The sequence below is a fragment of the Balaenoptera physalus genome (genome assembly GCF_965194825.1).
Source record: "Balaenoptera physalus genome assembly, chromosome: 1".
NCBI lineage: Eukaryota > Metazoa > Chordata > Mammalia > Artiodactyla > Balaenopteridae > Balaenoptera > Balaenoptera physalus.
This window is the reverse complement of record NC_138882.1, coordinates 160135342-160257237: the sequence shown is the minus strand read 5'-3', so window position 1 is coordinate 160257237 and position 121896 is coordinate 160135342. Positions and strand designations below refer to the sequence as shown.

Below are 121896 nucleotides of genomic sequence, written 5' to 3'. Positions count from 1 at the left end.
GGGCTGGCGGGGCTCAGCGGGTCCCGAGCCCACGTGCTCCCCGCCTCCGCCGCAAGGCGCCGCCCTCCTGCTGGGCGCAATCCGGACTACATTTCCCAGGGTGCGCAGCGGCGGGGGCCTTGGCTCGGCGGGGGCCTCGAGCGGCGCGCCGCTCCGCCGCCTGCTCGGGAGCACGCGGGCTGGAGCGAGGACAGGAACGAGGACCCGGAAAGAGTTTCCGCGCTTTTCCGCTGGGCCGTGCTCGGCTGTGCCGTGCCGGGTCGTGCCAGGGCAGGCGCGGGATCGGGGGGAACGGCCTCTGAGTCGGCGGTGCCGGGGACAGGCGCTCGGGGCAGCCCGCGCCTCTCTGAGGTCCCCGCCCCGTCCCGGCCGGGCCAGCTCGCTTGTCAGTCAGTGGGGCGGAGGCAGCGGCGGTAGAGGGGCCGGAGCCGGGCGGTGAGAAGAGCGCGGGCCAGGCCGAGCGGTGGGGACCTGCCACAGCCCCTTAACTCCACGGACTCTTCGCCCCAGACTTGCGAAGCTGTACCCCCTGCGCTTCGTTGGACGCCTCCGTAACCCGCGAAGGGCTCTCTTCCCCCGTAGCCTCCCACACCCGTGACCTCTTCCTAGGACCCGAGAGCTCACTCATAAGAGGGTGTTGTGGGTACAGGCCATCGACCCTGTGACCCCTCACGGGCCAGGACCTTGGTTTCCCTCAGGCCTCCCTCCCCTATGACTCCGTCCTCATAGCTTCTGGGGACAGAGCCCTGACCTACCACCAGGACCCCTGCCTGCGAACTCCTCACTGACGGCTTCCTCCTAGGAGTCCCCCTCAGTGGGTCTCCTCCTAAGAGCCTCCCTTTTGGCCTCTGGCAAGCCCCCCCGCCAACCGAGGTGGGGAGGCCTCGGCAGCCATGCTCGCCCTGGGCCCCCTGTCACCCCACCACTCCCTGGGCACCGAAGCCGGAGTCTAGCAGGGGGCCAGCAGCCAAGAGGCTGGGGCAGGAGACAGGTCACGGTCCACCTCCCTGCTGGGGAGGGAGCAAAGATGGAGCGGCGGGAGGAGCAGCCCGGGGCTGCAGGGGCTGGAGCAGCACCAGCCTTGGACTTCACTGTGGAGAACGTGGAGAAGGTATGAGGGCCCTGGGGTGGGCACTCCAGTGACAGAGCAGAAGTTCTGGGGACTGACACTAATGCCAGAGCCCAGGCTTGGGCTGGGTGCCCGTTGGGATGGTGCCTCCAGAGCACCTGGCATTTGCTGTCTCTCTGGGCAGGCAGGACAGCAATGTAATGGTGTCTTAATAGGCTATTTTTGGCTTTCCTTAGACATGGGTTCTCTGTGGATATTCTAGGGTCTTGGGGTGGTCCTTCCAGGGTGCTGACGGTTTAGACCTCCAGCCAGACTGGCTATTCTCCAGCTCCATGGGAACTGCATGAGCAGTGCAGTAAGAAACCGAGGACCCGGGAGACCTGCAGCTCTGTCTCCAGAAACCATAGTGATATTGAGCCATACTGGACCTGTTTTGTTGAGCCAAGGGCTCAGAAAATAATCTGGAACTAAAACAATCTGGGTTATGTTTTCACTCTTCCTTGGAGATGGGTCCTTCCTTTATTGGATCGAGGCCAGACCACTCCTGGGCAGGCAGGAGTAGGGTTGGCCCCCTTTGTTTTGTGCTGGGTCCAAGGAGCCTGGTCCTGCTGGCAGCTTCAGAGTTCCTCCCTACTCACCTGCCCACATGGCTTCCTGCCATGGCACTCCCAGGTTCCCCCACTGCCCAGTCCGTCTTTTCTGAACTGCTTCTCTGTTTCTTTTCTGGGTTCTGCCCCCAGAGGCCTGGAATGCAGAAATGCATTTTCCCTATGATGAATGGGGAGATGGGGCTACCTTGCTGGAAAGCAGAGAATGGTTGCAGATATTCGTTTGTTATTCTTGAGCCCCATTTACCATACTCAATAGTGAGGATGTGTCTCTCTGCTTCTGTTCTCTGCCTGCCGCAGCATCCCTGAGGGTCCAAACAAGGGACAGTGGCCATAACTGGCTGTCAGGGATACAGACAGGGCTAAGTCTACTTGGATGGAGCCTGCTTAGGGGGTGAGAGTCCTAGCCTCACTCTTCCACCCCCGGGGGCCGAGCAGCGTTGGCATGGTGGCGTACTGTTCCATGTGCTACCAGGGAGATAAACCACTGTTTTCTTACTGTGTGAAGTCCTAATGGAATTGGGACCCTGGGGATTTGGCTAGTTGAAAGCTCCAGGCTAGGCGTTTGCCAGGGCTGCAGGCCAAGACTTCTCTGGACCAGCTTTTTGGACCCTCTCATGTGCTCTCTGAGGAGTGTTGTCACCCTCCTCTCCAGTTTGTCTCTGCCCTAGGGCTGCCTGGCAAAGTCTTAGTCCTGCTCAGATTTCACAATGGCTTTGGTGCCAGCATCTGGAGTGACCTAGGGATGATCCTGGGGGAGCTAAATGGAGCTGTTGGAGTAGATGAGAGCAGCTGTGCCCGGGAGGGTTGGGGGGGCCCCTCAGGCTGTTTCGTACTCTTCTCAGGTTTAGCTTCTTCCCTATGGAGCCATTCCTTCCACCTGGGCCTTGCCCTTTACTTCAGGTGCTTCCCTTTGGGGAACTCGGCCTCCTCTTTGGCTGCTTTCCTATGGAAGTTCATTTTCTGAACCCATAATGTTTTGCTATAAGGAGAAGAGATTATGGTAGAGCATGGGCAAAGTTCAGGCACTCAAGTTACCGGCAGGACTCCAGGCCCAGGAAACACTGCAGAGCCCTGAGCTCTCCCTTTCCACTCAGCCCCCCAGTCAGAAAGAGAGAGCAGTCTTGCAGGACCAAGTCCTGCCCTCTGTTCTGGGCTCTGGCAGGATCCAGAGTAGCCAGCACCTGCTCAGTCCTGTGCTGTCCTGCAGGCGCTGCACCAGCTCTACTACGACCCCAACATTGAGAACAAGAACCTGGCTCAGAAGTGGCTGATGCAGGCCCAGGTCTCCCCACAGGCCTGGCACTTCAGCTGGCAGCTCCTGCAGCCCAACAAGGTGCCTGAGATCCAGTACTTTGGGGCCAGTGCCCTGCACATCAAGATCTCTCGCTACTGGAGTGACATCCCCACTGACCAGTATGAGAGTCTAAAGGCACAGCTTTTCACCCAGATCACCCGCTTTGCCAGTGGCTCCAAGATTGTGCTGACTCGGCTGTGCGTGGCACTGGCCTCGCTGGCTCTCAGCATGATGCCTGACGCTTGGCCGTGTGCTGTGGCAGATATGGTGCGGCTCTTCCAGGCTGAGGACTCACCGGTGGATGGCCAGGGCCGCTGCCTGGCCCTGCTAGAGCTGCTGACAGTGCTGCCCGAGGAGTTCCAGACCAGCCGCCTGCCCCAGTATCGCAAAAGCCTGGTGCGGGCCAGCCTGGCAGTGGAGTGCGGGGCTGTCTTCCCGCTGCTGGAGCAGCTGCTGCAGCAGCCCAGCTCACCCAGCTGTGTGCGTCAGAAGGTGCTCAAGTGCTTTTCCAGCTGGGTGCAGCTGGAGGTGCCCCTGCAGGACTGTGAGGCACTCATTCAGGCTGCCTTCGCTGCTCTGCAGGACTCGGAGCTCTTCGACAGCAGCGTGGAGGCCATCGTCAATGCCATCTCGCAGCCTGATGCCCAGAGGTGAGCCAGTCCCCACCTTCCGGAGGTGGACAGCCTGCTTGGCCAGCCACGCATCCATCCATCCATTTGTTCAGTAAACACTAATTGAGTGCCTACTGCATGCCTGGTCCTATGCTAGAAATAGGTCCTATGCTGGAATCAAACAAGACATGGTTCCTGTCCTTATGGTTCAGAGAGGGAGACAGACATTAGACAACTAACCATGTAATGAATTATTCAATGAAAATGTTTGACTCTCCCTTCTCTTTCTCTCAATCATGCAGTCACAAAGTCCTGGTGTTCTGCTTCTGACTATATTGTGTATCTGTTTTTTCCATCTCCACTACCACCACCCTGGTGTAAGCTGTCCTCATCTCTCTCCCCAGAATACTGAGGGGCTTCCTCACCAGTCCCCTGGTTTTCACACTTATACCCTTCATTGCCCACCCAGTACCCAGAGCAATCCTTTAAAAATGAGGATCTAATCTTTCCTTTCTGCTCAGAAATCTCCAGTAGGTCCTCACTGCTCTTAGGATAAAGTTCAGAATCCTCAATGTGATTCGCAGGGGCACTGCACAACATGGCGTCCCCAGCCTTGTCTCGTGCCGTGCTCCCTGCTTTCTTCACTCTCACACAATCTCTTCAGTTCTGTGAGTGTCCCAGGCTCCCTTTAGCCTCTGAACCATCACATGTACTTGTCACATCACTGCTGCTTCAGCTGAAACTTCACTTCCTTAAGGAAGTCCTCATGATTTTTAAGACTCAGTTTGGTCTCTATTATTTTATCTTAGAGCTCCCAGTGTGTTTCCTTCTTAGCCCGTAACACAGTTTCATTATAAATTAATGTATGTCTCCCCATTAGTCTCTCAGCATTGTGAGGACAGTTACTCTGTCATTTTATTTTGTCACACTGTACCTGGCAGCACTTGGTAGCATTCATTATTTTTTGAACGGTTGAAAAGTAAGAGTTGCCTGAGTGGTGAGGGACGGGGGTGGGGGAGGGGGAGGTTGGAAGTGGAGGGAGTGTTCCAGGCTTCGGGAGCTACAGCAGGTGCAAAGGCCTGTGGTGGGCAGCACCGCCGTACATTCAAGGACCCGAAACAGGTGAGTGTAATGAGATGCTTCTTCAGCAAGTGTTGCTTGAGCGTCTGTTTACGTGTGGGGCCCTGGGCTGAGCACAGGGAGCCTAAAGATGGGTTGATTTCTGCAGGATAGGAGCTCACAATCTAGTAGACACTTGGGTGGGCAAGTAGAGCCTATGTGATGAGCGCTCTAATGGAGGGAGCTGGTGGCTCTCAGAACCCAGAGGAGGCATTTAACCCAGTCTGAGGGTTATTAAGGGCTTCCCAGAGAAAGTGACAATAGAGCTGTGCTTTGAAGGCTGTGTAAGAGTTAGCCAGATGGAGGTGATGGATATGGGGAGGACCTTCCAGACAGATAGAAGAGCCCAAGCAAGGGAAGGGTGTGAGAGAGCCTGGTGAGTGGGTGTGATTAGACAGCAGAGTATAAGGGCCAGTGGTAGGAGATCCAGGCCCAGATCATGCAAGACCTTGTTGGCCAGGCTTAAGATTTTGGTCTTCATCCTGAGGATGATGTAAAGCTATTAAAGGATTGTAAGCAGAGAAAATGGCATGATGGGATTTTTGGTATAAGTTGGATTGGCCAGGGCAAGACTGGAGGCCTGACACTTCACATTTCAGAGAAAAGGCTTTGGGAATGCTTGGCAGAACCAGAGGGGACGATACCACTGAAAGAGATGGCCTGGGGAAGTGGTTGATAGCTCTAGCCTTGTCATCAGTCTGAGTTTGAATCCCAGAGGGTTTGCTTCCTAGATCTGAGACCTTGGGCAAACCACGTTTAAGCCTCAATTTCTATCATCAGTAAAATGGGTGTGATCATATTACAGAGTTTAAGTAGGATAATGTGCCCAGGGCCTGCCCCTGGTATTCTGTGGAGAATATTTTGGTATGAGGATTAAATAAGAGAATGTCTGTGAAAGGTTTAGCATGGTTCCTGGATACTCCATAAATGGCAGTCACTAGTATTTGGTATCATTACTGCATTGGCAGTTAGTACGAGCCCTTTCCCATGGCTTCTCAGGTTTTCCAACTTCAGGTGGGTACCAAGTCCCAGGTCAAGGCCTTTCTTGGCTGGCTGGACTCAGACAGTTGGTGGCTGAGGGGAATTGGCAGGGCCAGTGCGTGGGTGATGTGGGGTGTCCTTGGATACACCCAGGTTTACCCGGCTAGCCAGTCTGCCAGTCCCGAGGGCTTTGGCAGGTAATTGATGCCTCTTCTCCTCTGAACGAATGAGCGAGCAAGGAGCCAGTGAGGGAACCTATAGCCTCCTGAGCGCCCATTGGCTGCAGCCCCCTTGGTTGCTTAGCAACTCTCCCCATTTTCTCAACTCTGCTCCCAGAGCTCTAATTGCAGGTCTGGGCTGAGCTCAGTGTGAGTGGCAGTCAAGGAGTCCCAGCAGCCCTGCCCCGGCAGCTTGAGCTGACCAACAGGAGCCAGGCCTTTTGAACCCAGGCTCAGCCATGGTGCTTAAAGACATCCTCTCTATCTCCCTCCCCCAAACCTAGAAGCCTCAAGGCCTCAGGCCCGTGTCTGCTCACAGGTCTTAGGCACAGGTGCCCAGGTGGTAGGAAATCTATGCAAGAGTTTCACCCCATGGGTGGGCCGCATCCAGCCTGGAGTCAGTGTCGGGCCTTGCTCTGTCTAGTCTGTTTCCTAGCTTTGGCTTGAGAAAGTCACCTTTAGTGGCTTTGACTTCTGGGTCATCCAGCCACTACCTCCCCAGGTGTCCTGACGTCAGCTCTCTCCTTGGCTGAGTTTGCACTCAAGTCACCATTTTCCCACCCCTCCACAGCTGCTGCTGCTTGCCTGGCGCTCTCTCCTTTGAAAAAAAATTTTTTTTTCCTGAGATTTGTTGTTAATCCTGGAAAAGCTTTTCACTGGGGGCTGGGGAAGGGAAAGAAGGTGAATTAGACAGGCTCTTGGGAGCTCCCATCAGTTAGAACTTGAGATATGGGCTGAGATCTGCATAGATCCTTTGGGGAAATTCAGGTTGGGCCTTGAAACAGAAGCAGATCTATAGCTGTGTAAGGAGCTGTCTTAGCCTGGAATCTGTCTCTAATTTGTTCTGTGACCTTGAGTAATATTCTGAGCTCTACTGGGCTATACTCTTTGATTTACCCTATTATGAGGTATAGATGAGACAAATTAAGAACTTTTGTTGAGTACCTACCGTGTACATGAATTTTGAAGGTGTGAGAGAACCTTGGAATACAGTGGGGATGCTGTGAGGGTAGGGCACTACCTCCTGCCCCTGTCTCAGCTACTGGGGAGTTTGCGGGCCATGGCCTTGGCCCTGCCCCTACTCATTGTGCCAGAGTCTGGTCTGAAGGTGCCCATTGTCTTGTGGTGCAGCCCGTGTCAGGGCCATGAGACCGAAGCTATCCCCACTGTCTCCAGGCAGCACCCTCTGGAGCTGTCTCTGGGCTGCGGGTATCCTGGTATGGACGTCTTGTCCCACCAGAACCAGGATGTGGAGAAGGCCAGCATCCTGGACTGGTTGCCTCTTGTCCTTCTCATCCTCCACCTAAGGTTATGGGGCTACCTCCTAGCACCCTGCTTGGGGCAAGTCCAGAGAGAACTCCTTCTGGACCCTCAGTAACCGCTGCCCTCCATAGATTGCTATGGTGACTCTATGATTGACAGCAGAGGGATTCCCCCCCCGAGAGTATCACTTCTCTGCTTAGTCTCATCTCCACAAAGCAGGTTTCTGGGAATGGAGCTAGCCTTCTCTCAGCCTCCTTTGTATACTCTGCTTCCTCTGCTCCTTCTTTAGGCATCGTTGTGCTCTTTTCTCTCATTCAACACTTTCTTCTTGGGCAATTCTCATCTACTCCCATTGCCGTTTGCTGATGTTTCCAAAATCTATGTCTCTTTCTCTGACCTCTCCATCGGGCTTCAGGTTTTTATCTCCAACTCTCTGGACACTTCTACCTGCCTATCTCACCAGGTACCTCTGATTCAACATGCCTAACATTGAACTTACCACCTTCTGGCCTCCCATTAAATTTATTACTGTCCCCCTCTACCCATTCCTCCAGGTCTCAGTAAATACCTCCACCAAGGAGAGTTGTTCTTGACTCTTCCCCATCCTCATATCCCTATTTTGCCTCTAAGCTCCCTCTGAGTTCATCATCTACTTCTCTCCCTTCCTTACTGCCACCAGAGTCCTTAGGAGTTAGGATTTGGTGGTAGGGGGTGGAGTGGAAGGTGGAGGTTGATGCTCTCAGGAGCTGTTGCTGCCCTCTAAAGTCTTCAACAGGACTCCTCAGCCTGTGTTACCTCTTCTGTCTGCCATCCTTGTTCAGTCTCCCCTGACACTGACTGTATTAGTTTCCTAGAGCTGCCATAATAAAGTGCCACACACTGGCACACACAACAGAAATTTATTGTCTCACAGTTGTGGAGGCTAGAGGTCTGAAATCAAGGTGTCAGCTCCGTCTGAAACCTGTGGGAGAATCCTTCCTTGCCACCTCCTAGCTTCTGGTGCTTTGCTGGCAATCTTTGGTGTTTCGCTCGGCTTACAGCTGCATAATTCCAGCCTCTGCCTTTATCATCACATGTCATTCTCCCTATAGGTCTCTGTCTTCACATGAATGTCTTCTTTTAAGAACACCAGTCATATTGTATTAGGGCCACCCCCTACTCTGTGTTCTAATCTACAATGACCCTATTTCCAAATCAGGTCACATTCTGAGGTACTGGAGGTTAGGGCTTTAACACATCTTTTCTGGGGGGACACAATTCAATCCATAACAGTCTGTTCTCTGGTCCCCCAGAATTTGTCCTTCCCACATGCAAAACGCATTCACCTCATTCCAACCTCCCCAAAAGTCTTAACCCATTTCAGCATCAACTCTGAGTCTAACTGGAGGACACAAGTCCACCCATAACACTTAACCTTCTCGTACTTCCTTCCCAGAATTCTTCTGGAAGTCTCTGACCTAAGGTTCTTCTCAAATTGGGCAGCATCAAACCTGCTGTGTAGGCCCTGACCTCTTTTTCGCTTTGGGTTTGATGTGGGAAGGAAGGGGGGCTTTGATGGACGACAGGGAAATTGTGCCTTTCTCTCAAAGCTGGTGGGGGATGGGCAGACAGCTATGATGGGTCTCCTCACCTCATGCCTCCAGGTATGTGAACACACTCCTGAAACTCATCCCGCTGGTACTGGGACTGCAGGATCAACTGCGACAGGCAGTGCAGAATGGGGACATGGAGACCTCCCATGGCATCTGTCGCATTGCTGTGGCCCTGGGCGAGAACCACTCCCGGTGAGGAGAGGAGCAGCTGGGGGTGGGATAGTAGGGCCCTCTAAGAAGTGGGGGAGGTGGAATGACCTCCCCGTGTCTCCTCCCTGCCAGGGCCTTGCTGGACCAAGTGGAGCACTGGCAGAGCTTTCTGGCCCTTGTCAACATGATCATGTTCTGCACGGGCATCCCTGGCCACTTCCCTGTCAATGAGACCACCAGCTCCCTGACCCTCACCTTCTGGTACACGCTGCAGGTGTGTCATGTGACCTTCAGTAGGACTGGGCCATGATGGAAGAAGGTGGATCAGGGGCTTCTGTGGCTAACTCTCCTCCCTGGCTCTCTCAGGATGACATTCTGTCCTTTGAGGCAGAGAAGCAGGCTGTGTACCAGCAGGTATACCGGCCAGTCTACTTCCAGCTGGTAGATGTGCTTCTGCACAAGGCGCAGTTCCCTTCTGATGAAGAATATGGATTCTGGTCCTCAGATGAGAAGGAGCAGTTCCGAATTTACAGGTGATGGTAGCAGGCCAATCCTAGCTCTAAAGGGAGTCCTGAAATAATGAAGGCAATGAGGGGAGGGGTCCAAGGCCAGGCCCTGAATCCTGGGCCTCCTTTCTCTATAGGCACTTTGGCAGGGCTCTGAGGGAACTGGGGTGGGCTCCTGGGCTTGGGGGAAGCATCCAGGCGGTGCATAAGACCTTTATCTGCTTCTCAGGGTGGACATCTCAGACACGCTCATGTATGTCTATGAGATGCTGGGGGCCGAGCTGCTCAGCAACCTCTATGACAAGCTGGGCCGTTTGCTTACCAGCTCAGAGGAGCCCTACTCCTGGCAGGTACCTCCCCAGCCTGATTCCCTCAGCCCTCCCAGACCTGTCGCACCCTCCTCCTCAGCCAAGCCAGTGGCATCCTCTTTTCCCAGCACACAGAGGCCCTGCTCTATGGCTTCCAATCCATCGCGGAGACCATCGATGTCAACTATTCTGATGTGGTGCCCGGGCTCATTGGCCTCATCCCACGGATCAGCATCAGCAACGTGCAGCTGGCGGACACTGTCATGTTCACCATTGGTGAGACCTGGCACACACCCATGAGCACATTCCCAGAGCCAAGGCACACATCCCCAGCCACAGCCAGCCTGCTGGGCCCTATCCAAAGTGGGAGACATACATGCCCACACACACAATCAGAACTGCAGCCAACTGACTGTCCTGGCAGGTCTAGGGGTCCTTCCTGCAGTGCACTGAGCTGCAATTCAGTGAGGCTAGTTCACTGTCACTGAAATAGCAGCGCTGGGCCTCTACTGCATAACTCCTTCCTGCTTCTCAGGTGTAAGGCTTATGTTTAAGCATGTGCGTGCATGTTTGCCCATTCAGTCCTCTGAATGAGCAGCGCTCCATACAGGGGCTGCAACTCCACACTGCCAGGAGCTCTGCCTGCCTCACAGGGACATGGTACACAGCCAGCCTGGCCTGCCTCAGATGTCTTGCCTTCTCCCTTCTTCCCCTAGGAGCTCTGTCTGAATGGCTGGCTGACCACCCCGTCATGATCAACAGCGTTCTACCCCTAGTACTGCATGCCCTAGGCAATCCCGAGCTCTCTATCTCTTCTGTGTCCACCCTCAAGAAGATCTGCCGAGAATGCAAGTATGACCTGCCGCCCTATGCTGCCAACATCGTGGCTGTCTCCCAGGTACGCGGGGGCCCTGTGTGTAGCTGGGCCTCAGGGCACACTCTGCTCTGTGCTGACACCGTATTCCTTCTTTTTTTCCCCAGGATGTGCTGATGAAACAGATCCATAAGGTGAGTTCAAAAGTTTCTGAGGGACTCCTTGGGGTATTGTGGGGAGCTGTAGAAATCCCATCTTCTGCCTTTGCGCCTTATTCTCTGTTCTCGGAACCTTCCCCAAGAGGTTCATTCTTCCCACCCACAACCAGGTGTGTCTGGGACTGACCCTCGATGTTCTGCCCCACAGACGAGCCAGTGCATGTGGCTGATGCAGGCACTGGGCTTCCTGCTGTCAGCCCTGCAAGTGGAGGAGATCCTTAAAAACCTGCACTCGCTCATCTCGCCGTATATCCAGCAGCTGGAGAAGCTGGCAGAGGAGATAGTGAGTGAGCTGGTGTGCGCGCGCGTGTGTGCGTGTGTGCGCGCGCGTGTGTGCGTGTGTGCGGCTGGGGAGCAGCAGTGGGACTATGGGGCTTCCCTTCGTGTTGGCTGTGACTGCTGAGGGGTGGGGCTTGAGCTGGCAGTCAGGGCTGGGAGACCCAGAGCTTGGTTCTCTTCTCCCTGTAGCCTAATCCCTCCAACAAGCTGGCCATTGTCCACATCTTGGGGCTTCTCTCCAACCTCTTCACCACACTGGACATCAGTCATCATGAAGATGATCATGAGGGCTCTGAGCTCCGGAAGCTGCCAGTGCCGCAGGGACCCAACCCTGTGGGTGATGTTGTCATTGCTATTGCCTGCCCCCCACCCCTGTGGGAATGTCATAGTCACCCCTGAAGTCTACGGGTAATATTGTCATTGTGTCCCTGGCCCCATGGGGCATGATGCATTTGGTCCTCTGACCCTGTGAATGACCCTACCATTGCCCCTTGCTCTGTAGGGAGTGATGTCATTGTCTCAGTCCTGTGGGTGATGTTGTCTTTGTCCCCCCCCAACTGGGGTGGTGTTATAGTGTTTCCTTCTCCCCATGGGGGACACCGACATTATGCTACAATCCCAAAGTGATGTAATTATGGACCCCTGTTTAACCCCCAACTCTGTGAGGCCTTCTACTTCAGCATTCGCTGTCCCCTACGGGCACTCCACATGTAATAGTTCTTGCCTTTGAGTAGCTCCTAGTCTAGAAGAAATACATGTAAACAGATTGTCACAGAGCAGTGTGATAAGTACTGCGGTAAGCTTGGGCACAAAAGGGATTGGGATGCCCACTTACAGGCTGTTTGGTCTGGGACAAGCCTCAGCTTCCCATTCAGAACTATGAACATCAGGATATCTGGTGCTCATCTCTTAGAACTGTGCTGGACAGCAGGGGTGGTCTTGATTGAAAGTACTTTGCATACCGTAAAGCTCTGTACAGATGTGAGGGACTGCTTTGGTCATTGTTCCAAGTATCCACTCCAGGGTTTCTCCTGGAGAAAAGGAAACCACAGTATCCTGGTCCCTATACTCAACTCCCCACCCCAGTTTCAGTTACCCTTTTGGCTCCAGACCAAACCGAGGCCACTGCCCTCCCACAGAGCCCCTTCTCCTATGGTAGTCATCATCCTGCCTTCCCTCACCTCTTAGGACCTCAGGCTGCTCTCTGCTCCACCATAAGCTGCCCGTATCTACGCATCCCCTGGGGCTCTCTACCCTAAGCCTATCTGGGTGAGATAGCATCTCTGCTTCTTCAGGGGCTAGCCCATAGGCCTTTGGCACTAAAATACTTTTACTGAGCAGAAGTAGATAGGGAGTGACTTTTTAAAAAGGTTATCTTCTGAAGCACTTGTAATATGCCTGCTTTGCAGTTTGAGGCTTCCTCTAAGGTGATCCCCAGAATTCAGGGTATCCTCTTTCATTCATGGGAATTCAGCAAAGCACTCCTGCCCCCAGGGTCCCGTGCACTTGAGTCCTTAATGTGCAGTCTGGGGTAATAGGTTCAAACTCCTGGCCTACTTCCAGCTACTGAGTAGTCCTTCTTGGGTGGGTGAGAGTGGTGGTGGGGGCACCTCACTTCTTCCTTTGTCTTCAGGTGGTGGTGGTACTGCAGCAGGTCTTCCAGCTTATCCAGAAGGTGCTGAGCAAATGGCTGAATGATGCCCAGGTGGTGGAGGTGAGTCCTGACCCTTGCCATCAGCCCCTGTGGTGACTTTGCTCAGAGGTGGAGCAGGAAGAAGGTGTTGCCGCCCCACCTCGGCTTGAGATGACCTGGAGGAAGTAAAGGAGATGAATCCTGCCCCATAGACACAGGGAATCTCTGGGGAAGACATTCAGAGCTCCCCAGCGTCACAAGAAGTGCTCGACCCAAGGACTGTGATGCTGGGGCTGAGTGACAGGGATCCATTTCAGCATCAGACACCTGCCTTGGTTCTGTTCAGTTCAGAAGTTTCTCACTCCTGTTGCTCCCTGAGAGGCAATGGTGAGGATGTAAGTAGCAAGAGTTAAGTTACAAATTTCCATCCTCAGCCCCTCTGAGAAGGGCCTTTTAGCCTCCTGCCTTCCAGGGTGAGGGTCAGACTTGCCTACCTTCCTTGGTTCGCAGAGCCAGGCAGGGCTTGTAGGTAAGGGCCCATTTTTAGGCCTCCTCTGTGCAGGGCCTCAGTTCTGCTCCAGCCAATGGTGACTTGCTGACCAGGGCCCCTTTGCTTTCTTCCCAGGCGGTGTGCGCTATCTTCGAGAAGTCAGTTAAGACGCTGCTGGACGACTTTGCCCCCATGGTGCCACAGCTGTGTGAGATGCTGGGTCGGATGTACAGCACCATCCCTCAGGCCTCCGCTCTTGACCTCACTCGACAGGTGGGCCTTCTGGGGGATGCAGCGGTGTTTGAGATGTCATCCCAGGCAGAGATCTGACACAGGGATTGGGCAGGTGGGTGGAGTGGGGTGGATGGCTTCTCTGGCAGGGGTTCTCACCTGCATCCCAGGGACGTTGGCCTGTCCTGGTGGGCCAGGGCCTCAGCTGACCAGCATTCCCTGCTTTGTTGTAGCTGGTCCACATCTTTGCTCATGAACCTGCCCACTTTCCCCCAATTGAGGCCCTCTTCCTGCTCGTCACCTCCATCACACTCACCCTCTTCCAGCAAGGTAGGTCCTGACCAGGGTCTCTGCTGCTGCCGCCACTGCCACTGCCTCTGCTTCCCCAACTGGGGAGCCAAAGCTGCCCACTCTGTTCCCTTCTCTCCCCTGAGTTGCACCTGGGACTTGATGGGAAACTAATGGGATCAAGCACAGCACAGTTGTCACATTACAGATAGTTGACACCTTAGGTTGAAGTGAACAAGAGAGTGAATGATGTCTTCTACTGGCCTGCTGGACTCAGGGCCAGTCTGGATGTGGGGGAAGATGGGGCTGGAAGCTCTGAGGGACTTGGGGCACCAGGCTGACTCCATTTCCTTTGGGATAGAATGAAAAGTGGAGAGAGCGTGGCTTCGAAGTCAGATAGACTTAGATTCTAAGCTCATCACCACCAACTAGTTGTGTGACCTTGGGCAAGTCACTTACCTTTTCAGAGCCTTCATTCCCCTATCTGTGAAATGGAGATTTTCAGATACTCGATAGGATTGTTACAGGTATTAAAGTAGCATCTTCTGGGCCCCTGGCTTGGGGTTTTTGCACACGATGTACTCAGTGATTGCTGGTCCTTTCCCTACATTGAGACTTATTCCTTTCTAGGCCAAAATCCTTTGGCTGTGGTCCCAGCGCCCCATTCATTCACTGCGACCCTCTGCCTGAGAGAAGTTGGGAGCAGGGGGCTCCAGGCTTCCCCTGCTGCCTAACCCAGGCTTCTCACTCGGAAAGGAAACAGTGTTGTTCCTCCAGCCTCCTGAGTTTTGCCTAGATTTGTGGTCACAGGTTTGAGGCTCACCAGGAGTCTCAGCTGGAGCTAGAGTGCTCTCTGCTTCTGTCCTTGGTGTCTGGTCCCATGATGCTGGCCTCTGCTCTGGTGGGCCATGGGTAGTTTCCAAAGTGGGGAGAAACCTGAGCCAGAAACCCGGATGTGGTCATCCTCAGTGCCACCTCTCCCCCTCCTCGTATCCAGCTGGGGACAAGTCGTGGTGGACCTTCAGCCTGCCCACTTCTCCCCACCCTCCACGGCCACTGCTTCAGTGTAGGGTGCCATCTGGATCAGCTCAGCAATCTTCTAACTGGTTTCCTTGACATCTGCCCTTCTCCAATTCATTCTGCACCATGCAGCTGTAATATTTTTTATAAGACACAAATCTGAGCATTTTCCCTCCCTGGCTTAAAGCCCTTCTTTTGCTCCCCATCACTGTGGGGTTATCGTCCCACTGCCCTCCACGTGACATAGCTCCTGCCTACTTCTCAACGTCCATTCCTGAATGGCTCCAGCAGTTCAGCCACCCTGATTTTTCCTCACCGTGTCCCGTTTAATCCCTATGCCTTGCTCCTCTGCCTGGATTGCCCTGTGCCCTTTACTGGGTGAGCTCTTGCTCCTCGCCTTACCCATGCATCAGTCCTCAGAAGCTCCTCTGAGGCAGAGCTGGGTGCTTCTGACCTTGTGCCAAAACTGCATTGGGCATGCACTGCTGATACAGCACTGATCACACTCAGTAAGCAGCTCCCATGTCTGTCTCTCTCCCTGGACTAAGCCCCTCAAGGGCAGGCTTGGCTCTCTTCCCTCTGCGTCCGTCAGAACAAGGCTAGCATAGAGTAGGCACCAGACGCTGTTGAAGAAAGGAGGACGAGGGCTCCTTGCCCTTGGAGCCTTTCTTCCTCACTCTCCGGCCCACCTCTAGCAGGGTGGCTGCTGAACGCCAGACCTGCCGTCTGCAGGGCAACCCAGGCATGGGGCACACTGGGCTTCATTTTCCAAGACTTGAGTAACTTGGGGCGCAGATGTGGAAGGGATGGGCTTTATCAATGGCTCCTCACAGCCCGAAGGAAGCCGGGGAGAGATTATTATCAACTTGACAGTCGGGGAAACCGAGCGTCTGTGGCTTGCGCAAGATCACACAGCTGCTTAGTGGTGTCTCAGGCAGGGGTTCCCGCAGCACCTCCTCCTGAGAGTGGAGCGGCGGGCAGGACCTCCAGGCGCACGCCTCGTCCTTGCCGCAGGTGTCCTCAGAACTGGAAGCAGAGTAGTGTCCAACATCCTATCTGTTGGGCTTGTCGGTTGTCTTACAGGACAGGATGGTCCCCTCACCTGCTATGCTGTCCCAGCCTTGCCGTACTTTCCTCGGGCTCTGCCCTCCCACCACACCGTGGGGTGACTGGTTTCCCTCTTTCCTCGTGCGTCCAGATGGTGGGAGCTGGTGGTCAGCCCTGAGCCTGGCTCTCTGCTGGGTCTGTGTCCATGTGGAGGGGCTTTGTGGGTGGGGCTCTCATTTTTGGCCTCATGATGCAGTTCCCTCCCCTAGGCCTTGCCAGTGGCTTGCCCGGCCATCCCCACAGCATATGGGGCACTGCAGTACCCAAGAAGGAGTCTTTTGGTTTAAGAGAACCCAACAGATTCCTTTCTTTGGCTAAACCAAGAGCCCTAAGGCCGTGGAAGGGAGGGGGCGCCTGCTCAGACCATGATAACACGGGCCTTTCCAGGGCCTTCAGCCAGGCCTCCAAAGGCAGTACCAAGGACCGACCTCCCACCAGCCCTGCCCTCCTCTTTGAGGGCTAGTGATGGGGAGGTATGTGCTAGGAAGCAGTGTAGGGCCACTGCAGCGTGCCAGAGGCCACAGCAAGAGTCTGGGGGCTGTTTGTCCAGCTACGTGGTGGCCAGCGTTGCTCGAGCATCGTATGGTCACTTGGGGACTGACCTGAGGAGGAGCGGGGAGTAGGTGGAAGGCCCCTCGGGAGGGAGCTGGGGCAGACCGTCCTTCACTTTGCCGTCTCTTTCTGTTGGGCTTCTCCCAGTTCATGGTTTTTGTATGTTTTGTTTCTTTATCTTGCTTCCTGCTGCTCATGTGCCCCCACGCTGTCTCCCTGCAGGCTCTCAGTCCCACATAACTATATGAGGTTGAGTTGCTGTTTGTATAATTTTTTCTTAAGTTCCATCTTTATTATATTTTAGGGCCCAGGGATCATCCTGATATTGTTGATTCATTTATGCAACTCCTGGCACAGGTGTGTTTTAGTTTTATTCATTCACGTTCTGTTCTCTCTCTTTCTCTTTCTCTTATGTTGAAATTCAATTTAAGCCTATTTTTAGCTTTCTGTTGACAAATTTTTTTTTTCTGTTCAGTTGAATAGAGTTTCTTCATCTGTTTCCGTGGAAGTTGACAACCCAACATCTTCCTTTAGTGCCCCTTTGCCTCAACTAGCTCAGTCCTCCACAGAGACCAGGGAGAGGCTGATCCCGAAGGGAGGGAGCTGGGCTGGCCTGGGGGGTGGGGAAGGGAGGGGGTGGTAACTGTGCCCAGCAGCTCCTGTGGGGCTGGGGTGGTCGAGGAGTTCAGGGGCAGGACCGGAGTTGAAGGGCCTGGGGTTCACTGTCCCCGTGCTCCTGCCGGGAACTGCCTGCCTCAGTGCCCCCAGCCTGCTCTTGAGAGGTAGGCTGGGAGGAGCTCCGAGGGAGGGGCCGAGCTGAATGTGCTGCGGTGGAGCCCAGAGCTTGGCTGTCGCTGGGCTGGCAGACAGATCCTGCTGCTGCTGGGAGGTGGGGTGCTGGCTTCATTGTGAGATGCGTCTGGTGTGTAAGTGTGTCGGACCTTCCTTGTATGTTTTGAGTTTGGTTTGGGAAGGGAGCAGAAATCACGTGGCTGCCGTAAGTAGTACGTGTATTGTGTTGAGTGTCGGGATAAACGTGTAGTTGAAGTGTGGGCCTGTGCATTGTTGCGTGTTGTGTGTTGTGCATTAGGCATTGATGGAGTTTGAATATTGATGCGTGTTGGAGGCGTGTGTGTTGGGCTGTGGGAGTGTGTGTTATGGAGGGTAGGCATATGTACGGCAGTGGTGTGTTTGTATTAGGGGTTGTATGTTTGAGAAGATATATGTGTCGGGCTGTGGGAATGTGGGGTTAGTATGATGGGGGGTTCTATGTGTCAGGAAGTTCCTGTGAGTTGGGGGTTCCCATGGGTGGGGTAAATGGTGTGTTTCTTTGCTTAATCACTGCACAAATATTTTTTGAGTGTTTAATACGTGCTTGGTAGTCTGCTAGGTGCTGAGAATATAATCGTGAGCAAAAGCAGGCACTGTTCTTACTGTCTTAGAACTTAACAGTCTAGTGGAGGGGGCGCAGGAGGAGTGGGAACGGGCGGTGTGTCCTGGGCCTGGGTGGACATGTGTGGAGGTATCCATGAGGGTGCATCTTTGGGGTGAGGGCGTTTGATTATGTATTTGTGCCTGTGCGTGGGGAGAGTGCACGTGCTGGGAAACGAGGTGGGACAAGGGTGTGGGCGTGTGGACATGGTTTGGGGACGTGGTGGGGTGGGATGTGAATATGTAGTGAGGGTGTGTAGCAAATGTGGTAGAGTGGTGTGTACAAGGGATGTGATAGAGGTGTGTGATAGAGGGTAAGTAGGGCGTTTCAAGTGAGGGTGCATGTGGGGCTGTGTGCACAAGAGTAAACATGGGGGAGTGGAAGGTATGTGAGGACTGGAGGGTTAGGGGTCGATGTGGCACGCATTGGGGGGCTGCTGGGGAACAGCAGTGCTTGATGACTGGGGGAGCTGTGCAGAGCATCTCCTGTGACCTGAGGATGTGCCAGTCATGCCCTGGTACCACTTGGGGTGGGCTCTCTGCCCCTATACTCCGTCCACTCCCCCTGACATGGCAGCCCTGGCTCCTGGGCTGGGTATAGAGGAGAAGGGCCTGGACACAGGGTATCCTGGGTGAAAGGTGGGGCCGTGACTCCCAGGCTTCTGCCCTGCTTTTCCTCTTCCTAAGCTGGAGAGTGTCTAGGAATGCAGGCGGGACGTAGGAGGGGGGCTATTAGACTGGGCTCCATGTCCAGCTGCCATCTCTTCTTCCTGCTGCCCTGTTAACAAATCCAGGGGGCCTCAACTGCCTCTGTGAATCAGAGTGAAGTCACTGCTGGCAACCTGGAGCCTGCAGGAGGTCTGGCCCTGATGGTGGGAGGTGGGGAGTGAGGTGTTTGATCAGGGGTGACTTGGGACCCAAACTTTTGCATTATGACTCCCAACCTGTCTCATATACCTGTGCGTTCATGTACACATACATGTACGTAGCATCCCTTGGCTGCTCCCCTCCTGACCTACTGAGCTCTGGAGTGGTCTGGGTCCCCCAGAGACGGCTGGGTGGCTGGTGTTGACAGCCTCTACTTGCGGTGTGTGAACTTGGGGTCTGGGTGGCAGGTGAGTGGGGGGATGGTTCTTGGAGTTGGCTGGGCTGGGCTTACCAGCTCCACCTCCTGCAGGCTCTGAAGCGGAAGCCAGATTTGTTCCTGTGTGAACGATTGGATGTCAAAGCTGTGTTCCAGTGTGGTAAGTGGGGCCAGGTGCACAGGTGGGCCTGGGGCCCCTTCGGGAGGATCCTTGAGACCCATCTAATCTGCCTCTGCCTCTCCCACAGCTGTGCTGGCCCTCAAGTTCCCCGAAGCACCTACTGTCAAGGCCTCCTGTGGCTTCTTTGTGAGTCCCGTGCTGACCCCTAACCCGCCACCACCCCTATACCTAGTGCACCCTGCCCAGGACTCTAGAGGGTAGAGGTGTGGTATGCAGGTCTTGTCTCCAGGGGGACGGGGGAAAGAGCTGGGGCTGACGGGCCTCTCCATCCTCTGTAGACAGAGCTGCTGCCTCGGTGTGGGGAAGTAGAACCTGTGGGAAAGGTGGTACAGGAGGATGGTCGTATGCTGCTCATAGCAGTGCTGGAGGTGAGATGGAGCAGGTGTGGGGGGTTTAATGGGGGTTGGGTGGCCCTCACTGTTGGGGCAGCTGCCTTCCTGGGGAGCTTGAGCCTTGGTTCCCTAAGCTCTTGTTTCTCCGTCAAGTAAATGGCTGGAAGTTGTTGGGTTTCTGTGAGGATCAGCTGGCTCTTGAAAAGCAGCGCTCACCTGTCATATGCACTTTGGCTGAGGAACTGTCTGGGAGTGGGTGGGTGTGGCTAGGCACCCTTGCTGCAGAAGGGGCAAGGCCCTGGTGTGCTGAGATCCCGTCTCCCTCAGGCCATTGGGGGCCAGGCCTCCCGCAGCCTCATGGACTGCTTTGCCGACATCCTATTTGCTCTGAACAAACACTGCTTCAGCCTCCTGAGTGTGTGGATCAAGGAGGCACTTCAGTCACCTGGTTTTCCCTCTGCCCGCCTCAGCCCTGAACAGAAGGACACCTTCAGCCAACAGATCCTTCGGTGAGCAGAGCTGGCAGGGCCTGGGCTTGGGTCAGGGGGAAGAGGAGGCATGGTGGATGGTGCTAACTTGCTCTCCCTTCTCTCCTTCAGCGAGCGAGTAAACAAGAGGCGGGTGAAGGAGATGGTGAAAGAGTTCACACTGCTGTGCCGGGGGCTACATGGCACAGATTACACAGCTGACTACTGAGGGGCGCCCCCGTCCCACCCACACCTCCTCCTCACCCCTTCCTATCCCCAAAGAGTAAACTTGAACCTTCACTGCACTGCTGTCTCTGCTTCCTTTCCACTGCCACCATCACCTAACTGGGCGACCTCAGAAGATCTGGGGGAAGGATGGGAGGATGCTTGGACCCAGGCCTTGGTAGGGTGTGGTGGGGCCAACCTCTCGCTCCTGGGGTGGAAGGGGCACTGCTATAGCCAAGCCGCCTAGGCTGGAGCCATTCCAGATACTGCAGATGCCCTTGGGGTAAGTGGGGACTGCAGTAGTGTCAGCAACCCCCCCCCCATTAAATTAGTCCCAACGTTTATGCATGCATACGTTTACTTAATCAGCAGTGCTGAGTACTAGGCCCCTAATTCTGCCATGCCTTGTTCTGTCTGAACAAAAGCTGATCTAGTCCATAGCTACCATGCTAACTAAGCTGCGAGAATGGGACCAGTGAGGAAGGCTGCATGAAGGAAGTTTCATTTCTGCAGGGAATGGGAGGTTTCCGAGGTAGAGGACTTGGGGACTTGAGCCGGCCGTGAGGTGAGGCTGGGCTCAGTTGGGAGGGAAGAAATGGAGAATGGCTTTGAATTCCAGGGTGTATTTCTTGTGTGGGGTTATTGAGGCACCCGGACTTGCACTTGGTTGAGGAGAGGTATAGAAAGCGGGGCTGAGCATGTGGGGGAGGAGATACAGTGGACCCCAGAGGGAGAGGAAGGCAGGCCCTAGGGTTGTCTGCAAACCCATAGCTCCCCAACTCTATGGTACCTGACCAGCATGTGATGGTCAGGGTTTGGTCAGGACCAAGGACAGCTCCCGGCCTGCTGTTGCTCTCCTCCCTTAGCAGGGTTCCCTCCCTTTCTGTCTCAGCCATAGTTCCACCCTGGCTGCCTCTCAGGCACCCCAGCCATCTCTTCAGTAAGATCGCAAGAGCAGGACTGGGTTCTCCTGACTCCCAGCCCTGAGCCATGAGTCTCCTTGGAAGTGTTAGGAGAACTGGTTACTCCCATGATCGTCTCACTCTTTCTCCTGTTCTTTTCCCAACCTCTGCGCAAATTCTGTGTCCTCCATTCTTCATCCTCATTCACTCTCTTCCCACACCAGCCAGCATCAGCCCCCCTTTCATGTCATCCCCTGAGGTCACTCTGTCCCCTTTCCCTTACCCCTCCTCCATCCCATTCTCACCTTACTCTTGATTTTTCACTTCTGGGGTATGTGGAGATGTTTCACATACTTTTTGTCCTTTTCTCCTACGACATAGCACCCAGGTGTCTTCCTCCCCGCTGCCATGATCGAATGTAGTATATATGACCCGGGAGAATGAGGGGTCTAAAGAACAGCTTCTGAAATCAGATCTGGGTTTGATACTGATGGTGCCACTGATTTGCTGTATCTTATTAGCCTCTTTGAGCCTCCGTTTCCTCATCTGAAAAATGCGACAGCTCTTACTCCAAAGACTAAACTCTGTAGTACCTGGTGAACAATAAGTGCTCAGTGTTTGCTTGATTGAGACTGCTGTGAGGATAGTAGTGGATTCTTCCAGTACATGTGCTATGCAAAGGACTACCTTATGAAGTTTTATATCTAAATTAATTTGCCCCAGCAATCCTATTAGAAGTACTATTGTTAGAAGCCCCATTCTGCAGATGAGGAAACAGCCATAAAGACGTTGAGTAACTAAGAGCCTCAGTAATTAGTAAGGGGCAGAGCGCAATATTGAAACCCAGGCAGTTTGGTACCTAATTTAAAAATTATGCAATGCCTAATTCTCTATCACCTCCCAGCTGACAGAGTGCATGGGGAAGTGCTTAACAGTGTAGGTGGATAGGAACTGCTCAAACTGGAGTAGTTATTTTCAGGGAGTCGGTGTCTCTGAGGGCGCTTGGCGGGTGAACCGGAAGACCAGCGACTGGAGAGGCGGGCCAGGAGAACTACAACACCCACAAGGCTCTGCGCCTTCCTCTGAGGCACTTCCGATTGGCTTCGGGCTGGGAGGCCGACTATTGGTTCTCTGTGGGCGGCTTGGCGAGGACTGGAGGGCGAGAGCCGTGCTGAGTTTTAGATGGGTAAAGTTGCCATCAGCCCCGCCTCAAACACCCGGAAGTAATCTCCCTGGGCGGCCCACGTGTAGCGGAGAAACGGAGTTAGGAATGGTCGGGACCTGGCCCAACGGCTGCGGGCTGACTGACTCCCCCGCCCCTCCTCCCCCCACCAAACGACTCCGACACTTTGAGGGCCGTTTTTGAGACCGCGGGGCCTGAAGCTGATTGAGGGAGGTCCCCGCTGCCTCCCGCTACCCAAATTGTGCCTCATGGAGTCTACATTCAGCAGCCCCGCGGAGGCGGCGCTGCAGCGAGAGGCGGGCGCTGGCGGGCTGCGCACTCCTCTTGGGGACCTGGACCGAGTGTATGAGCTGGAGCGAGTCGTTGGATTTGTCCGCGACCTGGGGTGTCAACGGGTGAGGAGCGGATGGGTCGCCCAGAGGATCGGGATCTTGGGTGATTTTGTGAGGATGGGAATGAGGGGAGATGCTTCTCTGGGAGAAGGGGCTTTGAAGGTTAGGTAGGGACTCCCGGGAAAGTTTCCCTCGAAGAGGAGAGGCTGTTCCTGACTCCATGGTTTATGCTTACAGGTGGCCTTGCAGTTCCCTGATCAGCTATTGGGAGATGCTGGGGCCGTGGCTGCACGACTGGAGGAGGCCACAGGGTCGAAGGTGTTCATTCTGGGAGACACAGCCTATGGCAGGTCTGAACTGGAGCTTGACGATAGAGGGTGGGGTAGGTCTAGGGATCCAGGGCTCATGGCATTTCCCCTCTATGACAGTGTCTGACCCCGATGGTTGTGTTTCTCCCTGATGGTGACGATTCGTCTCCTGATACTAGCTCTTCTCAGTGACGATGTCTTCTTTTCATAACGTCATATTCTTCATTGACCACATTTTCCATTGATGACGGCAACGCTTTTGTCGATGAGAACCCCTCTCACTAATGGTATCTCCTCTGCAGCTGCTGTGTGGATGTACTGGGTGCTGAGCAAGCTGGAGCTCAGGCCCTTGTACATTTTGGCCCTGCCTGCTTAAGCCCTCCTGCCCGCCCACTGCCCATTGCCTTCGTCCTTGGTCAGCGATCTGTGGCCTTGGAGCTCTGCGCTAAGGCCTTCGAGGCCCAGAACCCAGACCCCACAGCGCCTGTGGTGCTGCTGAGTGAGCCGGCCTGTGCCCACGCCCTGGGTGAGGGTTTTGCCTGTGCATGCAGGAAGGGTGGGCTGACCAGTAATTTCCCCATGTCAGTACACTCCCATGGAGTTCTCAATATGGGCTTGACCCCAGCCTCTGCTTTTGGGTCCCATTCAGTCTCCTGGGGATGAGGGGGATCCTGCTTTACCAGACCCCAACCCTGACACCACCTCCTTCTTCCAGAGGCCTTGGCCACCCTTCTGCGCCCACGGTACCTGGACCTGCTTGTCTCCAGCCCAGCTCTTCCCCTGCCAGTGGGCTCCCTCAATCCAGATCCTGAGCCCCTGGAGCGTTTTGGGCGCCGCTTCCCCCTGGCTCCAGGGAGGTGTTTGGAAGAGTATGGTGCCTTCTATGTGGGGGGCTCTGAGGCCGTCTCTGACCCTGACCTTGACCCAGACCTGAGCCGGCTGCTCTTGGGCTGGGCACCAGGGCGGCCCTTCTCCTCCTGCTGCCCAGACACAGGGCGGACTCAGGATGAAGGTGCCCGGGCTTGGCGGCTAAGAGCACGTAGACACTATCTGGTAGAGAGGGCCAGAGATGCCCGTGTGGTGGGGCTGCTGGCGGGCACGTTGGGTGTGGCCCGACACCGTGAGGCACTGGCACACTTGCGGAACCTGACACAGGCTGCTGGCAAGCGTAGCTATGTGTTGGCCCTGGGGCGACCCACGCCTGCCAAGCTTGCCAACTTCCCTGAGGTGGATGTCTTTGTGCTGTTGGCCTGTCCTCTGGGTGCCCTAGCCACCCAGCCTTCTGGCAGCTTCTTCCGGCCTGTTTTGGCACCGTGTGAGCTGGAGGCTGCCTGCAACCCTGCATGGCCACCTCCAGGCCTGGCTCCCCACCTCACACATTACGCGGACTTACTGCCTGGTGAGTGGTGGGGGCACTGCCTAGGCTAAAAATGCTTGGGGCATGGAGTTGGGGGCCAGTATGGATCCGCTTTCTCCCTCCCTCCCTTCCAGGCTCTCCCTTCCACGTGCCCCTCCCTCCACCTGACTCGGAGCTGTGGGACACCCCAGATGTGTCACTCATTACTGGGGACCTCCGACCCCCACCTGCCTGGAAGCCATCAACTGATCCTGGATGTTCAGCCCTAACCCCGAGGCCCCAGCTGGAGCTGGCTGAGAGCAGCCCTGCAGGTGAGTGTGGCAAATCTCCACTCCCATCTGAATTCTTCCCCCATGTTCAGGCCACTCAGCCTCAATCCCCTTCCTCTGCAGCCTCATTCCTTAGTTCCCGGAGCTGGCAGGGACTGCAACCCTGCCTGGGTCAGACGCCGGTGACGGCAGCTGTGAGCGGAAGACGAGGGATTGCCATCGCCTACGAGGATGAGGGAAGCAGCTGATACCATGTGGGGCCAGAGCCACAGGTGGACTTAAGACCTTTAGTGCTCCCTGCACCAATCCCACTCTTCTGCCAGGATCCTTGAAGGAGCCTCTCACTGAGGCAGCCCCTCACTGGGGATTGGATTCAGCTCTTCCTGTCCTGTCCTGGCACTGGCACAAGGCTTAGCACATATTGGCTTAGTAAATATCTGTTGTTTGACAGATGGGGAAACAGCTTTGGGTCTTCCCTGAAGCTTTCTGGGCCATCTGTTCTCCTGGGAACAGCACAAGACAGTTGAGGGTCTGCCTTTGTCAAAGGCAGGTGCTAAATGGTTTAGACCACGGTTTCTCAATCTTGGCACTATTGACACTTTGGGCCAGATAATTATTTGTTGTGAGGGGCTGTCCTGGGCATTGTAGGATGTTTAGCATCATCTCTGGTTTCTGCCCAGTAGGTTCCGGTAGCATGCCCCTCCCCAGTTGTGATGACCAGAAATGTCTCCAGATGTTGGCATATGTCCCCTATGGGGGCAAAAGCGTCCCCAGTTGAGAACCACTGGTCTGCACCTATGCTGTCCAATACAGTAGCCACATGTGGCTGTTCAAACATAAATTTGAATTAAGTAAGATTAAAAACTCAGTTTCTCAACCACACTAATCACATTTCAGTGCTCAGATAGCCACATGAGAGACAGTGCAGCTGTAAGACATTTCCATCATTGCAAAAAGTTCTGTCGGGCAGTGCTGGTCTACACTGACTCCAATTTGTTTCTCAGGGAGATCACAGAAATGTGAATAAACCAGATAATTTTTCTCGTTTCTTTTTATTCATCAAATACCGCAGGTCCTGCACAGGTGCTGTGGGTTGAGATCTGAATTGTATTTGACTGGATTCCTGTCCTCACAGTGTGGCTGGGAAGAGAGGCAGTTAAACAGGCAATTGCTACATGATGAAGCAATATTCTTTATGAGTAGGGAAGCCCCCAGGGGCAGCTGGAGCCCAGAAGAGGCTTCTCAGAGGGGGTGTTACCTAAGCCGGATCACTTGGAGGGGAAAAAAAAAATAATCAGAAGTGAGGTGAAAAAGACATTTGGGCAAAGGATACACCATGCTAAAACAGGCATAAACCAGCATTGTGGGTGCTTCAGGCAAAGTGGAGTTGCTGGACCCTAAAGGTTCAGAGGGGTGAAATGAAATGACTCACCTCTTAATTCCCCACATTTGCTGAGAATCTCGGCATATTGGCGTTGTCCAGCGTGTTGAAGAAGCAGGTGAACAGGGAGATGTGATTTCTGCCCTCAGGGATTGCCCAGTCTGCTAGTAGAGGCAGTTCTGTAAACTGACTGTGGTAACTAGGACAAGGTGGGCACCAATCATGTATTCTACAGATATGTATTGAGCACCCACTGTGTGCCAGGCACTGGAAATCCAGCAGTGAGCTCAGGAATCCTTTCATGGTGCTTACATTCTCGTGGTGGGGGAGATAGACACGGAACACTTAGTATGCAGAATGGTGATAAGGGCTATGGTAAAGCTGGGAAGGAGTGCAAGGGAAGGGGCTGCAATATTAAACAGGATGGTCAGAGAAGGCCTTTTGAAGGTGAGCAAAGACTGAAAGAAGTTAGGAATGAACCACGTGGATAATTTGGAGAAGCAGAGGGAACAAGTGCAAGTGCAACGCGTTGAGGGTGTGACTGGTGTGTTCAAGGAACAGCCAGGAGGCCAGTACAGTCAGAGGAGGGAGTTAGTGGGGAAGTATTAGGAGATGAAGTCGGGTAAGAGGCATGGGGAGCCGCAACAGTAGAGGCCTAGTAGGCCATTTTAAGGACTATGGCTTTTATTCGGAGGGAAATGGGGGCCTCCGAGGTATTTCAAAGAGAGTGACATGATCTTGCTGAAGTTTCATTAAGGATCGCCAGGGCGGCGGGGGAGCCCAGAGCGGGCGCACTCCCCTGCCTCTGGTTAGGGAAGCCTTCCTGGGGGAATGGTATCCCAAGACCAATAGGTGTTGGCTGGGCCATGGGGTGAGCACGAAGAAGCGTGCTTCAGGCAGAGGAAACAGCATGAGCTCAGTCAGGGACGGAGCGGATACTCTCGTGAAACTGTGTGGGACGGTCATGGGGAGGCCTGCGAGATCAGCACTGGCTTGGAGACTAAGCTAGGGCGGCGGCGAGCAGGAAAGCAGGGCTGGTGCGCCGCAGCAGGGCGGAGTGTCGGGGCGCAGAAGGAGCGAGCTTGGACGAACGCGAGACTGACCGGCCAGGCAAGGGGTCGAGGTACTCAGTAAGAAGGGCATCCGAGGCCCTTAGGGGCGCGAGACTACAACCACCACAATCCTCTGCGTCCGCACTTCCGGCATCACCAAGTTCTAGACCGGCGGCGCCGGGCCCGGCGTGTGGTCACGTGGCGCCGGCGCGTCACGTGGGCGAGTCAGGTGACACTGCGGGGCGGACGGTGGACGCAGGGACGAGGTTTGAGCTTCGGCCCCCCCCTGCCCCCGACCCGAGCCCCTCCGTCGTTGCCGCCATGACTGGGCTAGTGCTGCTCTACTCCGGGGTCTTCGTGGCCTTCTGGGCCTGCCTGCTCGTCGTGGGTGAGGCCGGGCCCTGGCGGGCGGGGCCGGCATCGGGCCGAGCTAGCCCGGCTGGAGCCCAGCGGGGAAGCGGAGTCTTGGGAATACTGGGCCCCGGCGCGGGCTTTGCACCCCGGGCTCCTGGACTTGCCTCGCGTCTGTCCGGGCCTCTGACCCCGACAGAGGAGACCCGTACCTCCAGCTGCTGGGGGAGGGGCGCGGGCGGGGCTCGGTGGGGACCGCGAGCGCAGGCCTTGTCCGTTTCTGACACTGCCGCCCCCTTCCCCGGCTCCTTGCTGTCGTGCCTCTCTTGCTCTTGACCGGCCTGCTTGGGTCACGAGCTGGCTGCTCCAGTTCCTCTTTTCCCGGTAGTCTTGCTCTCCCCCAACACCCACAGCGTGTTGGGTAAACAGCGGCTCGGACTGGGCTGGCTGCATCTGGTGGGGCCTGGCCAGAGCTCTTGCTCCCTCCCCTCCTCCAGGGTATTCAGGCCTGCCGGTGGCTCCCCTTGACGGGTCTGGGTCTGGGAGGTGGTGTCACAGAGGGTATATGTTCCTGAGGGAGTGGCAGAAAATGGAGGTCTGAGTAGAGGAATTTGTATAGGCAGCTGTGCTTTTACGTGGGGCCAGCCAGAGGACTCTCCCTTGACTTAGGTGTAGGCAGACCTTTTGGGAAGGTGGCCCATCAGCTGAGCAGTAACTTCTTGCCTAAGTTGTGGTGCTTCTCTCTAGAGAGCAATCCCTAACCCCCGTTTTTCTCACTGCTGCAGGAATCTGCTACACCATTTTTGACTTGGGCTTCCGCTTTGATGTGGCATGGTAAGGGAGAGGTTTCCCCTAGGAGCTTCTTTGCCGCCTGCCCTCTCTGATCTGATCCCTACCCCACCCCACCCCCGAGCTGTCTGGGATGGGGACCTTTGGGAAATATGAAGTGTTTTGTCTCAGCATTGAGGACTGGGGGTGTTGGAGGGGGGGTGGGGGTGGATTTTGTGCCCACTTCTCCACCAGGGCTGAATTGTCTTCCCCCGTCTGCACACCAGGTTCCTGACGGAGACTTCCCCCTTCATGTGGTCAAACCTGGGCATTGGTCTAGCTATCTCTCTGTCTGTGGTTGGAGCAGCATGGTGAGTGTTGGGGTCATGGGTCAGGGGAGGGGCTGAATCATAGCAAGTGGTGTCACTGGGTTCTTAGTCATCTCGGGGGCAACCACAGGATTGGGCTTTGCTCATTGGTTTCTTATCCGTCCACCAGGGGCATCTATATCACTGGCTCTTCCATCATTGGGGGAGGGGTTAAGGCCCCCAGGATTAAGACGAAGAACCTGGTCAGGTAAGTGTAGGACCCTTGTAAGGTTGTCAGAACCAGCTGCATTGGTAGCTGCCTGTGCGTTTGACCTGCCTGATGTGCTGCTCCTGACCAGCCTCCTGTTGGGGTCGGATGTCAGTGGGGGAGAGGTGGCTGGAGACTCTTCAGGGAGGAAGGTTGGTTTCTTTCTCAACTCTTTCTCCTCTCCACCCCCTAATCCCCCGCTACCACTACCAGCATCATCTTCTGTGAGGCTGTGGCCATCTATGGCATCATCATGGCGATTGTCATTAGCAACATGGCTGAGGTATGGAGGACTAGGTGGGGTGGGCATCTATTCCAGTGTGTTCTATATATTGCTTAGTGATGGTGGAGGAGGGGGAGTGGAGTAGGGGGTGATTTCTGATTATTTCTCTGCTTCCCTCAGCCTTTCAGTGCTACTGACCCCAAGGCCATTGGCCATCGAAACTACCATGCAGGTAGGTGGGTGTGTGAAGGCAAAAAGTTGGGGCTTCACAGCTGCTTCCCCCTCCAGTGCGCGCCCCAGCTTAGATTCTTCATTTTGATATTCTCTCACCTACTTTGGCCTGCTTTGTAGAGTTGGGGTGGTGGCTGGCCCCACTAGTCCATGTTGAATCCCTTGCCCTCATCTCTCCTTGTGTCTGGCTTGGCCTCAGTGCTCCCCTTCCATCCCTCCAGGTTACTCCATGTTTGGGGCTGGCCTCACAGTGGGCCTGTCTAACCTCTTCTGTGGAGTGTGCGTGGGCATCGTGGGCAGTGGTGCCGCCTTGGCTGATGCACAGAACCCCAGCCTCTTTGTAAAGATTCTCATTGTGGAGATCTTCGGCAGTGCCATCGGCCTCTTTGGGGTCATCGTTGCGATCCTTCAGGTGCTGAATCCCCCTGGGGAACCTCTCTCCTTGTCCCCAGCCCAGCCTCACCCTTCTTGTGGAGGAGCCACAGTGCTCCCATCTATACCTGTAACCATAAGAACCTCTTAAACAGTTTCCACCACCTAGTTACCATCTTTTGGTTTTCCCCTTTTGAAGTTTTCCATTTATTTCTGTCTTCAATGTGGTATTACTGACAACTGTCTTTTTTTGTCTGTTGTGTCTATATACAAAAGATTTAGCTTCTCTTTCCTGTTCTGTTATTTTGTCTGTTCCTCTGTGTCTTTGTAGTCTAGACCAGGTTGGGATGCGTCTGTCTCAGTCCGTCTTGGTGTGTTTGACTGTGCTGTCAGTAGGACAGCACATCTGAGGTGTGTGTGATTAAGGACCAGCCTGAGTGTCTGAATGTGACTGTGGGCGCCTGACTGGGTTGACTCTTGGTGACTGGCACTGTCCATATGCCACTTCTCTCTGTCTTGTCAGTCCCACAGTTGAACTCTGTAGTTGTCTCTGTGTCCCTGTTCACTGTGTTTGTCACAGCATGTCCATCCTGGTCCAGTCATCCATCTGTTGTGGTCTGTCCGTCCTGCCATGGGTCTGATCATCTGTCATTTGTCATTGTCTAATCTATTTCTCTGTCCCTGACTGATTTCTCCTGTTCTTCTTTTGCAGACCTCCAGAGTGAAGATGGGTGATTAGATGATCTGTGTGGGCGGGGCCGTGCCCCACTCTTATTTATTTGTGGTTTTCCCGGGACAGCTGGAGCTGTGCCCCTTAGGCATTCAGGGGGCTTGGTGTTCAGGGCCCTCCCTGCACTCACTTCTGCTGCCTGTCGACTTGGAGGCACTGCCTGGCTGGATCCGCAGTGTGGGGAGTGGGCTGCTGTTGACGGTGTGCAGCTTTGCACCCGTGTCCCACCTCCACCTCCAACCCATCTTCCCAGTGTTTGTGAAATAAACATGGTATTTGTCTGGATCAGTGCTGCTTCTCTTGCCTTTCTTCGCCACCTCCTTTCACAGAGGAAGGGTAAACAGGCCTGTAGGTCTCAACTTCGTGCCAGCTTCTTGCCAACTTTCTGACTCATATACACTGTCTCTGCTGTGGACAACGCTGGCACCTGGGTTGGAAGGAAAGTGTGCTGGGCTGAGGACTCTGTAGTTCTGAACATCTTTATTGAAGGGAAGGGAGGAGTCTAGGTATATGGGCCCATGTGTTTGTGTGGGGAAGGGAGGAGTCCTAGTCCCATGCCCTCAGGGCTCTGGTCAGCCCAGCCCCAGTTAGCCACATTTGCTTACCTGGCTTTACCCTCAGGCATCCATCATCTCTACCCCTGGGGCCTTGGAACCCATTCATTTGCCTCTGCCTGTAGTCCCCGCACCATACCCTGCCAGTAACTAGTTTGATCCCTTGGGGCCATGTCCAGCTCCTCCCACTCCTGTCCAACCTCCTGTTCCCTAGAAGCCCCTGCCACACACTTCTGTCTACGCCTTTCAGTGTCCTGCCCAGTTTTAACTAGCAGCCCCCTCTGGCGGACCCTTAGTCATGCTCCCATCGATGAGCTGACAAATCCCTGACCTCCCTGCACGAGTTGGCCTAACTTCCAGGTGCCCTTCTTTGGCTGAGTTCGCGCTCCAACCCAGACCAGACCCCATTCCTCCGTAATGGGTTTTACCCATCCACACCCTCTCCGGTTCGGACCTCGAATCCAACCCCTTGGATGAGTCTGATTAATTTCTCCCGCCTCTCCCTGGTCCTCCGTCCCCTCGCTCCGTCGCGCTTGGCCGCCGGCAGGGGCGGACGTCGGAGGCGCGCGGCGGGGACGGGCGCGCTGGAGGCGGGGGGCTGCGGGGGCGCGCGCGCGGGCGCGCGGGCCGGGCCTGCCCCTCCGAGGCGCCGTAGCGCGGGAGGGAGGTGGCGGCGCTGTGGTCTATCGGTCGGCGGGTTCGTGGGTCTGCCCGGCCGCCCGGCCCCGCCCTGCCCCCCGGGGCGGCTCGGCTCCATGGCCCGCGGCGGCGGCGGGAGGCGGCCCGGGGGCCGCGGGGGCCGCTGACCGGGAGGCGGAAGGCGGCGGGGCCGGGCCATGGGGGACGGAGCCGTTCGCAGCCGCCGGAGCCCGGAATCCAGCCGGAGCCGGAGCGGCGCCCCCTGCTGAGCCCCGAGCGCCGGGTGAGAGGGGGGCGCGCGCGGCCCCCAGCCCGGGGCCCCGAGATTCTAGACCCGGCCCCGCGAGGGGTGCCCCGAGCGCGGCCCCGAGATCCCCGCCCAGGACCCGGTGAGAGTCGCTAGCGGCCGGACACCGGCCTGGCGTCACCCCACCCTACCCCCATCCCTCGAGTCTCCTCGCCCCCCTCGGGCTCCTCTGCCCGCTCCCAGCCAGCCTCCCTTATTGTCCTCGCTCACCCTGGCCTCGTGGCATGGGGAGGCGCTCCTCGCTCCCCTTTCCTCGGCCCCTATCCCACATCCTCTCCTCCAAGCCCCCTCCCCGTCAGGCTCCACACCCACCCTGTCTTCGCTGCCTCCAGGTCTCGGGGTGCCACGTGTTCAGGCCACTCAGCCTTACAGCCCCGCCCAAACGCACCTCGCAGCCTGGCAGCCTGACCCAGAACCCCTGCCCCGGAGGGAGGGGGTGGGAGTATTTGCACGTGGGTCCGGGTGTTGTGAGCTGCCCGGGAGCCCGTCTGTGTGACTCTGTAAGTCCAGGAGCGGCGGCTTTGTTTGTGAATGCGTGACTCGTGTTGCTGTTCCTGTCACCCAGGCGTGTCTGTGACTCTATACGTAGTTGTGTGTGTATCTGAGTGCAGGTGACTGTAGCTGGGACTGCGGGTGTCTTTGTGGTTGTGTGACGCTATGTATCTGAGTGGGACTCACCCTGCTCTCTGAAGCACTGCCAGAAGTGCCCCCCAGAAGTGTTGCTGCTGTGTTGGACCCACAGTTAGAGCCATGGCCCAGGCAAGACCCTCTCCTAACATGCTGTCTCCAGGGCCCAAGCGTTCCCCTTTCTGGGAATCAGAACCAGCAGTGCTGGGCAGGCCCCAGAGAGTTCATCCCAATCCTTGAGGTCTTATGGGAGGGGTGTCTGATGCCCCACCCTGTATTTTGACCTCTTGCTCCAGAGGGAAGGGATCCCATAAACATCTTGTTCAAATTTGGGCCACCTGGATGCTGAGGGCCACTTCCCAGCCTGGTCCCAGATGGCCTGGCTTGCTTGCCACTGGAACCTGTCCAACCAAACCACTGCCCACCATGTTCCCCAGAGGACTAAATGAAGTCTTGAGTACAAAGCGCTCTTGCATGGTAAGTACTCAGTAAATGGTCTCCCTCCCCCAGACCAGGAGTCCTGGGTTGAGGATGCTGGCCTGTGGGGCGTTTGTTCTCTGGGGCACAGAGAACACATGTGGGTCTATACGTAAACGTGTTTCCTTGTTCAGGTATGAGCCAGCGTGACCTAGAGGTCACATGTCCATGTTCTTGGGAATCCATGGGGTGTGTGTGAAGTCGGGCAATAAGGGCACATACCTGAGTGTGAGGGTGGGTGAAGCTGTGCTTGTGAGTGTCAGTGAGGATGAGGAAGGAAGGCATTGTGTGAAGATGCGGGAGTAGTGAGTTGCCAGGGACTGTTTGTGTGTATTTGCAGGTAGAGTGTAAGTCGAAGGGTGTGAGCAGGTAAGTGTGAGGATGCGGGTCTAAGACTGTGAGCGGTGCGCAGGAGGTGGGTGGGTGGCCTAGCCCCTCCGGCCTTGACCTCCTGGGTCTGTTTCTCTCCTACCCCTGCTCAGGCCAGCAGCCGGATGCCCGGGCCCATTGGGCGGGCCGGTGGCCGCCTGCGGGATGAGCAGACTCCTCGGGGGGACGCTGGAGCGCGTCTGCAAGGCCGTGCTCCTACTCTGCCTGCTGCACTTTCTCGTGGCCGTCATCCTCTACTTTGACGTCTACGCCCAGCACTTGGCCTTCTTCAGCCGCTTCAGTGCGCGAGGCCCCGCCCGTGCCCTCCACCCAGCCGCCAGCAGCAGTACCAACTGCTCTCGGCCCAACGCCACTGCCCCCAGCTCCGGGCTCCCCGAGGCTCCCAGCGCCCGGCCGGGCCCCACGGCTCCTGTCCTGCCACCCTGTCCTGACTCGCCGCCTGGTCTTGGTGAGACTGCAGGGTGGGGCTTGCCTCTAGGGGTGGGCAGGGGACTGGGGGAGTGGAGTCTTGACCCACGGGGTTGCCAAGGGTCTGGGTGTGTTGTCAGAGGGCTGTTCCTGGGGTTCCCTTGCCCACCCCAGGCGGAGGGAGAGGGCTGGTGTCCCTGGGTTCTGATGAAGGCCTGATTCCTGCCACCGTCCTGCCTGCAGTGGGCCGACTGCTGATTGAGTTCACCTCACCCATGCCCCTGGAGCGGGTGCAGAGGGAAAACCCAGGCGTGCTCCTGGGCGGCCGCTATACACCGCCCGACTGCACGCCAGCCCAGACGGTGGCGGTCATCATCCCCTTCCGACACCGGGAGCATCACCTACGCTACTGGCTCCACTATCTGCACCCCATCCTCAGGCGACAGCGGCTGCGCTATGGCATCTATGTCATCAACCAGGTGTGCTGCCTGCGGCCCCCAGGCTGGCCACCAGCCACCAGGGAACCCATGAGCACCCGTGGGTGAGGGGCCCACATACCTGCTGGTGCAGCCACGGGGTTGGGGCATTCGTGGCTGCTCGTCTGCCAGTGGTTGTGCGGACACGTGTACATATGTGTGGGGGCACGTGTATGTCATTGCGTGTGTAGGCAGGTTTGTATGTGCATTCAGGGGCGTGCATGGGTGTTAATGGTGGTGTGCACACTGCCAGGTGTGTGCATGGCCTCGATAGGGGGTGAGAGCCATTGTCTACCCGTGGTAGGCCCCACCCACAGGGGTGGCGGCTTAGGGTACGCTGGCTCTGAGATATGGAGGGCCCCGAGCAGAGGGAGAGTTAGACCTGAAAGAGGGATCAAGTCTGCCTTAGGGCCAAGTGCTGAGCACAGCTGAGATCCAGGAATTCAGCTCAGGCTCTGAGCCCTGCCATGGGCCTGGCTGGGGCTGGCTGCCGGAACCTGGAGAGGATCTGATATAGGCCCTCCTCCCCACAGAGAATTCCCAGACTTGAAATTGGATCCCTTTAGACTCCAGGACAATGTTGTGTGACTGGAGTTGGAGCAGGGGGCAGTGGGACCACCAAAGGGCCTGGTCCAGCCCTGGGGTGGGAAAGCGACGATTGAGATGGGTCTTGAGGGATGAACAGGCATCAGCTGGCGGAGGGACTGTAGGAGGCAAGCATTTTATGTAGAGGGACCTGGAGGCCCCAGGCCCCAACGAGAGAACTGGTCTCATGTGTTCGGGAACTGTCCGCTGAGGGGTGGGGTCCAACGTGTAGGGTGGGTAACAGAGATGAGGTTGGAAGAGCTAGTGGAGGCCAAATCCAGAAGGGTCTTAGGAGGCATCTTAAAGAGTTGGATTCTAGCCTGAAAGTGATGGGGCACAGTTGTGAGGTTTTAATGAGGGAGCAATGTGTATGTGTGCTTATTAAAAAGATTGCTCTGATTGCTTGTGGACAGTGGGATGCAAGGGGAGCCTGGAGGCAGGGGGCCCGGTTGGGAAGAGGCTACGATGTTCAGGAAGGAAGTGGTGAATGTGCATACGAGTCCGGCAGGAGTCGTGTGGGTGAGGGGAGAGATGTGACACTATAGCAGAGAGTAAGGAAAGAGAGATGCCGGGACATCTCGAGGGTTTCTGTCTTGACTGTTGGCAGTGTGGATGCCTGCGCCTCTGAATGAGATGGGAACATAGGATCTGGGCCAGGTCTGGGGGTGAGTGCGACTCTGAATTCTTTTTTGCATGTGATGAATTTAAGTGCCTGGGGGAAGTATAAGAGGAATGTTCAGCAGGCAGTTGGACAAATGAATCGACCTAGGAGTGAGGTCTGAGGTGGAGAGGGATCTGGGAGCCACCAGTACACAGATGATGGTCCCTAAAACCAGCAATGTCAGCCTGCCCAGGGGGGCCTGGGAGCTGAGAGGAGAAAGCCAGAACATAAGGGAACGGGTGGAGAAAGAGAGAACACAGAGGCCACGTGGGTTGACCAGAAAGGTTTGAGGAGACCCAGGAGAGCTTGGTGTCCCAGGAGCCTAGGAATAAGCGTCAAGAAGGGAGCGTGGCAGCTGCATGAGCGCTGCTGGGGGAGTAAGGAAGGATGTAGACTAAGAAGCGTCCAGTGGATTTAGCAACAAGGTGGGCCCAGCGAGAGCCATTTCAGGGGCCTGGTGGGGGCGGAAGCAGATTGCAGTGGGTTGCAGAAGGAATCAGATTTGACAAAATGCAAGTAGCCAATTGGAGACAACTCTCGATCAAAAAAAAACCCCTCTGCTGAGAAGGGAAGGCAAAAGGTAGGGCGGTGGCTAGAGGGAGGGCTTTCTTTGGATGGGAGAGAAATGAGCATGTTTATGAGCCCTGTGGGAGAAACTTAGGGCCCTGGGGTGGTGAGAGAGGTTAGGAAGGAGTGCCGATGAGCCAGGAGAAAGTGGACAGTTGCTCCAAGGGCTGGTGGGAAGGTTCAGGGCAAGGAGGAAAGAGAGCAGGTGAGGCTGGGCCGTTCAGGTTCCAGGGGAGCAGCTCCCACCCCCTCGGGCCCAGGCTGGCTGGTGAAGAGGAGGGGCTACTCCTCCTCTCCTTCCAGAAGGGCCCACTTGAAGACCAGGAGCGTCTCTGGCTCCAGCCTGGAGATCATGGGTTGGAGCAGGGGGCTCAGGGGCCAGCCAGCTCCTTCCATGGAACCCTCCTTGCTCTGGCCAGAATTTGGAGCTTGGGGCTACATGGCCAGGAGGCCAGCCTCAAGGAGACCTCGTCCCGCAGCCCATTTCTCGGGGGATCCCAGGCTCACTGTGCTTATCATTTTGTTGCGGAGACAAGTGAATTGAGCCTGGTCCCGTCCTGGTCCCAGAGGCTGCCCGGGGAGTTGGATGTGGATCTACATGAGCCAGAGGGGACAGGTGGCTGAGGCTCAGTGGCTCAGTCCTCGTGGTCTCTGCATCTTAGATGCTGGTCATTTGGGGGCATTTTTGGTTCATCTCACTCTGTGACGTGCTCAGTAGGGAAACTGTGTGTTCAGGGCCGGTCATCTCTAGGATTCGCACCAGCACAGAGAAGACACCTGGCACCAAGGACAGGGCCACCTGGCATGTTAGAAGGAATGAATGAAAGGAGAGCTCTAAATTGTAACAGTTGGAATGGACCCTGGCATAAGGGAAGCACACGGGAGGAAATGAGTAATTATACTGGGGCGGGGAGGTTTGGTGAAGGAGGCCTTTCCAGGCATGAGTTTGATAAGCATAGAAGGAGAGCATTCCAGGCAGAGGGAACTGCTAACACCGAGGCCTGGAGGCAAGAAAGAGTCTGGCGTGTTCTGGGGTCGTGGAGGAATGTAGTATAGCTGGTCCTCAGCATCTGAGGGCAGTGGCTAGAGAGAGATGAAAGGCCTTGCAAGGCCAGGTCCAGGGTAAAGAGCTGGCCTTGATTCCTAGAGTCTGGGGGCCCCGATGGGGGCAGGTGGGGGTAGTACTGGGCCCGCAGGGACCGCGCTGGATGGTGGTAAAGTGGCAGGTGCCTCCAAGTCTCAGGCCCAGAGCTGACCTGTCCCCTCCACCAACCCCAGCACGGTGAGGACACCTTCAACCGGGCCAAGCTGCTCAACGTGGGTTTCCTAGAGGCACTGAAGGAGGACGCCACCTACAACTGCTTCATCTTCAGTGACGTGGACCTGGTGCCCATGGATGACCGCAACCTGTACCGCTGTGGCGACCAGCCTCGCCACTTCGCCATTGCCATGGACAAGTTCGGCTTTCGGTGAGGGCTCCCTTCTCAGGTGGACCCAGGCCTCCCCACCCAGCCCAGGCCATCGCTCCCAGCCCCAGTGGCCCCCTTGCTGCCGGGCCTCCATCTGGAATCCCCTGAGGCCCCTCACTGATGCCTGCCTTGCGTGCCCTAGGCTGCCCTATGCTGGCTACTTTGGAGGTGTGTCGGGCCTGAATAAATCCCAGTTCCTGAGAATCAATGGCTTCCCCAACGAGTACTGGGGTTGGGGTGGTGAGGATGACGACATCTTCAACCGGTGAGTGGGGACAGGGTAGGGAGTAGACTGGGTGCTTGAGGCGGGGGTGGCGCAGACCGGGCGGGGCTCTTCGCCCTTCCTGGTGCCTGCTCCAGCCCGGCTGTCCCCGTCCCCAGGATCTCCCTGGCTGGGATGAAGATCTCGCGCCCAGACGTCCGCATAGGCCGCTACCGCATGATCAAGCACGACCGGGACAAGCATAATGAGCCCAACCCTCAAAGGTGACCCCCAGCGCCCTCGACCCCAACCGCCCCGGCCCCTTACTCCGTAGCGGTGATGTCCCAGTGCCACTGACACCCAGAGGTGATCCCAAGGTCCCCGACCCTTGACTTATAGAGATGACTCCCACCACCCCGATCCCTGTTCCCCAGTCCCCAGCTCAGCCTCACCCCGTCCGGCTCTCACCCCTGGCCCGATTCCTAGAAGTGACTGAAGTTTAAAGGCAGGGCTCAGATCGTCACTGAGTAGCTTGCATTCCTCTCGGTGCCCTCACAGACCCCACTTGTGCCAGAACAGATAGGACGAGAGATACGGGCCCAGGGCACAGCTCCAGGGCCTGCGGACCCAACAGAGGTGGCCCGAGCAATGTGGGGTGGTAGTGGAAGTCGTTGCTGAGCCCTCTGAGATTGGAGTAGGTGGCTGGTCTCCGAGGAGGAAGCAACATTGGTGTCTAATGCTGGGTGGGAGAAGTGCCTGAGGGCATGTGAAATGTAGGGGCAGGGGGCGAGAGGGTGCAGAGCAGTCAGACCCAGTCCTGGCTGGATAGCCCGTGTAAAGTTCATTCTAGGCAGGGAGGCCGGCAGAGGCAGCACAAGGTGATCAGGGCAAGGTGCTGTCCTGGCAGAAGAGGGAGTGATGGTGGGAGGCTTCCTGGAGGAGGTGATGGTAAACTGGAGTTTGAAAAGAGTTATTCATTCTACAAATATTTGTCACACACCTCCCCTAGGCACAGTGCTATATTCACCAGGCTGATGGAGGAGGCCAGTCTGGATAAAAGGAATAGTATGTGTAGGAGTCTGGAATGTGAACGTCCATTGTATACACTGAGAGTCTGAAACTCTTCAGTCTGAAGGCTGGGAGTGACAGGAGAGGGGGTCTCTGCTGATCCCAGGTTGGGAGTTTCACTTTTGTCCCAGAGGCGCTGGGGAGTCATAGAAGGGTTTTCAGCGGGGAAGGGGCAGGACCAGATTTGGGTTTGGAAGGACCACCCTTTGAGTTTGAAGAAGGTGAAGGGCTGGCAGAGCTGCTGGGTGGAGCAGGAGGAAGCAGACTAGGCCCAAAGGAACTGACGGAGCCCAGTGGGCATGTGGGTGTGACGCTGCCGTGCCCCCACGGGACCAGTAGGGATGTTCTGCTGTGAAGCCAGTGTGTCAGGGTGGGGAGGGAGGTGGCAGCACTGATGTAGGGTTGATCTTTGGCAGAAGCATGACGCACCAGGCGTCCAGGGAGCTGATGAAAAAGCAGTTCAGATAAAAACCATGGTGAGCAGGGCAAGGACGACAGGCTGGGAGAAGAGGGGCTTCAGGGCATCTGAGGGAGAGCGCTCAGTGTTGGGATGGCTCTGGAGAGCGATCTGAACTGAGCTCAGAACGACTGGGAGGATCAAAACAGTTGGGATGAGGGTGGGAGTGGAGCTCTGGAAGCACCTGCCAGGGGCCATGGTCCTGTTGCAGGAATAGCGTGTCTAGGTGCCATCCTCAGTTGTGATGTCTGCCTTAGGTCGGGGAGTGGCATGATAGCAAGATGTTTCTGGCTTAAGGAACTCTGTGGATGCTGGTTTCATCTACCTAGTTGCTTTTGCTCAAATCTAGGAGTTCTGGATTCTTTTATTTTTTTATTTTTTTATTTTTTAATAACCAAATTGATCTTTTTTTTTTTTTAAGTTTTATTTATTTATTTATTTTTTAAATTTATGGCTGTGTTGGGTCTTCGTTTCTGTGCGAGGGCTTTCTCTAGTTGTGGCAAGCGGGGGCCACTCTTCATCGCAGTGCGAGGGCCTCTCACTATTGCGGCCTCTCTTGTTGCGGAGCACAGGCTCCAGATGCGCAGGCTCAGTAATTGTGGCTCACGGGCCCAGCTGCTCCGCGGCATGTGGGATCTTCCCAGACCAGGGCTCGAACCCGTGTCCGCTGCATTGGCAGGCAGACTCTCAACCACTGCGCCACCAGGGAAGCCCTAGGAGCTCTGGATTCTTCTTTCCCTCACCCTACATGTCCGGACCATCAGCCGGTCACATCAGTGCCACCCCCCCAAACATATCTGAGCTGGTCCACTTTTCCCTTTACCTCTGCCCTGGTGTGGCCTCCGTCCTCTTGCCTAGCTGGTTTTCTGTCTTCCCTCTTCTATAGTTCATGTTCCCTGGCCCTCCCTCCCCCAAACTGGGTGAAAAATCCCTCAGTGTCTTCTCACCCACAGAATAAAAAACTGCTTCCTCTGACTTACAGAGGCCTGCCCCTACATGCTCTAACCTCCCAGCTAATCTTACTCTGGTTTTTCCCCTTGGCCCATTAAGCTCTAGCCACTCAGCTGTGCAAATTCACATTTCCAGTGTAGGGTCAGCATGTGCTGTTACCTCTGCCTGGAATGCTCTTCCTCTGCTGTCAGCTTGATGGCCCGCACGCACCCCTTCCATGGCAGTCATCCTGGTCTCCCTCTCCTGTCTCCCTTAGCGCGCTGATGTCTTCCTTGTCTGTTACTTGTCTCCCTTAGTGGAATAGACTTGCCACGAGAGGAAGGACCTTGCTGTCCTGTTCATGGCTGTGACCCTGGTGCTTAGAGCGCGCCTGGCACACGGGGACTGCTCAATAAATAGATGGTGAAGGAGTGACTAAAGGATGAGGAACAGAGAAGATGGCACAGAGATGATGGGTGTGAGGAGTAAAGATGATGCATACAATACAGGACACGTTGCATTTGAGGTACCTGTGGGGTGCCCTGTGTCTAGGTCTGAGATGAGAAAGATTTGTGAGGGTGTTGTGATTCTGGACTCAAGGGGGTGAGATCTCTTTTTGGAGGGTAGTTGCAAGAGCCAGAGGGCTCCAGGCAGGTGGACGGGGCGACGAAGAGAACCGAGTCACCCCAGGAAGAAGCCAGGATGGCGTGACCCTCGGCCCCAGTGATCTCTGTTGGGTTTGGTGGTGAGCCCTGATCTGGACCCACTTCCATCCTATCTAGGTTTACCAAGATTCAAAACACGAAGCTGACCATGAAGCGGGATGGCATCGGGTCAGTGCGGTACCAGGTCTTGGAGGTGTCTCGGCAACCGCTCTTCACTAATATCACAGTGGACATTGGGCGGCCCCCATCATGGCCTCCTCGGGGCTGACACCAATGGACAAAGGCTACCAGTGCCAAGGATTGCCTGCCAGAGGACTGACCTACAGCCTGGCTGGTGGCTGCTCTGTGACAGATCCCCCAGGACAGAGACTGTGGGCTCTGTTTTCTGAGGGTCTTCAGTAGGCCCCCCAGCTGCACCTGGAAGTTTCAGAACCTACTTCGGGGAGCTTCTGTCCTGGGCAGGCCCCTCAAGTGTAGCCCTCTCTGGGGTCAACCCTTCTTCCTGCTCCTCCCTCCCCAGTTCAGCCCCCCTCATTGTCAGGGTTGGGCCAGCCCCTGCACTGCCTCGCCGAGTGGCCTGGGCCAGGTCACTCCACCTCTCTGTGCCTCAGTTTCCCCCCCTTGAGTCCCCTAGGGCCTGGAAGAGTGGGAGGTATGACTAGGGGGCAATGTCGCTTCCAGGGGGAATTCTCAGACCTGGGGATCCCCCATGCTCCCAGGGGAGGGGAAACCTTTTTCACTCAACATTGTAGGGGGCAAACTCTGGTGCACCCCCTGCTGAGGAGCAGCGCCAGGAGGGGACCAGAGGGCGTGCTGTGTCGCTGTCTGGGATCTTGGGGTTGGGCTTTGCATGGGGCGGATGGGGCTCGGATCCGTTGGGTTCCTGCCCCGCCCCCCTCAGAGAGAAGGCAGTACCCCAGGGCCGGCTCGTGTTTGTACATTGCACAGAAACTTGTGTGGGTGCTTTAGTAAAAAACGTGAATGGAGCAGCCCCTTTGTCTGTTTGGGGATGGGGATCTGGATCCCTAAACCCAGACCCAGAGTGTGTTACGGGAGGGCCAGGGGGAACCAGGACAGCCTATCGGTCTGGCCCAGGCTGTCCTGGTTCCCCAGGCCCCTCGAAATGCAGTGGTTCGCTAGACTTCCGCCGGCTGGAAGGAGAAATGTTTACCCTGCCGCTGCCTCCCGGCCAGAAGAGACAAAGAAGTAATAAACCCATTGGGCTCAGATTTCTCGGTTCTTTCACCTGCCCTGAAGCCGAAAGGTGCTTGGAGTCAGGGCGGTGTGGATGGTTCGCACTCCAAAACCACCTACCAGGGCTGTGGGTTGGGCTTCACGAGCCGGCACCGCCCTGGAATGGGCGGGGGCGGGGCCTTCTGGTGGCGGGGCTTGGGGTAGCGGGCCCCGTTTCCCGGGTGACGGTCGCGCGGAAGAGGTGGGGCTAGGGCCTCAGTCCCGCGGCCTGGCTCCTGGTCCTCGGCCCCGGAGAGTCGACCAGTAGCTGGGTAGAAGAGACAGCGCCAGAGATCGGTGGCTCTGGACCGGGCAACTCTAGCCGTGGGGACAGGCGGCAGAACGGGGTGGGGCTGGGGAGAGGCCGGCCCGAGAGACAGGCTGGGGGCGTGGCCTGTGAGACCAGGAAGGGGCGGGGCGTGCCCGGCACTGGGAGACCCGCGGTCTCCCAGTAACCCAGCTCTCCGGATCAGCTGTCCGGCAGTCCGAGCGTGCGGCCGCGCGTTGCGTGGCGGCGGTGCGGGCAGGCCATGCCTGGGGACTCCCCGCCGCTGTGGGAGCTGGTGGAAGAGCACGTTCCGCTCACGGAGCGCCCCGAAGTGAAGAGGATTCTCGGGGAGACGACGGTGGACCTGAGCCTGGAGCTGCGGGCAGAGGTGGGGCGTGGGAAGGTGGGCCCCACTCCAGGCCTATCCCACGACTTGGGCGATTTCCTCACCTCCTCCGGGTCCCTGGCTCTGCCCGGTAACTTTCGAGCTCTTGTCGGATCTCACTGTCCGCCCAGCCCTCTCCAGTTTTAACTCTGCCCTGCCCCTCACTCCCCTAGCTCCCCTTCCTCCCCTTACTTCCCCCCGCAGTCGCAAGGTGTCCCAGCTCTCCTTGCAGGTGGTGATGCTACGATCACTGCTCCGAGAGGCTCGATCCTTCCAAGCCCCTGGTTCGCGCCGCACCTCTGACCTCTCCTCCCTTCTGGCACCACCGCCCCTCCTCAGAGACCTCGTGCGCCAGGAACTGCGGCAGCTGCTCCAAGGTCTCCGCCGGAAGGCCATCTGTGAGGGCAGGTTGGAGCCTCAGACCTGGGGCTGGGCCCTGTCCCCAGAACTCAGATGGGCTAGCCCTGAAACTGACAAGGGGCCAGGGTCGCCTTTCCTGTGGTTCCCTGGAAGGAGCCCCTGAGTGTCCCCCGTGTGCACCTTCTGCAGGGACCAGACCCAGGCTTGGGTCCAGTATAGCCCCGGGGTCCTGCGCTTTGCCTTGGAGGAGCCCAGGCGTGATTTGCCAGAGCAGGGGATATTCCGCCTGAGAGCTGGTGAGCCCAGGTATAGTGGTAGGAAAGGAGGGGTCTGTTCCCGCTTGACAGAGGCCCCAGCCAACTGGCGGGTCCCACATGCCGTCATGGAGGAGCTCCTGGTCTGGGACTGGACACTTCTACAGCCACTTGTTGTAGGGATCAGCAAATGAGGGCTGCAGAAGCCCAGGAGACATGTACCAAGCCTGGAAGCTTGGTTTGATCTGGGTCTTAGAGCATGAGGAACAGACTTCCAGACAGATAAAAAGAGAAGAGCTTTGCAGGAAGAGGGAGCACTACACGCAGACATGGGTGGAAGGAAAGTCTTCACCCAGTGGTCAGTTGTTCCTCCGGCCTGGAGAACAGGTGCAAGGGCTGTGCTAGAGAGGTCTGGGGACTGCACGAGATAAATGAGCAGCAGCGTGTTCATCACTGAATAGCAACAACTTAGTTCTCACACATCCTTAGGAAGTGGGTGATGTCCCCATTCTGCGGATGAGGAAACTAAAGCTCAGAAAGGATGATGGATTTGTCCAAGCTCACACACAGTGAAGGGTGGCAGAGCCCATTTGCAAACCCAAGCTCCAGAACTCCTCCTGTTAGTACCATCTTATGTTGCCTTTGTGAGAAAACACACAAAATTGTCTAGGAGAAATGGCATTTGTGTCCTGAAGGCCTGGGGTGAAGCAACATGGGAGAGTGATGTTGACTTCATCTGCCAGCAGCTGTCACAGGGACCTCAGCGTCATCAAGGACCAACTGAACGTGTCCCACGTTGACCAGGTTGCCGGATACCTGCGGTGAGGCCCCTGAGTGTGTGCAGTGGGGGTCGAGACAGGGAAGGTGGGACGGGGGATGGATCCTGACGTACTGGGACTATGAGGAAGGAGGAGGGAGGCAGCATACCTGATGGGGAGACCCAGGAGAGTAGGGCAGGTTGCTGGTGAGGTTACTGCCAGGAAGTAGCCAAGTAGGGATGCCAGCAGGGGCCTTGGCCTGAGGAGTTTTATCCTGGGGTGTGGGAGAGAGATGGACCACAGAGGAGTCTTTTGAACAGGGGAAGGGCTGTGATCTGGGGGAGAATGGAGGCAGGAGGACTTGCAGGCCCAGTACTGTCGTGCAGAAGAGAGAATGGGGCCCCCCAGCATGGGCGCTGGGAGGCGGGCAAGGAGAGGACACATCCTGCCCAGGAAGAGGCTGGCGGGGCTGCAAGGCTGTGCTGGGATTGCACTTGGGCAGCAGAGGGAGAGGTGGGCTGAGAAAGGAGGGCCTAGAGGGAACTCCTGTTAAGGCTGGAGGCTGGGTCTATGTGGAGGGCTCTGCTGTGACCCGGGCCTGCAGCACTGCTGCTGGTGCCGCACTACCCCATGTCCCAGGGCCCTCCTGGAGGAGGAGTGTTGCAAGTTGAAGAGGGAGATTGCCATCCTGCAGGTGAGCAGCAGCCCTGGGCCTCCCCACCCCCAGAGCCTTTCTGCTGAGCCTAGACACACCCGTCTCTCACCTGGTGTGTGAGATCCACATACATGTGTGTCTGTGTGTGCCAAGATTGTGTGAGTCCTGTGTCCATTTCTCCTGTATGCACACTTCTCGTACGTGTGAATCCAGATTCTGGTTGAGTCCCTAAGTCCAAGGTTAGCACTTTTAGATTACCTGCTGGATTTGCCCCTGGTCTTTTGCCTCCTTCTCTTCCCCATGTCTGGGTTCGGGCCTGCCACTACCTTGCCAAGCTCAGCTTTTCAGGGAGGCTGGTGTTCCTCTCAGGAGTGTCCTCAGGTGGCTGGGATGAGGAGGCTGCATGGGGTGGTTCCTGGGCCCCACCTTGCGTATCTTGGCCTCTGCATCCCGCCCCGCCCCGCCCCGCCCCTGCCGTAAGGCTGGGCACTGAGCCAGCTCTCCCTGCAGCGCCGCCTGGAAGAGGAGTATACAGGGGCCCCTTGGCCCTCTGAGGCAAGCCTAGAGCCCACCCTGGCAGGTGAGGACCCTGAGCAGGCCCCAGAGCACCCAGCCTCCCGTCCCCGTCCCGCTCTTGTACACACCCTGGAACTGCTGAGCGCTGTGTCTCAGCTAGACCTCTCCTCCAGAGCTAAAGGAACAGAAGGCAGCCATGCAACAGGAGCTGCGGGCACCTCCGAGGCCTTCCTGTGTCTCCCCCGGTCACAGGTAAACCAGAGCAGGTGGACAGCTGGACGGGGTGGGCTAAGCGCAGGCCACGGCCCCCTCACGGCTACTCCCTCCTGTTCAGGCTGCGGCCCCTGGAGTCCTCCAGCCAGGGCCTCGGACCACTGCCTTGCCTCCGTGGGGCTGCTGGAGTTTGGGCCAGGCCTCTCCAGTGCCACCTGCCCTCTCCTCCTCTGGAGCGCTGCCCCAAACCTCAAGGCCTGGCCGCCACCTGCCGCTGGGGACGGAAGCTTCAGTGCAGCCCCAGAAAAAGGCCAGCTTCCACTCCGATGTCCAGTGTGGCGCCCCAGGCCCCAACCTGAAGGGCTGGTCAGGAAGGAGACTTCCGCTTCTGCTGGAACTCGCCCTGTCTGCTGCTGACACCTCTCAGCTGCCATGGCCCAGCCCACTTCAGATCTAGTCTTGGATGAGGCCTCACCAGGATTCCAAGGCTGTCTGTCTCTCTGGCCCTCACCCTACCCCCTCGCCTGGTCCTTGGTGTCTGGTCCTGACCATCACAGCCTTTGGCCTTTCTCTTCCCAGGCATCCCTCAAAGGTCTGGCAGGAAGAGGTCTCATCCCAGCCCTGACTCTCGTCCCCATGGGGGACCCAGACAAAGCACAGCAGCAGCGCAGAGACAGGAATAGAAATTTCATTAAAATCTATGGACTTTAAAATCCTAGTGGTGCACGGATGGGCAGGGGCGGGCGGCGCACCGTTATTGCTACAGAGGATTAGAGGCGGCTCTTCCGGGGTTGTCACTGCACAGAGGGGCACAGAGGACGGACAAACGGATACTGCAGGGCTTGGGGGAAGGAGCTCTGGCTCCAGAGAGGGGGTGGGGCTCGCCGGCTGGGACCATTTGGCACGTGAACAAGGGCAGCCCATTTTGGGAAGACTGGGCCTTTAGCCTGGCAGAGGGAGGGCAAGGGGGTGTCATGTAGGGTCCCCTTCCCCAGGGCTCTGGGCTCAAACCTCCTGCTGAACATCACCCCACCCCTATCCCCCAGAAACGAGTTCTTTGGGCAGGCTGTTGGGTCATGGGCCTCTGCTGGCTGGTCCTACAGCCAGTGCTGGGAGGCGGCGCAGAGACCCCAGAGCAGCTGAGTGAGGTGCAGGCAGGCCTGGAAGACAGACTGGGCCCGAGGCCAAGGGCAAGGGGGTGGCAACCACAGATAAAACAATTTTTACAAAAATAATTACACAGACAAACAGGGCTGGGGTTACAGCCTGACATGTAACACTGCACAGCCCCCTAGCCCCTTACCCTGCCTCCAGGTAGGAAGATCCAAATCTGCCTGGGCAGAGGCTGGGGTCTGCTCTGGGGGCAGGAACACTGGTCAGGAGGCTGAAGGCTCGGGGAGGGGGACAGGTAGGGGGCCCACCCAGAACCTTAGCTCAGGGCAACGTGTGGGGGCATCAGAGGCCACATAAAGTCCAGCTGCCTCCGGGGACCTGGCCTGAGACCCCTCCAAAGTGCTTTGGGCCCCCCAGCAACCCTCCCATCACTCACGCCCCCCAGCTGCCATCTTGGCATCCAAAGGACCTGTAAACACTAGGGACACGAGCACGAATGACCACGCTAGCAGTGGTGGCCAAGGTGACAGGAGCCGCCCTGGTCAGGGCGTGGAGGGGCAGGCGGTGACACCTGTCCACCGCCTCCCCAGTCTCTGTGGCGGGAGCACGGGGCGGGGGTGGGGCACTCCCCCGGCAGTTGTGCTCATATCCGGGAGTCCTGCAGACGGCTGGAGCCGTTACTGCCCACCGTGGGGATCTGGGCCTTGTCCGGGTGCAGCGGCTGGACCTCAAGCCCGTCTTCAGGAGAGGGTGGAATGGTGAGGGCATAGCGCCCCGTTCGGTGCTCCAGGAGGGCGGGCCCCCAGTCTCTGCTTGGCTTGGTTGCATTTTTCACACGCTGCAGGAGAGGTAGGCATGGTTGGGGGCGGGGTGGGCACGGTCATCAGAAGGGAGCCCTGAAGCCCCGTCCATCCACCCCCTCCTGTTTCACCTGGCTGCCCCCTGCCCCCACCCCTCACCTGGAGGAGGGTATCCCCATCTGTGCGGCAGAGCTGGTACAGGGCGTAGAGTGGAATGCAAATGACAGAGGACAGAGCCATGAGGAAGCCGATGGCCACAGCCCAGCCTGGATACTGGTAGTGGTTGTAGGTAATTGGCTGGTACTGGATCACCGTGAAGATGAGAATGAACTGCAGAGAGTGGGGGACGGGAGTGGGCGTGAGTCCTGCCCAGCCCCACCCAGGCCTCAGGCCTCCTATCCGCACCCTCCCCCTCCCTCTCCAGTTTCCCAAACTAGAAAGAGGCATTTTGGGGAGGGCAGGGGTGACGTCAATGTTTGGGTAGTGGAAGAAGCTGGTGGAACCAGGGGTCCAGGGTATGATGGGCAGGTGGCCACGGTGGAAGGGGAGAGGTCTGTCTTCTGCATAATCCTGAACCAGCCAGGGAGCCATTCAGCTGCCGTGGCCCTTGGAAGTCAGTTCTGCTCAAAGACTCGCAATGGCCCTGCATTGCCTGCTGAGGTAAGGCCAAATCCCTGGCCTTTAGGGCCTTCTCCACCTCACATCAAGACCTCGGCTTATCTTTCTGGCCTTACTGTCTCAGTGTCTCTGCTACACCCAGCGTTTCCCACCCTTCATACTATGGAGGATCCTCTTTTGCATCTTCCTCTGTCAAACCCTATGCAAATGCCACCTCCTTCAAGGAGCCGCCACTGATTTCCAGTCTCCTCTTCCTGAAAGGGCTTTAGTGGCATTTTCCATCTACTAAGCATTTTATGGGTGTTTCCCCCAGACCTGGGAGCTCCTGGGATTGCATCAGCTCTGGGTCTCCAGTGCCCAGCACGGTGCCTGGCACAATCTCGTGTGCTGATCTGAACTGACTTATGCAAGGAAGTGGGAGTAATGGGGGAGAGGAAAGGGCAAAGTCCTGCCAGTCTGTGGCTGTGGAGACAGTGACAGACAGCCTGGGGAGGCTCCAAAGGCTAGAAATCATGAGTGTCAGGCTGGGGATGCTCTCAGGAACCGCTTTGGAAAGAGATGAGGGACATGGGAAATAAAGCCTGGGGTTCCAGCAACGAAAAAACTAAAGTTAGCAGAAAGATGGGCAGGTGGCTCATTGGCCACCCAGAGGAGCCGGGACAGTGGGTGCCACTTGCCAGGAGGGCTCAGCATCCACCCTGAGCCCTCATCTGTGTTCTGGAGCTCAGGCCCCTCCAGCCTTCTGGGTGACCAAATTCTAGAAGGCAAGACCCATATCCATTGAGGGGTGGGTGGGCACTTCTGGGACGCTGCACACAGAGGAGCTTAGAGCAAGTTTTCTGAATGGAATTAGATCCTGATCTAAGCTGTGGATAAATTCTTAAAAAAAATTTTTTTTTTGAGTTTTTGGCCACACCCCACAGCATGTGGGATCTTACTTCCCCGACCAGGGATCGATCCCACACCTCCTGCCTTGGAAGGCAGAGTCTTAACCACTGGACCGCTGGGAAAGTCCCAATAAATTCTTTATTTGAGCTGATAGAAGGATGGAGTTTGTCAAAAAAGACCTTTTCAGCAATATAAAGAAGTAAAGCCCCCAAAGAAAACCAACAGTCCAGAAACACGTGTCCACAGAGCCTGGCATCCTCACCTGAAGGTGACTCCAGCCTGGCTTTCTGGGCACAGAGAGGGCACTGCTGCCTTTGACTCAATCTCGCAGAGACACTGGACCCAGGGCCCTTCCTGCCTCCTGCACTGCCTGGGCGGTGCCCTGGGTCTCCAAGCAGGGTGGCAGCCTCCTGGGAGCCGTGGAGGATGAGCTCCCCTGGGGCAGGTCCTGGGCCAAAGCCACAACCCTCAAGGGCACTGCGCTTGGCTGGCATCTACCCTCCCCTCCTCCCACCACTTACAGGAGACTTCCGTTGCTCCTGTTTCAAAGCTGGGCCAGTGGCCAGAGCTGGTGCGTGCGCCAGGCTCGGGAAGGTCCCACAACCCATGTGACGGAGGCCTCAGCCCTCAGGGGCCTTTTATTCAGAAACATGAGCCAAAGTGGAAATCCGGTGCTGACCTCTCTGTGGCACACAGGAGCTGGCATGATGGGGGCATGACTCCGGACACTGCCCTGGCCACTGGGCTGACCCCTCTGTCACTGAGAGATGGCCCTGCCTCTTCTCTGTGGAGGGACCATTACACTAGCAAATCCCTTTTGCCCCCCACTTCTCACCCTGAGCATAAAGGAGCAAAATCAGAGGGTTTTTAGTCCATAGACCACCCCTCCTCCTGCACTTCTTTCTAGTGTAGCACGGGCCCAGCACACAGGCTCCAGATCAGACTACCTGCTTTGCATGAGGGCTCTGCCTCTTAGAAGCTGTGTAACCTTGGATCAGTTACTTAACATTTCGGTGCCTCAGTTTCCTCATCTGTAAAGTGGAGATACTAACGATACCTTGGAGAGTTGTATCACATGACTTGATATATGGTTCCTGGCCACGGTGGGAGTTCCCTCCACCTTTTCAGCTCCCTGATGGGAGTTTCCCAGGTGTTGAATACTGGTGGAAACCCAGAATTCCCCCTCCCAAGCCGGCCCACTCCAGTGCCTGGAAGGCTTACGAGGGTGTCCCGGATCCTGAGCTGACATCTGACTTGTACAACCTGCTTCTGGAACACGCATTCACACCACATACCCTGAGTACTCCGAGCACTTCGGCTATCAGGGACTGGAGACAGGAGCTCCGCGAGGCTGACGGAGGCTGACACCAGTGTCAGTCATGGTTCCCGAGGCTCCTCTGGGAATGCCAGGCGGGAACACCAGGGAGGGAGGGCCGGCTCTCAGCTGCTGCCAGCCTGCTTTCCTCTTCCGAAGCTGGGCACTGTCTTCAAATACAGGGCCCTGTGCCCCCTTCCTAACCCAAGGCCAGGGCCTGGGTGGTTCTGAGCCTCCACACACCTGTCTGACTCTACGCAACCTTGCTCGGACTCCCAGTGGCCAGATTTGTGGGTGTGGAGCCTCCATGGGGAGCTCTGGCCAGATGGATGGGCTCTTGCTCTCCCTTTGCTGGTTCCCAAGAGAAGGACGCTTGCCACAGGGCAGCAGGGGAGGGACCACTGACGAACTTACAAAGATGATAGCTGGAGAGACGAAGCGCCAGCAGATCTGGAAGAAGAGGGGCGGTGGGAATCCCAGCATCATCTGGATGTCCTGGAAGTAGTTGTGGTGCCCTGGAGAGAGGGAGGTCAGCAGGCCCGCAGGACAGCGTGGGCAGGCCCAGGGCCGGGACACAGGAGGCCATGTAAGGTTGGGCACTTACCGTAAATGTACATGATGGACACACACATGATGCAGGAGATGACGACCAAAGAGAAGCTGGCCGCGTAGTTGTCCATCAGCAGCAGCCAGTAGATGCCTGCCTGCGGGCCAGTGGGCAGCTGAGTCCAGGGTGCCCGAGGCTACACTCCCCCCTTGTTAACGCCCATACCCTGGCAACTCCGGCCCAGCCTTTCCCTCGGTTCTTACCTGGCTGGTGAGGGGGATGCCCAGCAGGAAGCCAGCCACAGCCACGCCCAAGGTCACATAAGTCTTCTTCTGCAGGATCCACTCATTCCCTACCTCATCCACAATGGCCGTGACCAGCGTCTCTAGGAGGCAGAACTGCAGGATGCAGCCATCAGAGCAGGGGCCTGACCTCCGCCCCGGCCTCCTCCCTCCCCAAGCCACAGGCCCATGTCCTGCACCTCGTACCTGAGTGCCCAGCCCCAGCAAGATGAGCATGAAGAAGAAGAGCAGGGACCAGAGCGGGGAGATGGGTAGCAGGGTGAGGGCCTCAGGGTATGCCACGAAGGCCAGGCCAGGGCCGTGGTCTGCCACGCGGGACACGTCCACACCCAGGTGATTGGCCATGAAACCCAGGATGGAGAAGATGACAAAGCCGGCATAGACGCTGGTGGCACAGTTAGTGATGCTGATGATGACACTGTCCCTGATGGGGAGGAAAACAGGTAGAGTCAGGACACGCAGCTTAGTTCCCCCTGCCCGATTTGGGCCAAGAGGCTTGGAGACAGAGAAACTTCTAGGAACAAAGGTGCCCCCAATCTCTTTTCTGGTCTGCTCTGGGCCTCTTTAAGTGGGCCTGAGGCTCTTGAGTCCTCACAGACCCCTGGGGCATCACTGTCTTCACCTCTTCTCTCTTCTGCCAAAGCTCTGCAATGACTGGACCCGGACCCAGCGTTGCCAGGATCTCAAGGCCGTGAGTGGAAGGGAGGGCCCTGGTGGGCCAGGAGGCTGCACGAGATCTGGTGGGTCTGGGGGAGCCGGGGTCAGGCTGCAGAGAGGGTAGGAACTGGGGGCAGCCCCAGGGTTGGAAGGGAGAGTCTCACCGGTAACAGTTGTTGTGGAACTTGTTGTAGGAAGCCATGGTGATGAGGCCGCCCCACGCGCAGCCCAGCGAGTAGAAGATCTGGGAGGCGGCATCCCCCCAGACCTGCGGGAGGGATGGGCCGGTGAGGAGCTGTGGTCAGAGGCTGGCACCTCTCTGCCTCTCCCCGTCCCTCTAGGTCCCCCTCCGTCCACAGCCCACCTTGGCCTCCAGGATCTTGTCCCACTGTGGGGTCAGGTAGTACATGATGCCCGTGAAGGCTCCTTCCAGGGTCACACCACGGATGAACAGGATGGTCAGCACCACATAGGGAAATGTGGCCGTAAAGTACACCACCTGGGTGCGAGAGGGGCCCCGCTGGACTCCTTCGGGCTCTTCCTGCCCCCTCAACCACCACTGGTCCTCTGGTCCCTCTTCCCCTCCCATATCCTTTCATCACTCCCCCACTCACCCCTCCACACAAAACCCAGGTAGGGGAGGCAGGATACCTCTGGGTGGGCACAGATCCTGCAGGGGGAGGGGTACTTACTTTCCCTGAAGACTTGACCCCTCGGATGAGGCAGAGGAAGACGACCACCCAGGAGACACCCAGGCAGCCAAGGAGGGGCAGTCGCACCTCCCCGAAGTTTCCGATGTCATCTGACAGCTTCAGCACATAGAGCCTGGAAAGGGGATACTTTGTCACTGATGGCCAGCCCCACCACCCAGCAACAAACTCCCAAGGCCAGGGCCCAGCCTGGCAGCTCCCTCCTTTCTCACGAAGTCCCAGCAGCTGGCTCATGTGAGATGGGAGCGTCTGTGAGGCGCCAGCCCCGGCAGGCCCAGCCCCCTCTGCCTGCTGCCTCTCCCAGGACCCTCAAGGGCACCTGCAGGCCACACCCTGGTCCTGGGCCAGCCTCTTCAGCCCCTGTGCGTGGAGGTCACCCTGTCCCTGCTCAGACCCAGCCCAGGCCCTTGCTTGTGTATTTCTCCCCTCAGGAATGCCCTCTCCTCCAGACTAGACACACCCTATCTGGTGTCACCTCCTCCAGGAAGCCTTCTGTGATCTTTTCACCCACACTAGTCCTCCAGCTCTGATGAACAGAGGGAGGCAGTGGAGGACTGAGTAAAGATGGAGGCTCCGGAGCACGCAGGCCCAGACTTGAACCTACGTATGTGTGGCTCTATCTGGCGCCCTGTGCCATGCCAGCTGTGCTCTTTCAATCAACTGGACGTTTATGTGCCAGGCCCTTGCTAGATGCTGGGCATATAGACCTGGATCAGGCATTGCCGGGAGGAGTGTCTCAACCCCATGGGGAGGAGCACACTGGAAGTCTTCCTGGAAGAGGTGAAGCTTGAGCCAAAGTTTGAGGGATGGGGAGGAGGTGGGTGAAGAGGAGTGGAAGTGTATGCCAGGCTGAGGGAATAGCACGCAGCAGGACAGGGGTCAGGAACCAGCACAGCCCCGCCTGGGCATGTCAGTAGCTCAGGAAGGCTGGAGGAGAAGGATGAAGATAGGAAGGGACCAGACCAAGAGAAGCTGCGAAGTCAAGGCTGAGAAGTTAGGATTTTATTCTGAGAACAATGAGAAGCTTCTGGAGGGTTTTTAAAAGAGCACTCTCAGGGTCTCTCCTTGGCTCAAAACCTTGCAGCAGCTCCCATATCTCGCCATGGAAAAACCAAAGTCCTTACGGTGGCTACAGAGCCCTACATGATCCATTACCCCCTAACTGCCATCTCTCAGATCTCCTCTCCTCCTGCTCTCCCCCTTGCTCACTGCTCCAGCTGCACTGGGCTCCTTGCTGTTCCTTAAATGTGCCGGGCATGCTCCCACCTTTGCACATGCTATTCCCTATTTGGAGTACCCTTTCCCCAAATCTCCACATGTCCACATGGGTGTGAGACCTGTGCACGCACACAGGACCCCATGCTTAGAAGGGCCTTGTGCTTGGTTTAATGCCCTGCCATTGTCATCTTGAAATTCTTAATTCATTTGAACGAGGGGCCCCATCTTTTCATTCTGCACTGGGCCCCACAAATTATGCAGCTGGGCTCGTCCACGTGGCTCCCGCCCTCTTTACTTCCTTCAAGTCTTCACTCAGGTGTCCTCTTTGCAAAGGGGCCTACTCTGGCACACCTGATTAAACCTGCCACCCTGGCCCCAGCCTGGCACACCTTACCGCCTTCTCTGCTGTATTTTCCTCCACAGCGCATCTCTTTCTATCACACTGTACATTCTACTATTTAGTTTGTCATCTGCCCTCTGAAGGCAGGGGTTTTTGTCTGTTTTGTTCAGTGTTGTATCCCCCAGTGCTTAGCACAGTGCCTGGCACAGAGCAGTGCCCAATAAATATTTGTTGAATGCATGAGTGAATGCACATCATGGAAAATGGACTGAGAAGTATAAAGGGGAGAACCTGGAGGGGGACCGGCTTGGTTGCTGGAGTTGTCCAGGCTAGAAGTGATGAGCAAGAGACAAACTCTTGAGCCTCAGTTTCCTCATCTGTAAAATGGGCATCATAACACCAACCTAGGATAATTTGTAGAGAAATTTAGGTAAATACAGGCTCCTTTCTTTCCCTTCTTTCAGCAAGGGTCTCTCAGCGTAGCTCATAGGCTGTCCTCTAGTCTTAGCTATTTTTACTTATTTTTTTCCAAATCAGTTCTCAAACCTCATGACAACATGTTTAATACCTTGCGATGGGTTGTCACTCCGGCCCCTCATGGGACAATGTTGCCAGGCCTGGGACTTGGTGTTTGCTTGGTCAGCCTGCCTGGCTGTTAAGACTTGCAAACACCTTGTCCTGCCTCCTCTGCCTCAAATCTTCCCCCAGGCCGCCTTACACATTGTGACCTGCACAGGGCGCTGTCCAACACGCCCCTCTCCTGTCCAACTCCCGCCACAGCGCTGGTTTGTTCAACGGGCCAGGCCCTGGGCTGGAATCTTTCCGGGCTCTTAGTCCATGGGGGAACCGAAGACAAAGGGATGGAGAGGTTCCCCCCAAGGAGAGGCTTCTGGACCCCTGCAGCTGTGCTTTCCAATCCTTTTCCCTTAGTGGCACGCAGAAAAAATATTTTTGGCCCATAAGGGCAAATCGACAAGGTCACTCAAAGTTGAAGGCAGCAGGGCTGGGGACTCTGGGCTGCCCAAGCGCCACCGGACTGGCACACTATTTAGGGTGCATCGTGTTGGGAGGCTCTGCCTTCCAGAATAGCCATCGGGTCCTACTGCTACAGCCGAGAGTCGCTTTACTTTGAGCAACAGCGTTCAAAGTAAAGAAACCATTTCTTGTTCAAAAGACTTTTTAAAAACTTTGCTAATTATATCTGTTAAGCTGGTAGTGCTTTATATTATCTTATATTGCTAGAGTCCAGCATATAACACGAGGGCTTAAAGAGTTTAGAAGGCTAGCCTGGGAATTAAATAATGAACTCTACCTTTCTTTTTATGGTACCATATTTAGTGTTTTGTTTTGGTTTGGGACTATGTGCTTTTGAGATCAAACAGCTAACCTTAAAACTTTTGGAACCCCACGTATTTACAAGTTGGCTCTCACATAACATCTCTGGACTTATTCTGCATTATTTTTAAATTTCCCCAACCAGATGGTACACACCTTGAGAACAGGACACCCTAATCTATTTCACTGCATTTCCAGCAGTGGCTACCACTGTGCTTACTGAGCACCCATCACTGCTCCTAGTGGTTTATGTTGCATCTTTATGACAACAAGAATGATGGTGTAACCACGCCCACTTAACGGATGAACGGCTGAGACTTAGAGAGTTTTGGTGACCGCCCAAGTCCACACAGCTGGTAAGTGGCAGAGCCAGGATTTGAGTGAGGTCTGTGTGGCTCCGGGGCTGCCATGAAGACACCGGGAGAGGGGTGCTGGGATCCAAGTCCCACTGGGTGTCAGGTGTCTGCTGGGGAGATGAGAGGGCATGTCCTGAGCTTAGGGCCTGCCTAGCAGGCGTTAGACCAGCACACAGAGGACTGTAAGACAAGATTGTGAAGGGGTGGTGAAGGAGGGGAAGACTGTGGGCCAAAGGGTGAGCAAGAGGCAGACGTGGGCTCAGAAATCTGCCCTGGGAGCTTCTCTTGCTTTAGAGGAGTCACTTAATCTTTCTTTTGACTTGTTTGTTCACCTGTAAAATGGGAATATTTTATAAAACCTGCACCCACTACCTAACAGCATTGCTGTGGGGCTCAAATGAGATTGTGCAGCTTTTCAGAGGGGCGCTGGAGAGTGTGGACCAAGAATGCCTGTAGAGTATCATTGGCCTAATTCACACCAGGCACCAGGCACAGAGAGGCATGTATATCCTGACACAGCATTGCTGCCTAGTTCGTTAACCTCTGAGCATAAGTCTCTGAATCTGAAAAACAGGGATAATATCATATAAGAGAATATGCCTGGCACATAGTAGCTGCCCGAGAAATGGGGGTGCTTGCTCACCTCACCTCCTTGCTGATGCCATCCGAGGCAGCCCTCTCAAGGGTCATTTCCCCAGGCTCTCCAGGAGGGGGCGGCAGGGAGCCATCCTTCAAGGAAGGAGTCCTGCCTGGGACAGCGGCTCCTTAGGCATGCCTGGCTCCAGCCCTGGCTGAGGAGTAGAGTTGAGCTGGCCACCCTGTGGACCTCCTGACCCATGGCTAGTTTTCTTTGAGGGAAATTCCCCTCTAGTTGCACTGGATAAAATCTCGTGAGCTTTGCCCTGCAGTGGACCCACCCATCGGGGAATCCCTGGCAGATGGCCCCTGGGGTGAGAGCTTCTGGAGCATCTCCGGCGTATGGGCGGGGCACTGTGCTTCTGGGAGCTTCCAGAAGGTTCACCCCCAGTCTAGATCAAGCTGCCCAGTCCACACCATGCCTCAAATATAGCAGAATACCTAAATGGGCAGATTCTGTTTCTTACTCCCCGCTCTGTCCCCACTCTGAGTGCAGTGCCTGGTACCTACTAGGAGCTCAGGAAATGACCTGTCCAGTGACTGAATGACTGAGTCTGCCCAGAGGTAAATTTGCCCACCCCTTACTGGGAGGCAACAGCTCTGTTGTCTCCACCACGAGCCTCAAGGGCAGTAACCACATCTTAACCATCTTTGAATGTCTATAGCCCAGCACAGAGGCTGGCACAGGGAAGCTGGGCCCTCAGGGTTTGAGCACTGGGCCTGGGCTTCGAGGATACTGACCTGCTAGGACTTCAAGTACCACTGGGGCCTTGGCCGCTCACCCACGGCTCTCCATCACATTGTGGAGAAAGCCTCCAACCCTCAGCCTGGCATGAAAAGCTCTGCACCTTATGATGCCTCTGGCCTCTTCTGTCCCAATACTCAGTGTCCCACCTGCCCCCGACCCCAGCTCCAGTTTGCCACCTCCTGGCCTCGGCTCACCTGCTCATGTCTCTCCCAGTCCCTTCTACGTCTCCCTCCCTCCTCTGGGAAGCCTTCTTGATCAGCTCCTCCTGTACCCACCACACCCCTGCACATACCTGCACTGAGGCACCTGCCCCTAATAGCGGTAACTACCCATCTCCCCCCTGGACTGTGGACTCCTCAGGGCCGGGGCTCAGGGCCATGCATACCCCATGGGCACACAGGGCCCGGCAGGGTGGACGCCATAAATGTTTGCGGAATGAATGAACGAGGCCTACCCACCAGCCCACCAAGCCCTCTTCCCATGAGTTCCTCAACAGGACATGGGGCATTTCCTCCAGGATGTCCTGCTGTGCCCTCACACCCACCCAGCTGGGACAAGATGTTCCAAACACCTCCAGCAGCAGCTTCCCTTCAGCCAGCCCCGAGACTCCGTTCGCTGTCACCACGGAGCACAGTGGTGCCAGGCTATCTTTCCTAAGCTCAGCTTGATGAGGACAGCCCTGGGCTCAGGAAACTTCCACGGCTTCTTCTGTTCCGCAGCATTAGGTCTGTGCTTCATTCTTGTAAGTTCTCCGAGAGGGCTGGTGCTCCCTCCTAGGCTACCTCACGGCCCGTGAGCTCCCCACACACCTGTCACTCTCATCACAACAGGTTCCCCTCAGGCTCAGGACCAGCCCCTGCTCAGCTGGGACCCAGGGCCTCCACTCGTGCTGTTCTTCTCGCCAGGAAGCCATCCCCCTTTTCCCTGACTCTCCTCTGCAGACTTGCCTGACTGCTGGAGCCCTCCCTCCCTCGCTGCCACTGCGTAAGTGTCAGCCTCTCCTGAACCAGGCTGTGAACTCCTTGTACCTCTTCCCGCACCTCTGGCCCGCTCCATTCCTGGTACCCTCCAGAGGCTGCAGACGGTTGCCTGATGGCCAAAGCGAGGGCTGAGTGTTGGCGCCAGGAGTCCCCCGCAGAAGCCCAGGTCCCTTGGGGGCCTCACCTCCAGTACTCCTCGCTGGGGCTGGTCCTCTGCAGGGTGTGGTTGAGCGCGTGGGAGAGGTTGCCAGGCAGGGCGGGAGGCCGGGAGCCGTTGGTGATGTTGGAAGCATCCAGCACGCCGGCGCAGTCGGGCGAGTTCCAGGGGTTACTGCAGTAGGCCCAGGGCAGCACGGGCGTCATGGACGAGAAGAAGTAGTAGAAGGCGATGCAGATGACCACGTTGTAGTAGATGCCGATGTACGTGGACACCACCATCATGCCGTAGCCCACACCTGGGGGAGGAGGGGGCAGGAGCAGCCTCACACATCTAGCTGAAGGAGGCAAGGCTAATTCTGAAGGGCCTAAGAGGCAGGCTTTCATAGAGTGCCACAAAAGAGGCAGCTCAAGGCCTTGGCAGGGGCAAGCTGGGGGGCGAACGCACGTGGTAGGAAGAGAGGGTGGAGGCCAAGTAAACATGGATCCCAGCATGTGCCCATGGCCTTGGCCGTTGATGTGGGCCTCAGGTTAACACCAGTGTCCCATTGGGGTTGGCAGTGTTTATACAGATGGGTGGGTCACCATGGTCCCCAGAGGCGTGTGTGTGTGTGTGTGTGTGTGTGTGTGTGTGTGTGTGTGTGTGTGTGTGTGTGTGTGTGTGTGTGTGTGTGTGTGTGTGTGTGTGTGTGCACCCCACCCAGGCCTCACCTTTGAACATGGGGCTGATCCTCCAGACCCCCAGGCAGCCCTGACTTGCAAACTGGCCGAAGGAGAGCTCCATGAAGAAGAGTGGGATCCCACAGAAGATGAGCATGATGAAGTAGGGGAACATGAAGGCGCCTGGTGGGCAGGGAGAGGGATGGCTCAGGGCGGCTTTGGGGAAATCCCACCCTCTTCCTGCTCAGAACCGACAACAAAACCTTTGCAACTGGCTGGGCCCCCAGGAGGGTGTGCCACGCACTGGGCCGGAGCCTAAGTCTGAGGCACACTGCTCACCACCTGTCTTTGAACCTGACAGAGGCTCCCAGGAAGTCTGCTCTGAGTCAAACCCAGGGCCCAGAGCCACCATGTTTGGGTGGGATTTGATGGCTTGACCAAGCAATTTCACACACATTAGTCAATGAGATCCTCAAATATCCCTGAATCATTTGGGCGGGGGGCTGCTGAAACACAGGCAGTATAAAACAGGGAGACTTGGGAGTTTGGGTTGCTTTTCTCTACCTCTCCTCCCCTCGAGGGCGCAGGCTGCCAGGGTCCGGGGTGCTGCACCTTAGGTAAAGGGTACCTAAGCCAGGGATGGGGGCAAAGGAGATCAGGGCCAGAGGCCAGCCTGTCTGGAGTGTGTGCCGCGGAAGGGGTGGCTGGGCCCTGGGGGGTGGGCTCTATCCACGTGGGTGGTCCCTGCCCTGTGCCCGCTGGCTACCTCCCCCGTTGCGATAGCAGAGGTACGGGAAGCGCCAGACATTGCCCAGGCCCACGGCATAGCCCACGCTCGTCAGTACAAACTCGATCTGGTTGCCCCAGTTGCCTCGTTTGAGGTTCTGGTCCTTCTTGGTGGCCTCACTGGGCACAGCACCATTCTGCGGGAACAGGAGAGAAGCTACCATCAGCAAGGCATTTGCATGTGCGGTGCCTGACCCTTTGGGCCTCCCCCAGTGGGGACACCATGGACCCTCCAGGCCCCCACCCCACCCCGGGCTTCCCCTCTGCTGGCAGGAGCTGCAGGCAGGCCCGGCAGAGGACGGGAGAGGGAGGACCGGCCGCCGGAGGGTGCCAAGCCGGCCTCCCTCACCAGCCCCCCGGCACACTGTGCCAGGGGCACCAGCCCACCTGAGCAGCTGCTACCGACATCTGAGAGGTGGGACACTGAGAGGGAGCTCGAGTTGAGGGCCCCCCAGCGCCAGCCCCTCCCAAGCCTCCCCTCTCCCCTTTGGGTGAGGATCTGGGAGCAGCTGAGCCTCATACCAAGCAGCCAAGCTGGGCTGGGCACAAAGGGGCCTGTGTCCAGACAGCCCCCCCAGCTGCGGCCACCACATCGCCAGGCTGAGCACGCTGCCCATGGCAGGCGGCTGCGGGGGAGGGGACCCGGACCCCTTCCCCAACTGCAGGCTTTTTCCGGGGGGCACACGGTGGGCAGGGCTGTAGGGTGGGGGAAGGGGGAAGCAACTGAGCTGGGCCAGACCTGGGGAGGGCATTCTGGGGCTCAGGATGGGAGGGCCAGGGGAGCCACCTATATTGCCCATGATGGGGGCGGGGGCCCTGGGGAAGCTGACCTGGGCTGGGGGATGCTGGCCATGAGTTGGGGGGAGGAGACCAGAGTTGTAGGCACCACGCCAGACTTGGAGGACAGACTCTGCTAGGGGAAACAGAGGGAGTGACTCTAGAAAAGGGTCTCTGAGCTGAGAAGAGGCGGGCTGCGGAAGACAGGCTGGTCAGGAGGGGCTGATGAGGGAGTTTGCCCCAAGGGAAGGCTGCCGGGCTGGCCTGGAGGAGCTGCGAGGCTGGATTGGGTGGTCTGAAGCCCCACTGAGGACCCTAACCCCACCGTTGGAACTAACCCAGTAAGTTCCTTTATAAGTGAGTGCACCCCTCCCCCATGCCCTGGCCTTTCCACCCCCTACCAGGTGAGCTGGAAATCGAGCCACCCTGAGCCAGAGCCTGAGGGGTCAGAGGTGTCTCACTAAGAGACAGGGACCCCAAGAGTCACCAACAGAGAAGCCCAGAGAGCCCTTGAGTGACGGAGACAGCCTCCCAGAGATGGGCTGTTCTCCTGAGAGAAATGGCCAGGCGTCCCTGGAGGACACCCAGGGTCAGAGACACAGCCGTATGGCCTCTGAGGGGCGGTACTGCAGTGACGCTGACCCTCAGCTTGAAACAGACATATTCAAGGACAATAGGCACACTGGCCAATAAACAAACGGGCCTGGTGCTTTGACACGCTGTCGGACCCTGACACTGACCAACAGATGCAGAGGGGAGGAATGGCCTCCCCGGGCCTGCGCCCTCCGGAAAGGCCCATTTAGGAAGGCAGGCACAGGAGGCCCCGGCACCCGGTGGTGGCCCCCCAGCCGTGCATCCCTTGCTCCCGCAATGGGTACATCTGGGGGGGGTGCTCTGGGCTTGCACACCACGTGGGCACTACAGCACAGACACCCTTGTCCTGCACATCCAATCCAGCGTTGCCCGGAGAAGACACTGAGCCTTATACCATCCCGGAAGGTTTGGGGGCACAGTACCAGAAACCGTGGTGCTCCCTTCAAGGAGCACACAGAGCCTGTGTACTTTCATTCATGCAGCCACGGAGGTTTACGAGCTCCTACTATGTGCCAGGCCCTGCACCAGGCTCGGGGAATTCAGCAGTGAACAAAACACACCCCTACCCACTCAGAGCTAGAAGTCCAGGAGGAAGTAAGCCATCAATGAGATAAACACATAATTTTGATATGCAACTTCAATGTGCCCACAAAGGGGAATTTCTCAAGTCACAAGAGCATGGAAGGATGACAAGGGGCAGGGCTGGGGGCTGGGTGAGGTCACAGAAGGCCTCCCTGATGAAGGGGCTTGAAGGCCACCTTGCCTCTGGGAGTGGGCGGCTCCCAGTCCCAGTGTGACAGGTCCTTACAGAATCCTGCCTAAGCCTGTCACCACCTCCCAGGGCCTTTTTTTGGGACAGGCCTAGAAATACCTCAGGGTCAGGGGAGCATTTTTTCAGAGGGTGTGAGGCCTGCTTGGGGTAGTTTATCCATTCCCAAACAAATCCCAGCCAAATAGGGCTCCTATATGTTGATCCTACAATAACAGTTTTATTCTGTTCGAGGCTTGTTTACTTAGGGGCACAATGGGGGATTGTGGCAGCTGTGGAGTACATGGGTGGGGTCACGAAGCAGCGGTTACAGCTGTAAAAGAGACAACTGAGGGTCCAGGATGGCCTCATGGGCTGGGCAAGGGCAAAGCCTCTTGCAGAGACCGAGGTCCCCAAGGCCTGAAGTTCAAGGCCTCTCTCTTGGACCCAGCCCTCTGACCAAGTGCAGCGGGACCAGACCTGGACCTCTGAGGTCTGCTCCTTCCCTGGCATGGAGGGGGTGGGGAGGGCGATGATGTCCCCAGCCGAGTGCCATAGGCAGTAGCTTGCCTGAGCCCTCAAGAGCCAGTGGTCACTCCATTCCAGAGCAGCACGCCCCTGAGCCTTGTGCTAACCAGGTCAGCGCTGCCGGCTGTGACCTGGGGAGGCCAGAGCCTGGGGGACAGGGGCTTGGAACTGGGGATTGGGCTGCGGCGGATAGTAACTGGCAACACTAGGGGTCTGCTGTGCAGAAGGAGCTGAAATGACGCCCTGCAAGTGGTGTGAGGAGCTCGCGGCAGAAGCAGCACCATCTGCTGCTCCCCGGCCCTGCGGTGCCCCATTCAGGGACCGTGGATGGGGTGCTGCCGCGGGAGCCTGGTCCACAGCTAGGCCTCTGACTTTTAATTCCAGTGCGAGCTATGCGCAGGCAGCCTGGCTGGTGAGGGCATAGCGCTCAACAAAGGACAGAAGAAGCCAACCTTCCTCCAAGTACACTGGAGGGAAGGGTCCCTCTGTAGGGGGGTGGGGTGGTCCTAGGGGCTCTAGTTCCCTTCCTCCTCCAGCCCTCCTCTGGGGACGCCCCTCCACTTCCTTCCCTGGCAGCGACGCCCAAGGCTGGTGAGCCTTTTTCAATGTTGCACAACTTTTTTTCTCCTTGCATAATTTTCCCCATTCTAAGCCTCCCATTTTCTTGATCTGCTAGGTGGATGGCGTGTCACTGATATTAACTGTCCCTGCAGAGGTTGTTGGCTCTGAGGTGCCCACGAAAGAATTTCTTTGTGCTCATGGTCTGACCCAGACTGGTGGCCTGTCTGCCTAACCCAGCTTGGCCCCGCCGACTGGCCGGGCTCCAGGCTGCTCCTGCCATCACCCACCTCCCACTGTCCGCCCCTCGCTGCTCTCCCTACCTCCCTCCGTCGCTCACACCTGGGTGGTGAATTAAACCATAGTGGCCTGGTGCCCCTCTGGGCTGCTCCCCTCCTCCTTGGGCTCCCTGGAGAGCCATCCCCCTCACCTCTGACTCGCCCGGTGAGTGATCTCCAGGGCGGGCACTGCCCTGCCCTGTCCTGTGCCCGAGCTTCCCCAGGCCAGGCAGGATGCAGGCTACGGGGCGTGCCTTCCATGGCTGTGTGGGTGGGCTGGATGATCATCCTCCGTGACGCCTGCCATGCACAGACATACACATATAAAACCCTCCATGCCCCTTACCCTTAGAAGCAGTCGTTGACCTGTCTTGGGTTCACAACCTCCCACCCCTGTTCCTGCCTAGAGGGGTGAGCCACACCGAGCAGTCACTTATGTAAGTCCTTTCCATAGCCCTCTGCCCTCTACTTATTCATGGGTCTGGATGAACTCTTGGAATTAAGGCAGTTCAGCTCTGAGGGCAGAATCCAGATCTCCCTCTATACCTTGGGCTTGGCAGGGCGGGACCCTGCGCTGGGGATTAGAAGCCTAGCATTCTAGAGCCTGCTCCCTCGGCAGCCCTGGGCAAGCCACTTCCACTCTCAGCATTCAGCGTCTTTACCTGTAAAATTAAGGGATAGACAGACAACCTCAACAGATCTCCTAATATTCTGTAGCTCTGCCCTGCCTGGAATTTGCTATTTCTGACTCTCTCCTGTATTTTCCATTAGTTCCCACTGGCTTTCTAAACAACTTTAAAAAAAAAAGTTGTTATTGCTTTCTTTCTGATTATAAAAGCATTATAAGCTTATCATTAAAAATAATTGGAAACTACAGCAACGTGTAAAGAAACAATGCTGCAGAGCCCGCTCCCAGTGGCGCCCACCAGCACCACCGCAGGCGTGTCCCTTCCTTCTTCATGCTCAGACCCACAGGCAGCCCAGGATTCTACCCTGGGCGACGGCTGTGCTCTGGCTCCCGACTCCTGCCCTCCGAGAGCGGTGTCCACGGGATATTTCTGTGAATTGTGAGCTCTGCTCTCGGTGGACGCTGAGGAATCCTGGAGCAGCCCGGGCAGGGCGGGCCCCACTAGGATCCAGCAGGCTTCTTGTCCAGGACTCTGCAGCCCCAGGGTTTGCTCAAGGGATGAAGTCCCATCCAAGACAAACTTTGTGGAGGAGAACGGGCAAGACCCTACATCCCAGACTGACCTTGAGCCAAATCCAGATCACTGGCAACTTTCTCTGAGTCCCAGTGGGGAATTCAGGCAGAACAGCCAGGACAGTAAACTGTGGCTGCCTCAGGAGACCCCGTGACCTCCTCACACCCCTTGGTTCTTGTTTCCCCAACTTCTCTCCCATCGGTCCAATCAATCCAGGAGCCAGGCTGGCCCTCAGGCAACATCTGCCCCGCAATGACAGAGCCTTCCATCTTTCATCTGGCTTCGCTCATCCAGACATGGGAAAGAGTCAAGGACCCAGGCTGGAGCAGCAGGACCGTGGGAAAATCTACCCCAGACCCGAGCAGGATGCAGGGGCTATTAGAGAGTGCCTCTGGCTTCAAGGAAAACCTCCAAGCACCTGTCAGGAGATCAGGCCCTCATATAGGAGGTGAGAGAGGCAAGGACATGCCCGGTGCTGTTTCGTCCCAGAGCCCTGATTGGCAGAGAGTGATCTGCCAATATTGTGGAGAGCAGACAGAAGATACACCCCAGGCATGCCAGGCTCCACTCCAGGCCCTGGGAGAAGTGATAGGGCTCTGCTTCTGCCCTGAAGCCCAGCAGTCATGCCCTGCACTGTGGCAGCCGTGAGCAGTCTCTGCCTGGCTCGGTTGGCGGCGGGCTGGCATTCTGGAAAGTGGCTTTGGCTTCTGACCCTGGCAGTCCTGAAGGTGGAGGGCAGCCCTGCATAATGTTTCTCCCAAATGCAACCCACATCTCCCCAGAGGACATTCCTTCTCTTGCCTTCCGAAGGTCAAGTCAGGATGCCCTACAGGGAAGAAAGGTGGCTTTCCCAGTCCCCTCTCCCTCACTGCCATCAGTCCCATTGTGCCTGACATCCCTGACCATCCCTGGCTTCCAGGGAGGAGGGCACACCGGTGCCCCCACCACCCGGGCACTTGTCCTAGACACTGGCGAACACCGCGTGGGGTCTCTCTCCTCGCAGCCGAGACTGTCGCCCCATCCCGTTCCCCCACCCTCACCACTGAGTCCATGTAACAAGTCCCCCTGCCCCCTCACCACTCTCCCCATAGGAGTAGCTGCCGTGGCACAGACAATGGGGCTGTATTGATTAGTACAATTCCTGGGCACCTCCGGCCCGTCTCCCCGGGAGCTAGGACAATGCAGCTTTGATACACAGAGCAGATTCTCAGCAGGTCCTTGGGCTGGGGGAGCCCTCATACCCCCATTCTCCTCCCCCGTGCTCCCTCCGCATAGCTAACTCTTCCCGCTCCTTTGCACAGTTGCAACTTTCTGGGTCACTTTTGCTGGTGTCTGTCTCTCTGGCTGGCTGTGCCTGCCCCTCCCTGGCACAGACCACTCAGCCCCTCTCCCCACCCCCAGCCCTGCCTCCCAGTCTGCCTGGCACCAGAGAGGGGGCTCGACCTCCTGGAAGGTGACTGACCTGTTCTGGGGAGGAGGGGGCCACAGGTCCCTGAGCCGCGGCCATCCCAGGGTGAGCACTTGGAGCGGGGTGTGCGTGTCTCCTCTCATTCACACCTCTGCCAGCTCCGGGAGACACTGACGCATCCCCTGCCTCTTCCACTGCTGGCTGGGCGGCATCAATTACTTTCACCTCATCTCTTCCTGAAGCTCTGCCTACCCCCTCCCCGGCCCTCCCCCTCCAGCCAGTCCCCACGCAGCCCAGCGCGGGTGCTCCACAGTTAGAGTGAAGCGCAGGGTTTGTTGTGTTTCTCCCTTGTTCCCAGCAAGTTATTGGAACAAAACACATACACACACACACACTCACAACCACAGGGTGAGGCAGAGCGGGCGTGGAACTGAGAGAGAGAGAGGGCGGCTCACTCCCATTCCAGAATGAGGTCTGGGGCCCAGATGCTTCTGAGCGCATAGGCCTGGCACTTGGTGGGCTCCTGGGTACCACTGGGCACTAGAGATGGTGAAGGAGAAGGGGGAAGGGGGCGCAACCCACAGGGCACTACCAGAGCATCTCAGACTTCTTAGAATGCTGTGGGCTGGGGGGTGATGGGTCCTGAAGCAGTCCTCCCAGGAGTTGGGGACTCCCAACCAGCCAAGATGATGGAGTGTCCTCATTAGAGAATATAACTGACCACGTATAAAAGCTCTGGCTTAGTGAACGGTGCTGTCACCTGTCTGAAGAAAGATGGCATTAGCCAAGAGGGTGGCTGCAGAATAAGGACCTCTGAGGATTAGTACTGCATCACCCAGAACCTGAGGTGTTCCCTCTGGGAGTGTGTACCGAGTGGGCTGGGCACAGTCTAGCAGGTGTCACCATGGCTGGGGTGGAATGTCACTCAGACCCATCCAATCCCTCTTCTCTGAGGCCACACTCACTGGTCAGTCTCCAGCGGATGCTGAGACACCACAAACCCGTGGCCAGGAAGGTGGGCACGAGTGTTCTGGTGCTGGGAAGGCATAGCTCTTTTTGGAAACTGATAGGTTGGCAAAGGGTCTGGTACATGGTAGGATCTTAGTAAACATCGGTCAAATTGAAGCATGTATGAATTCTGATGTAAAGGACAGCTTCCCTGTGAGTTTGGTAAGTGAGGTGACCCCAGTGGGAACATGGCAGGATGACATTCTTTTTAAAGGGCAAAGGCTTTAGAGTCAGACAAGCCTGGGTTCAAACCCCAGCTCTGGCAGTTCTCACTATATATATCTCCTTAGGCAAGTCACTTAACATGTCTGGTCTTAATTTTTTCATCTCTAAGATGGGGATAATATCCATCCATCTTTGAAGCTATTAGCATTATTAACAATAGTAACAGATAATACATAATAAGTGCTTACTATGAGCCAGACACTGTCCTAAACACTTTATATATATATTAACTCATTTAATCCTTCCAGCAGCCCCTTGAGAGAGGTATGTTATTATGCCCATTTTGGGGAGGAAGATGGGGACTGACCTCGGCTCAAGCAAGTCTCCTAAGAATGGCCTCAGACTCCACTGACTGAGCTGTTCCCCGGGCCAGCCTCACGCAGCCGGGCCCCCAGACACGCTCCGCGGGCTTCCTGTGAGCCCAAACTGAGGGCCAAGGCCCTGGCTGGGCCGCTGGCTCCAGGAAGGCCCAGTCACCCATGATGCCCAACTGCTCACTTCCACCCAGGGTGGGCTCTGGGCTTTGGCTGCCCTGGCCTGGGCTGGGTGCCCAGAACAGGCAGCCCCGGCCGGACAGCTTTCTCTGGCCCTGGCCGTGGGGACAGGAGGCGGCAGCAGCCCAGCTGGGTCCTGGCAGGAATGAGGCCTCATTAGTGGGATCCAGCTGCCCCAGCCCCACTCAGGGAGGCCGACTCCCCCAACCCCGCCTCTGACTTTTCTTAATAAGAGTGGGCATGCCTCCAGAGGGCCAAGGAGTCTAGGGGCTTTGTTGTACCCTGCGACTCCGAGGGAAGGTCCTGCCGAGCCGGGACTGGAAAGTGCTGGGGGTGGCGGGGCTGCAGGGAAGCCGTGTGAGGGGAGGGGAGGCCGCAGGACTGAGTAGGTGGCCTCCAGGGAGGCCGGGGAGGGGAGGGAGACCAAGGGGAACGGAGGGCAGGTTCTAGGTCCGGAGAGGACGCCTGAGGAGGTTGGGCCTTTTCCTCTGGATCTAGATGTTGTCCATTTCACTGGGGAGGGGGTTAGTTGCGCATCTAGGATCGTCTAGTTGATTATCTAAGTCATTGCTCAGGCTGTCCTGGCTAGGAGAGCACCTTCTCTGTGCTAGGCCTTATAGAAGGAGAGTGCACACTGTGTGTCGGTGCCTGAGGTAGGAGAAGACCTACTGTGTGTCAAACCCGTGCTAGGAAGGCACACAGTGTGTGCCACATCCAATGCTGGGAGAGCTCCCACTGTGTACCAGGCTCTGTGTTAAGAGAGCACCCACTGTGTGTCCGCCCCACAGGGAGCCCTTGTGGTGTGCTGGGTCCTGCACTACATGAGTGCCCCATGCATGCCAAATTCTGTGCCATGTGAGGACCCAATATATGCCCAGCCCTGAGCAGGGTGAGCATCCACTGTGCGCCTTGCACTGTGCTAAGTGAGTGCCCAATGTGTGCCGTGTCTGTACTAGTTGAGCACTTGTTACATGCTGGGACTCATGCTAGGTGAGTGGCTGGTAAGTGACAGGCCCTCTACCAAGGGAGGGCCAGGTGGGTGCCAAGCCTGTGCTTGCTGAGATCCCGATGTGTGTCAAGCCCATACTAGTTGAGCACCCGCTACATGCCAGGACTTGGGCTGGGTGCGCACCCACTGTTCACCAGGCCCTGTGATGGCTGCTGCAGACAAGAAGTATCCAAACCCTCTTGTCAAAGCATAACAGAACAGGTCGGGGTGGGGCAGCCCCAGGTGGCCTGTGGCGCTTTCAAAGCCTTCTAGGGGGGCTTCCCTGGTGACACAGTGGTTAAGAATCCACCTGCCAATGCAGGGAACACGGGTTCAAGCCCTGGTCCGGGAAGATCCCACATGCCGCGGAGCAACTAAGCCCGTGTGCCACAACTACCGAGCTCTGCTCTAGAGCCCGCGAGCCACAACTACTGAGCCCGTGTGCCACAACTACTGAAGCTCGCACGCCTAGAGCCCGTGCTCCGCAACAAGGGAAGCCACCGCAGTGAGAAGCTTGCCCCCGCTCACTGCAACTAGAGAATGCCTGCGTGCAGCAACAAAGATCCAATGCAGCCAAAATAAACAAACAAACAAGTAAATAAATAAAATAAATTAAAAAAAAAAGCCTTCTAGGACGATTCAGATGTTCTGGCACCCAGGGCTCTAGCCCAGGTGACACTGCTCTTATTCATCATGAGGCTTCCAGGAGCAGAAGCAACCAGTGCACTCAAAGATGTTGGGAGAGGCCAGTGAGGCTCACCAAGGCCTTTCTGCCCAAGATGCTGTATGAGTGGGGAGCGGACACAGGGGAGGGGACTGAGTTGGCCAGCTTGTGGACTTGGTGTGCAGCTGTGGGGTTAAAGCTGACCCAGTAGGGCTCTCCTGTCCTGGGCTCCTCTCCTCCAGCTCCCTGTCCTCCGAGCCCCAGGCAGCCCGGCCCCACATGTGTATAGAGGCACTAGGTCTCCACGAAAGGACAACCGCCACCCCCCACCCCCAGTGCCCCCAAGCATCCCAGCTGCTCCCAGGCTTGGAGGCACCCCGGCCAGCTGGGTTCCTGCATGGCCCTGTCCTAGGAGCCGCTGAGGCGTGAGGGAGGCAGCTGAGCTGGCCTGGCAGAGACCATCTGGGCTGGGACCGGGGGGAGGGACACGTGCGGCAGGCATGTGGGTCTGGGCACGTGCTGGGAAGTGGCTCACCCTCCACGGGGCACCTGCCACATGAAGAGCCCAGCAGAAGCTCCAAAGATGACACAGGGTGGACACTGAAGAGACCCAGGGGACCCATGTCCTCACACCCAAACCTGGGGCAAAGGGGGATGGAAGTGAGGACCCCATGGCAGGGGCCAGCTGCCTACTCCCAGCCTACCAGGGCACAAACGGCAACAGAAGCCACAGACCTGGGATGGTCTAAGTGCCACTGGCTTCCATGCATGGCCCTCAAGACCCTCTGTTCCGCCCCACCATGGCATCCAGAGAAGGAGCAGCCTCAGTCACTCGCCCTTAGGGGACCACAGGCACCTAATAAAGTCCGGGCGCAGCTGCCTAGGTTAGCTAGGAGAGATGGGGCTCCTCAGAGGCTGTATCCTAGAGACAAGCACTGAATGGAGGCGGAACTGGTTCCAAACTGGGCCCCGAGAATAGCGGAGCCCAAGGTCATAGGCAGAACTGAGAAAGAAGCAGGAATAGAATCTCGAGCAACCACTGGGGGTGCCCAGGGGACATGCTATGGAGCCTCAGACGCAGCAGTGGCGGGCAGAAGTCAAAGGTCAGAGGGCACGGAGGAAATCAAGCCCCAGCTATCTTTAGGCACATCCTGGTGCTGGGAACAGGCGTCCCAAGGCAACATTCCCTTCCACAGACGGGCTGGCCTGCTGGCCGGCAGAGCCCAGGGTCCGGGAAGCTCAGCTCCGGCAGGGATTCTGGGACCTTGTGATTCACGCTCCCTATGTTGCCCACGTGGGTTCCGCATCTCTCCTGCCTCCCTGCCCCAGTCCTTTGAGGGTCACTCCAGAGAAAGTAGAGCAGCCAGTACTGAGTAGTGTAGAGTACTCGGAGGGTTTCTTAAGTTTCATGGGACACAGAATCTCCATGTAGGGAGGGGCAGAGCCACAGCCCACTTCCTGCAACAGGCCCATGGCAATTCCAACACTTCCGGGAAGGGTGAGGCCATTTTTGATTCTATCACAGCATCCGCCCCCTAGCAAGTATTCAGGTCAGGAGACCTCCAGCTCTGCCCACATCTGAGCACTCAGAGTTCAGGTTGGCTGAGGAATACTTTGAGAAGCTTAGTGCATTCAGACTTGCTCCAGTCAGGAGGGGGCCAGACCAGAGCAGGTCTGAGGGGCTGGATGCTGGAAGTTCAGAACAGGACAGGATAGAGGGTCCTGAGCCTGGAGCACGACTGTCCAGCTCCCTCCCCCAGACCATTCCTTTGGACCAAGTACTTCGAGTCCCAGAAATCAAATCCCTGGTGAGGGACAGGGCTTGTTTGGGGAGGGCTCGGCAGAGACCCTAGGCCAATCAGTCTTTCCCTGAATGTGAACAGCAACCGAGAATCCATGTGGGGAAGGGAGGAGCCACGGGAGGGGCCGCGCTCAGTCACTGGCTTCCTCCCCTGACAGCTGCCCAGTGTCACTGGTTCCTGAGGCAAGATCCCAAGAGGAGGAATACAACCACTGCCCTTGGGGTATTTTCCTGGTTCCTGATTCCAGTGCTGGCCTGTTCCGTCCATCAGCGAGCCGGCCCTGCTCTTGCCCACTGCTTCTCACCACCTCTCCTGCGCTCTGAGAGAGTGTGTGGCTTGGGGCAGGGGGAGAGGGAGGCTTTCTGAGGAGGCCTCAGGAGAGGATTCGAAATGAAACGCTCTATGTTACTTTTCAGAGTGGAAGAAGAAAAAAATCAGACAGGCTCTGAGGACCCCTTGATCAGCACACGCTGAATGCTCCCCACGGCAGGCAGAGCACAGCGTTGGGGATCAGCCACAGGACAGCCCTCCCAGCAGGACCGACTGCAGCCTTCTCTCCAGGGTATCTTGTGATGAGCGCGGGAAGTGTGCCTCGTGCCGCCGAGCATGGCTTTCGGGCTCTGTGGTGGAATCCGCGCTGCTGTGGGCTCGCAGCCATGGCAGCATCTAACCTGCTGTGTGAGGGGCTGCCCACCTGGGCCTGGGACAGCCCTAGCACTCAGGAGCCCTGGCAGTGCCAGACTCGGGGCCCCATGGAGCCTCCTAGGCCCTCCTGTCAGGGCCAGCAGCTGACGGCAGGCCCCAGAGGGGATGGTGCTCATGAACCCCTCCTCCCTGCAGTCCGGTCCCTGTACTCACCAGCATCGCTTTGGCACCTTTTCCTACCATGGTGGTGGTGGGTTAGGGGCTCTGGAGTCCCGGACCACACTCACAGGCTCTGTTTCTAGCACCTTTCAGAACACAGGCCTCAAGAGCTGTGGAGAGAGCAGAGAATGCGCTGAGGATTTGGCCCAGGAAGGCAGGGCAGGACATGTGTGGCCCTCAGGGCTCTTCAGAACAGGTAGTGCAGGGCCCAGACCACCGGCTGGCAGGCCCTCTCTTCCCTCCCGCCCTGGCCCAACCCCTGTCAGACCATTTCCTGTCCTGCTCATTTCTGGATGACCCTCAATCCAGTTCCTACCTCACTCTTCTCCCAAACCTTCCCCTGGATCCCTTGGTCTCCAGACTTCCTGTCCCAATGGGCAAAGGTCTATTTTTGACTCTCCAGATGCCCAGTTCTACAAAAGATAAAAAATGAACACAGAACTGGCACAGGGTCCAATTCCTTCATCATCTGTGTGAATGGCTTCAACCTTTCCCCTGACGGGGCGTCAGCTTGGATCAGCACATGCTCCCCAACCTCGCCCCAGCCAGGCGTCCAGGATGGTCCTTCCCTATCCCGGTGCCACTCAGCTTGGGCTCCAGGCAGCGGGCTCGTTGTTATGTCGCTAACTTGGACCAGAAGCTCTAGGCACACCAAACACAGCATGTGCAGGCACAACGCCGCCATGCCCGTGCTCAGGCTGGCCCCTGCCGAACACCTTCCCTCCTGTTCACCAGGTGCAATTCTACAAATCCTTTAGGAGCCTGCTTAAGTGTCGCCTCTCCTCTGTAGCTTTTCCTGACACTGCCCCCACCCCACCCCACAGTGAACAAACTGTCTCCTCTTTTGTGTTTTGTGCAGACTTCTACCAGTGTCCTTATCAACTCATTTGCTTACGTCTGTCAACCATGGGTTGGTTGGCCAGTTCCCTGAGGGGTTGGATGTGTTTCATTTACCCCTCTGTGCCCAGCACCTGGCGCGGTGCTCAGCTTGCGGGGAGTGTTGGTGGAACTGAGTTGAAGGGAAATGGGTAAGGCTGAGGCCTTGGAATGAGGGGCCAGGTCAGCCGGAGAGATCTCGTAGGAAGCCTCTGAGAGGCGAGGTGGGGCTGGCGAGCGGGAGGGGCAGACAGACGGGAGGCGCGGCCATGCAGCTGCTGGTGTCTGCAGGTTCAATGTTGGATGGACGCAGACGGAAGAGGAGGGAGTTTTTGACAGGTCACAGGAGTGGAATCAACCTTCAGGGAGCCTCAAAGGATTCTCTTATGGGAGGAAAACCCGGGGTCAGATGGACAAGCACAGTCACCCTCCGTAGGGCCTGGTCCTAGGAAGGCCTGGGGCCTTCTCTGGGTCCTCTCAAGGAGTCGCCTCTACTCCAAAGGCTGTTTTGTGCCACTCTGCCCCGCCTACAGCCACCTCAAGGGCCACCTCTCACCCACAGGCCCAGGAAGTCATTGGAAGGCTAGAAAAGAGGACGAAGAAGCTCTTCCTGGCTACCTTAGGCCTTTGTCCTGGCCACCAGGTGTCCTGCATAACCTTCTCCCCAGGCCCGAGCCAGGTAGGGATGTGACTTGCGACCATTTCCCTTTGGTTAGTCACCCAGGCCGGCCTTCCTGCCTCTCACTGTTCCCTAAAGAGGTCCCTGCTCGTGGCTTTGGTCTTCTGTGGGCAGTCAGAACAGGGGGTGTGCTCCCTTAGAAGATCATACCCTTGTCTTCACTTACCACACCCCTCCCTCCAAGCTGTAAACTCTAGATTTGCTGTCCTCAAAGCTGTCCCTCTTCAGCTAACAGATAATAATGACAATAATGATAATAATGACAATGATGATAGTAATGACAGCAGGTGGCATTATTAAGAGCCACCTCACTGGTTGGGCATTACGCCCTCTGGTCAGGTGAGTAAACTGAGGACACTCCGTCCTGGAACCTAAGTTCCAGGGTGTTATCCCTAAGCACCGCAAATACAGCCCTTGTGGTCAGGGTGCTGACAGATTAGTGGAGAAAAGATTGCTCGGGGGCTGCTTCCAGGACAATGGGTTGGGTGTAAAGCTTTGCTGCTTCTCCTGCTTCTGCCATTTCTGTTGAACGGCCCCATCCATCCATTCAAAAAGTACCACCTGAATGCCTACGATAGGCCAGGCCCTCTTCTAGGGGTTGGGCATCCACGTTACCCAGGCACCAGGCCTGCCCCTAACCCATATATGGGCCACTATTGACAAGCTCTCCATCTGTGCCACGTGGGTCAGAGTCAGGTTAGCTTGTGATAAAGAGCTTGGACTCTGGGACCTGGAAGGAGGAACTGGCTCTGCCACTCACTAGGTATGTGACTTCAAGCAAGTTACTTAACCTCTCTGAGCCTCAGTTTTCTCAATTTGTAAGACGGGGCTAATCATACTTCCTTTGTACATTCTGAAGTTTGTGCTTAATTTTTTGACTCAACAAGTCCTCCACTTTTTCCTTCCCTCCAATCCATTAATCTTCCCAAAGTCCTAAAGCCCTGATTCCCTCCAACAGTTTTCCACAGCCAACAGGATATGGCCTAAATTGTTCAGCAGGCATTTAGGGCTGGCCACAATTCAATTCATTTACTCCGCAAATATTTATTTCGGGCTTGCTCTGGGCCAGATCTGTGCTGGGCACCAAGAACTCTTCAGTCTCTGCCCTCCTGCAGCTTACAGGCTGGTGGGGAAATGAATGAAACTGGTGACTCAAATGTGTACAATTAAAGCCTACAATAAAGGGTGTGAAAGTGAAAGATCTTCTTGACGAAAATCTACACCGGGGGGCCTGGCCTTGTCTGAGAGTTACAGAGGACTTTCCTGAGGAAGTGAGGTTTAAGAGTCAGAGGGGGATGATTTGGCAACAGTGAGCAGAGAAGAGGAAGAGAGATTCAAGCAAATGAAATACTATGTGCAAAGACTGTGAGGCTGAGGCTCAGATAGTGAGGGAGAAAGTGGCCACAGACAGAGGTGGATAGATAAGCAGGTTCGGGGTCTTTGGGGCCTTGGTTTTGGTCTTTATCCTGAGGGCAATGGCAGCTATTGAAGTCTTTAAAGCAGAGTTGTAACTGTGAGGAGGAGCAATCGGTGGAAGGTACATTTTGAAATCATCACCCTAGATTAGTGTGGAGAAAGGACTGGAGGGAGGAGAGAGGGAAGAGAGGAAATCAATTAGGAATAGGCCAGGCCAGGGATGAGGGGGCTTGGCTCAGGAAGGTGATGCTGGGGTGGGGAGAGGTACAGAGATTTGAGAAAAATATAGAACGCAACTTTGGTAGGAGACTTGGTGATGAATTGGACTTAGAGGGTGAGGGATAAGGAGGGGGTCTCTGGTTTCTGTTGGTATAATAGGAAGAAGCCTGTGCTAGTCCCAGAGACAGGAATGCTGGGGATGCTGCAGGTTTGGAGTGGGTAGAGGATGAGCTGGGTTCGAGTTGCCTGTCAGCCACCCAAGGGAGGATGGGGAGAGGGTAGTCATAGGACCCAGCCCACCTTTACTGTCTCATTGCTCAGTCTTCCTCTCCTCCAAACAGGACTGTCAGGTCAATGAATTTTAAGGGTCCGTCTGGGCCAAGCCCTGGAGTCCTCGCTGGGGATGGAAAGGTGACAGGTTCTTTCCTGGCCTTCAAGGACCTCACAGTTTAGGAGAGAGATAGAGGAGGAAACATAATCTCCATTCACTGTGACGGAGGCAGTGGAGGGGCTGTGAGAGTAGCGGAGGGCCCTAGTTCTGCCTAGATTCAAGGTCGGCTACCTGCAGCCACTTGTGGCCACCTGTGGCCACGTGGGACTGTTCAGCATCCCCAGAGGGTTCTTGTCTTCATGCCTTTGCTTAGGCAGTTCCCTCTTCCTTGAGTACCCTTGTCCCCATATCTATCTGTATATACCCCACCCGTCTTCAAAACCTGTCCCAATGCCATTATCATCAAGAAGCCTTCCTTTCTCCTCCCACTTGCAGTCAATCTTTAAATGCTACTCCCGGTTACCCCCAAAGCACGCTGTGTACATCTGATTAATATGCTCCTCACACGTAGCCGTTGCAGCATGGTTACTTGTGTCCCAATCTGCCTTCCCCACCAGCTGGAGAGATCATCCAGGGCAGAGGTGTGACTCTTCTGTGTCCCCAGAGCTGGGCACTGAGCCTCAGTCGCAGTGTAGGCCGAGTAAGGGGGCGTTTTCTCTGCGGTCCTTGGAAACATTTGGGCATGCTCAGTGTCGCTCTTTAGTCCCTTCCTAGAACCAGTCCCCTCACCCCCTATCCTCCAATCTTCTGACGCTCCCTCACTTTGGGGTTCTTTAACCTCTCATGTCCTTCTCTCCTTCTCCACTCCTCGCTCCCCAGCCTTTATCTTCTAGCGGCCGCAGCATCAGGCTTGTTTCGGCAAAGACAGACCTAGGCTTTGTGCGGGAGCTGTCAGAGAGCTGGGGACGCGGCTCCTTTAAGAGTGACCAGCGAGGGGGCGTGGCCTGCGGAGTACAGGCCCGAAAGGGGGCGCGGCTCCTTTAAGAAGCGGCCGGCAGGCTGAGAAGAGGCCCTGGAACGGCAGGAAGAGGCGAGGTCGTTTTCGGAGCTGTAGCACCGCCTGGAGCGCCCAGATTCCTCGAAGCGGGGCGCGTCCGCCTTAATCGGGGTGCGAGGTGTCGGGGGCGGGCGTTACATCAGCCGCCACGTGTGGGCCTCTCAGCTGGTGCGGAGGCGGCAGCCCCGCCCCCGGTCCCTGCCGTGGAAAAGTACCCGGGCGCCCAGGTCCCCGCCCCCTTGCCCCGCCCCCGAGCCGGCTCCGGCCCCTCCCGGCCCTCCGAGAAAGCCCCCCTCCCGCCTGGCCCCGGCCCCGCCGCCTGCTCCCGCGGGCCGTGGCTGCGGGGTGCGGGGCGCCGGCTGGGAGTGGGCGCCCCAGGCTGCTAGGCCCCTGCCCTCACCTGCGGCCGCCTGGGCCCGCCCTACGCGCACCGGGAATGAAGGTTGGGCTGGGGAGGGCGCGGGTTACAACCCCCAAAGAACAACGCGGCCGTAGCCCCTTCCCAAAGTCGTGGCCAGGAGCCGAGGACAACAGCCCGAGGGCACCGAGACTCCCTGGCGCGGCTTCCCGGGACCTGCTGGCGCGCGGGAACCCTCAACCGGCCGCCGAGTGGGCGGGCAGATAGTGAGGCAGGCCGGCTGGAGGGGCCAGATAGGCAGCTTGGCCGGCCAGCGGCCGGCAAGGAGATGGAGAGCAGGAGCCCGCATGAGGGGCGCAGACACCCGGCCCACCGGTTCCCGGCGCCCGCAGGCCCCTGGCGCGCAGACCCACTGGCGCCTCAGACAGAAGCTCTGGTTCCGGCGCTGCCGGCACAGCTCCGCTCCCGCAGCCCCGGACCGAACCGGCGTCGGCACGCAGCTCCCCCTCCTCCAGGAGCGCCCCCCGCCCCGCGCCGCCGTTCCCTCCCGCTTCAGCTCCTTGGTGACAGCGGTGACACCCAGACGCGCGCACCTACCCCGACCTTTCCGACGAGACAGACATCCCTGTACGTGCACCCACACTCTTACCCCCAGATGCCCGCATGCATGCGCGATCACACACACACACACACACACACACACACACACACACGCTCGCCCGCCCGCTGGTCCTGGGGCTCAGCCCCGCGTAGCCACCAAACACCCAGACCGACGGCGGGACAGACAGAGGCGCGGGCCGCAGCGCCCCCTTCCCCCAGGCGCCTTACCATGCTGCAGCCCCCGGCCCAGGCTTGCTGGGTCCGCACCGCGGTGCGCCCAGGTGGCTTTCTTAAAGGGAAAGTTGCATCAGCCTCCTGAGGCTCAGTGCCGCCGCGAGTCCGCCCGCCCCGCCGCGCCGCTCGCCGCTCCTCCTGAGCTTGTTGTGTTTTGGTTTCAGGGAGGCGGGGGCCAAGAGTTTGGTGAAAGTTTGGAGAGTGGAGAAGGCTTGGGAGATCTAGCCAAGTCCCTCCCCTCTCTGAACAGCTCCCCTGGCCTCCCTGCGCCCCCCCCCCATCTCATCCCCACCCCCGACGACTTCTCAGGCTCCTCCTCCCAGGGAATAAAATTACAAGTTGCTCCTGCTTTCAGATGATTGATCCCCACGAACCCCTGGGAGTGGGCTCCGTAAAGGAGCCCCCTTCTCCGCCCCTGCCTTGCTGCCCTTCAGCTGGGGCCCTTGGAGGAAGCAGATGTCCCCTTCGGGCTAGGCTGGAATGAAGCCAGAACGCCTGGGGCACTTGGGGGGCTGGAGCTGGAGTTAGCCTGCCAGGCCCCCGGCTTTCTGCGCCTGCGTTCCCCCTAGAGAGAAGTCAGAGCAAATTCCATTCCCTTTGAGCAGTGCCGCTAGGGACTGTGGGCACAGCTGGGTAAGGCCTGGGTCCTACTCCTTGGAACTGGAGGGCTGGGGGCCCTTTCTCCATGGACCCTCCTTTGACCACTGGTTTGGCCAACCCTACATTGGCCATTGTGTTACAAGTGCTGCAGTCACCAACCTGGGCCCCCTCTTCTCTCCCTGGGGAGACATACCTGGGTTCCAATTCCAGCTAATGGAGACTTTGCCGAAGGGAGCTTTGCTGAGCCTCAGTTTCCTTCCTGTAAAATAGACAAAACACATTGCTCTAGGCTGCCCCTGAGCAGCAAGTCTTGGCAGTTGGTGGAAAGGGGCTCCCACAATTGCTTACCTTGAGAGCCACCAGCTTTCAAGGAGAAGGGCCGGTTAGTACTGGCTGTCAGGGAACAGTTGTTGCCCCCAGCATCTGCTTGGGAAGGGGACCAGTCTCTTCTCGGCACCCTGAGTCTGTCCTCACTGTTGTCTGGCCAGGAAACCAGTTTTATTTGTTCCCTGGGGATAGTCAGCCTCCAAGAAGCTGATTCACATATGCCAAACTCGCACAAGATCAATTGACAGGTGAGATTCCACTTTATTAATTTACAATCAGAGGCACTGAACAAGATAGCAGGTATCAGGCACAGATACTTCCTGCCAAGGAGTGCTCTCAGGCCACACACAGTCCATTCCACCAGGCTTCTCCAGGGCCCTACCAACTCAGAACTTATAACCTATTCACAGTAGAGACTTGATCAGATCTGGGAAGATCTGGAGACATTATTCTTGTCAGCAAGATTATTTTCATTTGTACTCTGTCCCCAAACCTAGCAGGTACAGCATGTTTGTGATTTATATTCTCCTATGAACGAATTACAGGTGTCTTATGTGTATGTGTGGCCTCTTCCCGAGCAGTCTGTTGTTCCTGTGCCCCCCTGCCCCTGTGGATTTGAGTAGGTGGATCTGTGTTTGTGAGTGACTGTGTGCACTGCAGCAGCTCTGTGTAGTGGTGTGTGTTTGTGCGTGCAACTCTGGGAGCTGGGCACCTGTGATCCAGGCCCCACCCGCTCGCCTGTCCTGCTAGGACATAAAGTCTGTGGCTGGTCTCTCCCTCCCTCCCTCCCCCTGGGGCTTGTCAAAAAGGGCCACCACACAGGGAAGGCAGGATAGAGGCTGTTGGAAGATTCCCCCATGGAGTGGAGTGGGGACAAGGAAGAGTGGGAGGGTGGGACAATGGCCTCCTTTCCCCTTGAAGCAGTAGACTGGGGGTCAAGGGGCCCTGAGAAGAGGGCACTGAGGGTCAGTGAAGCTTCTGGGATCGACCTGGCCACCTCACCCTAAGGACTCCATATGAAGGGAGGGAGGTTCAGGACGCTCACAGCCAGACCCTGGGGAGGCTCTCAGAACCTGCGGCTGGTGGTGAGGTGGGGTGGGGTGGAAGAAGAGAGGGGGAGGGGTGCTCAGGGTTCAGCCCTCTGAGGCTCTATCAGGGAGAAAGAGCATTTGGGATTAATCTGGGGGCAGGGAGGCAGCCTCACCCTTTAGCCCATGGGGTGGGGGAAAGAGATTTTCCCTGGGGGTGTTTGGGAAAGTTGGAGATATTGCCCACATGGGTTTTGCTAGACAGATGACATAACACAAATCATATTTGCATATATAGAGAGAGATTTATAGATGTGTGTATTTTACACATCTTGATCTAGAAAGGGCTTCAGGCAGCTACACAGTGAGTTGAGTCCTGAGGAAAATCTTGTGAGAAAGATTCTGGTTTGAAAAATCGTCTCCACGAGTCAGGGGCTGAAGCGGCTGTTTTTTTCCAACCAGAATGAGGCCCCAAGGGAAGCAGGTTTGGGCCTAGTCCAGGTCAGAGCTGGGATGGCCTTCATCCCCTCCTGTGAGCTCCCCGCCCTGGGCCACTGGTCCACAGGTTGGGAAGGGCATGGCCAGCCTGGGCCACTGTGAGGAGGGTAGGGGGATCAGGCCAGAGGACAGAGAGAAGGACTGATGGGGTCAGACATCTCGCTGGCCTGCTTCTTCCTGGGGCAGGGCAGTAAGAGGACAGGCAGCAGCTGGGCCCCACCCACTGCGGGCTAAGGCGTGTCTCAGGAGCCTCCAGTTGCAGTGCAATTTCCTGGGAGGGCTGGGCCCAGCATCAGATCCCCTGGTGCTGACAGGTTTCACTTGTCGTCATCAGCCTGCAGGAGCAAGGCCTCTGCTGAGCCACAGGGAGTGTGCTTAGGTGTTTGTCTGGTGGGATTAGGGATAAGGGCAGAGGTGGGCCACTTCTGGAAGGCATTGTAGGACCTGGAAGCACTGGCCACCTTGGTGGAGGGGTGCTGAGGGACCCTGCTGAGACGTTGGGGGAAGGTGGACATTGCTTTGAGTTACAGCCGGGCCTGGCCAGGCTCGGAGCCCCAGCCTCAGGAGCTGCAGAAGCCCACCTGGGCTCTGCTCTCAGATTCTTCCTCCCTTGAACTTGGAGCCTCGTGGTCAGTGCCTGGCACCTTCCCTGCCCTGTCCCAATGCAAGGGAGCGGGCTAGGTTGGTTCCAGATCCAAGAGCTGTCTCTGGGGCTTCATGTGCCCTTCAGGCCATCCTGTTATGCTTTCTCTGGCCCTGATCCAGGGGGGGCAGCATGAGCCAATTACGGGAATCAGAGCAGGGTTCCAGGCTGGACCTCAGCAGCTGCAGGTAAAATTAGGCATACAGACTGGAAACATTGACTTTGGCCTGTCTGGGGTACAGCCCTGATGTCCAGAACATTCAATGTCCAGATTCCTAAATACCTTAGACCTCCCAAAATCCAGAATTCCCAACACTGCAGAGAACCCCAAACCCAGAGTTCCCAGCACCCAGAGCCCCCTAATGCCCAGGGCACCTAATGTCTAGACCACTGATGTTCCTAACATCCAACTCTCAAAGTGCCAGTGTCCCAATTCACTGGAAAGGAATCTGGAGGGGAGGGAGCGGTGGCCCTGATGACCCAGGTCCCTTCAGTGACTGACACTGCCTGAGGAGTGGCCATCATGGAAGCTGGGGCTGGGGGTGGTGCTGGAAGCAACTTGATGATCCCATCCTGTCCTGAGGAGGGATGGAGACTGGCGGCTTTTCCTCCAGTCCCTCCCCACCCCGGTCACATGACCTGTGTAATTGCATGTCCACTTACTCACCACGTATGAATGTACATCTACACTGTGCTGGGAACTGTGCTGATTTCTAGGAACTCAGCCCTGAGAGAAAAGGAGTTCCTGCTCTCCTGTATGGGATGTGCGACCATGTGCCTATGTCATCTGCCAACGTGGGGCAACACATCTCTGTCTGTGACCCATGTGTGGCCACAGGCTTGGCTGTGAGAATGAATGGCTGCTGGCGTGTGATAGTGTGGATGTGAGGCCGTGAGCACAGACTGTCAGCAAGTGGACATATCTGACTGTCACAGAGGGTCTGACTCAGTGCATCCGTCTGGCCATCCCTATGATCCCTCCCTGCCTCACTGCTGAGGAGATGTAAGGCCCCCTCTTCCCCAGGATCGGGCCTCCCTGTGGGGAGCAGGGGGCTGATTCAGAGCTAGAGGCTGACACCCAGAGCCGCCCTGTAGAGGGACGGGAGATTCCTCCCACTGCCCCTGCCCCCGCTGGACCCAGAGCCTCTTTAGATTGGGAGGAGTGGCTATAAGTGGAGCAGCCAACACCAAAAATAGCCATCCACCCTGGGGAGGATCCTGTGACACCACCCCCTCTTCCCAGTCCAGCCCAACCCGGCTTGCTGACCTGGAGCCTGGGTAAGGCTCCTGTCTGACTCCACTCCTCCTGTCTGAGTAACCCCTTCAGACTTGAAGGAGGGCCAAAGCCATGATGTGACTACAAATGATGACATCATAGGGAGTTATGACATTATGGGGCGTGACACAGGGCCCCTCGCGCATGGGTGGTGTATGGCAGCCTGAGTGGGTGGGGCTCCACCTGCTGGCAGCACCCCACAACTCCCAGCAGCTGAGGATGGATAAGGCTGTACTGGGGGCCCTGCCTTATCAGTCTCCCCCACGTGTCTGATAAGCCTCTTACCGTGGGCTAGCTCAGGGAGCAGGCAGGGAGCAGGCTGGAAGAGGGAAAAGGGTCAGTTGGGGCTGGCTGAGCTCCAGGGAAGACAGCCGGGGTCAGGGAGCCCTGGCAGAGCCCCAGGAAGGGGTTGGGAGGGGTCCCTGGGAGGGCGATGGCTGCCTGCATCCCTATCCCAGGTCTTCCACTTAATAGCCAGGTAAAGTGGAACCTCGGTTTCCTCAATATTCTTCAACAGGAAGACTATCAGTGTGACTATCAATCATAGTATTGTTGTGAGGATTAAATATGGGTGAAGTGGGCACAGAAGAGGGCCTGGTACATAGTAAGTGCTTAGCCTCCTTCCTAGGTGAGATCAGGGTCCTACCTACGAGGTACCCATTTGGCCCAGCAGCACACCTGGCTGGCCTAGGCCTTGCTGGGGTTTCCAGAATCTGTGCAGGCCCATCCCCATCCCCATCCCCACACCTTCCCAGTCTGCGCTTGCCTCCAGACTCCCCGGGAATCCTGGACCTTCTGGCAGGGTTTCTTCCGGAGCCCCCCAACTGACATCTTGGAACCCTGGTGCCCTCTGGTGACAAAAGCCATACATGGCAGTCACAGCCCTATCCCTAGGGCACATCTGGCCAGACAAGGTGCTGTCCCTTGTCTGGTTATTTTATGTCGTCCCCACATCATGTTTACAAGGTAGAGATTATCTCCATTTTCTAGAACTAAGGCTCAGGCAGGTTAAATAATTTGCCCAAAGTGAAAGAACTAATAAGTGGTAGAACCTGAACTTGAACCCAGGTTGGCTGGTCTCCACAACCTATGCTCTCACCTTGCGAACAGTATGCACACAAGGTCACATGGTGACCCAGTCGGTGTTTTATGTGCCGTACTGACAATTTGAGTGCAACTATGATTGGGTGTGTGCTCATTGAAATTCTTCAACTGTGAATACAAAATTGTGTGACTTGGTTTTGAGCACAATGAGGTTGGGTGTTTGACTATGGGGACTTTTTATGTGGCTTTAGTGTGGCCGTATGATCTTATTGTGTGAGCGTAACCATGGTTAGGCTCGTCATTTATGCTGTGTGAGATTAGCCATGGCAAAGTCCAGCTCTGTGTGTGTGTGTGTGTGTGTGTGAGAGAGAGAGAGAGAGAGAGAGAGAGAGACTGTTGTGGACGGGTGTGTGGCTAGCTAGAGAGACTGTGTGGGGGAAGGTGACCGAGGGCCCTGAGTTCCCAGCACCACTTGCCTTTGCGGTCCCAGGATTGTATCTGCTCACCATGACACACATGATGGATGGCTTCACATGCTTGATACACTCCCATGGGCCTCCCGGTTCTTAATCCTCCCCTCTCCCTGACTTTTTTTGGAGGAAGGAAAGCAAATAGTACCACAAATGGAGTTGGCTTTCATTTTTTCCATAGGATATTTGTGAGAGCATTTTATAAACCTTTGAGTGATAACTCCAAAAAAAATCATTTAAAAAGAAAAGTAAATATGGCTATTCTAATTCTTGAATTTGAATTTGAGTGTCAGTTCTTATTCATTCTCCGGGTCTTGTTCACAAATCCCTGGGGGTCTCCAAGACCCTTCCAGGGGATCCACAAAGCAAAAACGATGTTCATAATACTACTAAATTGTTCTTTGCCATTTTCACTTGGTTGATATTTGTGCTGATGATGCAAGAACAGCAGTGGGTAGAATTGGTGGCACCCAAGTAGGAATCAAGGCGTGGCTCCCAACTGTACCAGCAGTCTCTGTATTTTTCTCTGCCACTATGTAGGCACAGTACAAAAAAAAAAAAAAAAAGAGAGAAAAAGGGCTGGTTTCACTGTTAATAAAGCAACAAAATTATTAATTTTATTAAATCTCAACTCTTTTTTTAAAAAATTTATTTATTTTTATTTTATTTATTTTTGGTTGCATTGGATCTTTTTTGCTGAGTGCAGGCTTTCTCTAGTTGCGGCGAGCGGGGGCTACTCTTCGTTGTGTTGCATGGGCTTCTCACTGCGGTGGCTTCTCTTGTTGCGGAGCATGGGTTCTAGGCATGCGGGCTTCTGTAGTTGTGGCTCAAGGGCTCTAGAGCGCAGGCTCAGTAGCTGTGGTGCACGGGCTTAGTTGCTCCGCAGCATATGGGATCTTCCCGGACAAGGGCTTGAACCCGTGTCCCCTGAATTGGCAGGCGGATTCTTAACCACTGCGCCACCAGGGAAGCCCTAAATCTCAACTCTTGAGTATGTCTTTTTAATATTTTGTGTGGCAAAGGGGAAGTATGCATACTGAAGTATGATAGTTATCTCCAGGAAAAGCACTCAAAAAGATTTTGAGTTGTGAGCCAAAAGTCACTTTTCTCACTGAATGACTACATTCACTTAAAAGAACACATGACAAAAAAAGTTATTCAGACTTGGGTATTTGGCATGATTTTCTCAAAAATGAATGAAGTGAGCCTGTCACTTCAAGGGAAGAAAACTATTAGTGTTTGTGGCCAGTGATACAATTAGAGCTTTCAAGTGAAAATTAGAATTTCGAAAACTTCCGTCTGCTACCGTGAGTTTGAAAGCTTCCCAGGTTTGATGAGATTGGTAATGACATTAATGAATGTATGGGCTTTTTTGTTTTTTAGATTTTTGTTTTGTTGGTTGGTTGGTTGCTGGTTGGTGTGTATAATGAAATGTGTCAACATTTGGAAGATCTGATAACTCAGTGAACCAATATTTTCTGAATGACCAGGGTATGATGTTACAGAATCATGCATGGATGAAAGAACCATTCAAAATGCAAGACAGACCAATGGACTTTAATATAACAGAGTATAAACAGTTCATTGATATAGTTTCAGATTCCACACTGTCACTAACCTTTAAGAAACGACACCTGTCGAGTTTTGGTGTAGTATCAAAGAGGAAAGCCACAGTAAACTGAAAAGGCTATTAAACGACTTCTCCCTTTTCCAACTACATACATTGTGAGGCTGAGTTTCCTTCACATCTTTCAACCAAAACCATTTAATGCAACAGATTGAATGCAGAAGCAGATATGAGAATCAATATGAATAAGTATGAATGTCAATAGATAAAACTCAAACAAAACTTTTGGGTCCTCAATTATTTTTAAGTGTAAAGGGTCCTGAGACCAAAAAGTTTGAGAACCGCTAAATTAGAGTTTTACTTAAAAAAAAAGACAAAACTATATTTAAAAACCTGCTAAGAAACTAGATCTTAATTGTCCCTAGAAGAAATAATAATTATGGGACATGATAGAAGTGTTAGCTAATGCTGCAATGGCGATCCCATTACAATATATAAATGTATTGAATTAATATGCGGTCCATCTTAAACTTACACAATGTTATCTATTAATTATATCTCAATTTTTTAAAAGGAGACTTTATTTTTTTATTGTTATTATTAATGTGTTATACTATTGGAGAATAAGCTTATTTTACTGCTTCCATCACAATGCATATAAGCCACAGATTTTCAGCATATTCGCAGTGTGATTGGTGACATTTTCTCTCCCTTGTGGGATGTGAACCTTGTCACCTTCTCCCCACACAGCCTGGTCTTCCTTCATGAGAAGAAAAATTGATCCGTCAGCAGCTACTGCTTCCAGGACCAGTGACGCAGGCCAGCAGGCTGGCTGGGCTCTTTGTAATTACTGGTTCTCCTGCTTATCCCATCTCTCCTGTTTCTAAGCACACTTTTTGAAAAGCCATTATTTGTTGCGTACTGTGTTAAATTTATATTCATTTTCTCATTTAATCCTCACAATGATTCTACAGGCTGGAAACTATGATTCTTACTTTATAGGTAAGAAAACGCAACCTCAGAAAGGTTAGGAGAAGGCTTTAGGAATGTAACTGACCTTAAACCCCTTTTAATTTATACATTCAAAAAGTTATTCATCTAAAATTTAGTACTTTAATAATTGTTCTTAGTAACAAATTCCCGCTGAAAGGAGACACCAGCACAGATCCACACCTAAGCCTCACCTGAGCCTGCACCTTTGGGTCCTTGCCCCTGAGACCCCACTGAAGCCCATGTCATGTTGAGGGCATGTCTGAGCCCTAGTACTGATGTCTTGCCTGGATTGTTTCCAGAAGCTTTATGCACAGCCTTCACACCCCCATCTCCACCCCCACCCCCCATTCTCTCCACCGGCATCTCTCTGAGCCCTTACCTGGGGCAACATGCTTGAGCTCCTCACCTGATCCTACATACCTGAGCCCTTTGATCAGCCGTCACACCAAAACCCCTCTCCTGGTGTTGAAATATGGGTGGATTCAGACTCCAGGACCGCCCCTTTCAGGCAGCAGCAGAGGACGTGGAAGCTGGAGGGTGAGGGCAGTGGGTAGAGACAGGGTGTGAGCTGAGGGAAGCAGGAATGGAGAGGAACCCTGGGCTCTCAGCCCCCAGCCACGGTCAGGAATGTTCCCAGACAGTGCTGACCTCTCACCCCAACCTGCTTCAGCTCAGGATCCACTGCCCCCACCGCCCCCACTTCAAGGACCAGCAGCTGCCTCTGGAGCAACTGGGGCATCACCATAGCAACCAGGCCAGGCCAGGATGGGGGTGGGGTGGGGCTGCTTTAAAGTCTTCTGTGGCTTCAAAACATAGGCCTGATCCTCTCATCTTGGTCATGTTCAGGGGCCCTGTGGATTGGGGGATCCAAGCAAGTAGGGACCATCTGCTCCCCACCATGTCTCTCAACTCAGGGAAGGATGTTTCTCTGGTCTCAACCAGATCCTTCCCGACACAATCCAGTGGGAAATTCAAGCTCTCTGTCCCCCTCCCCCCAACACTCTAGATGCTGGTGAACGTCTCCTCCTGGCATTCTGGTGGCAGAGCTGGAAGGGAGGCAGGGAGGGTCTGAGCTCTTGCCTCTGCCCCCCTGGGCTGTGATGTATTAGGGATGAGATCTTGTCAGTGAGTACCTGATGGGAGGAGTAGAGGAGTGACTGTGGGGATGAGGGCTGCTCAGGGCTTGGTGACCTAAACAGAGGCCTTGTGCGGTGATTAGCTGTCACGCTGGGTCTAAGCTCCTTACCCTCAGACTCTAGCCTCCCCACGCCCAGGTCTAATCCCGAGGTGGGGGGAAGGGCCCTGATGGGTCTCCAGAGACACATTTAGCATAACCAGCTGTGGCCCTGTGGGGATGGGCCTCTCTCTGTCCCTGTCTCTGTGAGTCTCTCTGCTTCTGTGGGCTTCTCTGCCCCTCCCTGCCTCTGTGTCTCGGTCCCCCCGTCTCCACGTGTATTTTGTGCCTTGTCTCTGTGAAGAGCTCTGCGGCCCTGACTCCGTGAATCTCTGGTTGGTGACACAGGGCATGGACATCACTAGGTAATGGACTACACAGATGTCAGTGACAGGACTGTGGGTGACAGGAAGTCTTGGGGACACAGACTGGTAGGTGACATGAGGTCTTAGACAACACGGTCTCAGTGGCAATGCATTGTGGGTGACCCAGGTTTGAGGGACGTTGGGTTGTTTGTATTTGACACACAGATTGGGTGACCCTGAGTTGTGGCTAACACAGGATCTGGGAGACTCAACGATAGCAATGCAAAATGAATTTGGAGGCAGTAGAGCGACAGCAGTAGTTCTCAACTGGGGCAATTTGCCCCTCCCCTCCCGGGACATTTGGCTGTGCCTAGAGACACTTTTGATGGTCTCAAGTGAGGGAAGAGATGCTACTGGCATGTAGCGTGTAGAGGCCGCGGATGCCGCTCCACATTCCACGTGCACAGGCCGGTCCCCGCAATAAAGAACCGTCAGGCCCAAATGCAGTGAACCAGCTCTGAAGCCCAGCTGCCCAGGTTGAAACCCCAGCTCTTGCCCTCTGCGACCTTGGGCAAATTTTCTCAGGTCTAACATGGAGTACCCAGGCAGTATCCTTCTGAGGTTGTTGGGATTGCTGAGCTGACACTTGTAAAGTGTTTAGAATAGTGCCTGGCACAGAGTCGGAGCTGTTTATTGACTCAGGCCTGGAGAGAACAAGAGTAGGTTTAGATTCAGGGACTCAAACGTTCTCTCCCTTTCTCATTACAGCTTCTGCTTCAGACAGGCTTCTTCCATTTCAGGAAAACACATGGCCAAAAGCAGCTCCCGTAATACTGTTACCCACCAGGGTTCTTGGCCTTCCTTAATCAACAGAAATTAAGAGGCCAGACAAGAAATTCAGGCAAGGCTTTATCGGGGCCCCTGCTGCAGCAAGTGACATGTTCCCTTGCTCAGTCCCCGAGGGGGCAGGGAGCTGGTTCCTTATATGGGCTGAGGGTAGGGGTATGTCCAGGGGTCCGGCTGGAGAGGTGGCTTAAGTTGTTTAACCACCCCTTTGGTATTGTTGAGTGCAGGGGGCATGTGTAGTACCCTGCTTTTGCTCCTGACACCCTGCTTTTGCTCTGGGCTCTTCAGAAGTGGCAGTTGAGTTTTTGGTCTTTTTGTATCTTGTCCATAATTTGCCCCAACTGCACATGCACGCAGTTATTTTTCATCCCTTATAGTTTCTTTGTATTTTGTTGCTCCAGGAGACGTTTGTCCAGGTGCAAGCACTGCAGCAAAGGGTCCCAGGTCCCAGCCTGTCTCATTATGTCATGTGGGCTCAGCGATTTCAGAGGAAGAGACAAGTACTTATAAATCCCGAAGAATGGCTCTGATTGGCTAAGTCTGGGTCACATGATCATCTGTGTTTTGCAGGACACCACATAAATAGATTAACTCTTCTATTCTTCATGACAACTCTTTGGAGTAGAACTTTTACTTTCCTCTTTTAACAGGTAAGGAAACTGTTGCACAGAGGTTCAGTAACTTGCTGGTACCTTGCAAACCCAGGATTTGATCCAAGACAGTCTGGTTTAAAAACGTGCACCCTCCACAGCCACCATCTTGAATGTTTATATTTAGATATGTCGGGTTTTATTTTAAAATGTACAATAAGAAGCAATGTTGTATTTATTAGCAAGACGCAGTCACAGAAACATTTTCATTACAAAAAGTTGCTCATTTTTGTTTTTCTAAGAGAAAGCAGTTGTGCTAATAGCATTAAGTCATCCATGTTTTTGAGTGGGCTGATGAGACATTGGTTGTGACTTTCTTGGGGAGAGAAAACAATAAGAGCTGGTCCTGGGGTGAAGGGTGGGGTAGGAGGGAGGAAGGGACCTTGGTGGTGAGCAGGAGAAGAACTAGGTCTAGATAGGACCTAGCCTGGTGCTGAGATGGGGCTGCCATTGTTGACAAATCCTTTACATTTGGATGATGACCCAAGACCAGACTCAACCTTTCGAATTTTCCTGGAGCATTGACAGGGATCCAGCACAGTTGAATCAACTTTACTAATAATACATCTGCCATCAGTCACATCCATCTTAAGGGAAAGAATGCCTGGATTGTGAGAGTATCTTGCCCTGGGGCCAGGGGCGAGAGACTAGGGGGCATGGATAGGGGTGCTACTTATGTCCTTATTCATAGCACCTAATCATTCTTAGGTGCTTAGTATAAGAAATAGGTGGAAACATGAGTGGTTTTCTGCAACAAATTGGTGTCGGGGTGGGGTTATAGTTCCCTCTAGTGGACACTTTGTGAATTTACACAATATCAGATTTTGGATGTGGCACGTTAACGTAGGCTAAATCCACCCAAGGCAAGGCAAACTTTTTTACCAGGGGGTTGGCTTCCAGAGTGTTTGGAAAACAGGCCCATAAGAAACACTGTGTGTGTGTGTGTGTGTGTGTGTGTGTGTGTGTGTGTGTGTGTGTGTGTGTTGTGAGCTGTGTAGCTTCTCCTAACTTCACCATGCAGAAGTCAGGAAATGGTTAGAGAGGCAAGATGTGGGCGTAGCTGATGGCAATAACCCAAGGATTTTATTTAAAATGTGAGAAAGCCAAAGGCTGTGGAGATAGGAACTTTTTCCCTCTCTAGATGTAGACTAAGTAAGGTGATTTAAATATGAAGGCACAGCCAGTAACTTTCCAAACAGAATTGGATGTGTGCCTGGGGGGATTCTGGATGTCAGTTAAACTGAGAAATACTCCAATTCCACTGATTCGCTTGATTCACCCCAACAAGAAAATAAAAAGTGCTGTGCCATTATTAAAAAATTAAAAATTATAAAAAAACAAACAAGTAAAGGACCAAGAGATAGTATACCCACAGTAAATAAAGGGATGTTTTTGCCAGGATGGGGAAATAGAAGGGTTTGGGGGGAAGGGCATATAAAAGGAGATGAGTTAGAAGTTTCTTCCTAATGGTGAATGTTTTTGTCTTTAAATGTGTATTTAATTTTTTCTCCTTCTGAGAAGGTACCACACTCTTTGTTTCCAGCCAGAAACTGTCTTTGATATGATTGGATTTAGAGCTAGTTGGTTAAAAATTAGTATCTGGGGATTTAGAAAATATTTTGTTTGCTTGAATGGCTTCTCTTAAGCATGTGGATGAATTGCTTTATTATGAGCCTAAATTGCTCTTGGCAAAATTGTCTTTATGTGTTTAACTGGCCAAGGTATAATTTGTTTTATTTATGAACACAGTAAGATTTATCTATGAATTAGAGACATTGAAAAAGTTGATTTATTCTGATAATGATGTTAAGGTTTTTTGGTTTTGTGTGTGCAAATAATCCATTAGTTTGATAAAATTTAATTGAAATCACTCATTATTGCATCATTATAACTTGGACACATCTGAGCAAACATAACGTTTTAGTCTGTTCAGGTTGCTCTAACAAAATACCATACACAGGGAGGCTCAAACTTCAGACATTTATTTCTCCCATTTCTGGAGGCTGAGATGTCCAAGATCAAGGTGCTGGCAGATTCAGTTCTTGGCGAGAGCCTTCTTCCTGGCTTCCTGGATTCCTGGCTTGCAGAAAGTCACCTTTTTGCTGTGTCTGCACATGGTGGGGAGGAAGGAAGGAAGGGAGGGAGGAAGGGGGAGGGAAGGAGGGAGGGAGGGAAAGAGAGAGATGGAGAGGTTAAACTTTTTGGTTTCTTCTCATTGAGTCACTAATCCCATTATGGGGGCCTCACCCTCATGACCTCATCTAAACCCAATTAACTCCACCTCAGAGTGTAACAGAGAACAAACCTGACTCCATATTGGATCTATTCCTTTAGCTCTAACCTTTGTGCTCTGTTTCCTGTGCTTAGTCATGCTGGCTCTGCACCTTGGAAAGGAATGTTGCCTATAGCCTGAAATACACATAATAGCCCCTTTCCAAGGCTCTGCCTCCCAGGCTTGACTATTAAAGGTATAACAATTTTCATTCATATAGAGATAAAAAGTTGCAGATCAGAATAACATTTGTCTTGTTGGAGATTTACAGGAACATGGTGACCAGACCTAGAGTGGACAGCTACAAGAACAAAGGATTATCACATTCCCTCTGGGGTCTGGCCAGCACCAAGAAGTCTGCAACAACCAGCCACATCCCCTACCCTTTTAGTAGAAAAGAAGCCTGAATTCTAACTGGAGTAAGATGGTTCTTTGGGACACCTGTCATGTGGCGAGCAGTATGAGCTTGGACTCGGTAACAATAATAGCATCATATTGGGGGTTAGGGCTTCGACATATGAATTTTGGGGGACACAAACGTTCAGTCTGTATAATAACCATCCAGTAAAGATGCCTCCCAGTCACTACCTTCTCTGTCCTCCCCAAAGCAACAACTACCCTGACTTCTAGTCGTTTTGCCTGTTTTTGAATGTTATGTAGTTAGAATTATACAGTATATACTCTTTTTTTTTTTTTTTTGGCCACACCTTGCGGCTTGTAGGATCTTAGTTCCCTGACCAGGGATAGGATCTGGGCTGCCGGCAGTGGAAGTGCAGAGTCCTAACCACTGGACTGCCAGGGAATTCCCAGTATACACTCTTTTTGTATTTGTGAGATTCATCCACGTTGTTATGTGTAGTAGCAGCTTATTTGTTTCTATTGCTGTATTAGTATCCCATTGCATGAATACACAACAATTTATCCATTCTAGTTTTTCAGTTTTTGACTATTATAAATAATACAAATATTTTGGTGCACATACCTAGGATTGGGATTGCTGTCTCCCAGCATATGCATATATTCAACTTTAGCAGATATCATCAAATGATTTTATAAAGTGGTTGTACCAATTATACTCCTACCAATAATGTGTGAGAGTTCAGCCATGGTAAAAGTATTTACCCCACAGAAATTGGCAACTTCTACAAATCAGGGTTTCTTTTTCAGTGAGCCAGTTGTTAAATAGTTACCAGCACACCACTGCCAATACCCATTGTCACAAAAACTTCATATGCTTTTCTTTTTCTTTTTTTTTTTTTGGCTGAGTTGGGTCTTAGTTGTGTCATGAGGGAACTTTTTTTTTGTTGCAGCGTGCAGGCTTCTCTCTAGTTGTGGCATGCGGGTCTTCTCTTCTCTAGTTGTGGCTCGCGGGCTCCAGAGCATGTGGACTCTGTAGTTGTGGCGCATGGGCTTAGTTGCCCCGCTGCATGTGGGATCTTAGTTCCCCAACCAGGAATCGAACCTGCCTCCCCTGTGTTGGAAGGCAGATTTACCACCGGACCAGCAGGGAAGTCCCTTCATATGTTTTTCAATTCTTGGTATTGTCAGTCTTTTTCTCCACCAAAAAGAAATAATAAAATAATTTTTTGTTCAAAATTTTAATTGAATATATTTTTAACCCTAACATATGACAAAATTTAGAGATATTATTTTTATTTTATTAAGATCAAAACTAACACAACATTGTAAATCAACTATACTCCAATAAAAAATTTTTAAAAAGATCAAATATACAAGCAGTCAGACATCTTTTAATTTCTACACACAAACACCCCTCAAATTTAAAAACGATAACCTTATTTTTTAGTCCTTTCAAAGTCATGTATCTTAATGTCAAGGATGAGGAAAAACCAGGACAAACTTACATTGTTGGTGAAACTGTTAACTGGTACAACGACTTTGGAAGGCTCCCACAGTAGTTCCTAAAACTAAACATACATATACCCCCGACCAGCAATTCTACTCCTGGGTATATACCCAATAGAAATGAGTGCTTCTGTCCACCAGAAGTCATGGATGAGTGTATTCATAGCCGCTTTCTTCATGATAACCCACTCTGGAAACAACCAAAATGTCCATCAGCAGTAGAAAGGATAAATACATTGTAATGTGTCCATACAATGGAATATTACGCAGCAATAAAAAAGGAACACAGTATGGACAGTATAGCCACAGGGGTGAGCCTCACATAATTTTGACCAAAAGCTGGCACAACTAATCAACACTGGTAGAGGCCAGGTAGACGTCACCCATGGGAGTGGTACTAACTTGCAGGAGGCAAGAGAGACTCTTCTGGAAGTCTGGACTTATTCTATTCTTGATCTGGGTGGAGATTACATGGGGTATATGTATTTAAAATTGATTTGTACACATTACTGTATCTAAATTATATGCCAATAAAATGGGAAACATCATATAGCTGCCTGTTATTAAGAGTGATGTTACTGAGTCAGATCCTTATGCCAGGTGCAGCCTAAGTCTTATGCTATATTTAGCTGACATTGCCGTGTAGCATGAAAATACCATTTTTCATAAGCATGTTGTAAGATAGGGGAGAATCAAGATGCTTCTTCCGTAATAGTTGGGAGTGCTCTTCATTTTGGCTGTTCCAGAAATCATTAATCATAAGATTTGGCAGCTGCCATCTGACTCTTTTAATTAAAACATTTTTTTAAGAAGTCATTTGGATGTATTCTCTTTGCTTATGGGGTTTGGACACAGCTTGAGATAATAATACTCTGCTTTTAATTTGCAGCTTTCTTTTCTTCAGCCATAGATTCAGGGGGAATGAATTTGTGAAGTATGTCAAAATCCACCAGCAAAAGATCACCAGGAACACACCTGTAGTTATTCAAAGCTAGGTGTATTTGGCTTGCTGCAAATACACCCCAAGGAAAATGCTCCCCAAGGGAACCTGGGGGTCATCTCAGTTAGGGAGACTTGGGTTTGGGCTTTTGCTGAGAAGGGATTGGGGAAGCAATCCTGCATTGGATACTGTTAGGAAACAGGAACAATTGATGCAATTCTGAAAGATCAGCCTTTGGGGTGGGATAGGGGGCCACACAGATCAGGGGGTAAAAAGGTAGGAAGTGGACCAAAAGGGAAAATGCTGCCCATGTATCCTCTCCAAAATAACTATTAGAGAAAATCCTTCAGCCATATAAAAAAATGAATGAAAAAAGTTAGCTGAAATACAAGGAAGGCATAATATGCTGAACACAGACAGCATCAAGCCAGCAAAACCAGTAAAATTTATGGTTAAATGTAATTCTTGATCTTGTGATTGTGGAAGGATTCTTAAATAAATCATCATAGAAAGACATACGTTCCTCATAAGAATTAATACAGAAAGTACTAAAAAGCTGCTAATTGTGTGTACAGAAACATTGACTAAGAACTTTCAAATAATTAAATATGAAAATAGATTGATAATGCAATTTTTAAGAGAAAGTATGTTAACTAGGTATTTTTAGGAAGAAATTTGTGTTGTTTAAAAGTCAAGAACTGTTATATACTGGCAGAAAAACAGACATGATAGATCAATAGAACAGGATAAAGAGCTCAGAAATAAACCCATGCACTTATGGTCAATTAATCTATGACAAAGGAGGAAAGAATATACAATGGAGAAAAGACAGTCTCTTTAATAAGTGGTGCTGGGAACTGGACAGCTACATTTAAAACAATGAAATTTGAACATTCTTTAACACCATATACAAGAATAAACTCAAAGTGGTTTAAAAATCCAAATGTAAGACAGGATACCATAAAACTCCTAGAGGAAAACATAGGCAGAACACTTCTTTGACATAAATTGCAGCGATATATTTTTTTTGATCCACCTCCTAGAGTAAAGGAAATAAAAGCAAAAATAAACAAATGGGACCTAATGAAACTTAAAAGCTTTTGCATAGCAAAGGAAACCATTGACAAAATGAAGACAACCTACTGAATGTGAGAAAATATTTGTAAATTATTTGATCGATAAGGGATTAATATTCAACACACATAAACAGCTCATAAAACCCAACATCAGAAAAACAAACAACCAGATTAAAAAGTGGGTAGAAGACCTGAATAGATATTTTTCCAAAAGGAAATGCAGATGGCCTACAGGCACATGAAAAGATGCTCAACATCACTAAACATCAGGGAAATGCAAATCCAAACCACAATGAGATATCACCTCATATCTGTCAGAATGGCTATCATCAAAAAGTACACAGATAACAAATGTTGGCAAGGATGTGGAGAAAAGGGAACACTTATACACAGTTGGTGGTAATGTAAATTGGTGCAGTCACTGTGGAACACAGTATGGAGGTTCCAGCAATTCCACTCCTGGGTATATATCCGAAAAAAACAGAAACACTAACTCGAAAAGGTACATGCACCCCAATGTTCATAGCAGCATTATTTACAATTGCCAAGATATGGAAGCAATGTAAGTGTCCATCAACAGATGAATGGATAAAGAAGATGCGGTATATACACCACATCTCAGCCATAAAAAAGAGTGAATTTTGCCATTTGCAGCAACATGGATAGACTTGGAAGGCATTATACTAAGTGAAATTCGACAGAGAAGGACAAATACTGTATGATATCACTTATGTGTGGGATCTAAAAAATACAACAAACTAGTGAATATAACAAAAAAGAAGCAGACTCACAGATATAGAGAACAAACTAGTGGTTGCCAGTGGGGAAGGAGAGGCAACACAGGGGTAGGGGAATAAGGCTACAAGGATGTATTGTACAACATGGAGAATATAGTCTATATTTTGTAATAACTGTAAATGGAGTGTAACCTTTAAAATTATATAAAAAATAAAAATTAAAAAATCAAGAAACCTCTTAGATAGGCTCATCCACCAGAGGGCAGACAGCAGAAGCAAGAAGAACTAAAATCCTGCAGCCTGTGGAACAAAAACCACATTCACAGAAAGATAGACAAAATGAAAAGGCAGAGGGCTATGTACCAGATGAAGGAACAAGATAAAACCCCAGAAAAACAACGAAATGAAGTGGAGATAGGCAACCTTCCAGAAAAAGAATTCAGAATAATGATAAGGAAGATGATGCAGGACCTCGGAATAAGAATGGAGGCAAAGATTGAGAAGATGCAAGAAATGATTAACAAAGACCTAGAAGAATTAAAGAACAAACAAAAGGATGACCAATACAATAACTGAAATGAAAACTACACTAGAAGGAATCAATAGCAGAATAACTGAGGCAGAAGAATGGTTAAGTGACCTGGAAGACAGAATGGTGGAATTCACTGCTGCTGAACAGAATAAAGAAAAAAGAATGAAAAGAAATGAAGACAGCCTAAGAGACCTCTGGGACAACATTAAACGCAACAACATTCACATTATAGGGGTCCCAGAAGGAGAAGAGAGAGAGAAAGGACCCAAGAAAATATTTGAAGAGATTATAGTCGAAAAATTCCCTAACATGGGAAAGGAAATAGCCACCCAAGTCCAGGAAGCACAGAGAGTCCCATACAGGATAAACCCAAGGAAAAACATGCCAAGACACATAATAATCAAATTGGCAAAAATTAAAGACAAAGAAAAATTATTGAAAGCAGCAAGGGAAAAATGACAAATAACATACAAGGGAACTCCCAAAAGGTTAACAGCTGATTTCTTAGCAGAAACTCTACGAGCCAGAAGGGAGTGGCATGATATACTTAAAGTGATGAAAGGGAAGAAACTACAACCAAGATTACTCTACCCAGCAAGGATCTCATTCAGATTTCATGGAGAAATCAAAAGCTTTACAGACAAGCAAAAGCTAAGAGAATTCAGCACCACCAACCCAGCTCTACAACAAATGCTAAAGGAACTTCTCTAAGTGGGAAACACAAGAGAAGAAAAGGACCTACAAAAACAAACCCAAAACAATTAAGAAAATGGTCATAGGAACATACATATCGATAATTACCTTAAACGTGAATGGATTAAATGCTCCAACCAAAAGACACAGGCCTGCTGAATGGATACAAAAACAAGACCCATCTATATGCTGTCTACAAGAGACCCACTTCAGACCTAGGGACACATACAGACTGAAAGTGAGGCGATGGAAAAAGATATTCCATGCAAATGGAAATCAAAAGAAAGCTGGAGTAGCAATGCTCATATCAGATAAAATAGACTTTAATATAAAGAATGTTACAAGAGACAAGGAAGGACACTACATAATGATCAAGGGATCAATCCAAGAAGAAAATATAACAATTATACATATATATGCACCCAACATAGGAGCACCTCAATACATAAGGCAACTGCTAACAGCTATAAAACAGGAAATTGACAGTAACACAATAATAGTGGGGGACTTTAACACCTCACTTACACCAATGGACAGATCATCCAATATGAAAATACAGAAGGAAACAGAAGCTTTAAATGACACAATAGACCAGATAGATTCAATTGATATTTATAGGACATTCCATCCAAAACCAGCAGATTACACTTTTTCTCAAGTGCGCATGGAACATTCTCCAAGATAGATCACATTTTGCGTCACAAATCAAGCCTCAGTAAATTTAAGAAAATTGAAATCATATCAAGCATCTTTTCTGACCACAATGCTATGAGATTAGAAATGAATTACAGGGAAAAAAACGTAAAAAACACAAACACATGGAGGCTAAACATTACGTTACTAAATAACCAAGAGATCACTGAAGAAATCAAAGAGGAAATCAAACAATACCTAGAGACAAATGACAATGAAAACACGACGATCCAAAACCTATGGGATGCAGCAAAAGCAATTCTAAGAGGGAAGTTTATAGCTATAAGAGCCTACCTCAAGAAACAAGAAAAATCTCAAATAAACAATCTAACCTTACACCTAAAGGAACTAGAGAAAGAAGAACAAACAAAACCCAAAGTTAGCAGAAGGAAAGAAATCATAAAGATCAGAGCAGAAATAAATGAAATAGAAACAAAGAAAACAATAGCAAAGATCAATAAAGTTAAAAGCTGGTTCTTTGAGAAGGTAAACAAAATTGATAAATCATTAGCCAGACTCATCAAGAAAAAGAGGGAGAGGACTCAAATCAATAAAATTAGAAATGAAAAAGGAGAAGTTACAACAGACACCATGGAAATAAAAAGCATCCTAAGAGACTACTACAAGCAACTCTATGCCAATAAAATGGACAACCTGGAAGAAATGGACAAATTCTTAGAAAGGTATAACCTTCCCAGACTGAACCAGGAAGAAATAGAAAATATGAACAGACCAATCACAAGTAATGAAATTGAAACTGTGATTAAAAATCTTCCAACAAACAAAAGTCCAGGACCAGATGGCTTCACAGGTGAATTCTACCAAACATTTAGAGAAGAGCTAACATCCATCCTTCTCAAACTCTTCCAAAACATTGCAGAGGAAGGAACACTCCTGAACTCATTCTATGAGGCCACCATCACCCTGATACCAAAACCAGACGAAGATACTACAAAAAAAGAAAATTACAGACCAATATCACTGATGAATATAGATGCAAAAATCCTCAACAAAATACTAGCAAACAGAATCCAACAACACATTAAAAGGATCAAACACCATGATCAAGTGGGATTTATCCCAGGGATGCAAGGATTCTTCAACATATGCAAATCAATCAATGTGATACACCATATTAACAAATTGAAGAATAAAAATCATATGATCATCTCAATAGATGCAGAAAAAGCTTTTGACAAAATTCAACACCCATTTATGATAAAAACTCTCCAGAAAGTGGGCATAGAGGGAACCTACCTCAACATAATAAAGGCCATGTATGACAAACCCACAGCAAACATCATTCTCAATGGTGAAAAACTGAAAGCATTTCCTCTAAGATCAGGAACAAGACAAGGATATCCACTCTCACCACTCTTATTCAACATAGTTTTGGAAGTCCTAGCCATGGCAATCAGAGAAGAGAAAGAAACAAAAGGAATACAAATTGGAAAAGAAGAAGTAAAACTGTCACTGTTTGCAGATGACATGATACTATACATAGAGAATCCTAAAGATGTCACCAGAAAACTACTAGAGCTAATCAATGAATTTGGTAAAGTTGCAAGATACAAAACGAATGCACAGAGATCTCTTGCATTCCTATATACTAATGATGTAAAATCTGAAAGAGAAATTAAGGAAACACTACCATTTACCATTGCAACAAAAGGAATAAAATACCTGGGAATAAACCTACGTAGGGAGACAAAAGACCTGTATGCAGAAAAGTATAAGACACTGATATAAGAAATTAAAGATGATATCAACAGATGGAGAGATTTATCATATTCTTGGATTGGAAGAATCAATATTGTGAAAATGACTCTACTACCCAAAGCAATCTACAGATTCAATGCAACCCCTATCAAATTACCAATGACATTTTTTACAGAACTAGAACAAAAAATCTTAAAATTTGTATGGAGACACAAAAGACCCTGAAAAGCCAAAGCAGTCTTGAGGGAAAAAAGCAGAACTGGAGGAATCAGACTCCCTGACTTCAGACTATACTACAAAGCTACAGTAATCAAGACAATATGGTACTGGCACAAAAACAGAAATATAGATCAATGGAAAAAGATAGAAAGCCCAGAGATAAACCCACACATCTATGGTCAGCTAATCTATGACAAAGGAGGCAAGGATATACAATGGAGAAAAGGCAGTCTCTTCAATAAGTGGTGTTGGGAAAACTGGAAAACTACATGTAAAAGAATGAAATTAGAACACTCCCTAACACCATACACAAAAATAAACTCAAAGTGGATTAGAGACCTAAATGTAAGACTGTACACTATAAAACTCTTAGAGGAAAACATAGGAAGAACACTCTTTGACATAAATCACAGCAAGATCTTTTGTGATCCACCTCCTAGAGTAATGGAAATAAAAATGAAAATAAACAAATGGGACCTAATGAAACTTCAAAGCTTTTGCACAGCAAAGGAAACCATAAACAAGACGAAAATACAACACTCAGAATGGGAGAAAATATTTGCAAACGAATCAACAGACAAAGGATTAATCTCCAAAATATATAAACAGCTCATGCAGCTCAATATTAAAAAAACAAACAACCCAATCCAAAAATGGGCAGAAGACCTAAATAGACATTTCTCCAAAGAAGACATACAGATGGCCCAGAAGCACATGAAAAGCTGCTCAACATCACGAATTACTAGAGAAATGCAAATCAAAACTACAATGAGGTATCACCTCACACCAGTTAGAATGGGCATCATCAGAAAATCTACAAACAACAAATGCTGGAGAGGGTGTGGAGAAAAGGGAACCCTCTTGCCCCGTTGGTGGGAATATAAATTGATGCAGCCACTATGGAGAACAGTATGGAGGTTCCTTAAAAAACTAAAAATAGAATTACCATATGATCCAGCAATCCCACTACTGGACATATACCCAGATAAAACCATAATTCAAAAAGACACATGCACCCCAATGTTCACTGCAGCACAATTTACAATAGCCAGGTCATGGAAGCAACCTAAATGCCCATTGACAGACGAAAGGATAAAGAAGATGTGGTACATATATACAATGGAATATTACTCAGCCATAAAAAGGAACGAAATTGGGTCATTTGTTGAGAAGTGGATGGATCTAGAGACTGTCATACAGAGTGAAGTAAGTCAGAAAGAGAAAAACAAATACTGTATATTAATGCATATATGTGGAAACTAGAAAAATGGTACAGATGAACTGGTTTGCAGGGCAGAAATTGAGACACAGATGTAGAGAACAAACATATGGACACCAAGGGGGGAAAGCGGAGGGAAGGTGGGGGTAGGTGGAATGATGAATTGGACGATTGGGATTGACATGTTTACACTGATGTGTATAAAATTGATGACTAATAAGAACCTGCTGTATAAAAAAATAAATAAAATAAAATTCAAAAGTTCAAAAAAAAAAAAACAACAACTGCACAAGCCCACTTATATGTGGATTTTTTTCAATTAACATGTACTACAGTGCTACCCAATCCACAGTTGGTTGAATACATAGATAGGGAACTGCAGATATGGAGGTTCGATTGTAAAGTTATACACAGGCTTTTGGCTGTATGGAAGTTGGTGCCCAAAACAAAACAAAACAACAACAACAAAAAGTCAAGAACTGTTTATAACAACTTAAATAATACAAATCAGAATACTAGTGATCAGATATTACCATGATTCCAATTTTAGAGAATTTTTTGGTGTAACAGTATTCATAACATTCATCAAAATAATCTTAATAACTGTATTACTTTTGTTTATTAAAAGACACCTCAGAAGAAATAAAAATACAAGCCACAAGCAAAGGAGAAGATGCCTGTGACAAACATGACCAACAAAGGGTTAATATCTAGTATATGTAAATAACTCCTATAAAATAATTAAAAAAAGAGAATCAATTCAGTAGAGAAACTGACAAAAGACATGCTCAGAAAGGAAACTTGTATGGTAAATAATTGATGGAAAAATGCTTAATTTTATTAATAATTAGGGAAATTTAAATCAAGACCAGAGTGAGATACCATTTTACGTACATTCAATTGGCAAAAATTAAGAAGTATGGCAACATTTTCTTTTTTTTAATTCTTTTTTCTTCCAGTTTATTGAGATATAATTGACATGGAGCACTGTATAAGTTTAAGGTGTACAGCATAATGATTTGACTTACATACATCATGAAAGGATTATCACAGTAAGTTTTTATGTTAAATAGATACAAAACTAAAGAAATAGAAAAAAATGCGTGTATGATGAGAACTCAGGATCTATTCTCTTACTTTCATGTATAACATATGGCAGTGTTAATTATATTTATCATGTTGTACATTATATTATGGCAATATTTTCTGAAGAGAATATTGATCAGTGAGATCTCTTATACATTATTGGTGGATGTGAAAATTGAACAACTATTTTGGAAAACAATTTGGCATTATCTTTTGTTATTGAATAATCACATGCCTAGAAACTCAACTCTTAGGTTGAGTTAGGTTGAGAAATTTTTGCCATGTACACCAGAAGACATGTGACAGGGATGTTGCAACACTATCGGTAAGAGCAAAAAAAAAAAAAAAAAAAAGAAGGAACAATTCAAATGCCCACTGACCACAGAATGGATAGTTTGTGGTATATTTGCACATGGAATACTACACAGCAGTAAAAATAAAAATGATGTTCCTTTTCGTGCCACAACTTTGAATAAATCTTAGTAATTATAATTTTAAGTGGAAAAGCAAGTCTCAAAAGACTACTCTTTTCATCAAGATCAAAAACAACTAAAACAAAACAATATCTTATCTAGGCATCAACATATGTTGTAAAACCCTCAGATAGTGGTGACCTCTTGGGGGAGGCATGGGTACTGGATAGGAGAGGAGCGCATGGTAGACCTAAGTTACTGATAATATTTTAGCTCTTGGGATGAATACTGAACTCATGGGTGCTCATTATATTATTTTTTTTTAAAAAACCTTTTTCTTGTGTTTAATTAATTATTTTTTGGCTGCGTCGGGTCTTGGTTGCGGCACGCGGGATCTTCGTTGAGGCATGTGGACTTCTCTCTAGTTGTGGAGTGCAGGTTTTCTCTCTCTCGTTGTGGTGCGCGGGTTCCAGAGTGCGTGGACTCCGTAGTTTGGGACACTCAGGCTCTCTCCTTGAGGCGTGTGGGCTTAGTTGTCCTGCGGCATGTGGGATCTTAGTTCCCCGACCAGGGATCGAACCCACGTCCCCTGCATTGGAAGGTGGATTCTTTACCAATGGACCACCAGGGAAGTCCCTCATTATATTATTTTAAAAAATAAAAAAAAGAAATAAATAAGTAGTCCTCACTATCTCATCCTTTAATACTAATAGGATTTTCAGTGCCTTCTAACTCAGCCAGGTAGGATGACCAATCCTACCCCTAGGATGCCAGACTCCCACTCCCTTGAGTGTTAATTGCTGCAACTATTTCTGGTGTGAATCATTGTACTGGTCAAAGTTCTTTGGGCAGACCACAGAATGTAATACTCAGTTTAAACAGAAAGAGATTTATTACAACGTACTAGGTACTGGGTACAGCTGAATTTTGAAAGGAGATAGATTGTGGCTGACATCGGGTCGTGGATGATGCTGATTATGAATGACAAGAGGCTTTTGTAGGGTGGGGTCCCTAGAACAGAGGCTGTTACGGAGATTCTTATTCAAGTGATTTATTGGAGGAGTACTCTTGGGAGAAGGTGATTGAGAGGAGCCAGATAGGACAGAGGAGGAAAGTTCAACAAGGATGTGGAAGTGGTGTCATCTGGAGACTGGTCCTCAGCCTGGTTTGCAGGGGAGATCAGAGCATGTACCACAGGATTGGTTCCTGTTTCAAGCAAGTGGGATAGGATAGCCCTTTGTACCTAAGGGAATGTGCCCAGCCTCCAGGGGAGTTGATTTCCATGTGGCTGAGAAGGGGCCACCAGCTCTCACAGCGACTGGGGTTGGGTGCACTGATCAGGGCAGAGCCCTGGACGTGACTCAGTACCAACCTGACCTCACTGGGAAGGGTGGGGGAGATCTGGGATGAGGTCAGGATCAGGGGTCAGGGATGGAGGAGGGCAGTGAGGTGGGGAGAGCAGAAGGGGGCTGTCTGTGCACCCTGGAAGCACAGCCTAGGTTCCCTGAGACCCTAGGGGCTTGGCCTCATGCAGCAGCGACCTCTCTTCCCCATCTGCGCGTAGAAGGACAGGCCAAGCCCTCCCCTTAGCTTCTCATTCCAGTGGGTGCCAAGCACATGATCACCCCACCCCAGTCATCAGTGTCGCCCTTCCTGTTACTCAGGCAGAGAGAATTAGCCTTCTCTCTTAGCAACCTGCTTCCCCCTCCCTCATCACTACGCTCCCCCACCCTGGCCTTGGCCTTGATCTCAGGCTCTGAAGGTGCTGGATTCAATGTGATGTCTGATTCATTGGGTGATAGGTAGTTTTTTCCCAAGCTGCCTGCCTCAGTCTGGAGTGGAACATTCTGACCTCATAGGAGGGCAGCCCAAGAGTCACAATTTAACTCCTGCTCTGCCAGCATGATTCTCCAGGGCCAGAACACGGGGCTCTGAAAATTGTTTTCTCCAGGGTGGCACCAAAGGGAGCCTTGTGGAGGGCTTGCGACACTCCATATACCTCCTCATTCTCACCCCGGCCAACCAGGAAACAGTTAATCTGAGTAAAAAGAGCGTCCCCTGGCCCGCCGCCCATTCCAACACAGTTGCCACCCTCTGCGCTTCTGTCTATACTTTCTGGGGCCACCGATGTGCCGTCTCTAACGGAGTGGCCCACCTGTGCCTTCTGCACACCTTCCCCTGTCCGCCTCCTCCCAGGGGCCGGCCCCCACCTCCAGCAGAGATTTACACCTTCCCGAGTACCCACACAGGACGCCAGAGCCGGCACAGGCTAGTGGCGGAAGTTCAGAGGCTGAGACAGGCCTGGGTGGGAGATACTGCGACATTCCAGGGCTCTCATCCTTCCGGATGGCGGATGGAGGCATCTTGGCAGGGTGGGGTGGGGGTCGAGGAGGGAGCGGGAGCTTTCTGGGAGGGGTCTTGGCCAGAGGAGACTCAGCGGGCTCCGCCCAGGCTGGTGGTCCCTCTTTCTTCCCTTAGTCTTCACCTTGGACGTGCTGAGGGAAAGGCTGTGTCTATTTTTGCCCCTGGCTGCTTCGTGGATCAGGGCCCCACGTTCCAGCCCGAAGGCGCCAACTACCCCCTTTCTCTTTTCCCTGCTCTTGCCCAGCCTTAGCTGCTGCCCCGCCCGCAGTCAATGCCTGTCCCTTCCTTCAGACCCCGTGTCCCACCGGCCCTCACAGCTGTGGCCACTGCGTTCAGAGGGGGCACCTCTGTCTCGGTGGCACACGGGTGGGGACTCCACATCCTCAGCTGTCCCCCCATCTTCCACCCTCTTGCTTTATTGATTAGTCCTTCTCACTTGCGTTTTTAGCCTCCAAGTCTTTGGGTTTCTATCTATAGCCTATAAACCTGCAAAAGCCTCTCTCATTAAAATAAAAGAGGCCCAAGTCTCCCTCTGCTGCACATCCCGCCCGCTGTTCTCCCCTCTCCCCTGTCTCCATCAGAGCCAGGCCCTGCTGGGTGAATGGACAAACCGAGATGCGCTTCAGGTGCCAGCCAAGAGGAGCAACACAATGAATAAGTAGTGTAATAGGAACAGGAAAAGTCATTTTCAGTGAAAAGTGGCAATAAATTAACGTTGTAGTTAGGATAATTTAGAAAGGGCTTATTTGAATTTCAGCATACATGCAAGTTTCACATTATTTTGAAAATCGAAAAATTAGTTTGCATCACATATAGGAGGGATGGGAACCCTCATCTTTTAAAGGTGTTAATTCTCTCTTCGTCACCTCTCGCTCTTCAATCCTGTGTGTTTTCAGACACCATTAAGTTACTAACTGCTCCTGCCAAGGCCGCCAGTGACCTTCACGTTGACAAATTCGATGGATGGGTTTCCTTCTCAGCTGTGACCCTCTCAGCAGAAGTCACCTCTAGCCTTGAAAAGCTCTCAGGGGGGTTCGGTGACAACTGCTCTCCTGGATTCTCCTCTGCTTCGTAAACCGCTCCCTTTCTGATGTGCTCCTGGTTCTTCTTCCTCCCAGAATGTTTGTGTTCCCGAGTCTAGAGCTGGGTTTCGGCTCTTTCTACAGATCTCTCCTGGGATAGTTCCTCCACTTCTCTGGTTTTAGTTACCATCTGCACTCAGATTACTTCCTAGCAGCTTTCCCTAGCTCAGCCATAGCTCCTGACCTGTAGATCTGTGTGTCCCACCGTGTACTCTTTCAGGCACCTAAATTCACTAAGTCTGAACTTGAGTTCTCATGTCCCCCGCAAAACCTTCCTTCTCTGGCATCCCCTGTCTTAGGGAGTAGCGGCATCATCCATTTAGTCCCCAGACTCAACACCTTTCTCTCCCACATCCTCCATGAGCCGCCCCCCAGCTCCACAATCTACCAGGTCTGTCCTATTGACTCTGTCTCCTAAATATCTTGAATTTATCCTTTTCTCTTTATTTTCTGGCTACCACCTTAGTCCAAGTGGCCATTATCTCTGGCTTATGCTATTCCAGTAGCCTCTGAACTGGTCTTCCCAGTCTCAACTTGCTCAATCCACTTTCCATACTGAAGCCAGTCTGATGAGGTTTCAGTGATTCCTCATTGGCTCAGGATAAACCCAAGCTCCTTAAGGTGGCATTTCAGACTTGCCATTTTCTGGTGCCCGACCTCAGGTGTGCATGTGCTCAGGAGAGCATTAGCTCTCCCTGCAATTTGCCACTCACTCTCTACTCCGACAAATTTAACTACCTGGAGCTTCCCCTCTGCTGCCTAGGCTGCCTTCTTCCCTCTCCCACTCCTCCTCTATTCTTTTTTGGGACAAAAATAGCCTGGCGAGAGATGTTGGAGACTTGAACTAGGGTGGTGACATGGATGTGATAAGAATTGATGAGGTTCTGGACATACTTTGAAGGGAGATACAGTAGGACTTGTTGGATTTGGAAATGTGGGAAGAGAAAAAGAAAGGAGTCCAGGATAACTACCCAGGTTTTTTTTTTTTTTTTTCCTGAGTAATTAGAAAAAATGAATTCCACTAACAAGACTTGGGAAGATAGTGGGAATAGTGGGTTTGGGTGGGAAGATAAGGAGTTTAGTTTTTTGGTTTTATTTTTGTTTTTTGTTTTTTAAATATTTATTTATTTATTTATTTGACTGTGCCAGGTCTTAGTTGTGGCACACGGGATCTTTAGTTGCAGCATGTGGGATCTTTAGTTGTGGCATGTGGGATCTAGTTCCCTAACCAGGGATCGAATCCAGGCCCCCTGCATTGGGAGCGTGGAGTCTTAGCCACTGGACCACCAGGGAAGTCCCAGGAGTTTAGTTTTGATGTGTTAGTGGAAATGGCTGTTAGAAATCCAGTTACGTATATGAGTCTGCGTTCAGGGGACGGATCTGAGCTGCACCTGTAAATGTATGAGTCATCAGTGCAAAGGTGGTATTTAAAGCCACAAGACTGGATGAGAGCACTGAGGGTATAAGTTGCACAGAAAATAGGAGAGGCCCAAGAACCTTCAGCATTAAGAGGTTGTAGAGATGAGCCTCAGCAGGGAAAGATGCAGGAGGAAAAGCAGGAAAATGTAGCATCCTGAAAGCCTAGTGGAAGAAGGCTTTGCTGGAGGAGGAAGTGGTCAACTGTGTCAGAGGTCAAGTAAACTGAGGTCTGAGAATTGACCACTAGAATTAATAACAGGAAGATCACTGATGATGTTGACAAGAGCAGTTCAGAAAATGGTGTGGGCAAAAGCTTGTGGGATTACAAAGAAGAGAAAAAGGACAGAGAGGGGTTGGAGTTAGATAGACAAATTTTTAGAAAGAAGTTTGCTGAAAAAATGGTACAGTAAAGTGGATGCTAGCTGGAGGGTGAGTTAGGGTCATGAGAGGTTTTTTTTTTTTTTTTTTTTTTTTAAGATGGGATAAATAACAGCAGATTATTTCTGTATATTTATGGGATTGATCCAGTAGAGAGGAAAAGACTGATGAAACAACAGAGAAGAAATATTTGAAGGACGAAATTCTTGAGGGGTTGAGAGAGGAAAGGACCTGTTTCCCAGGCAGGGAGGTTGGCTTTAGACAGGAGCTCTTCTGAGCTATTTCCGGGGCTTCCTCTCTGCCTTTACTCTGCTCCAATGTCTGCTCTTTGGAGAGATCTTTCCTGTCCAGCCTTCTAGAATGGTGGTACCCATCACTCTCTATCCTTTTATACTGCTTTACTTTCATTTGTAGTGCTTCTCATAACATTATAGAACAAATATGTTTATTTTCTGTCTTCGTCATTAGAATATAAATTCCATGTGGGGAGAGACTTGGTCTTGTTCACCCTGGATTGCCAGCCCCCAGCATAGTGTCTCACACAGTAGCCGCCCAAAAAATATTTGGGAATGAAGGAAGAAGTGTATTTTTCACCCATGCTCATGGCAACACATCAATTCTCATTCCATTCTTGTTTTTATTCCATTCTTCTATAACCAGCATCTCTTCCCATTCACCCAAGAAAGCATTCTGTTCCATCTCCATTGGCATCCCCATCATTCCCATACCACCCTCCCCCCATACTACCCTTATCCTGTGAGTATCCTCCATCCTCATCTGCGTCTCATCTCCTCCATCCTCCATCTTAATTCCCCTTCTAACCCCAGTCTCAGCTCTATCCCCAACCACATCCTGTCTGCTCATCCTGATTGCATCTTAGGCTAACCTCACTTCCTGTTTTCGTGGCCAACACGGTCCAGTTCCACCTCTCTCCCATTCCATTCCCCTGCCATCAACGTGCAGTCTCCATCTCCATCACCATCACTTTCCCATTCCCTTTTGCCATCACCATCACCACCTAATCTGCTTCAGCACCCTGGGGAAGAAACATATCTTTGCACTGTGTATTGGTTAGAAATTGCCAGGGCCATGGTTAATACAAGCAGCTGTGGGAAGAAAGAGAGATGGAACTGCTTTTTTTCATAGTGACTTAAGTAAATATTAACAAGCCTATTTTATGGACTAGCACTATTCCCTACAGTAGACATAATAAATGACTTCCTGAAATTTTCTAAAATATGTTTTACATATATTGGCATTATCACAAGCCTTGGCACTAGGGGTTCCAAGCCTGCGAGATTTATTTATTTATTTATGGCTGCATTGGGTCTTCGTTGCTGCGCGTGAGCTTTCTCTAGTTGCGGCGAGCAGGGGTTACTCTTCATTGCAGTGCACGGGCTTCTCATTGCAGTGGCCTCTCGTTGCGGAGCACGGCCTCTAGGCATGCCTGCTTCAGTTGTTGTGGCACTTGGGCTCAGTAGTTGTGGCTCGTGGGCTCTAGAGCTCAGGCTCAGTAGCTGTGGTGCATGGGCTTAGTTGCTCTGTGGCATGTGGGATCTTCCCGGACCAGGGCTCGAACCCGTGTCCCTGCATTGGCAGGTGGATTCTTAACCACTGCGCCACCAGGGAAGCCCAGCCTGCGAGATTAAGACAATCTCTGTGGAAAAACAATCTGCCTTCTCAGAGGGCCCCTTTTTCTTAATTTCCAGTGTCAGGAAACCCTGGGAAAGAGTCTGTAAGTTATGATAGAAAACGAAGCAATTCAAATTGAATCTCACTTGGAACTCCAGTTTTTGCCCCAGACTGACTAGTCAGCTAACAAGGATTTGGGGGTTGTAAGTACTCTGTATCCTTCTTTATCTTATCTTCAAAAGAAATCATCAGTCCAGGACCTGAATAAATAAATTTTATCCCCTCTTTATAAGTTTTTCCCCCCATACCAATTTGTGACCTAGAATTCACTTTTAGTCAAGGCTGGACAAAAATGTGTATATGTTCTAATGAATGAATGAATGAATTATACAATATATAGCTATAATAATTGCATGTTATTATACTTAACATATATAATTACTGTCACATATTAATAAAACTATTATTCCCAATATAACTATGATTCTTTATATAATTTTATTTTATTCTTAATTATCTTAGTAAGATGCCAACCCAAGATCATGGGCCTCAATTCTCAATCTGGTGTTTGACACTTTTTCAGCGGAATTTTTTGGAATGTATAGTAGTGTTGTTTAGCAACGAGGGCACAAACTCCTTTTTTTTTTGGCTAGAATACAGTCAAGAGATGTGATTTTGTGAAAACCACGGTTGAATTTGCTACCATTATTGTTGTATATAAATTTGACTTGTAAGAATGTTTATTTGAATCAGGATCTAATAAATGTTTCTCAAGTAGGGATATATAGTCATCGAGACCAAGCAAGTAGAGACTTTGGACCAAGTCACTTTGTCTCCTACACAGTGTTTGGGTGAGCATCACAAATTTAACAATCACCTCTGAGAATCCTATCTTGTTCAAGGTCTATACTAATCAAAATCCTTCAGATTGACACTTTGTTTTCTATTTTCTTATAAGTTATGAAGCAAATTATTTTTGCATCCCAAAGAGTAATATGACAAATAATAATACTATAGGGAATGATAATGTATAAGAACTATAAGGCATAAATGAACACCAGCATATACCCATCATCCAGCTTGAGAAGTAAAGTCTCACCGGTATTTTTGAAGCCTTTTGGAAGATCCTTCCCAGCGCATTTCTCTCCCTCTTCTGCAAGAATAATGGCTACTCTAAATTTTGGAGTATACTCCCCTTCCTTTTTGTTATCATTTTATTACAAATTATGTACATGACCCTAAATATATTGTTAAATTCTCTGTATCTTTGAGAATTATATAAAATGTGTCATAATGTATGCTATACTTCATAATGTATGCTTTTTTCAATTAATATTTGATTCTTGAGTTTATCCATATATGTAATTGTAGTTTGTTCATTTTCAGCGTGTACAGTATAGCACAGTAAGAACAAACCACACTATATTTGTTCATTTTCCTGTTGATGGGCTTTTGGGTTACTTCCAGCTTTTGACTACTACAAATAATGCTGCTGTAAATGTTTTGCTCCTGTGATCTTGTTAACATATGCACAGATTTCCAAAAGGTATGAACCTAGGAGTAGAATTGGTAGGTTGTAGGGTATATACATCTTCAACTTTACCAGATACTGCCAAACTTTTTTTTTGAAGTGGTTGTACCAATTCAGCATTCCATCAGCACCGTATGTGAGTGCCTTTTATTGTGACACAAACCTTGTGTGCCTTCTCAGAGTCCCTCAACTGCCTCCTTTTCTCTCTTTCTTTTTCTGAGCATCTGAACCACACCTGGTCACCTGGCCACTTCCAGATTTGGATAAAATCCACACTGTGGAGATCTGCCAGAGGGCCATGGGTAGCAGTCTGGAAGTGCAGGGGAGTAGCTCAATGTGATGTAAACCTTGACTAATGGAAGCAGGAAAAGGGAAGGAGCCAGGAGCTTCCTTTCCCTCTTCTGACACGTAGCTCCTCCTTGCAACCCTTCTCACATGAAGAACGATCATGTTAAATGAACAACTTGCTGTGTCTCTTTGAAGCTTGTTGCAAAGCAATAATCAGAAATCTGTGCAGATGTGAACCAGATCACAGGAACAAAGATTTTTATAACAGCATTATCTGTATTAGTCAATAAGCATTGCATTGCATTCTATCTTTCCTAGCATCACTTCTCTTCCTCCTTCACTTTACTGCCCACAGCTGGCACATCCCAAATAAAACATTAGCTTCTTAATCCTTGCCTCAGGTTCTGCTTTCTAGAGGGTCCAGGCTAAGAAAATTCTCATTACTCCATTTCCTCACCAACTCTTTTTTTTTTTAGGGTTTCAAATTCTTTTTTTAATTTTTATTTTATATTGGAGTGTAGTTGATTTACAATGTTGTGTTAGTTTCAGGTGTACAGCAAAGTGAATCAGTTATACATACACATCTATCTCTTCTTTTTCAGATTCTTTTCTCTTATAGGTTATTATAGAATATTGAGTAGAGTTCCCTATGCTATACAGTAGGTCCTTGTTGGTTATCTATCTTATATAAATATTAGTGTGTATATGTTAATCCCAAATTCCTAATTTATCAAATTGTTTTTCTTTTTTATTTTTAATTTAAATTTTTAAAAATTAATTAATTAATTAATTTATTTTTGGCTGTGTTGGGTCTTCGTTTCTGTGCCAGGGCTTTCTCTAGTTGCGGCGAGCGGGGGCCACTCTTCATCGCGGTGCGTGGACCTCTCACTGTCGCGGCCTCTCTTGCTGCGGAGCACAGGCTCCAGACGCGCAGGCTCAGTAATTGTGGCTCACGGGCCCAGTTGCTCTGCGGCATGTGGGATCTTCCCAGACCAGGGCTCGAACCCATGTCTCCTGCATCGGCAGGCAGATTCTCAACCACTGCGCCACCAGGGAAGCCCTTAATTTAATTTTTTAATAGAGCTTTATTGGAGTAAAATTGCTTCACAATACTGTGTTAATTTCTGCTGTACACCAAAGAGAATCAGCCATGTGCATACACATGTCCCCGTATACCCTCCCTCTGGAGCCTCCCTCCCATCCTCCCTATCCCACCCCTCTAGGTCATCACAAAGCACCGAGCTGATCTCCCTGTGCTATGTCGCTGCTTCCCACTGGCTAACTTTTTTACATTTGGTAGTGTATATATGTCGATGCTACTCTCACTTTGCCCCAGCTTCCCCCTACCACCCCGTGTCCTCAAATCCATTCTCTATGTCTAGATCTTTATTCCTGCCCTGCAACTAGGTTCATCAGTACCATTTTTTTTTTTTTTTTAGATTCCATATATATGTGTTAGCATACAGTATTTGTTTTTCTCTTTCTGACTTACTTCACTCTGTATGACAGACTCTAGGTCCACCCACCTCACTACAAATAACTCAATTTCGTTTCTTTTTATGTCTGAGTAATATTCTATTGTAAATATGTGCCACATCTTCTTTATCCATTCGTCTGTCGATGGACATTTAGGTTGGTTCCATGTCCTGGCTATTGTAAATAGTGCGGCAGTGAACATTGTGGTACATGTCTCTTTTTGAATTATGGTTTTCTCAGGGTATATGCCCAGTAGTGGATTGCTGGGTCATAGGGTAGTTCTATTTTTAGTTTTTTAAGCAACCTTCATACTGTTTTCCATAGTGGTTGTATCAATTTAAATGCCCACCAACAGTTCAGGTTGCTTTTCACCATACACTTTCCAGTATTTACTGTTTCTAGATTTTTTGATAATGGCCATTCCGACTGGCATGAGGTGATACCTCATTGTAGTTTTGATTCGCATTTCTCTACTAATTAGTGATGTTAAGAATGTTTTCATATGCCTCTTGGCCATCTGTATATCTTCATTGGTGAAATGTCTATTTAGGTCTTCTGCCCATTTTTTTAATTGGATTATTTGGGTTTTTTTTGATTTGAGCTCATGAGCTGTTTGTATATTTTGGAGATTAATCCTTTGTCTGTTGTTTCATTTGCAAATATTTTCTCCCATTCTGAGGGTTGTCTTTTTAATTTAATTAAATCCCATTTGTTTATTTTTGTTTTTATTTCCATTACTCTAGGAGGTGGGTCAAAAAGATCTTGCTGTGGTTTATGTCAAAGAGTGTTTTTCCTATGTTTTCCTGTAAGAGTTTTATAGTGTCTGGTCTTACATTTAGGTCTTTAATCCATTTGGAGTTTATTTTTGAGTATGGTGTTAGGTAGTGTTCTAATTTCATTCTTTTACATGTAGCTGTCCAATTTTCCCAGCACCACTTATTGAAGAGGCTGTCTTTTCTCCGTTGTATGTTCTTGCCTCCTTTGTCATAAATTAGGTGACCATATGTGCGTGGGTTTATCTCTGGACCTTCTATCATGTACCATTGATCTATATTTCTGTTTTTGTGCCAGTACCATACTGTCTTGATTACTGTAGCTTTGTGGTATAGTTCGAAGTCGGGGAGCCTGATTCCTCCAACTCTGTTTTTCTTTCTCAAGATTGCTTTGGCTATTTGGGGTCTTTTGTGTTTCCATATGAACTGTAAAATTTTTTTTTCTATTTCTGTAAAGAATGCCTTTGGTAGTTTCATAGGGATTGCATTGAATCTGTAGATTGCTTTGGGTAGTATAGTCATTTTCACAATACTGATTCTTCCAGTCCAAGAACAAGGTATATTTCTCCATCTGTTTATGTCATCTTTGATTTCTTTCATCAGTGTTTTATAGTTTTCTGAGTACAAGTCTTTCGCCTCCTTAGGTTTATTCCTAGGTATTTAATTCTTTTTGTTGCAGTTGTAAATGGGAGTGCTTCCTTAATTTCTCTTTCTGATTTTTCGTTGTTGGTGTGTAAGAATGCCAGAGATTTCTGTGCATTAATTTTGTATCCTACAACCTTACCAAATTCATTGATTACTTCTAGTAGTTTTCTGATGGCATCTTTAGGATTTTCTATGTATAGTATCATGTCATCTGCAAACAGTGACAGTTTTATTTCTTCTTTTCCAATTTGTATGCGTTTTATTTCTTTTTCTTCTCTGATTGCCATGGCTAGGAAGTCCAACACTATGTTGAAGAAGAGTGGTGAGAGTGGACATCTTTGTCTTATTCCTGATCTTAGTGGAAATATTGTCAGTTTTTCACCATTGAGTATGATGCTTGCTGTGGGTTTGCCATGTATAGCCTTTATTATGTTGAGGTAGGTTCCCTCTATGCCCATTTTCTGGAGAGTTTTTATCATAAATGGGTGTTGAATTTTGTCAAAAGATTTTCCTGCATCTATTGAGATGATCATATGGTTTTTATTCCTTAATTTGTTAATGTGGTGTATCACACTGATTGACTTGCGTAAGTTGAAGAATCCTTGCATCCCTGGGATAAATGCCACTTGATCATGGTGTGTGATCCTTTTAATGTGTTGTTGTATTCTGTTTGCTAGTATTTTGTTCAGGATTTTTGCATCTATGTTCATCAGTGATATTGGTCTATAATTTTCTTTTTTGTGATATCTTTTTCTGGTTTTGGTAGCAGGGAGATGGTGGCTTTGTAGAATGAATTTGGGAGTGTTTCTCCCTCTGCAATTTTTTGGAAGAGTTTGAGAAGAATCGGTGTTAGCTCTTCTCTAAATGTTTGATAGAATTCGCCTGTGAAACCATCTGGTCCTGGACTTTTGTTTGTTAGAAGATTTTTAATTACAGTTTCAATTTTATTACTTGTGATAGGTCTGTTTATATTTTCTAATTCTTCCTGGTTCAGTCTTGGAAAATTGTACCTTTCCAAGAATTTGTCCATTTCTTCGTGGTTGTCCATTTTATTGGAATACAGTTGTTTGTAGTAGTCTCTTATAATCCTTTGTATTTCTGCAGTGTCAGTTGTGATTTCTCCTTTTTCATTTCTAATTTTTTTTTTTTTTTAATTTTATTTATTTATTTATTTATTTATGGCTGTGTTGGGTCTTCGTTTCTGTGTGAGGGCTTCCTCTAGTTGCGGCAAGTGGGGGCCACTCTTCATCGCGGTGCGCAGGCCTCTCACTATCGTGGCCTCTCCCGTTGCGGAGCGCAGGCTCCAGACGCGCAGGCTCAGCAATTGTGGCTCACGGGCTTAGTCGCTCCGTGGCATGTGGGATCCTCCCAGACCAGGGCTCGAACCCGTGTCCCCTGCATTGGCAGGCAGATTCTCAACCACTGCGCCACCAGGGAAGCCCTCTAATTTTATTGATTTGTGTCCTCTCCCTTTTTTTCTTGATGAGTCTGGCTGAGGGTTTATCAATTTTGTTAACTTCTCAAAGAAACAGCTTTTAGTTTTATTAATCTTTGCTACTGTTTTCTTCATTTCTATTTCATTTATTTCTGCTCTGATCGTTAAGATTTCTTTCCTCCTACTGACTTTGGGTTTTCTTTGTTCTCCTTTCTCTTGTTGTTTTAAGTGTAGGGTTAGATTGTTTATTTGAGATTTTTCTTGTTTCTTGAGGTAAGATTGAATTGCCATAAACTTTTGCTGCATCCCATAGGTTTTGGGTCATGTTTTCGTTGTCATTTGTTTCTATGTATTTTTTTATTTCTTCTTTGATTTCTTCAGTGATCTCTTGGTTATTTAGTAGTGCACTGTTTAGCCTCCATGTTTCTGTGTTTTTTACAGTTTTTTTCCTGTAACTGATTTCCAATCTCATAGCGTTGAGGTCAGAAAAGATGCTTGATACAATTTCAATTTTTGTAAATTTTCTGAAGGTTGATTTGTGACCCAAGATGTTATCTACCCTGGAGAATGTTCTGTGTACACTTGAGAAGAAAGTGTATTCTGCCACTTTTGGGTGGAATGTTCTATAAATATCAATTAAATCTATCTGTTCTACTATGTCATTTAAAGCTTGTGTTTCCTTATTTATTTTCTGTTTGGATGATCTGTCCATGGGTGTAAGTGGGGTGTTAATGTCTCCTACTATTATTGTGTTACTGTTGATATCTCTTTTCATGGTTGTTAGAATTTGCCTTATGTATTGAGATGCTCCTATGTTGGATAGATAAACATTTATAATTGTTATATCTTCTTCTTGGATTGATCCTTTGATCATTATGTAATGTCCCTCCTTATCTCTTGTAACAATCTTTATTTTAAAGTCTATTTTATCTGATACGAATATTGCTACTCCAGTTTTCTTTTGATTTCCATTTGCATGGAATATCTTTTTCCATCCCTTCACTTTCAGTCTGTATGTGTCCCTAGGTCTGAAATGGGTCTCTTGTAGACAGCATATATATGGGTCTTGTTTTTGTATCCATTCAGCCAGTCTGTGTCTTTTGGTTGGGGCATTTAATCCACTTACATTCAAAGTTATTATTGATATGTATGTTCCTATTACCATTTTCTTAATTGTTTTGGGTTTGTTTTTGTGGGTCTTTTTCTTCTATTGTGTTTCCTGCCTGGAGAAGTTTCTTTAGCATTTGTTGTAAAGCTGGTTTGGTGGTGCTGAATTCTCTTAGCTTTTGCTTGTCTGAAAAACTTTTTATTTCTTCATCAATCTGAATGAGATCCTTGCTGGGTAGAGTAATCTTGGTTGTAGGCTTTTCTCTTTCATCACTTTAAGTATATCCTGCCACTCCCTCTGGCCTGCAGAGTTTCAGCTGAAAAATCAGCTGATAACCTTATAGGGATTCCTTTGTATGTTATTTTTTGTTTTTCCCTTGCTGCTTTTAATATTTTTTCTTTGAATTTAATTTTTGTTAGTTTGATTAATATGTGTCTTCATGTCTTTTTCCTAGGGTTTATCCTGTATGGGACTCTCTGTGCTTCCTGGACTTGGGTGACTATTTCCTTTCCCATGTTAGGGAAGTTTTTGACTATAATCTCTTCAAATATTTTCTCAGACCTTTCCTTTTCTCTTCTTCTGGGACCTCTATAATTCGAATGTTGGTGCATTTAGTGTTGTCCCAGAGGTCTCTGAGATTGTCTTCAAATCTTTTCATTCTTTTTTCTTTATTCTGCTCCTCAGCAGTTATTTCCACCATTTTGTCTTCCAGCTCACTTAATCGTTCTTCTGCCTCAGTTATTCTGTTATTGATTCCTTCTAGTGTATTTTTCATTTCAGTTATTGTGTTGTTCATCTCTGTTTGTTTGTTCTTTAGTTCTTCTAGATCTTTGTTAAACATTTCTTGTATTTTCTCAATCCATGCCTCCATTCTATTTCCGAGATTCTGGATCATCTTTACTATCATTACTCTGAATACTTTTTCAGGTAGATTGCCTATTCCCTCTTCATTTATTTGGTCTTGTAGGTTTTTACCTTGATCCTTCATCTGTGACATATATTTTTGCCATCTCACTTTTTTTTTTTTTTTTTTTTTTTAATGAGTGGGATTGTGTTCCTGTCTTACTGGTTGTTTGGCCTGAGGCTTCCAACACTGGAGTTTGTAGGCTGTTGGGTAGAGCTGGGTCTTTGTACTGAGATGAGGACCTCTGTGAGACATCACTCTGATGAATATTCCCTGGGGTCTGAGGTTCTCTGTTAGTCCAGTAGTTTGTACTCAGAGCTCCCACCACAGGAGCTTCGCCTGACCACCAGCTCATGAACCAAGATCCCACAAGCCACATGGGGTAGCAAAAAAAAAAAAAAAAAAAAAGAGAGAGAACAATAACAAAGTAAAAAATAAAATTAGACCAGGAAACTAACAGATATTTTAGAAAGAAAATAAAAATAAAAATATAGATGAATCAACAACTGGAAGGTACAACAGTACCACAATAGTAAAAAAGAGGAGGAGAGAAAGGAAAAAAAAAGGGGGGGGGAATGGCCTTGACTGTGGAGGATGGGGCCTAAGCAAGGGCAAGGTTTGGGTGGTGGGCAGGACCTATGCTTAGGACCCAGAGGGCTGGAAAAGGCCCTGGGGGCTGTGGCAGGTGGGGCTTAGGCTCACCTTAACAGAAGGGGCCAAGGTGTGCCCCCCACTCCTGGTCTCAGAGGGCAGGGGCCTCACGTGGGAGCCAGCAGGCTTCCTAGGCTCGAGTGGGCAGGACAAATGCCCTCCTCTCCTCTCCCACTCCTCCCAGAAGGCCCCTCCTGCCTGCCTCTCCTGATCTCCCTGGCCTCCCTCCTATGCCCCCAGGACCCATGCGGCCTGGAGGGTGTTTGGAGGGGGGGTACCAGCCTGGGATCTCAGCAGGCTCCCCAGGCCCGAGTGGGCCTGGCAATCACCCTCTGCTCCTTTCCCACTCCTCCTGGAGGGCCTTCATAGATTATGTATGCTGCAGATATCTTCTGTCACTAGAAGGATTAGTTTTTCACTGTTTTAATGATATCTTTTGTTGAATAGAAGTTTATTTTAATTTAGTCAAATGATCAGTCTTTTCCTTTATGGTTGGTGCTGTAGATGTCTTAGGAACACCAGCTATTCTTTTATAGTATCTTCCAAAAGCATTATGGTTTTGCCTTTCACATTTAAGTATTTATTCAGTTATCAATTTTTACCACTCAGCTCCAAATCCACCTTTCTTTGTCCTGCTTTGTAATACTGGAGCTGGACCTTGTAAGCTGTTCTCCTTGTCAACGGACACAATGCTAGGTCTTGCCAGAAGAGGGCGCTAGAGGGACACTGCAAGAGGAGGGTACTTTTCCTGGTTTGATGCTTTTCCTTCTTGTTTCAGTGGTGTGGCAGCCAGTAAGTGGCTTCCTTGCCAATGGGTGGCTTCCCGGAGAGTTTTGCCGACACTGGACGATGGGTGGTTTCCTAGTGAGTTTCACCAGCACCCCAGTGGGCAGTTTCCTGCCCAGCAGGTCTGTGGCATCTTCTGTCCCATCCAGTGGAGCCCAACAAGGTCTGCCTCTCAGCCTTGGGTGGGGGGCTCTCTTCCAAGTTTGTTCCTTCCTTGGACACTCTGCCTTAGCCATCAAGGTGGTGGCTGCTCCTTGTATCTGCGACACCTGTGTCGTTGGTAGTTCTCTGCTCCTCTAAGTAGTTAATCCCTTTGTAACTAGTTAGTAATTCTTTATTTTAAATTTTCCCAGTTCAGATTACTTGTGTGGTTTCTTTTGCCTGACTGGACACTGATTGACAAAGGATTTAATCTACCTGGAAAGGATTTTGTATGTGGTATGAAACAGGAGTCCAACTTCACTTTTTCTATACAGATAGCTGATTGGGCATCATTTAGTGAAAAGACCATCTTTCCCTGCTGTCCTTCAGTGACAGCTCTGTCATATACCAAGCTCTGTCCACATGTGCTTGAGTCTGTTTCTAGGATGTATACCTTATCTCATTTTTCTTCTTATTTGTGCCTGCACTAATGCCTCCATGTCTTAATTATTATATTTTATAATAAGTTTTGGTATCTAGTAAAGCATACATCCCTTCACCATTTTCATTTTCTTCAAAATTATGTTGAATTTTTATCAAATGCTTTTTTCTACTTTTTATGAGATGATCTTATAGATCTTATATTTTCTTCTTTAATCTATGGTGAATCACATTGATTGCTTTTTTTAAAGATTTTTAAAAAGATTTATTTTATTATTTATTTTTGGCTGTGTCAGGTCTTAGTTGCAGCACACGGGATCTTCACTGAGGCATGCGGGACCATTAGTTGCAGGGCATGGGCTTCTCTCTAGTTGTGGTGTGCGAGTTTTCTCTTCTCTAGTTGTGGTGCGCAGGCTCCAGGGCACGTGGGCCCTGTAGTTTGCAGCACACGAGCTCTCTAGTTGAGGGACATGAGCTCAGTACTTGTGGCGTGCGGGCTTAGTTGCCCCACGGCATGTGGGATCTTAGTTCCCTGACCAGGGATTGAACCCACATCCCCTGCATTGTAAGGTGGAATCTTTACCACTGGACCACCAGGGACGTCCCAAGTTTTTTTTTTTTTTTTTTTTTTTGATGTGGACCATTTTTAAAGTCTTTATTGAATTTGCTACAATATTGTTCTGTTTTCTGTTTTGGTTTTTTGGCCACGAGGCATGTGGGATCTTAGCTCCCCGACCAGGGATCGAACCCACACCCCCTGCATTGGAAGGTGAAGTCTTAACCACTGGACCACCAGGGAAGTCCCACATTGATTTCTTTTTTTAATTTTTTATTTATTTATTTATTTTTAATTTATGGCTATGTTGGGTCTTCGTTTCTGTGTGAGGGCTTTCACCAGTTGTGGCAAGTGGGGGTCACTCTTCATCGCTGTGCGCGGGCCTCTCACCATCGCGGCCTCTCTCGCTGCGGAGCACAGGCTCCAGACACGCAGGCTCAGTAATTGTGGCTCACGGGCCCAGCCGCTCCGCGGCATGTGGGATCCTCCCAGACCAGGGCTCGAACCCGTGTTCCCTGCATTAGCAGGCAGATTCTCAACCACTGCGCCACCAGGGAAGCCCTGATTTCTTTTTAAATGCTAAACTAAATCTGTTTTGTTGTTGGCTCTGTCTGATAGTGGTTTATTTCTTATGTGGCAGATTTTCTTTTTTATTGCTTGCTCATCTTTGGCTAAACAATCTGTAAGATTAAGATTATATAAATTTGAACCCCAGACTCGTGAGAGGGCAAGTTCATAGTTAAAATTTCTCTGGGGAGGCTATTATTATTATTTTCACTCAAGTTGCATCAGAGACAGGCAGGTTTTTCTTGTTATTGCCCTGCCTTTTATAGGCCCAAGACTTACCTTCCGTTTCCCATAATGTCTATTTACCCCCAAAGTTCTAGGTTTCTGGTATTGTCATTTCCCCTAATGATAACTTAGCTTCCATGTTAACATATCACTAATTCTAGCAATTTGTATCTGTTTTCGGCCCTTGGAGATTTTCCTTAGTGTCTTTTTTTTTTTTTTTTTTTTAGAGAGGGGTTGTTTCTTCCTTTATTTATTTATTTATTTATGGCTGTGTTGGGTCTTCGTTTCTGTGCGAGGGCTTTCTCCAGCTGTGGCAAGCGGGGGCCACTCTCCATCGCGGTGCGCGGGCCCCTCACTATCGCGGCTTCTCTTATTGCGGAGCACAGGCTCCAGACGCGCAGGCTCAGCAATTGTGGCTCACGGGCCCAGCCGCTCCGCGGCATGTGGGATCCTCCCAGACCAGGGCCCGAACCCGTGTCCCCCGCATTGGCAGGCGGACTCTCAACCACTGCGCCACCAGGGGAGCCCTTCCTTAGTGTCTTGAAGTCCTAACAAAGTGTGTGAATATATATTTGTTGAAATTTATCCAGTATCAATATGTTTTTAAGCAGGAGGGCTTTTTCCAGTGAGCTATGCTGCTGGTGGCAGAAGCCTTTTTGTTGTAATATCTTCTAGAGTGTTATTATATGTAACATTACCAACTTGTTTAAAATGTTAGGTAATTTTTATTAATGGACCTGGCAACACCATATATTAGGGAAGCTAATGTCCAAAGACTTTCTGTTTCACTTATTTATCTGAGACCCTACAATTGTGCTTAGGGGAGAGACTGGAAGTGGGGAATAACCAGGAGAATATCCCCATAATCACAGAGGCTAGACCAATTCCTTGGGTGCCAAAAGTCAGCTCACGTACCACAGATGGAATAAGTCCTAAGAAATGATCACCAACAGTCTAACAGGGCAATTGAGCAACTGAATAGCAAAAGATTAAGACACAGAGATGTATTGAATTCAGGGAAATACCATAAGGATTAATATAACTTTTACTGTAATTACATTGGCTACTGGCCACAGGAATTAATCCATTTTGAATGAAACATTAAAACCCTTTAATGGTGATGGCTATTTGTGGAAAGAGTATGGAAGTATTGGAAACTACACTGGGCAAAGTGTGCATTTGGAGGGTTTTATTGGTCCTCTTCCAGCAGCAACCAGAACAACTTTTTTTTTTTCATCCTCAGGCTTCAAAAGTTTTCCTAGAGGAGTAACACGGGTGTCCCGTGAGAAATGATCCAACCACTTGGAGATATGAAGTTTCTTTATGAACAGAAGGAATAGTTTAAGGGAAGAGTTATATTTT

The 121896-nt window shown here is 51.7% G+C and overlaps 6 protein-coding genes across 29 annotated transcripts; 5 read left to right on the top strand and 1 right to left on the bottom strand.

The window, feature by feature from the left end:
- Nucleotides 1-233: 233 nt before the first annotated feature.
- Nucleotides 234-20154, top strand: IPO13 (importin 13). Of its 2 annotated transcripts, XM_082455070.1 has the most exons (20): nt 257-1111; nt 2888-3624; nt 8810-8950; nt 9041-9182; nt 9275-9441; nt 9644-9764; nt 9851-9998; nt 10439-10620; nt 10704-10730; nt 10903-11037; nt 11223-11366; nt 12667-12747; nt 13292-13429; nt 13621-13717; nt 16659-16711; nt 18963-19029; nt 19118-19176; nt 19329-19418; nt 19710-19891; nt 19982-20154. In XM_082455070.1, the coding sequence occupies exons 1-20, from the start codon at nt 1028-1030 to the stop codon at nt 20076-20078; spliced, it is 2892 nt and encodes a 963-aa protein (XP_082311196.1). In that variant the 5' UTR covers nt 257-1027; the 3' UTR covers nt 20079-20154. The 2 variants fall into 2 exon arrangements, with proteins under 2 accessions (XP_082311197.1, XP_082311196.1); XM_082455071.1 differs by lacking the exon at nt 19982-20154 and having other exon boundaries at nt 234-1111; nt 19790-19885.
- An 853-nt stretch (nt 20155-21007) lies between these two features.
- DPH2 (diphthamide biosynthesis 2) lies at nt 21008-25466 on the top strand. 4 transcript variants are annotated; one of them, XM_082455375.1, is made up of 6 exons: nt 21266-22554; nt 22729-22841; nt 23102-23325; nt 23515-24198; nt 24291-24467; nt 24549-25466. In XM_082455375.1, exons 1-6 carry the CDS (start codon nt 22408-22410, stop codon nt 24671-24673), a joined length of 1470 nt encoding a protein of 489 aa, XP_082311501.1. In that variant the 5' UTR covers nt 21266-22407; the 3' UTR covers nt 24674-25466. The 4 variants fall into 4 exon arrangements, with proteins under 4 accessions (XP_082311500.1, XP_082311502.1, XP_082311501.1 ...); XM_082455374.1 differs by having other exon boundaries at nt 21008-22554; nt 24291-25466; XM_082455376.1 differs by lacking the exon at nt 23102-23325 and having other exon boundaries at nt 21259-22554.
- A 1601-nt stretch (nt 25467-27067) lies between these two features.
- Nucleotides 27068-30397, top strand: ATP6V0B (ATPase H+ transporting V0 subunit b). 2 transcript variants are annotated; one of them, XM_082456002.1, is made up of 8 exons: nt 27070-27246; nt 27995-28043; nt 28265-28348; nt 28476-28553; nt 28767-28836; nt 28957-29008; nt 29229-29419; nt 30092-30397. In XM_082456002.1, exons 1-8 carry the CDS (start codon nt 27180-27182, stop codon nt 30116-30118), a joined length of 618 nt encoding a protein of 205 aa, XP_082312128.1. In that variant the 5' UTR covers nt 27070-27179; the 3' UTR covers nt 30119-30397. The 2 variants fall into 2 exon arrangements, with proteins under 2 accessions (XP_082312129.1, XP_082312128.1); XM_082456003.1 differs by lacking the exon at nt 28476-28553 and having other exon boundaries at nt 27068-27246.
- An 883-nt stretch (nt 30398-31280) lies between these two features.
- On the top strand, nt 31281-41820 carry B4GALT2 (beta-1,4-galactosyltransferase 2). Of its 3 annotated transcripts, none has more exons than XM_082455637.1 (7): nt 31281-31691; nt 33196-33551; nt 33755-33990; nt 37079-37269; nt 37412-37534; nt 37651-37755; nt 40709-41820. In XM_082455637.1, exons 2-7 carry the CDS (start codon nt 33248-33250, stop codon nt 40857-40859), a joined length of 1110 nt encoding a protein of 369 aa, XP_082311763.1. In that variant the 5' UTR covers nt 31281-31691; nt 33196-33247; the 3' UTR covers nt 40860-41820. The 3 variants fall into 3 exon arrangements, with proteins under 3 accessions (XP_082311763.1, XP_082311761.1, XP_082311762.1); XM_082455635.1 differs by having other exon boundaries at nt 31446-31585; XM_082455636.1 differs by lacking the exon at nt 31281-31691 and adding an exon at nt 32574-32713.
- Nucleotides 41821-41954: 134 nt separating this feature from the next.
- CCDC24 (coiled-coil domain containing 24) lies at nt 41955-45946 on the top strand. 9 transcript variants are annotated; one of them, XM_082455836.1, is made up of 9 exons: nt 41956-42480; nt 42710-42885; nt 43027-43143; nt 43835-43912; nt 44489-44543; nt 45015-45084; nt 45194-45272; nt 45355-45543; nt 45813-45946. In XM_082455836.1, the coding sequence occupies exons 1-9, from the start codon at nt 42355-42357 to the stop codon at nt 45856-45858; spliced, it is 936 nt and encodes a 311-aa protein (XP_082311962.1). In that variant the 5' UTR covers nt 41956-42354; the 3' UTR covers nt 45859-45946. The 9 variants fall into 9 exon arrangements, 8 of the variants coding, with proteins under 8 accessions (XP_082311964.1, XP_082311962.1, XP_082311967.1 ...); XR_014261917.1 differs by having other exon boundaries at nt 41967-42480; nt 45355-45723; XM_082455838.1 differs by having other exon boundaries at nt 41955-42480; nt 42817-42875; nt 45355-45946.
- SLC6A9 (solute carrier family 6 member 9) lies at nt 45906-77550 on the bottom strand. Of its 9 annotated transcripts, none has more exons than XM_082455189.1 (15): nt 77241-77478; nt 71531-71646; nt 60229-60308; nt 59462-59535; nt 58664-58795; nt 57981-58251; nt 52166-52298; nt 51838-51972; nt 51638-51741; nt 51003-51240; nt 50778-50912; nt 50572-50671; nt 50382-50482; nt 47306-47476; nt 45906-47184 (listed from the first exon to the last, which is right to left on the bottom strand). In XM_082455189.1, the coding sequence occupies exons 2-15, from the start codon at nt 71558-71560 to the stop codon at nt 46990-46992; spliced, it is 1899 nt and encodes a 632-aa protein (XP_082311315.1). In that variant the 5' UTR covers nt 71561-71646; nt 77241-77478; the 3' UTR covers nt 45906-46989. The 9 variants fall into 9 exon arrangements, with proteins under 9 accessions (XP_082311315.1, XP_082311313.1, XP_082311311.1 ...); XM_082455187.1 differs by lacking the exon at nt 60229-60308 and adding an exon at nt 75027-75123 and having other exon boundaries at nt 59379-59535; nt 77241-77476; XM_082455185.1 differs by lacking the exon at nt 60229-60308 and having other exon boundaries at nt 59379-59535; nt 77241-77550.
- Nucleotides 77551-121896: the final 44346 nt, after the last annotated feature.

Coding starts and splice junctions, on each gene's coding strand:
- CCDC24 (XM_082455834.1), top strand. CDS start 42,355: ATGCCTGGGGACTCCCCGCCGCTGTGGGAGCTGGTGGAAGAGCACGTT. Junction 42,886..43,026: donor AAGGCCATCTGTGAGGGCAG/GTTGGAGCCTCA, acceptor CACCTTCTGCAG/GGACCAGACCCAGGCTTGGG. Junction 45,273..45,354: donor TGTGTCTCCCCCGGTCACAG/GTAAACCAGAGC, acceptor CCTCCTGTTCAG/GCTGCGGCCCCTGGAGTCCT.
- ATP6V0B (XM_082456002.1), top strand. CDS start 27,180: ATGACTGGGCTAGTGCTGCTCTACTCCGGGGTCTTCGTGGCCTTCTGG. Junction 27,247..27,994: donor GGCCTGCCTGCTCGTCGTGG/GTGAGGCCGGGC, acceptor TCACTGCTGCAG/GAATCTGCTACACCATTTTT. Junction 28,837..28,956: donor TCATTAGCAACATGGCTGAG/GTATGGAGGACT, acceptor TGCTTCCCTCAG/CCTTTCAGTGCTACTGACCC.
- B4GALT2 (XM_082455637.1), top strand. CDS start 33,248: ATGAGCAGACTCCTCGGGGGGACGCTGGAGCGCGTCTGCAAGGCCGTG. Junction 33,552..33,754: donor TGACTCGCCGCCTGGTCTTG/GTGAGACTGCAG, acceptor TCCTGCCTGCAG/TGGGCCGACTGCTGATTGAG. Junction 37,535..37,650: donor GATGACGACATCTTCAACCG/GTGAGTGGGGAC, acceptor CCCCGTCCCCAG/GATCTCCCTGGCTGGGATGA.
- IPO13 (XM_082455070.1), top strand. CDS start 1,028: ATGGAGCGGCGGGAGGAGCAGCCCGGGGCTGCAGGGGCTGGAGCAGCA. Junction 8,951..9,040: donor CTGGGCGAGAACCACTCCCG/GTGAGGAGAGGA, acceptor CCTCCCTGCCAG/GGCCTTGCTGGACCAAGTGG. Junction 10,731..10,902: donor TGATGAAACAGATCCATAAG/GTGAGTTCAAAA, acceptor TCTGCCCCACAG/ACGAGCCAGTGCATGTGGCT.
- DPH2 (XM_082455374.1), top strand. CDS start 22,408: ATGGAGTCTACATTCAGCAGCCCCGCGGAGGCGGCGCTGCAGCGAGAG. Junction 22,555..22,728: donor GCGACCTGGGGTGTCAACGG/GTGAGGAGCGGA, acceptor TTATGCTTACAG/GTGGCCTTGCAGTTCCCTGA. Junction 23,326..23,514: donor GGCCTGTGCCCACGCCCTGG/GTGAGGGTTTTG, acceptor TCCTTCTTCCAG/AGGCCTTGGCCACCCTTCTG.
- SLC6A9 (XM_082455185.1), bottom strand. CDS start 71,560: ATGGTAGGAAAAGGTGCCAAAGCGATGCTG. Junction 50,913..51,002: donor TGCTGGGGCTGGGCACTCAG/GTACGAGGTGCA, acceptor TGCATCCTGCAG/TTCTGCCTCCTAGAGACGCT. Junction 47,185..47,305: donor ATGGGGATACCCTCCTCCAG/GTGAGGGGTGGG, acceptor CCTCTCCTGCAG/CGTGTGAAAAATGCAACCAA.